At 44.1% G+C, this 144,179-nt stretch overlaps 2 protein-coding genes across 4 annotated transcripts; one reads left to right on the forward strand and one right to left on the reverse strand.

Annotated features, from left to right (window-relative positions):
* Positions 1 to 10,223: 10,223 nt before the first annotated feature.
* On the reverse strand, positions 10,224 to 97,768 carry FPGS (folylpolyglutamate synthase). 3 transcript variants are annotated; one of them, XM_077283896.1, is made up of 15 exons: positions 97,646 to 97,768; positions 21,035 to 21,163; positions 20,774 to 20,827; positions 20,114 to 20,178; positions 19,319 to 19,433; positions 16,600 to 16,677; positions 16,449 to 16,510; positions 16,215 to 16,317; positions 15,739 to 15,816; positions 15,502 to 15,649; positions 15,207 to 15,305; positions 14,251 to 14,401; positions 13,439 to 13,514; positions 12,625 to 12,691; positions 10,224 to 10,967 (listed from the first exon to the last, which is right to left on the reverse strand). In XM_077283896.1, exons 1-15 carry the CDS (start codon positions 97,679 to 97,681, stop codon positions 10,543 to 10,545), a joined length of 1,686 nt encoding a protein of 561 aa, XP_077140011.1. In that variant the 5' UTR covers positions 97,682 to 97,768; the 3' UTR covers positions 10,224 to 10,542. The 3 variants fall into 3 exon arrangements, with proteins under 3 accessions (XP_077140011.1, XP_077140012.1, XP_077140010.1); XM_077283897.1 differs by lacking the exon at positions 97,646 to 97,768 and adding an exon at positions 88,913 to 89,132; XM_077283895.1 differs by lacking the exon at positions 97,646 to 97,768 and adding an exon at positions 23,794 to 23,980.
* On the forward strand, positions 54,649 to 78,971 carry LOC143805076 (uncharacterized). Its single transcript, XM_077283894.1, has 4 exons — positions 54,649 to 54,757; positions 68,607 to 68,667; positions 70,628 to 70,705; positions 72,764 to 78,971. The coding sequence occupies exons 1-4, from the start codon at positions 54,650 to 54,652 to the stop codon at positions 76,789 to 76,791; spliced, it is 4,275 nt and encodes a 1,424-aa protein (XP_077140009.1). The 5' UTR covers position 54,649; the 3' UTR covers positions 76,792 to 78,971.
* Positions 97,769 to 144,179: the final 46,411 nt, after the last annotated feature.

The raw sequence follows: 144,179 nt of genomic DNA on the forward strand, positions 1-144,179 counted from the left end.
GCTCAGAGAATGCAAAAAATAGAATTAGAACTTACCGGTAATTCTCTTTCTAGGAACCTTCCACGACAGCAGTATCGAAGGATGTCTCCCCGCCCTAATAGGGGACAGGAACAGAAAGAGGTTAAATACCCCTCCCCTTCCTGCAACCACCAGTGTTTTTTCTGGACACAGTAGCATGTTTAGTTACCACTTAAGTGCAGGAAACATTTAATACATAAATCAGATAGGGAGGGAAATTAGTGCTGTCGTGGAAGGTTCCTAGAAAGAGAATTACCGGTAAGTTCTAATTCTATTTTCTCTAGTCACCTTCCACGACAGCAGTATCGGAGCAATACCAACCGCTAATTTCTTTAGGGAGGGACAACAGCCTGGAGAACTCGTCTGCCAAACGATAGGTCCCTATTGAAGTTGAGCCTGTAGTGCCTGGTGAATGTATGGACTGACGACCAGGTGGCGGCTCTGCAAATCTGCTCTGAAGATGCGCTACCCCTCTCTGCCCAGGAAGTTGAGACTGCACGGGTGGAGTGTGCTTTTAGAGAAGTTGGAGGAGTCAGATTCTGGGATGAGTAGGCAAGGCTAATGGCCTGTTTAATCCAATTTGCTATTGTACTTTTGGCTGCCTTCTTGCCTTTATTACGTCCTGACCACTGGACGAATAGATTCTGATCCACCCTCCAACTGTCTGTCTGTTGAAGGTAGAATAGGACCACTCTGCGGACGTCCAGGGTATGAAAGACCTCCTCTTTTGGGTTAGATGGATTCGGACAGAAAGAGGGTAAGATGATTTCTTGATTTCTGTGGAATTCAGAGACCACTTTAGGCATAAAGGAAGGATCTAATTTCAGGATTATGCTGTCCATAGTTACGGTCAGGAATGGCTCCCGGATTGATAAAGCCTGTATCTCCCCTATACGCCTGGCGGTAGTGATAGCCACCAGAAAGATTGTTTTTAGGGTCAAGATTTTTAAGTTGGAGGCTGAAAGGGGTTCAAAAGGGTCAACGGTCAGACTCTTCAGGACAAGATTCAAATCCCACGGAGGGGTGTGGATGAGACGTCTTGGACGGATTCTTGTTGCTGAAGCTATAAACCGTTTGATCCATCGGTGACTTGCCAGATCTTGGTCAAAGAAAGATCCGAGGGCCGACACTTGGACCTTTAGGGTACTTGGTGAGAGTCCCATCTCCAAGCCCTTCTGGAGGAACTGAAGGATTTGAGCAATTTCTGGGTTAAATGGATCTGGTTTGTTCGGAAGACACCATGAAGAAAATTTCTTCCATATTTTCCCATAAATGGCATTAGTTATCGGCTTCCTACTTTTTTGTAGGGTTTCAATCACGTCTTGAGAGAGCCCCCTGGCCTTCAGGATCTCGGCTTCAGAAGCCAGGCTGCTAACTTCAGCTTGTGCAGGTCTGGATGAAATAGAGGACCCTGTTGAAGCAGGTCGCGTCTCTGGGGAAGTAGGATTGGACCTTCCAGGCACATGTCTGTTAACGCGTTGAACCAGCCTCTTCCTGGCCACAGTGGGGCTATCAGAATCGTTGAGACTTGGTCTATCCGGACTTTCTGCAAAGTTCTGGATAGCAATGGGATTGGCGGGAAGGCATACGCTAGGGTAAATTCCCAAGGATGTGAGAATGCATCCAGTCTTTGAGTCTCGTTTGAGGTGCTTAGGGAGAAAAAGTTGCCCGACTTTGTATTCTGTCTGCTGGCGAACAGGTCCACCTCGGGGGTTCCCCTCCTCTGGACCAAGGATAGGAATACCTCCTGGTTTAGTGACCATTCCCCAGGATGAAAGTCCCTCCTGCTGAGGTAATCTGCCTGGGAATTGTCCAGCCCTTTTATATGTACTGCAGAGATGGACAGGAGGTGTTTGTCTGCCCAGGAAAAAATCCTTCCAGCGGTTAACTTTAGGCTTGAGTATCTCGTGCCCCCTTGGTGTCGGAGGTAGGCGACAGTGGTCATGTTGTCGGACATCACCCGTACATGGTGACCCTGGGTGAGGGCCGATGAGGCTTTTAGCGCCTCCTCCACTGCTTTTAACTCTCTCAGATTTGAGGAGCTGTGTCTCATCTCTGGGGACCACAAACCCTGAAAGTGGGATTTCTCGATCACAGCACCCCAACCTCTCTGACTTGCGTCTGTTGTAAGTACTCGGAGAGGGGTCTGATCCCAGCTGACTCCCCGCTGTAGGTTTCGGGGGTTCCGCCACCATGAGAGGGAGGATCTTACATGAGTGGGAAGAGGAATTTTCCTGGATAAAGCCATCTGGTGTCCTCTTGAATACGACAGGATGTGAGATTGAAGAATCCTTGTATGGGCCTGGGCCCAGGGGACTGCCTGGATGCATGATGTTAGAGAACCCAGGATTGACATAGAATCTCTTAGAGTTGGGAATTTCTGGTCTCTGAATCTGGAGATCTTGTGGACAAGATCGATCCGACGGTCCCTGGGTAAGAAGGACATTCTCTTCTCTGAGTCCAGAAGAACTCCTAGAAATTTCTTCTGAGGAGATGGCTGGAGATCTGATTTTGCCAGATTCGGAATCCACCCGAGAGACGCTAAAATATTGAGAACCTTCGTCACATCCTGATTGAGGCGAGAAGCTGATGGGGCAATGAGGAGGAAGTCGTCCAAGTATGGAATGACGCAGACCCCCTGTTGTCGGATAAAGATTATCACTTCCAACATGATCTTGGTGAAGACCCGTGGAGCTGATGATACTCCGAAAGGAAGGACATTGAACTGGTAATGGCTGATCCGTTTGTTTTGGGAAATGGCGAACCTGAGGAACCTCATGGTAATATGCGTCCCTCAGGTCCAATGTGGCCATTACCCAGTTCTGTCCAATCAGCGGGATTGCTGATCTGATAGATTCCATCTTGAATCTTCGATATCTTATCACCTGATTTAAGGGTTTCAGGTTTACGATGATACGGTGTTTCCCTGAGGGTTTCTTCACCAGAAAGAGATGGGAGTAATGGCCTTCTCCCCTTTCCCGATGTGGTACGTGGGAAATCACTTTTTCCCGGAGCAGGCTTAGAATATCCGACCTCAGAGCCTCCTGAAGTTTTGGGGATTGTGGAGAAGTGATTGTTAGATGGTGAGGAGGACTCTCGAATTCCAATTTTAGGCCGTCCTGTATGGTACGCAGGACCCACTGATCCCTGGTGATCTCCTGCCACCTGGAGAGAAAATTCGAGAGTCGACCCCCGACCTGGGAGCAGTCATTGCTTTTCAGAGGACTGCTGGGGCTGGGGGACCATGATGTTTCTGGCTTTCCCACCTTTGGGGTAGCTCCATCGCCCCGTTTTGCCTTTTCCCCTATAGTTCTGTTGGGGTGGTTGTTCACGGGGGGGACTAAAAAACCGCTTCCTCGGGTTCCGTTGTTCTGGAAGGACCTTCTTTTTGTCTGAAGCCTTGTCCATGATGTCGTCCAAGGCTGGTCCAAAGACATGATGGCCCTGGAAAGGGATACCACAAAGTTTGGACTTTGAGGTAATGTCTCCTCCCCAAGACTTAAGCCACAGGGCCCTCCTTGCTGAGTTTGTAAGGACAGCGGATCTAGCGGCTACCCGAACTGATTCCGCGGAAGCGTCCGCGAGAAATCCGGTTGCTTTTTGGAGCAAGGGGAGAGAATTAAGGATGTCCTCCCTGGATGTACCTTGTACGAGGTGGTTCTCTAAGGTACGAAGCCAAAGAAACAACGATCTGGCCACACATGTTGAGGCCACGTTGGATTTCAATAAGTTAGTTGAGGTGTCCCAAGATCTCCTCAGTAAACTCTCAGTTTTACGATCCATAGGATCTTTCAGCTGGGAGGAATCTTCGAAGGGTAGGGCCGTTTTCTTAGTTACCCTTGACACCTGAACATCCACTTTGGGCATATCAAATAAAGAACAATCTCCCTCCAGGGGAAAGCAATTTTTGAACTCAGATGGGACGTTCAGCCCCTTTTCTGGCAGGCTCCACTCCTGGAGGATAATGTTCTCGATGTTTTCATGTATGGGGAATCCCTTTACCGATTTAGGTTTCAGACCCCCGAACATATCATCCTGCACAGAATGGCCCTCTATCTCCTCCTCTACCCCCATGGTGCCTCTCACCATGGCAATTAACTCTTCCAACTTTTCAGAGGAGAAGAGGTACTTCCTACTATCAGATTTGGGAGCAGAAGTAGAACCCTCTTTTTCCCAGCTGTACTCTGAACCCGAGGTATGTATCTCGCCTGAGTCAGAGTCTGAGGCTACCCGGCCCAATTTCCTTTTCTTAGGAGGGGGAGGCTGCGGAGTCGGGGCTCGCGAGAAGGTTGCCATAGAGGACTGAACCTCCTCCCTGATGAGGGTTCTGATGCTATCCATTAAAGAAGGCTGTTCGCTACGCAGCACTTCGTCTGTGCATGGTTGGCAGAGCTTCTTTGTGTATGCTGAGGGGAGCTTGGCTGCACAAGCACCACACTTGCGGCTGGGCTTCCTAGTGCCAGTGACCTTGTCTCCCTGGAACGAGAGAGAGAGGTGGACTGAGCCGCTTAAACCTTTAAAGAGTGGACAGCAAGGGACATCATCCCACTACTTACAGTAGAGTGTGCGCTGGGCTCTGCAGTGGCAGAGTGAGAGGGTTTGTCGCCGTCCATAACGCCAGAGGTACAGTCACAGACAGACGTCTCACTAGGAGGGCTACCCCAGTCAGGAATAAGTAGTCTTACCGAGATTCCAGCGAGTTTGGTGCTCCTCCCTCGATAGTGTCCCGGGGGGGGGGGGGGGGTCCCAGACGCCCGCCCTGGCCGCCGCTGATGTTCCCAGGCTCAGGACGCCGGCCGGCGCGCGCCAAGGCTCCAGTTCGAAAAACCGGAAGTCCCGGAACACGTCACATCCGGCGCGCGCGCGCCAACCCAGCAGCAGCGTGGGGAGAGGAGGAAGCCGGGGAGCTGCAGGAGGACCCCGGAGCACTACACCACTCTGCATTGCCACCCGAAGGTGGCGCAGGAAGAGCGGGCGGAGGTCCCAAGTCACGCGGGAACCGCGGAGATGGGAGCAGTCTGGAGGCGGAGGAGAGCGGAGCTCCTGACCGCGACTGCCCGGCTGTCAGGTAACAGTGCTCTCGTTCGCCGGCCACGGCAGCACTATCGGAGAACATCTTCATGCCCCATAGGGGACAGGAAAAACACTGGTGGTTGCAGGAAGGGGAGGGGTATTTAACCTCTTTCTGTTCCTGTCCCCTATTAGGGCGGGGAGACATCCTCCGATACTGCTGTCGTGGAAGGTGACTAGAGAAATATTATTTTCAATATCTAAGGTGTTATGGAAAAGGTCTCACTTGGTGAGATGCATCCTCTAAGTCGAAAATCCGGGTGGTCACAGGTGTCAGTGCAGTAGGTGGGTGTTGCACGCGGGAAACAGGTAGCAGAGTTCCTGGAAGCCGTATGCCATAGGCAGACTGGAGACGTCCTGGAGATTACAGACAGGTAGAAGCAGGGTTACTGGAAGACGCTGGCAGACCAGAGACATCCGGAAGACCAGAGATAGGGAGCAGAGTTACAGGAAGCCGCATGCAGACAGGAGACATCCAGGACATCACAGACAGTGCAGAGGGGATGCTGGAGACCGTAAGCAGGCAGATGTCCTGGAGACCACATATAGGCAGCTGGGATGCTGGAAACCCCATCCGCCAAGAGAGGTCCTGTAGACTGCAGGCAGCCAGCAGAGCTGGTCAGGGTGTACAGACAAACAGAGTCTTAGCAGCACTGAAATCTTAATACTAAGATCCAGGTGTGTCTCTTTGTGAGCCTTATATAGGCCCAGGCAGTTAACCACTTGGGAGCACGGATTTTCCGACATGAGAAAACCCCTTTATGGAGCTGATATTGTTCTGTATGTATATCTCGTACTATAGTCACCATGAAGCAACATTGTTTTATGAAATGGAAGTTTTTTACTTTTTTAAAGAAACAGTAAGCAGCAATCACCAGTAAATGTAACATACTTGGAAGGTTCTACAGCACTTCATACTGCCTCTTGCATACAATTATTCCACTAGTTAAAGGTTTATTGGATTAAAGGGGTACGAGTAAACAGATAGCAGCTTACACAACTCTGTCATGAGAATTATTTCCTGTCTGGACTGCAGGGGGCACATTCTTTTCCATGGAACAAATTGCTGATGGGAACCAGTAAAACATTATATTACAGGCAGAAAGGTCTCCGGTGTTGTAGGTTTAGACATTTTCCAAAAATATAGCAGATATTCCAACACTTACAGTGGCATGTAAAAGTTCAGGCACCCCTGCTAAAAATTACTGTTATTATGAACAGTTAAGCAAGCTGAAGATGTAATGATCTCTAAAAGGCCTAAAGTTAAGAATGACACATTTCCTTTGTATATTAGGCAAAAAAAAACAAAAACGTATTGCCCATTTACATTTTAAAAATTACAAAAAGGAAAATGGGTCAATGCAAAAGTTTGGGTAACCTGTATGGTTAGTACCTAGCAATACCCCCTTTTGAAAGTATCAGAGCTTGTAAATGCTTTTTGTATCCAGACAAGAGTCTTTCAATTATTGTTTGAGGATTTTGTATCCATTCCTCCTTAAAAAAATTGTTCCAGTTCTGTGAGATTCCTTGGTCGACTTGCATCTTCTGCTATTTTGAGGTCAAGCCACAGATTTTCAATTATGTTCAGATGAGGGGACTGTGAGGGCCATTGTAAAACCTTCAACTTGCACCTTTTGAGATCGTCTATTGTAGAGTTTGAGGTGTGTTTAGGATCATTATCCATTTGTAGAAGCCATCCCCTTTCATCTTCACCTTTTTTACAGATGGGGTTATGTTTGCATCAAGAATTTGTTGAAATTTAATTGAATCAATTCTTCCCACTACACATGAAATGTTCCCCATGCCATTGGCTGTAACACAATCCGAAAGCATGATTCATCCACCCCTATGCTTAATGGTTGGTGAGATGGTCACTTCCTGAAATTCTGTGCCTTTTTTTTCTCCACACATACAAATGCTTCTCACTAAATTAGAATGTTATCAAAAAGTTAATTTTGTTTCAGTTCTTCAATACAAAAAGTGACAAAAGTGAAACTCATTATGTAGAGTCATTGATCTACAGGGTTGGCCATGTATATGGATACACCTTAAAAAATGGGAATGGTTGGTGATATCAACTTCCTGTTTGTGGCACATTAGTATATGGGAGGGGGGAAACTTTTCAGGATGGGTGGTGACCATGGCGGCCATTTTGGATCCAACTTTATTTTTTCCAATGGGAATAGGGTCATGTGACATCAAACTTATTTAGAATTTCACAAGAAAAACAATGGTGTGCTTGGCTTTAATGTAACTTTATTCTTTCATGAGTTATTTACAAGTTTCTCTTTGTTTACAGCCATTGACATGTCGTAGAGGTTAACACGAGGAGTGGATAGACAGTGTGTTGATGTCTGGTGAACGCATTACCTGGGTCATTGCAGCAGATTTCAATGCAAGACACCCTACGCAAGAAAACGGTCACCATTCCCATGTTATTTAGGTGTATCCATATAAATGGCCCACCCAAAAAAAGTTTGCCTCATCACTGAACATAATGTTCTGTGTAAACGGAGGGTCCTGTTCCAATCTTTGTTTTGCCCATTCTGCAAATTCAGCGACTGGCATCAGTCGAACATCCCTTCGGCGGATATTAGCTACTCACAAATGGCACACTTACAAAATCCAAGTATTGAGTGCATTTACTGAACATACATTTCAGTATGCCAACATTATGAATTTTATAATCACTTTTCAAGCTGGTGTTATAAAGTATTCTAATTTACCGAGATAAAGACTTTTAGGTTTTCATTGGCTGTAAGCCATAATCATCAACATTAACAGAAAACCACTTGAAATAGATCACTCTGTCTGTAATGACTCTATATATGAATTTCACTTTTTGCATTGAAGAACTGAAATAAATTAACTTTTTGATGATATTCTAATTTAGTGAGAAGCACTTGTACCTTTAATCATTATGGCTAAAGAGTTCCATTTTAACCTAATTGGTCCACAGGACTTGTTTCCAAAATGCATCAGGCTTTTTTAGACGCTCCCTTGCATTCTTCTGACACTGGATTTTATGGTGAGGACGCAGCAGAGGTTTTCGTCTGATGGCTTTTCCATGAAGGCCATATTTGTGCAGGTGTATCTGAACAGTAGACCAATGTACCACACCTACAGAGTCTGCTAAATCTTTCTGAAAATCTTTTGCAGTCAAGCAGGGCTTCTGATTTGCCTAACAATCCTATGAGCAGCTGTCACAAATATTGTTTGGTCTTCTAAACCTTATCTTGACCTCCACTGTTTATTGCCAATAATTACATTTCAAACTGCGGAAAGGGCAACTTGAAAATGCTTTACTATCTTCTTATAGTCTTCTGCTTTGTGGGCCTCCACCATTTTCAGAGTGCTAGATAGCTGCTTAGAAACCATGGCTGCTGTTTTTTGGCACAAGGTTAGAGGAGGCTGGGTTTTTATAAAGAAGTGGAATTTGCTTCACCTGGCCTTTCCTAACAATGATAATCATCAAGCCATAGCCCTAACAAGCTATTTGAGGTCTGAAACCTTGGTCAAAGTTATTTGAGCACAAATCTCCAAGAGTATCCAAACTTTTAAAATTGGACCATTATCCTTTTTGTAATTTTTAAAATGTAAAAAAATGACTTTTTTGCCTAAGACAAAGAAAATGTGTCATCTTTAACTGTAGGCCTTTTAGAGATAGTTTCATCTTCAACTTGCTTAACTGTTCACAATAACAGTAATTTTGACCCGGGGTGCCTAAACTTTTACATGCCACTGTATATTAGTTATGTGTTTACGCTATTCCTAGAATATCATCCATGTGAATGTGTAGATTTTAGATAAGCACCCGATGTAGGAGGAAATAATTCCTAAAAGAAGGAGGACAACATGATTGTGCAATTAAGGCCCTAACAGGTTTTTCTCATCTTCTATCTTCAGGGACAGTGGTGTGCACCTGAAGACTGAAAGCTCAGGCCAGCGGCACATCCATTCTTCTGGTCCGAACAACACATATCAGATGCTGCCAGCAGAGGATGTTTTGCTTCTGCAGCATTATTTGATGCCAATTCCCCTTTAAGCAGTAGTGGCAGGTGTATTAAAAGTCATGTTTTTTTGCCTTTTGTGTTTAAAGGAGAGTCTTAAAAAAAAAAAAAAATTTCTTCCTTCAAGAAAAGGCACCAATTTGGTCAGCAAGTCATATTTGGTACAGCAGGTCATCTCTAGTCAAGTGAACAGAGCCGATTTGCAAAATCAGACATGCCCCATAGACAAAACTGGTTGGTTTTGGACAAACCACCTAATCTTACACACTCCTATAATTAGCCTTGTATAGCTAAACTTTTTAGCTGTGGACGACTTGTCCACAAGTGGTTTTTTCTTGCACGTTTAAAGCGTAACAAAAAAAAAAAAAAAACTTCTGCACTTTCCAGTAGCAGCAAAGTATCTCATATACGTGCTGCTTATTTTTTCCAGTAGAATGTCAATTCTTTCAGTGTTTTTCACCCATATGAATGTGGTTCAAAATGCACGTAAAAAATCAAAAAAAGTGTGGCTTTCATATTTTTTCTACCAACACTGGTTTTGGTGCAGAAAAATCTTCTGCAAAATACGCAAGGTGTGCACATAGCCTCGAAGGAGCGCTCTCCCTCAGCTTCTTCGCTGACTTACCCGCATCTTACTTAGATCCGAACTCCTATAAAAGAAGGGAGCATTCGCCAAAATCTGGAAATGGGTGGACCATTACCCATTAATGATTCCTCCCCTCCACTAGAGATGACGTCACGTCCGTTATTCATGAAACCACTGCTGCCATTCACTGGACTCAACAGTAACATTTGCATTTGGCATATGACCGCTGGGATCAGTGACTGGCTGCAGCGATCACATGAATGATGGAAATGCGAAGACCAAAAGATTGAAAGTAGATTCAATAAGCAAGTAAAAGTTAGTCTATTGTGTTAACACGTCTTCTTGGACAGTTTTCTTTCCCGTAACCAAGTGTAAGTCCAAATATCTGTATTTCTTATACAGTCTGACTGTATTCTTTATATTATACATGATGTGCAACTATTCATAACCTTTATCTATTCATCCATAACTGTCCCCTATTGCATGAGCGCCACTTGCTGGAAAAATGAAGAATGACACCAGAAAGTAGAAACCACAAGCAATGTTAATAAATATATTCTGCAAGAAAGGAGGAAAAAAAAAAATGAGTCAGCTTGAACCAAATATCTTCCAACTATGTACAGAGAAGATGTCAGTATTACTATCATTTTTAATTAATTGGGAAATATGTAAAATAGCAGCCCTTTTTTTTGTAAGAGATGGTCCAGTGGTAGACGGTTGAAGCTAATGCTAGGAGCATGGTGTAAAATAACATTTTTAAAGAATAATAAAAAAAAAATGCTAGTCCCATGTCAGGCAGTATGAGGGTCCAACGTTCAAGTAAACCGTGTGCGTTACCGGACTAATAAACCGTGTCAGTCATTCAGTAAGAGACTGATCGATCAGTTTCAGAGCTCCTCCGACCAGATGCAGGCTTCCGGTGATGAGAATCTGGATTTGAGCAGCTTCCCGCAGCAGTACCGAGCCAGAACTGGCTACAGGATGGTGGTGGAGAAGATTAGCGTGCGGGCTAGGAAAGTCTGGGTCCCTACCCTGGGTGGCCCACTGCAGCGCATGAGAGATGCAAGGGAACACCAGAGAGTTACAGTTTAAGAGACGCTCTGAAGAAGGGGCGAGGAGCAGGGGCGTACCGCGCTGGCTGTCCTTAATCAGAGTATCAACCGGCAGGGAGGAGCTCCAGGGATCCAAACAACTTCTCTCCTCCATGAGAAGGTTCCACTTCTTCTGGTTCTCCAGACATCTGGTGAGGACGTTCTCCAAGGTCACATTGTAATTCTGTTGATCTGAAGACACAAAATGTTTAGAAGAGTTCACCCATACAGTGCCTTTCTCGCTCCCGTATCAGGAATTGAGCAGCACTACTGCCCCAAACATCAGAATAGGGCAAGACCTGGCATAGAAATGTCAGCAGCACCTGTCGATGATGAAGGGAGTAATGCTGGAGAACCTACCCGATCGTTCCAAACAGTAAGAAAATTGCTTAAAAGACAGCTCCATGCAAACAACCACTTGCTCATCACCAAAGATGGCCGTGCGCTTGACAAAGCTAAACATGAACACTGGGATTAATTGAGCATGAGCAAAGTTGTTGTTTTTTTTAATGGGGGTGGGTGGGAGCACTGCTAGTAACGCATCCCTTAGGGCCACCTTCCAGGCACAGTGAATCTAGTTGCCTCACACCCTGGAGAGCAGCAGATTAGGATGCTGGCAAGAGTGCAAAATTATTTCCCTGGCGAGACAGGAATTTTAGCAGTATTGGCTGATTATCTCGTGTCTTTTCGGTGGGCTCCCATCGCACCTGAAAGAAGGACTGGGCAGCTTTAATTTCACCACCCGATGATTTTCCTTCCACCCCAGGAGATAGGCCCCGGTCAGGGGTGTCTTCTTCCCCACTCCTAATTATAACCATCATTATGGGAATGTACAGACACCATTGTGAAAGCCTCACTATGGCTACGTTCACATTTGCGTTGTGCACCGCAGCGTCGGCGACGCAACGCACACAAAACCGCAACAAAACGCATGCTAAAACGCTGCGTTTTGCGACGCATGCGTCCTTTTTGGCCGAAAGTTGGACGCAAAAAAATGCAACTTGTTGCGTTCTCTGCGCCCAACGCTTGCGGCCATGCGTCGCAAAACGCAGCACAACGCATGTCCATGCGCCCCCATGTTAAATATAGGGGCGCAGGGCGCATGACGCATGCGGCGACGCTGCGGCGCCCGATGCTGCGGCGCCGAACGCTAATGTGAACGTAGACTTAGCTCTGTTTTGCAGAGACACAGACGAGATCGGCACGTGCATGGATTTTGGCAGCGGCACTTCATACATAACACAGGAATGTCCATACTTTCTGCCAAGTGTCTGATTTACTTCCTAAAGTTAGATCAGACATTGTTTAGCAGTGCAGGTTACAAAGGACATACAGATCGGGAGGAAAAGCACAAGGAACATCTGGTAAATAATTTTGCAGCGGTAAACAGACATTAAAAGGCACACAACAACTATTTAGTTTTAAGCTCCCCTTTGGTCCTAAAGACATTAACATTAGCACAAGGGCACAGGCCGATTTATATTCCTGCGCTCTCATTATGCCGGATTTATGGAGCACCCAGAGTAGAAAGCTCTTCTCTTTTTGGAGGAATGAATCAGTCATTTATTGGACTAGTTTCATGGAGCGTGACAGGTGACTCTGCCCTACTTAGAAGAGACACATGTGACGCTTTCAGTACAGAAGTGCCCTCTTAGCTCCCCAGCAGATCGGGGGCTGGTGCACCCCCATAGGTGTCATTAGTGCCTCATCTCCGGTGTAAAGGATCGGTTATGCTGGGAGTCCCACTGATCGCAAATTGTGCAGCCATTGCCCCAGATTTACAAAAACAGGATATAAATTCCACAGAGAGTTACTACCATGAGTAATAGGCCCCACATAAAATGCTCACCTGCAATCCCCACACCGGACACCTCACTGATGTTGGGACAGAAAACAGCATAGTCAAAATGGCAGGGCTGAAAAATAGTAAGAAAGAAGTACTAAGCACTGAACTAGTGATGTACAATGCCATAACTGATTGCTCTTAGGTTAGGTTCACACTGCACTTTTGCCCTATGGTTAAAGGGGTTCATTGGTGAAAACAAGATATCCACAGAAGAAGTGATTATTTAATGATTGACAGAAGGAGGGGTGGGAGGGGGTAAGCTACACTGATTGGGAGAAAGATGCACTTTTATCCCAATAAGAATGGATCAACAGTGCACGTTCTCTATCTATGCTCCATTCATTACAAATGACGCTTTTGAGCTCTGTATTAAGCTTTTTCCAAAAGCCCCATAGAGAATGAATGGAAAGTGGGCGAGCATTCCCCTCCATGCTAAAGGGGATAACAATGCAACGGTTCTGCCGATTGGTGCAGGTCTTGGCAGTCAGAAACTTGCCAATCACGAAGTTATCACCCATTTTGTGACCAGGTGATAAAAGTATTATTTGGTGAAGAGTGAACATGTCCCTAAGGAAAGCTCGCAGCATGCGTATTACTGGTCTCTGTAGGGTCACATTAGCCTGACAGAGGCCAAAAGTGTCCTTTTGATATCAGTTAGGCTGAAACATCAGTAACCTGCAAAAGTAAAGTATGAAAGTATAGAATATATATATATATATATATATATATATATATATATATATATATATATATATATATATATATATATATATATATATATATATATATATATATACACATACACACACTCACTCACCTGCAGTAGTTTTAACAAAGCGGCAGTGTCCCTGTCCCCTGTGGCATTAAACACTAGCACCCGCACCACAGCACCTCTGCAAAAAGAGTAAGTCCACTTTATGATACACATAACCAACAGCAAGTCACAGACCGAGTTCTACAAATTTATCAACTTCTGAGTAGGATCAGTCCAAAGTGATATACACCAGTCAAAAATGATATTTCAAAGCAGGGTGTGACCAATAAATAAAAAATAACTTTTAATAAATGTAGCTAAAAAATTGGTATAACCAATTACATAAGAACATAAAAGACTCACAAGGAAAAATTCCCAAAACACGGGAATCATCAAATAACCAAGTCTCCGAGACCTTCTGAACCACACAAATTTGTCAGTCTCTTTAGGGAGAAAAAAGTGCGCTCCTATACAGGAATATATAACAAGTATACACCACAAACCGCATATCGCTTATCCCCATCCATCATACGGAGATGCAGTAATTGTGATTAGTGTATAATAATTGGAACGATCTCACCTCAGGACTTCCTTTTTTCTCCCTAAAGAGACTGACAAATTTGTGTGGTTCAGAAGGTCTCGGAGACTTGGTTATTTGACGATTCCCGTGTTTTGGGAATTTTTCCTTGTGAGTCTTTTATGTTCTTATGTAATTGGTTATACCAATTTTTTAGCTAAATTTATTAAAAGTTATTTTTTATTTATTGGTCACACCCTGCTTTGAAATAACTTCTGAGTAGCATTCATCCTGAATATTATCAGACTACAGCACAATGCCTCTGACTTATACGAATATTACCAAAAAATAAACTTACCCCCCAGCTTTTTCCTCGTTGAGCGCCACCTCCTGGAACCATCGGACACAAGCCTTCACACTGCTGCTGGTATGTGCACCATCAATATAATAGGATATGGGCCCGCGCTGCAATACCTGTGTACGACCCAGCCACAACGTGTGCTGCAATCCTAAAAGACCAAACATAAAGAACTTCTAGGTAAAAGAGCAACAGGTGCGTAAACCATCCTTAACAAAATAAAAAGTTATTTCATATGGACCGAATGCGCTGCGTATTTTACATCTACGCTGCAGATTTTACCCTTTTCAACATATAAGGTGAAAACCCAACAACTCTGGATTTTATTGAGGATTTTGATGCAGATCCACAGCAAAATCAGCAGCAAATATTTGTATCAGCTAGTGTACACTAAAAAACTTGGCTACATGGCGAGGTGTCACATTGCGACATCACACCTGTTGATTTTTTATGGTGTCATATTGCGACCTATTGGGGCGGCAAGACACAAAAGTTTACAAATGTGTTGAGAGTTTGCAGCTTGTCTTCAATGCAATTGTATGCAACTTGTTTGCAATTCAGCAGAAATCTCCGCAAAAGTTTCAAACATTTTTGGTTGTGAGACTTGCCTGAAAATTGCTGTCGCAAGACATGTCGCCATGTAGGTCCAGCCTTAAAGTGAATCTGTCAGGACAAAATAACTGTTGAAATCAAGCACAGATACTTGGTGCACCGGCATAATCAAATATTTAAGTGCGTCTTTCAACCTGCTGGTTTTCCATCTATTCCCTTCTCTGGCTCTATAAAGCCAAAGATGTCAATCAAAAAAAGAAGGGGAACAGAGAAAGATGTAAAACAAGTAGGTGGGAAGGTGCACTTAAGTATTTTGCTACACCAAGGGTGCACCGAGAGCCTGTACATGGCTTGAACCGCCATTCTGTGCCGACATACTCGCTATAAAAGTTAGCAAATCTTACCTTGCACCATTGGAAGAGAAGGTCGGAAAACTGATGCGAGGGGCAGAGGCCACTTAATGTTAGGAATGTGTGGATTTAGATTTTTCATTTGTCCAAAACCTGTAGGGTGAAAATCAACATAATATGGTTGTGTAAATGTGGAAACCAACTGGATATCTGTGACAAGACATATGCACACAGCTGATAATAGGAGTACAAAAAACTGGTATTTATGTAGTTGTATAATGCATTAATGAGCCGAAAAAGATTTCTCGGAATCCCTGTAGTGGATAACAATCTTACAGATGCACTCTACCTTGACAGCCTTGCCGCTGGAGCCACGTTTGTGCCAACTGCAGCGCGAGGGAGGCATTACTTCTTTGATGATCTCCAGCCAAACCAAGATGAAGCGAGATGCCATCCTCCTCATAGTCTGCCAAGTCTGGGCACATGTACAGTGGGCACTGGGACAACAAAGAAAAGGCTTAAAAAAAAAAAAAAAAAAAAAACACTTCTGGACAGAGCAATGAGCTACACAACGGTATAGGCTTACCCCAATTTCCTGGGCTCGGTTTCGTAGCACCTTCAGGGGGCTTGCAGGCTGGGGAACAGTAAATGCTGGAACACCTGGCTGAGAGACAGAATAAATCAGAAGTATGCAGACTTTGGGAATTTAGGTGCGGAGTAAGGAGCTAATGTCAGAACTCTCATCAATCGTTGATCTGCAGGGTTGAATCCCAAGGACTCCCTAGGTGCTTGGGATCACTGAAGCCTCTTCACTTTACAAAATGCTATCCACAGGGATGAAGTTGTGCCCAACACTGCAGATCGGATCCATGTGTCAAGTAAAATAGCGCAGGGGAGGACCCCGTTGTTCACACATTTATTACCCATGATTGTCAACTTTTAATTACCATTGCAATACTTTAGCATTTGTTTTAATAGTTGTAATCATTACAGCTGATATCTGCAATAGAAACAACTTCTTTAGGAAATGTAAATGAAGCAGATTAACTCCATTATCCCAACCTTAAATATGCCGCCTTTCTGCCAGGCAATCTTTTCAATGCTGTCCCCCAGGATGGCAGTATGGTCGATGCCAAGAGAAGAAACCCCACAAACAATGGGCTTCCTGCAGGAATGAGAATAGTTAATATTTCAAAAGCAACGTCTATCACTTTCCAGAATGCTGGTCACTGGGTGGCAGTATGTGTAAAAAGTTATATAAAGATTTTATAAATATAAGCAGAACAAGTTACCCACCTGATGATATTTGTGCAGTCGTAGGCACCACCAATCCCAACTTCTAGCACTGCCAGGTCCACCTGCATCAGAGAGGATGAAATGGTAAGAGGTAGCTTCAAAGACGATGTCCTTGAGTAGAAAAGGCTAAGGGTCTCATAAGGCCACAAACCTTCTCCTGCAGAAACACGTGGAAGGCCATTATTGTCAAAAATCGGAAGTAAGCTGGCATGGAGCACATGTCATCGCTCTGAGGGAAAAAAAAAATGAGAACAGATGAGAATATAAAATAAAAGACTGCATGATGTTCACAATTCAAGTTACATGATCTTATCTCAAACTCTGAGACCTCCATCAATCTATTGTTAGAGGGAATGTATCAGCAGAACAGCCAGCTATGTGAAGGAGCAACACAGACTGTACAACAACAACAACAACAACAACAACAACAACATGTCAGGAAACTTATAAGAGGATATTTCCATTTTATATATTTTTTTTAAAGGATATCTTCTGATTTTCTGATGGGATCTGATCTCTGGGACTCCACCTCTCTTGAAAATGTACAAACCACAGCAATGATTCAGAGCTGCCTCCCTTTCTATGTTAACCACATGGATGTACAGGTATTGCACTGCCCAATTATCTTAAATAAAGCTTTGGTGCAGAGCCAGGACCACAAAAACCGTTAAGAAGCCTCAGTGTTACACCACGCTTTGCCACTTCATTTAGCATCGGTGAGGGTCTTGGAGACCATAGCAATATGCAAACACTTTCTAATGGAATTTCCCTTTCGCGAACATTTCTGGAAGCTTTTCATCTTTAATGAAATTAAAAAAAAAAAACCACGCATACAAGGAGGAAGTAGTCAGTACGATACATTGCAAGTAACCAGGGTATGAATCGCTGGCAGGAAGGGATACTGATGCCTGATGAAATGGGACTTATCCAATTAGTTCTGCACACAAGACCATTAAATATAGCAACAACATAACAGAGGAATGTATTCATTTCCAAACTGAATACAACCTGTGACTTCTTAACTTATTAAATTTGATCTCCCGTCTGGAGTTCAAGCAGGGTCACTGAGAATAGTTGTTGAGACCCCCATAGGTAACAAACTTAAAAGGGCTGAAGCCCTGAGCTTGAGGTCCACTTCCTAGGAACGAAAATGCAGTGTATTGCTCGCTTCACAATCATGCAATCTAAAAGGGCTACCGATCACCCGACTAACGGACAAAACACTCGTTAGTTGGGTGAAATGATCAAACATGTTGCCGGTCTATGATCATTTAATGTTATGCGTTGTGCAGTGTAAAGGGGCCCTTCCTATTGAAAGCAAGCAGAGCGGTGTACGGACCCCCTGACCTCCTACTAAGGGCATATGCCGATCTGCTAAAGGATGAGGATAAGCTGAGCGTTTACAACTTTTGGTTCCAGTTATCAGATCAGCGGGATTTACAGGCCCAGATCTCTACTGATCAAAAAGAGGTGCAGCTGCACACGCATAAATCAGCATATAATCATGCATATTCCCGTATGCGACTCTTTGTAATCAACTGATCTGCGCTGTCATGACTGCTGCTGCAAAAAAAACTGCACATCATAACCTTCCACAGTTTATGCAACCAGGAAAAAAAGCTGAAGACCGCACAGCCACATCCTAGGCATTAAGGCCATGTGCACACGTAGGTTCGGGTCCCTGCGGGTTCTCCCGCAGCGGATTTGATAAATCTGCAGGGCAAAACCGCTGCGGTTATCCCTGCAGATTTATCACGGTTTGTCTTGCGGTTTCCGCTGCGGGTTTACTCCTATACTATTGATGCTGCATATGCAGCATCAATAGTAATGTTAAAAATAATAAAACATGATTATATACTCACCCTCTGACGTCTCGATCTCCTCGGCGCTGCACGCGGCGGTCCGGTTCCAAAGATGCTGTGCGAGAAGGACCTTCGTGACTTCACGGTCATGTGACCGCGACGTCATCTCAGGCCCTGCTCGCACAGCAACCCTGAGAACGGACGGCCGCGTGCAGCGCTGAGAGGTGAGTATATCATCATTTTTTATTTTAATTCTTTTTTTTTTCTACCACAAATATGGTTCCCAGGGCCTGGAGGAGAGTCTCCTCTCCTCCACCCCGGGTACCATCTGCACATTATCCGCTTACTTCCTGCATCGTGGGCACAGCCACATGCGGGAAGTAAGCGGATCAATGCATTTCTATGTGCGCAGAATCGCTGCGATTCTGCACAAAGAAGTGACATGCTGCGGGTTGTAAACCGCTGCGTTTTTGCGCGGTTTTTCACGCAGCATGTGCACAGCGGTTTGCGGTTTCCCATTGGTTTACATGTTACTGTAAACGCAATGGAAACTGCTGCGGACCCGCGGTAAAAACCGCTATGTGTGCACATAGCCTTACAGTGGTCAGACCCCCTATCATCAGACTCCTATCATAGCAATGTTCTGCCAAGGTCAGTAGAGGGGGAAGACACTGTAAGGAAATAAATTACACCTGATTATCTGGAATGCATATGATAAGCAGGACTGAATGATTAAAGGTTAGATTAATTGGCCTTCGCTTTAAAATTCCTGATACATCAGAGCCGCGGATGCAGTCAGGTATGAGGCAGCACTTCTGTTCCCGTCCATTTTCATGGCTGATACTGGAATTATGTTATTTCCAAGCAGACCACATGACTATACTTTCAGCATAGTATGGAAACATCCAAACTTTCTCAGTAGAGTAGGATGATAGCAACTTAATATCTCAAAAGGTGACATGTCTGTGTTACAACTTTGTAGACTTATACACCAAATTTAAACTTTCCATATGAAATTTTAAAGCCAAAAACCCCCACACGGAATAATTATCCCCTTTAGTGGCTGACCTTGGTTTCTTCCAAGCGATTGTACACTTGCCAGAAGTATTTGCTGAATAGCTCCTTGCTAATCGGCTGCCCATTGATGCGAATCCTCTCCCTCACCTGAACCAAATGTGGAGAGCTGGGAGGAAGCCAAGGAGAGGAAAAAAAAATCAACAGACTAAACTTTCATCAGACTCCTGAGATCATCTCAGTGTGTAAATGTAGTTCAAAGGTTTATTTCACTTTTCTTTTTATTGAAATAGTATAACCTGTGTTCCAAACTCGGAGACCTCCATGACTGAAAAAATGATAGGGTTGCTGTGCAGCAGCAGGACAGTAAGCTATGTGAAGGAGTAGCACAGACTACAGCAGCAAATATTTTGATCAAAAGGCTAGTCACAATAGCTCCCTTCTGCAAGCTTCAGCACTCAGCTCCTGCATGAGAGCAAACACAGAGCAGTGTACAGAGCCAAGGACTTCACTCCTGTATGAGCAATCTGACAGAGCAGTGTTGAGTAGTGATGAGCAAACGTGCTTGGAAAAAGTGTTATGCGAGCATGCTCAGGTGCTAACCGAGTGTCTTCGGCATGCTCAAAATACTATGTTTGAGCCACCGGGGCTGCATGTCTCGTGGCTGTTTGACAGCCGAAACACGTGCAAGCCGAACATAGTGTTCAAGCACGCTGAAGACACTCGGTTAGCACCCGAGCATGCTTGTATAAGGCGTTACTAGTGTTGAGCTGATACTTGCTGAATTGAGCATTTGTGAGCAGTCTTCTACAAAGCCTATAATAATAATAATAATAAGCACAACCTTACCTGTAGAATCCAGTCTTCAAGCCGCAGTTTCTAAGAATTTGCTCAGTAAAGGCACAAGTGGATCCCTTAAAAAAGATCAAAATGTAAAAACAACAGTTTCCAATATATAGTGGGAATATGAGGATAAAATATACAAAAATTATAGATGCACAATACCTAATGCCCATGGTTCTGTCACCTCTATAAATGGACTCTGACTTTTTGCTTTTATACCAGCAATAGAGGGTGCGCCGTCCCCTATGTACATTTTACTTGATCATCATTTGGAGACCCCTATGTGTAGCAGCGCATGAGGTTATCCCACGACAAAGCTTTATCACTTCTATGCAGGATAGGTGATTACAGTAATTGGAGCACCCCTCATGCATTTCAGCACTCATATCACCACCAGTCCCATAAACATTCAATGGAGCAACAGGGCGCATGTATGACCACTTGAGTTGGTGCAAATCGATTGGTACATTGCAGTCCGTTGGCCACGATACAAGGACGACGTCGCACCAAATCAAAGAGCGGCGGATGCAGTCAGGTGATAACAGCTGATCAGCGGGGGGTGCTGGGTGTCGGAACCCGACCGATCAGACATTGACCTATCCTTAGGATAGACCATGAATGAAAAAGTATTGGATAATCTCTGTATGAGTCTTTTCCATCACTCACCTTCCCCTTGGTTCCAGTAACATGAATGATATTCAGCTGATCCAAGTCCTCTACCTGTAAGAAGAGGTAGACCGATAAAAAAAAAAAGAAAAAAAAAAGGAATGAGACTACACACAGTGTGTATATTTATGGAAGAGCAAAGTTAAGTACAGGGCTGTATACACAACACGGTGGGAGACTGTAATTTGAGACTTTGCAAAGTTCCCCGATGAAGCTAGAACAAGGCTGACATGAGCTCTCCCAGCACGAGGTGTCACTTACCCGCAGGCCGCTTCTCTCCAGGAACCCCTTCATGGCCGCCATCTGCTCCTGGGGATCATTGCGTTGTCTCTTCACCTGATCCAGGTAGCTGGCATTTGTCTGCAGGGTGTTGAGCGTGCGTATGGCATCCTAAAAGCAGAAACCACAAGATTATTCACTGATTCTCTGCAAATAATCTATGTAAGAAATAATCCGGCACCGCATCCTCTGCCGATGCGCATGCGACAACACACAAGGCTGGCTAATCAAGAGAGGAGCCGCTGATGTTTGCAGGTAAGAGGAGCTTCTCCTGCCCCCGTCCAGCGGCCACCGATTACTGATGTGGGGCCAACGGGACAAATCAATCAGTACCAGCTCTAAAAAGTAAAAAAAAACAAAACAACTTTCTTGCTTTTCCAGAAAGAATTCATAAGCAGACAACATGTACAGAGTCCTGCTCACACAGCCGCATTATCAGTGCATGTGAGGCCTTGTCCAGCCATGTGTGTACCACTGCCGTGTACGGACTGCGACGTCTGGACCGGCCGAGGGTCTACTCACCTGAAATTGAGACAGCCTCACAGGCATGTACAAGGCAGCCGAGGTGGGACAGGAGACTTGCAGACAGGCCATACTTGGACTGTAATACACACATGTCTGAACGAGGCCTAAGGCTCAGTTCACACTACCCTACAACTCAGAGTTGGGTTACTGCCATTTTAAAAGGCATAAATAAAGGCCACATGCTGCACTATTCTTGCCACCAAAAGTGCCATAAACTTCTTCGAAACCTCTAAGGCCATGTGCACACGCTGCGGATTCCATTGCGGAATTTTCCGCAGAGGTTTTGATAAATCCGCAGTGCAAAACCGCTGCGGTTTTTCCTGCGAATTTATCGCGGTTTTTATTGCGGATTCCGCTGTGGGTTTTCACCTGCAGTTTTCTATTGGAGCAGGTGTAAAACCACTGCGGATTCCGCACAAAGAATTGACATGCTGCGGAAAATAAACCGCTGTGTTTCCGCGCGTTTTTTTCCGCAGCATGTGCACTGCGGATTGCATTTCCCATAGGTTTACATGGTACGGTAAATGCATGGGAAACCGCTGCGGATTCGCAGCGTGTGCACATACCCTAAGACTCTGGCCACAGAAGAACAATCAGCCTCGAAGAAAGTAGAAATGAGGGTAGCATGGATACCCCTTTAAAAGGGCTTGTTCTTTTCCGCTCACTTTTGCAGGGTAGGTGGCGTCACATGTAAAAGGTGCCTGCCAGGCCGCGCTCATAATCGGGAGGCATCGTCCATCCATTTTCTCCATAGCTGCCGATAGCGAACCCGGCCCTACGGGTGTCAGCAGACATGAGGTCGCCACCCGCCACCCGTGGAAGTCAGTGGAAAAGCCCATGATACATTGCAACGACCCAGCGGCTGGGTAAACAGGACTAGATCTAGATGGGTTTTCGCTTCTGAAAGTAAATAATATTTACGGTACATTCACTGACAACAATCAGACAGACGACACTGGTTACAGCCCGTGGTACGGAGTTGTCAGCCATCTGCTGCCCATGAAAGTCTACGATCCAAGTCTTCATGTTACCCAGTGAAGTAGAGAAACAGACGGAGCAGCGGGCAGAGACTACGCCCCACAAATGGAGAATTCGCTATGGCTGTACTCTTGTAGGTGCCAGGTAGCGGGTGGCAGAGTGACCACCGTCCGTACGCCTGTGCATCACACAGAGCTCAGCATTTACCCTGGGGGGCTCTCTGCTGTGGGAACCCGGCTGCCTTCTGACAGCTATTACACAATGGGCTCCGCTAGTAAAGTGCCATTCAGAGATTCCTGCCCCAGAAAACTGCTACGCCCCGTGCTGCAGCATGTCCTACCTGAGGAACATGAACGGACAGTGCCAGGAACGAGGCTGTATTGCATTGGCAGACATTGTGTGATGGCGGAAAATGAGTCGAGACCTCTAAGACAAAGCAGATACAGTTCCTGCAGCCTGCCTAGAAACTGCGGCTGTCTGAATTAGGCCCTTAAGTCCTAATATTCCCATCTGCTGAGCCATGACAAAGGGGGGATACATACAACTGTGAATAATGTGAGGTGGGGGGGGGGGTAGGAGGAGGCACTGGGTGCCAAATTCAAATGGGGGGGACGAATAAATGTCACCCTACTCCACTGTCAAATGAGCCCATGAGTGTCTGCCAGGAGGCCGGAGATACGACAAAGCTCTCAGTGCACGGAGACAAGTTGTCATCTTTTGTTGCTGCCTATGCAGAGCACAACAAGCTAAAGCAAACCAATCTCTAGCTCTGCACTCTGCATAGGCAGCAATAGAATCACATGTGTTGCACTGCACCCTCCTCTCACTAGAAGTTTAGGCTTCTGATAGAAGAGACAGGGAGAACTGTCCCAAACTTAAAGGGACCCGTCAGCAACGGTTTAGATCCCCGTGATGTTGCGCGAGATCTCGGCTGGGGGAGCGAGTTACAGAGAAGAGTCAGGGGCAGTCCTGGACTGGGGTCAGCAGCTGAGGGGGGGCTCAGCATACTTGTGGGGTCCTATCATTTCCCCCCCATAGATCCCTATGAAGGGATGAGCTGTCACAGTCATCGCCCTCTGGAGCTGGCATGGTTCCCCGACACATTGCAACAAAATGCAGAAATCCTGACACAGCTAGGTAATATGTGGATAGCAGTGCATGCTGGGACTTGTAGTCCGTGCGTATCAGGCGCCCATGTGCTGCTACGAATAGTCACGTGTGTCCGGCTGATGTAATACCTGATACTCCATCCTGACAGCCAGGGCAGCCTGAGCGCTGAGACGTCGGACCTGTGATCTGGTACCGGGATATGGCAGGAGCCTGAGCACTGAATATAGTACCCGGTACCGTGGAGCCATGCTGCGGGCACCAGACACACCCCCTGACCCCGCCGTAACCCGGAGTGCGGCGCCACAACGACGCCATGTTGCGTGTGGCAAAGAGACTAACTTGCGATGTGACGTCACCTGGCCCCGCCCCCTTTCGTATTTTGGCGCCATGGTCTAAAATTTTCATATGTGGCAGGAAAGAAATATATCTTGATACCGTGTTAGCCAGTAGATAGAAAAATATTTAGAATTGAGAGTCCTCAGTGGTTGATACCTTTTAATGGCTAACTGATCTTTTCAGTTAGCCATTAAAAGGTATCAACCACTGAGGACTCTCAATTCTACATATGTGGCAGAACAGTTGTACATTACTAATGATTGGCGCCATTTTATGTGATGACTGAGTACAAAACCCACTGCTGTAACCTGTATACATTATTAACAGCAATTCAAATAAATGAATGTTGGTGAGAGGTTGACAATTAAGTGGGATTTAACCTCTGGATAATCCCCCCCAAACATCTGAATAGAAATTCCCTTAATTAATCCCTTAGGGGCTCACACATTTTCACTTTTGAGCTTTCCCCCCCTCCCCCCCCCCTTTTCTTCCACAAGCCATATTTTTTTTATTTTTAGGTCTATTAAGGCTTGTGTGTTTTTTTGCAGGATGAGTTTACTTTTGAATGACGCCTTTTTACCAAATCTACTGACAAAGGAAAAAAATATGTTGGCTAAAATAATATAAATGTAAAAAGCAGCCCACACTGCTGTTTTTTTTCCAAGTGCCTTTTTCCCCGCATATGAAGAGGCATTTACTTGAAAAAAAAAAAAAAAATACAACTCTCCAGATTTGACCAACGAATCGACAAAGGTAAAATGTTCCATCTGCAAAATCTAAAACATCAATTAACACTATAAAAAAATTTATTTTAATAGTATGGATTTTTCTGACTGAAGAATCATCATAAATAAAAAAAAACTTTTGGTCCCCATTACTCATTTGTGTTTTTTTCACTCACTCACTTCCTTTTTTGTCTTTTATTTGTTGACTTTTTTGCGACAAATTCTTCAAAATGGAGTTCATGAATAGTCATCAAAATACAAAATGCTTTTTTTAACTCATCTTTAATCCGTTTAAGCACTTTTTAGCACAAAACAGCAAAAAAAAACACTGTGTGCTATAGTGCTTTCTCATTGAAACGGATGAGAAACCTATTAAAAAAGTATTTCACCTTGCATTTTCAAGTGGATTTTGGAGCAGAATCTGCTCCAAAATCCACATCAAACAATTTTGTGTGAACATACCTCAAATCGGCTATGAATTCCCCACAAAGAGCTTGTTCACGTGCTGTGTTTTTGGCTAATTTTTCCAATACCAGCAAAGTGAATGAAATTTCTGAAATCTCATGCACAATTTTTTTTCTTGCAGATTTGATCTTCAAAGCATTTTTTCTAATCTGCAGCATCTCAATTTTTTCAGTGATTTTTCAGCATATATTGCCAATTCAAGGGAAGAGAAAAAAATGCACGCAAAAACATGTCTTTTTACGCAGCATTTTCCCTGTCAACAGTAAGGGTCACTATATTCTCCACATTTCATTGCAAAACATATATACGGTACTTGTGTGTTTCTAAAAAAAACCTCACCCGTCTCATTAGTAAGGTTTTGTGGGAGAGCGAAGTATTTGCACAACCCTACATATTCTGGCAAGGACACCATGTGTATAAGCAAACAGGTATCAGGTAGAAGTTAATCTTTGACTCTCACCTTGAATACTGAACGGAAATATTGAAAATTTGTATATTTATTTGTATTAACCCCTTTACCCCCAAAGGTGGTTAGCACGTTAATGACCAGGCCAATTTTTACAATTCTGACCACTGTCACTTTATGAGTTAATAAGGCTACTTTCACACTAGCGTCGGGCACTGCACGTCGCAATGCGTCGTTGTGGATAAAAAACGCATTCTGCAAAGTTGCCCGCAGGATGCGTTTTTTCTCCATAGACTTTTATTAGCGACACATTGCGATGCAGTGCCACACGTCGCAACCGTCGTGCGACGGTTGCGTCGTGTTTTGGCGCACCGCCGCCACAAAAAAAGTTACATGTAACGTTTTTTGTGCGTCAAGTCCGCCATTTTCGACCGCGCATGCGTGGCCAAAACTCCGCCCCCTCCTCCCCGGACCTTTGCAATGGGGCAGCGGAAGCGTCGTTCGTAAGACTGCTTCCGCTGCCCACGTCGGGCATTTTTTGCACAGTATGCATCTGTACGTCGGGCCGACGCAGCGCGACGGCCCTGTACCGACGCTAGTGTGAAAGCAGCCTAAGGCCGGCGTCACACTCAGCGTATGTAAATCACGGTCCGTTTTTTACGGCCGTATTACGCAGAAAAGTCCCCAAAATAGTGATCCGTATGTCATCCGTAGTCAGGGTGTGTCAGCGTATTTTGCGCATGGCATCCTTCGTATGTAATCCGTATGGCATCCGTACTGCGATATTTTCTCGCAGGCTTGCAAAACCGACATCTAATGGATTTATGTGCTCAAATGTTCGGTAAAACATATATACAGTATATATATATATATATATATATATATATATATATATATATATATATATATATATATATATATATATATCATTGAGACACATATATATATATTCTGTATTTATATTTAATTCAGCGCGATATATGTGAAAAGCCGGTAATTCAATTGCCGGCTTTTCATTTCTCCTTCACAAACCCGACATGATATGAGACATGGTTTACATACAGTAAACCATCTCATATCCCTTTTTTTTTTTTTCCATATTCCACACTACTAATGTTAGTAGTGTGTATGTGCAAAATTTTGGCGCTGTAGCTTGTAAAATAAAGGGTTAAATGGCGGAAAAAATTGGCGTGGGCTCCCGCGCAATTTTCTCCGCCAGAGTGGTAAAGCCAGTGACTGAGGTCAGATATTAATAGCCTAGAGAGGGTCCATGGTTATTGGCCCCCCCTGGCTACAAACATCTGCCCCCAGCCAACCCAGGAAAGGCACATCTGGAAGATGCGCCTATTCTGGCACTTGGCCTCTCTCTTCCCATTCCCGTGTAGCAGTGGGATATGGGGTAATGAAGGGTTAATGTCACCTTGCTATTGTAAGGTGACATTAAGCCAGATTAATAATGGAGAGGCGTCAATTATGACACCTATCCATTATTAATCCAATAGTACTAAATGGTTAATAAAACACACATTATTACAAAGTATTTTAATGAAATAAAGACACAGGGTGTTGTAATATTTTATTAGACTCTTAATCCACCTGAAGACCATCGTCCTGAAACAAAGTTAAAAAAACAAACAACAATATTCCATACCTTCCGTCGTTATGTCCCACGATGTAAATCCATCTGAAGGGGTTAAATCCTTTTACAGCCAGGAGCTGTGCTAATGCACTCCCTCCTGCCTGTAAAATCCAGGGTACTGAATGGAAAGCAGGGTGACCTGTAGTTACCTTGAGTTGCGGTGATGCGCCCTCTGCTGGATGTCCTCATGAACTGGAGCCTTGGAAAAGTTCCCACGCTCGAGTTCATATGAGGACATCCAGCAGAGGGCGCATCACCGCGACTCAAGGTAACTACAGATCACCCTGCTTTCCATTCAGTACCCGGGGTTTTACAGGCAAGGAGCGAGTGCATTAGCACAGCTCCTGGCTGTAAAATGATTTAACCCCTTCAGATGGATTTACATCGTGGGACATAACGACGGAAGGTATGGAATATTGTTGTTTGTTTTTTTAACTTTGTTTCAGGACGATGGTCTTCAGGTGGATTAAGAGTCTAATAAAATATTACAACAACATGTGTCTTTATTTCATTAAAATACTTTGTAATAATGTGTGTGTGTTTTATTAACCATTTAGTACTATTGGATTAATAATGGATAGGTGTCATAATTGACGCCTCTCCATTATTAATCTGGCTTAATGTCACCTTACAATAGCAAGGTGACATTAACCCTTCATTACCCCATATCCCACAGCTACACGGGAGTGGGAAGAGAGTGGCCAAGTGCCAGAATAGGCGCATCTTCCAGATGTGCCTTTTCTGGGTTGGCTGGGGGCAGATGTTTGTAGCCAGGGGGGCCAATAACCATGGACCCTCTCTAGGCTATTAATATCTGCCCTCAGTCACTGGCTTTACCACTCTGGCGGAGAAAATTGCGCGGGAGCCCACGCCAATTTTTTCTGCAATTTAACCCTTTATTTTACAAGCTACAGTGCCCAAATTTTGCACATACACACTACTAACATTAGTAGTGTGGAATATGCAAAAAAAAAAAAGGGATATGAGATGGTTTACTGTATGTAAACCATGTCTCATATCATGTCGGTTTTGGGAAGGAGAAATGAAAAGCCGGCAATTGAATTACCGGCTTTTTTATAGAACACCGCTGCGTATTTCTCGCAAGTCACACTGCTGGTCCGTGTGTAATCCATATTTTTCTCGCCTCCATAGACTTTCATTGGCGATTTTTTTGCGCAATACGGTGACAAACGCAGCATGCTGCGATTTTGTACGGCCGTACAAGACCATATAATACGGATCAGTAAAATACGGCTGATAGGAGCTGGGACATAGGGAATCATTGGGCCGTGCGTTATGCGTATTTTACGGGTGTATTTTCTGCACTCATACGTCCGTAAAACTCGCCAGTGTGACGCCGGCCTAACTCTGGAACGCTTGAACAGATCCCGGTGATTCTGAGACTATTTTTTTTTTGTGACATATTGTACTTCATGATAGTGGTAAAATTTCTTCAATATGATTTGTGTTTATTTGTGGAAAAAAACAGAAGTTTTGTGAAAATTTAGAATTTTTCGCAATTTTCAAACTTTGGTTTTCATGCCCTTAAATCACTGAGATGTGTCAAACAAAATAGTTAATAAATAACATTTCCCACATGTCTACTTCGACATCAGCACAATTTTAGAACCAAAATTGTATTTTCTTAGGAAGTTATAATGGTTAAAAGTTGACTACTGATTTTTAATTTTTCCAATAAACAAAATCATTTATTTTAGGGACCACATCACATTTGAAGTCACTTTGAGGGGTCTATATGATATAAAATACCCAAAAGTGACACCATTCTCCAAACTGCACCCCTCAAAATGCTCAAAACCACATTCAAGAGGTTTATTAACCCTTCAGGTGCTTCACAGGAATTTTTGGAATGTGGAAAACAAAATGAACATTTAACTTTTTTTCACAGTTTACTTCAGATCCAATTTTTTTATTTTGACAAGGGTAACAGGGAAAAATGTACGCTAATATTTGTTGTGTAATTTCTCCTGAGCATGCCGATACACAATATGGGGGATAAAACCACTGTTTGGACACACGGCAGAGCTCGGAAGGGAAGGAGCGCTATTTGACTTTTTTGAATGCAAAATTTGCTTGAACAATTGGAGGACGCCATGTCGCGTTTCGAAAGCCTCTGATGTGTCTAAACAGTGAAATCCCCCACAAAGGACACCATTTTGGAAACTAGACCCCTCAGGGAACTGATCTAGATGGTTGGTGAGCACATTGAACCCTCAGGTGCTTCACAGAAGTTTATAACGTTAATCTGTGAAAATAAAAAATCACAATTTCCCCACAAATATGTTTTTAGCCCCAAATGTTGTATTTTCATAAGGGTAACAGAAGAAATTGCACTATGCAATTTGTAGTGCAATTACTCCTCAGTACGCCGATACCCCATATGAGGGAGAAAACTACTATTTGGGTGCACGGCAGGGCTCGGAAGAGAAGGAGCTTCATTTGACTTTTTGATTGTAAAATTTCCTGGAATCATTAGCAGACGTCATGTCCCATTTGGAGAACCCCTGATGTGCCTAAACAGTGGAACCCCCCACAAGTGACCCCATTTTGGAAACGAGACCCCCTCAAGGAATGTATTTAGATGTGCAGTGAGCCGCTTGAGCCCCCAGGTGCTTCACAGAAGTTTATAACGGTGAGCTGTGAAAATAATAAAATCACGTTTTCCCACAAAAATGTTATTTTAGCCCCAAATTTTGCACTTTCATAAGGATAACAGGAGAAATTGCACCATACAATTTGTAGTGCAATTTCTCCCAAGTACACCAAAACCCCATATGAGGCAGAAAACTATTGTCTGGGCGCATGGCAGGGCTCGAAAGGGAGGAGCGTCATTTGACTTTTTGATGGTAAAATTTCCTGGAATCATTACCCCATATGTGGGGGAATACTACTTTTGAGGCACAGTGTAAAGCTCAGAAGGGAAGAGGCGCCATATTGGAGTTCAGATTTTGCTGGAATGGTTTGAGGTTGCCATATCACATTGGCAGAGCCCCTGAGGTGCTAGAACAACAGAAATCCTTTATATGTGAACTCATTTTACAAACTACACTCCCCAATGAATTCATCTAGGGGTGCAGTGATCATATTGACACCAAATGTGCCTCTCAGAATTTTATACCACTGAGCGTTGAAGAAAGAAATTACATTTTTACCACGAAAATGTTGTTATAGCCCCATGTTTTAAATTTTTGTAAGGGCTAATAGGATTTTTTTTTACAACAAACTGAGGCCCATGTTTTCTTGAGTGCGCCAATACCCTACATGTAATTGGGTAATATTTTTTCAGGCACAGTGCAAAGCTCAGAAGGCAAGGAGCGCCAGATTTTACTGTTATGGTTTACGGGTGCCATGACCCACTGGGAGAGCCCATGAGGTGCCAGAACAGCAGAACACCCCACATAAGTGACCCCATTTTACAAACTACACCTCTCAACAAATTCATCTAGGGATGCAGTGATCATATTAACACCACGAGTGTGTCACAGAATTTTGTACCATTGGTACTGAATGTGGCAATACCACATCTGTAGCTGTACAGTACTACTTAGCCATACGGAGAGACTCGGGAGGAATGGACTGCTATTTGCCTCCTGGAGCGCAGATTTTCCTAGAACAGTTTGCAGACTCCATATACAGAACCCTTATTTGCTAGAAGAGCAGAATCTTCCCTCAAGTGACCCCATTTTGGAAATTATACCCCTTTGGGAATTTATCTACAGGTGTAGTGACGATTTTGACTCCGTGAGTATTTTCCAGAAACAAGCAGCAATGAATGTTGCCGAGTAGAAATTGCAAACAGCCATTATAGTGACCAGTATACTGTAGTGACCAGTACATTTCAGTCACCAGTGCGTTAAGCCCAGCCCGTGCTTCTGGAGACATACACCGAAAAGTTAGGCGGGTTTTCATAGTTGCAAAAATGCCGAATGTGGATGCTATATTTGGTTTAGGTATCAGCGATACCAGAATAATAGTTTTTTTCATGTTTGGCTGCTGTCACACACTAAAAGATGCTTTTTATTGCAAAAAATAGTTTTTGCATCACCATATTTTGAGAGCTATAATTTTTCCATATTTTGGCCCACAGAATCATGTGATGGGCTTTTTTTTCTTGTTGGTGGGACGAGTTGACGTTTTTATTGGTACCATTTTCAGACACATGATGTTTTTTTTATCACTTTCTATTCCAATTTTTGGGAGACAGAATGAGCAAAAACCAGCAATTCAGGAATTTTTTTTGAAGGGGGTGGGGGGGGTTATGTCATTCCGCGTGTGGTAAAATTGATAAGACAGTTTTATTCTTTGGCTCAGTAAGATTACAGCAATATCACATTTAAGATTCAAGAGCTGTTGGATATTTTTTTCCCAGGCCCGGAGAAAGAGAGCTAACTTCCCCCCACTGGGGAAAACTCTCATTAGGATGGCTTCCTGTAGTCATTGGGGGGTCTGTTGAACAAGAACCCTTTTGTTTTTTCTTCTATCCTCCCACTTATCCTGGTTCCTGGGGGGCTTCCTCCAGATAAATTTCCAACTCCGTATTTCCTATAAGAGGTATTGGAGAGGACAGTGAAGCAATTTTATGCTTCAAGCATAGGCCCGAATAAGAATTCACCCTCACAGGGAATGGAGCATAATTTTGACTTTGTTTGGAGGTCTCCTGGCCAACATTTAAGCCAAAGGGCTCGCTGGGCTGCGTTAGAAAAAAATGCCGATCTGGCTGCCAGCCTGACCGAGTCCGCCAATTCGTCAGCCAAGAAAGCAGGTGCCCCTTTCATTACTGGAATGGAGTCTAGTATATCGTCCCTAGATTTTTTTTCTCTCAGCCGCGATTCCAGCTGTTTCAGCCACACCATCAGCGGTAGCACCTCAGTACACCGCGCCAGATTAGGCAAGAAACCCCTGGAGCCTGAATTGGTCTGGCCGGGCCTGGCTTCACACGGCGATCCTTTTCTTCTTCTGCTTTACAGGTACACCGACTGTATGTTCCCAGTCAAGGACAGGAAACCAACTGATGCGGGAGAGAGGTACCGCCCTTTGTATCTGTAGGTTTCCTGTCCTTGAAGGGCGGTTCCCCTCTCTCCGTGGTGCCCTCATGGGGGAAGGAGAAATAATTCTTTTGGCATCACTTTATTCAGAGAGCTATATCTTTTTTGTTATTCGGCTGATGGAGCTGTATCTTTGCTTGTGTTTTCGAGCACAAGGTGACGTTTTCAGCGGTACCATATTTATTTATATCTGGGTTTTTTTTACTGTAAATTTTTATTAAGGTTTTTAAAATTTTAACAAAGGACATGAGTCAAACAAAACATTCAAAAACATCCCACAATAAGTAATAAAGAGAAGGTTAGAAAAGTTACAAAGTAATGTGAGGTTAAAGGGACTCTGTCACCTGAATTTGGAGGGAACAATTTTCAGCCATAGGGGCAGGGTTTTCGGCTGTTTGATTCACCCTTTCCTTACCCGCTGGCTGCATGCTGGCTGCAGTATTGGATTGAAGTTCATTCTCTGTTCTCCATAGTACACGCCTGCGCAAGGCAAGATTGCCTTGAGCAGGCATGTACTACGGAGGACAGAGAATGAACTTCAATCCAATATTGCAGCCAGCATGCAGACAGCGGGTAAGGAAAGGGTGAATCAAACAGCCGAAAACCCCGCCTCTATGGCTGAAAATTGTTCCCTCCAAATTCAGGTGACAGAGTCCCTTTAAAGAAAGGGAATTACTCCCTCTAGAGGTAGAACACCCAATTGTAAAATGAAACATTGAATACAAATTTCCAAGTATACTAATTAACATATATTCCCAGACCTTCCATTAGCTAGAACCAGTCATCATTATACAGGAAAATAACAGAAGAAAATTAACTTGGATAATATATAAATGTACCTCACATAGATGGAGAAAAGGACAGGACTCACACAAAGAGGGTAAGGAAATGGGGAGATACAGGTTCCAAAAGAGGCAGTATGTAGTAGGAAAAGCCTAACCATTTCTCTGAGCCCAGTAATAATCCAATGGGGTCCAAACAGAATAAAATCCATCCACTCTCGCTCCCAAAAGAGCTGTCATGTACTCCATTATACGAATGTCAGCTATTATAATCTTTTATATAATAATCTTTTATTTTATATAGCGCCAACATATTCTGCAGCGCTTTACAGTTTGCACACATTATCATCGCTGTCCCCGATGGGGCTCACAATCTAAATTCCCTATCAGTATGTCTTTGGAATGTGTGAGGAAACCGGAGTACCTGGAGGAAACCCACGCAAACACAGGGAGAACATACAAACTCCTTGCAGATGTTGTCCTTGGTGGGATTTGAACCCAGGACTCCAGCGCTGCAAGGCTGCAGTACTATCCACTGAGCCACCGTGCTGCCCTCTATTCAGTAAATGCTGGTGGGTAGGAAGAGAGGTTTGCTTCCAGTGAAGGGCTATCAAACACCTTGCTGCTGTAAGGATATGTAATAACAGCTTGGCTGAGTTTTTCCACATCACCTTAGGGGGATCATTTAACAAATATAGAATCGGGTCAAGCCCCATCGCAACATAGAGAACGCTGCTATTTGAAACTCTCACTTCATCCCAAAAAACCTGTTATCCCAGGACAAGACCAAAAAATATGGTATTGAGTGCCCACCTTAGAGCCGCAATGCCAAAACAGGTTTGAGAGTTGAGGGTTCAATCTGTGGAGGAGGTCAGGCGTGTGCTACCAGAACATCAGTATTTTGTACTGATTTTCCTTATAAAGAGTGCAAATGGAGGACTTGGCCGCTTTTTCCCAAATGATGTGCCAACATTGAGGTGATATCCCCCTTCCCAGGATAGACTCCCATCTGCTTATGTAGGAATGCTTTAGTTGTTAGCCTTCCTGAGGAAAGCTTAGAATCCTATATTTTTCTGAGATTAATCCTTTGGTCGACAAACCTCTTCTGCAAATCCTGTGGAAATCAGTCGTCAAAGAGACCTTTGGTATGCCATAGAACGAGGAAGCAAAATGTTTGACCTGCAAATACTGGAAGAACTCTTTGTTAGAGATGGCAAACTTGGACTTGATAGCATCAAATGGAAGAAGCTATAGCGTGTCCCCGTCTACTAGGTCCGAAAACCAAAATAATCTCGCAGAGGTCAACGGGTGAACCATTGCGTGGTCCATACTATTTGGTAACAAAGGCTGATATATGAAAGAAATAATTGGTGAGTTAGGAGAGGCCAGAGTAAACCTCTTCATACATGAAAGCTAGACCTCACTCATGAACAGCATGGGGCCCAACAAGAATAACGGGGTTCTAGAGGCCCTAACTGACCATAATAGGGAGTTCTGATTAATTGGTCATAGCCATAGGTTTTCTATTTCTGTCCATTTGTTGCATGCATATAATGAAGACAACGAGGGAATCCTACGTAAATGAGCGGCCCAATAATATTTAATAATGTCAGGGACTGAAAGGCCCCCTTGTGACTTATTAGAGACAAGGAAACGCTTGGACGCTTATCATTCCAACTGAACCTCATAGCTGCCTGAAGGGACATAAGTTCGCTTAAGGGAATCTTGACCGGTAAAGTCTCAAAATAATAAAGTAGCTTATGAAGGAGAGACATTTTAATTGAAGTAATACGGCCTATTAATGAGAGAGAGAGAGAGAGTGGTTTCTGTTAGAATCTGTTTAGTTTGTTACTATCTGCCATTTTCTTGTGGAGTTCTGGCTGCTGGTCTTTTTCCTCTGGTGCTGGGTTTGTCTTGGGTCAGGTGTTTGTATCACTCTTTATTAACCAGCACCTGCCTCCCAGTCCTTGCTGGACCGCAGTGTTAATCTGCTTGAGCTCTAGCTTGGTGCTTTCCTTAGTGTTCTGTGTGTGTTATTTGTGCAGTACTGGTACCTCTGGTTCTGCTAGCCTTAGTTTCTGATTGCTATTGGTTTCTGCAGCCTTCTCTTTGTTTTCTATTAGGAGTTGAGCCGTTTTTGTACCCAGTCCTTAGTTCTTTTAGGGAACCCCTTCCCCTATTCTATAGGTCTTCGCTTGAGATTAACCTAGGATCGTCGGTGGGTCTATTCTCAAGAAATGAGTCACCCACTCCATCGTAGTGTTTCAGCCTAGTCATAGTGCAGGGTCAGTTTTCCCCCTTCTATCTTAGTCCTGTGTTGCAGATCTGTAACAGTTTCCACTTGTCCATCAGTCTCCTTAATTCACTCAAATGTGGAGGAAAGTTGGTACTATATAGATTACTGTAGGAAGTAGACAAATTAACATCAAGGTATTCAATGGCCTTGGACTTCCATCTAAATTTGAAGTTTAGCTTTAGATGATCTAATTCATCAGGAGGAATATTTAAAGGGAATCTTTCACCCCAAAATTTGTCTATAAGCTAAGGCCACCGGCATCAGGGCTTATCTACAGCATTCTGTAATGCTGTAGATAAGCCCCTGATGTAACCTGCAACATAACAAAATCAAATTAGATTATACTCACCCAGGGGCGGTCCGGTGCGGTTCGGGTCCGATGGGCGTCGCGGTCCGGGTCCAGCGCCTCCCAGAATGCTGTAGATAAGTCCCTGATGCCGGTGGCCTTAGCTTATAGGCGAATTTTGGGGTGACAGATTCCCTTTAATGGCAGGGCTACTGTTTTAAAAGTATTCAATTTATACCCCGATAAATCTCCATACTTTTTTAAATCTTCCATAGGGTTAGGTAGTGTAATATGGAGTTAGGGTTAAAAGGATGTCATCTGCAAACAAATAAATCTTATATATTTTGTTACTAACCTCAACTCCTGATATTTTAGGATTTTGTCTTATCATTGCCGCTAGCAGCTCTATACACAAGACATATAATAGAGGCGATAGTGGGCAACCCTGGCGGGTTCCATTTGATATATTAAACGAGGGAGAGGTGTGGAACGGTAACTTAATTGAGGCCAAAGGGGAACTGTACAGTGCCCCTATGGCTGCCAAGAAGGGAGCCGAAATACCAAAAATCTTTAAGGTCTCAAACAAAAAGGACCAATTTTTAAGCATCTAGGCTCAATATAAGGAACTGTAGATTATTTCTGTTGGCAACATCTATAAAATCTATTGCCTGTCTGGTATTATCCCCCCCCCACCCCGTCGATTAGGGACAAATCCCATTGATCCTTAATAAGTTGAGGTAACCAATAATTAAGCCTATTGGCCAGTATACGGGTGAAAATTTTCAGACCAGAGTTTAGTAACGCAATTGGACAATAATTTGAACAGACAAGGGATCTCTCCCTGGCTTTGGGATGAGAATTAAATAAGAATGTGATACCGTCTCCGGGATGGTAGAGCCCTCCAAAAAGGAGTTAAACAGCTTAACTATGTGGGGAGAAAGCTGATCTGCAAAGGTTTTATAATATAAGTATGTCAGCCCATCTGTTTACGGGGATTTGCCCAAAGGGAGATCCCTCAAAATATCCACAATCTCCTCCTGAGTCACAGGCTGATAAAGAGACAGCAAAGCTTCAAAGGGGAGAACTGGAAGATTTAAATTTTATAGAAAGCTTTGCAATATAATGTTTCTATCAGCCCTATTTGTGGGGAGAGTGACTTGTACAGTAGATTATACAATTTACTATAGAAATGATAAAATAGTTTCTAAATTTTGGTTGGATTATAGTGAATCATGCCATCAGCCCCTTTCAGGGCCTGGGGATGAGAGTTCAAAGTTCACTTCTTCAATAATCTAGCCATTAGCATGTGGGCTTTATTAACTTTTTCATAATATTTTTGTTTTGTATAAAGAAGTAGTTTTTCATTTTTACACATCAAAAGATGTTTTAGCTTGCTTCTAATCTCAACCTTGTTCAAAACCCTCAAGGAGGGTGAAGCACCTAACCTACGTTCCTCTTTGATTAGTTGAGAGGTTAGTTTGTTGAATTGGAGTTTAGCATTTTTTTAAAGTCTGAAACCTTCTTTGATACAGTAACCCCTCATGACGGCCTTGTGAGCTTCCGATAAGACTCAAGGAGAGGAAACTGACCCCTCAATGAAATGGAAGAAGTCGGTGAGATGGTCTAATAAGGTCTTCCAGATACTTGGATCCTTAATTAGAAATTTGTTCAACTGCCAATGACAAGCCCTAGTAAACAGTTGAGTGGATTTGAGGTCCAACACAACGGGGGCCTGGTCTGACCAGGTAATTTGGCCCATCTCAACCCTCACTATTATCTTACAGACCAATACATTTGCAAAAAAGAAAATCAATTCTGGTATGGATGTGATGGGAAAGGGGGAGGGGTAAAAGGAGAAGGCCCTGTCCTAGGATGGTCTATTCTCCATATATCAAATAAGGAATTAGTCCTAATTAGTCTTCTGACATTTGTAATTAAGTTTTGTGATGGAGGTTTATTAGTGACGGATTGTCTATCAAAAACCTCTGAAAAAGGGACATTAAAATCACCTCCAACCAATAAGGCTGCCGCTGTAAGGTTTTGAATATTCAGAAAAAAAACTTGGCACTCAAAAATTGAAAAAAGCTATGTTCATTTATTATGCATCCAGACAATAAATTGTTGAACGTTTTCGGTCCACCACTGGACCTTCATCAGAACAGTCTTTTGTCCATGTGAAGAAATTACATGTGGGTAAAGAAGGAACATAAAAGGAATACATTTATATATCCAATGTTGCAAAAATTATAAAAAGTCAAAGAATCTTGCAATGAAGTTAGTATGTCGAAAAAGGAAAATAATCTCTTTGACTGTTGCTACGGCAATCATATCCCTGGTGGAGAGCATCGAGCCATGGGAATTGTATACAAGACATTAATGCATTTATAGGTTTAGCATAGAGGCAAGTTGGAAAGCGTGAAATGAAGATACCCGCATTATATACAAAAGGATATACAACCCCTGGCAAAAATTATGTAATCACCAGCCTTGGAAGATGTTCATTCAGTTGTTTAATTTTGTAGAAAAAAAAGCAGACCACAGACATGGCACAAAATTACAGTAATTTCAAATGACAACTTTCTGGCTTTAATAAACACTAAAAGAAATCAAGAACAAAAAAATGTTGTAGTCAGTAATGGTTACTTTTTTAGGACAAGCAGAGGGGAAAAATTGTGGACTCACTCAATTATGTGGGAAAAAAATATGGAATTACCCTCTAAATTTCAATTCCCAAAACTAACACCTGCATCAAATTAGATCTGCTCGTTATTCTGCATCCAAAAAGGAGTAATCACACCTTGGAGAGCTTTTGCACCAAGTGGACTGATATGAATCATGGCTTCAACACGAGAGATGTAAATTGAAACAAAGGAGAGAATTATCAAACTCTTAAAAGAGGGTAAATCATCACGCAATGTTGCAAAAGATGTTGGTTGTTCACAGTCAGCTGTGTCTAAAATCTGGTCCAAATACAAACAACATGGGAAGGTTGTTAAAGGCAAGCATACTGGTAGACCAAGGAAGACATCAAAGCATCAAGACTGGAAACTTAAAGCAATATGTCTCCAAAACAGGAAATGCACAACAAAACAGATGAGGAACGAGTGGGAGGAAACTGGAGTCAACGTCTGTGACCGAACTGTAAGAAACCACCTAAAGGAAATGGGATTTACATACAGAAAAGCTAAACGAAAGCCATTATTAACATCTAAACAGAAAAAAACAAGATTACAATGGGCTAACGAAAAGCAATCGTGGACTGTGGATGACTGGATGAAAGTCATATTCAGTGATGAATCGCGAATCTGCATTGAGCAAGGTGCTGGAACTTTTGTTTGGTGCCGTTCCAATGAGATTTATAAAGATGACTGCCTGAAGAGAACATGCAAATTTCCACAGTCATTGATGATATGGGGCTGCATGTCAGGAAAAGACACTGAGGAGATGACTGTCATTACATCTTCAATAAATGCACAAGTTTATGTTGATATTTTGGATACTTTACTTATCCCATCAATTGAAAGGATGGTTGGGGATGATGAAATCATTTTTCAAGATAATAATGCATCCTGCCATAGAGCAAAAACTGTGCAAACATTACTTGAAAATAGACACATAAGGTCAATGTCATGGCCTGCAAATAGTCCGGATCTCAATCCAATTGAAAATCTTTGGTGGAAGTTGAAGAAAATGGTCCATGACAAGGCTCCAACTGGCAACAGCAATCAGAGAAAGTTGAAGCCAGATTGATGAAGAGTACTGTTTCACACACATTAAGTCCATGCCTCGGAGACTGCAAACTGTAATAAAAGCAGAGGTGGTGCAACAAAATACTAGTGATGTGTTGGAGTGTTTTTTTGTTTGTTTGTTTTTCATGATTCCATAATTTTTTCCCACATAATTGAGTGAGTCCATAATTTTTCACCTCTGTTTGTCCTAAAAAAGTAACCATTACTGACTACAACATTTTTTGTTCTTTATTTCTTTTAGTGTTTATTAAAGCCAGAAGGTTGCCATTTGAAAGTACTTTAGTTTCATAAGTTGTAAAGCGCTGCGGAATATGTTGGCGCTATATAAATAAAAATTATTATTATTAAATTATTATTATTATAGTTTTGTGCCATGTCTGTGATCTGCTTTTTTTCTACAAAATTAAACAACTGAATGAACATCCTCCAAGGCCAGTGATAACATAATTTTTGCCAGGGGTTGTATGTGCTCCATGATAGAGGTTTGTAGTAAAAGAGAATCCATTTGCACCTAGTTTACACAAAAGTGTACTTTACATGTGCGTCCACACATTTTTTTTACATGATCAAGTGCCCATGTGGCTTAGCCGATATAGGGGAAACAACACAGGCGGTAAGAGACAGGATATCACAACATAAGTCTAATATAAGATGCAATAGCGATCACCTCCCTCTCCCACATCATTTTCGAAGAATGGGCCACAACATAGCACAGCTTAGATTCCATGTTCTGGAACAAATTGATCCTTGCAGAAGGGGTCAAAATAGGACTAAGATACTGAAAAGGAGAGAAGCTTATTGGATCTTCAGTCTACAAACCCTGGAACCGAAAGGACTCAATAGACTATGAGGTAATAACTCTGGAACTCTTCATCGTAGCTCAGTGATTATGAGATTGTTTTTTTGTGACATGTTAGTGGTAAATTTTGGTTGATATGATTTGCATTTATTTATGAAAATATAGAAAATTTGACAAATTTTTTTATTATTTAGCAATTTTCAACTTTAAATTTTTATGCTCTTAAATCAGTTATACCGCACAAAATAGTTAATAAATAAGATTTACCACATCTACTTTACATTAGCATAATTTTTATTGTTCGGAAGTTAAAAGAGTGAAAAGTGTATAATTATAATACATTTTTAATTTTTTTCAACAAAATTTCCAAAACCAATTTTGTATGGACCACAGCACATTTGAGGTTACTTTGAGTTGCCCCAAAAGTGACACCATCTTAAAAACTACATCCTTCAAAATGCTAAAAATCACATTAAAGAAGTATGGTATAAAATGTTACTTTTACCCACAAAAAATGTTGCTTTAGCCCCAAAGTTTTCATTTTCACAAGGATAACAGGAGAAAATGGACCATGCAATTTGTTGTCCAATTTCTCCTGAGTGCACGGATACCCCATATTTGGTGGAAAACTACAGTTTGGTCGCACAGCAAGGACCGAATGGGAAAGAGCACCATTTAACTTTTGGAGCGCAAAATTGTCTGGAATAGATAGCGGATACCATGTCGCATTTGTAGAGCCACTGCTGTGTCTAAACAGTGGAAACCCCCCACATGTCACATCATTTTGGAAGCTACACCTCTTAAGAAATTAATCTAGAAGTGTGATGAGCATCCCATAGGTGCACAGAATTTAAACCATTGGATTGTAAAAAAATTTTTTACAATTTTTTCCCCACAAAATGCTGTTTTAGCCCCAAATTTTTCATTTTCACAGAGGAGGAAAATGGACCATACAATTTGTTGTACAATTTCTCTTAAGTACAGCAATACCCCATATATGCTGTGAGGCAGTGACCTGTGTCACAGGTAGGGGTCACTGTTTGTTCTCCCCAGGATGCGCACACAGGCGTATTGAGGCCATGGGGAAGCATTGCCAGCACAGGCGTAGCTGTGATTACAGTGATGAAGCAGTGACCGATGTCACAGGTATGGGTCACTGTGTATTCTCCCCAGGTGGTGCACGGAGGCGCATGAAGGTCCATGGGATTGCATGGCAGTCACGAGCGTAGCTGTGACTGCAATGCAGATTACAAATAATAAAAATAAGTGTTAGTCTTGAACATGCTAGTGTTCAAGACAGATGTAGGGAAAACCTGCTCTGGGATATTGTGTTTTGAAACTGACTGCAGTATGTCAGTGGTGCAGTCTGTTTCATTCCCAGCCCAGGTTTTCCATGTGGCTGAAGGCCACAGGTTTCTATGTAGAATAGGGTAGGGGTGTGTCAGGTGTCAGGTCAATCCTGTGTCAGGGTCAGTGTGAATCTGGTATTTGGCGAAAATGCAGAGCAGAGGCCCTGCAGAGCGCTGGCTGTGTGTGAAGTGACACAACCAAGCAGAGCCGAACAGCCAAGGCTGCAGAAAAGTCTGGCACCCAGCGTACACACGGTAACTGGTCTCGGAGGTGGACAATCTTGTGCCTGGAAGTGAAGCGGAGGTAGACTGTCCTGTGCTCGAAGGAGGACTGGCGTGAGTAACGGCTGCAAACAGATGGATATGATTCCCAGCTGTAATCTGGAGAATATCATGGACTGTGTACAGCTGTGAGTAAGACATTGATGCAGAGGTGTGGTCACCCACGGTAACAGGTCAGAAGTGGACTGGCATGTGTAGTGATTGCAAACTAAAGGATATCATGGACTGTGTTATGCTGTGAGTAAAACATTGACACGGCAGTGCAGTCGCCCATGGCAACTGGTCAAAGAGAGGTCCAGCATGTTTAGTGACTGAAGTATAAAGGATGCCGTGCAGTATGTAGTGCTGTGAAATGGACACTAATATTCTATGCACTTGTGTGAATTTGAACTTTAATGCTGTGGAGAAAACACATTAAAGAGACTTTGTGTTTGAATTTTGTGGGTCCCTGCCTCTTCACTGCATACGGTGCTACCGCTGTACTACAGTGCTCAGAAACTCTTGTTTCTGCAAACAGCAGGGCTTAGAAGGGAAGGAGCGCTATTTGATTTTTGGATGCCATGTCACATTTGGAGAGTTGCCAAGGTTCCAGAAAAGCAGAAAACCCCATAAGTGACCCCATTTTGGAAACTACATATCTCGAAGAATTCCTCTAGGGATGTAGTGAGCATTTTAAACCTTCAAGCACTTCACAGCATTGTATAACATTGAGCTTCGAAAATGAAACGTTGCATTTTTTCCACTAAAATGTTGTTTTAGTGACAAGTTTTTAAATTTCCAAAGGGATAATAGGAGAAAATGAACCACAAAGCTTGTTATGCAAGCTCCTGAGTACGTCAATACCCCATATGTGGTAAAAAATAACTTTTTAGGCACAGTGCAAAGCTCAGAAGTGAAGGAGCGTCATATCAGAGTGCAAGTTTGCCTGGAATGGTTTGTGGGTGCCAAGTCAGATTGGCAGAGCCCCTATGGTGCTAGAACAATAAGCTCCCAATAAGTGACCTCCTTTTACAAACTACATCTCTTAATTAAATCATCTAGGGGTGCAGTGATCATACTGACACCACAGGTGTGTCACAGAATTTTATACCATTGGGCGGTAAAGAAAAAATAATTACATTTTTACCACTATAATGTTTTAGCCCCAAATTTTACAATTTCACAAGGGGATATTTTCCCATAACCAGGTTACTTGTATCATGTTTCCACATGCTTTATGCATTTAATAGCCCTATGTGTCTTTACTTTTACATATTCTGTTTGAAAACCAGTTCATGCAGCATTACAGGAACACCTGATTTCTTATAATATGGCTGATCAGAACATTGAAAGCAATTGTTACAATCCACCTTTCGTGTCTCCCCTATTTCCTCATAGATTGTAAGCTTGCGAGCAGGGCCCTAATTCCTCTTGGTATCTCTGGATTTATGTGATTATTGTTATTCTGTAATGTATTTTATTGTCTGCATAAGTCCCCTCTAAAATGTAAAGTGCTGCGGAATATGTCGGCGCTATAGAAATAAAATAATTATTATTATTATTACATTGTGCCCAGCTTGTTCTTCTGGAGAGATAAATGGAAGAACAAGAAGTGTGTAAACAATGGCAACCTTAGTAAACAAAAATAAATTATATTTATTGAAATTCACAAATACAAGAAAGACAAAAATGTTTTTAAAAACAAGTAAAAAAGCCAAAGGGCTACTGTAAATAACAACTGGAGGACCATACAGTTTAAGGACTGTCCAGACTCCTTCACTGTGTGCATCGGAGTGTGCTATAAATATTGCACACTTAAAATGTCCTGGGGAAGTAACTGTTCAAAAATCATGGCAGGCAATATAATACAATTCATAGGTTATAAACATGAACAAGTAGAGACAGAAAGATAATACATAGTCCTAAGCCATTGAGCCCCCAAACAAGGATAATTCCTGAAATGTAATAGGTGGGAAAGAGGCAAATCTTGTGGTATCCCAAGAATGAGGGATACAACACATACAATAGAAGGACAACAGAATCCAGGAAAGCAAGACTGTATAAGACCTGTTTGGTAGAGGTATTAAATGGAAATCACCCGTTCACACCAGGATGTGTGGAGGAAAAAGCCCCATGCTTATCGCCACAAAGTGTGACTTCCTCAAAGGAAAGTAGAGAAGGAAGGGTTGTTTGTCAACTTATATAATCAAATAAATTACCTATGAGACAGGTAGGGTAGCGTCCGGAAGCAGCAGCTACGCAAGTGCGCAGAAGAAAGGCGGTCACTTCCGAGTACATGCTGGGTGGCATAAGTGCGCTTGTGCATCCCAGATACCCTAATTACATCAAAAGCGGCGCATGCACATAAGCAGAACAACTTACAGGACCTGTGGGTCACATGTAAGCGCATGCGCAATGTGAAAATCCCTTTGGACGTGACCTAAAGAATGAATAAAGGGACCTGTATAGAACAAGACCTTGTGGTCACGTGTCGGCACAAGCGCACTAGATGTAAAAAATGACCTGTAAGTCACCTATTAGCACATGCGCAATGGGAAAGCCTTACGGCAACAATACATGAATGAAAGGACCTGTATAGAACAGGACCTTATGGTCACATGGCGGCAAAAGCGCATACGCATTAGGATGTAAGGCGAAACAAACTTGTCACATATTAGCACCTGCACAGTAGGGATGCCTTTCGGCAAACGAGTATGAGTGTCAGAGCCTTATGATCACAAATCGGAAAGTGTGCTTATCAGATGGACTATTTTAATGGGGAAGGGAATAATACTACACAAGTGCAGGCATTAATGGAAGAAACAAATATTCATACAGCACTAAATCAAAGGAAGTAGCGATTGCTTACATGGTGTAATTGTAAGGCTACGTTCACATTTGCGTTGCGTCGGGCGCAGGTTCGGCGACGCATAGCGGCGCATGCGTCATGCGCCCCTATATTTAACATGGGGGCGCATGGATATGCGTTGTCTTGCGTTTTGTGACGCATGCGTCATTTTTGGTGCAAGCGTCAGGGCGCACAGGACGCTGCATGATGCATTTTTTTGGCGCCGAAAATCATGCCAAAATTGGACGCATGTGTCACAAAAAGCTGCGTTTTGCATGCATTGTGCGTTGCGTCGCCGACGCTGCGCCGCACAACGCAAATGTGAACGTAGCCTAAGTCCTTCATGAGTAAATTTACCAACACAACATCGGCTAAGATAGAACAACGGAAGAGTATCTGCTTGTTACAAGCAACCATAGTTATACATAGAAAGAACATTAAAAAGTCCAATAGCAAATAGGCATACATATCACAAAATTAGTGATTGGTTGATTACACAAGATAGTTGTGAGACTCCCTAGGGCACATCCAACCACACAGTATAGGTTACAGCATAACTCAAAAGTGACTGATTAAAATATGGTTGCACACGAACAAACAAAAATAAGAACGATTGATTTGTGAAGGTATTTTCTTACATGAAGAAGTAGTAAAGTTTACATGAGCAAATTTACACACACTACATGGACTGAAATAAAGTGGTGAATAGATGCCAAGTTGTTATAGGCAACAACTTGTTCTTCTGGAGACACGCACCCCGTAAATTAAGTGGGCTCTCCTTGCTACAGAAATGCAAAACATGTGGACGCTAACTGCAGGTTAGGCACCCCAGGGGCTCAGAAGGGAAGGGGGCATTTGGATTTGAGAGAACAGAGTTAGCAGGATTTATTAAGGTGGGAGTCGCGTCACATTTCCAGACCATTTGTGCTGCCAGTAATGTGGACACCCTCTATATTTCAGATAACAGATGATGGACCTGAGTGGGGACTTGTTTTTTTGTGGGTTGAGTAGAAGATTGTATTGCTGCCATTTTGGGGTACAGAACATTTTGGATCATTTCACATTTATACTGCACTCTACGCTGAGCACTTACATCGGGGTTTCAATCTAAATCTAATGAGGCTACAGCGTTGCTCTGGACTCTGTGTGGCTTCTATTTGGTGAAATCCGCTTTTAACCCCTTCATGACCTTGGGATTTTCCATTTTTCTGTGTTCGTTTTTCGCTCCCCTCCTTCCCAGAGCAATAACTTTTTTATTTTTCCGTCAATATGGCCATGTGAGGGCTTATTTTTTGCGGGACGAGTTGTACTTTTGAACAACATCATTGGTTTTAGCATGTCGTGTACTAGAAAACGGGAAAAAAATTCCAAGTGCGGTGAAATTGCAAAAAAAGTGCAATCCCACACTTGTTTTTTGATTGGCTTTTTTGCTAGGTTCATTAAATGCTAAAACTGACCTACCATTATGCTTCTTCAGGTTAGTACGAGTTCATAGACACCTAACATGGCTAGGTTATTTTTTATCTAAGTGGTGAAAAAAAATTCCAAACTTTGCTAAAAAAAATAAAATAAATTGCGCCATTTTCCGATACTCGTAGCGTCTCCATTTTTCATGATCTGGGGTCGGTTGAGGGCTTATTTTTTGCGTGCCAAGCTGGTGTTTGTAATGATAGCATTTTGGTGCAGATACGTTCTTTTGATCGCCCGTTATTGCATTTTAATGCAATGTCGCGGCGACCAAAAAAACGTAATTCTGGCGTTTTGAATTTTGTTCTCGCTACGCCGTTTAGCGATCAGGTTAATGCTTTTTTTATTGATAGATCGGGCGATTCTGAACGCAGCGATACCAAATATGTGTAGGTTTGATTTTTTTATTATTGATTTATTTTGATTGGGGCGAAAGGGGGGTGATTTAAACTTTTATATTTTTTTTATTTTTTTCACATTTTTTTTACTTTTTTTAACTTTTGCCATGCTTCAATAGCCTCCATAGGAGGCTAGAAGCAGGCACAACGCGATCGGCTCTGCTACATAGCAGCGATCTGATGTTCGCTGCTATGTAGCAGAAATGCAGGTATGCTGTGAGCGCCGACCACAGGGTGGCACTCACAGCTGCCGGGAATCAGTAACCATAGAGGTCTCAAGGACCTCTATGGTTACACTGCTGAAGCATCGCCGACCTCCGATCATGTGACGGGGGTCGGCGATGCGATCACTTCCAGCCGCCCGGCCGGAAGCGGTAGTTAAATGCCGCTGTATGCATTTGACAGCGGCATTTAACTAGTTAATAGGCGCGGGCAGATCGCGATTCTGCCCGCGCCTATTACGGGCACATGTCAGCTGTTCAAAACAGCTGACATGTCCCGGCTTTGATGCGGGCTCACCGCCGGAGCCCGCATCAAAGCGGGGCTTCTGACCTCGGACGTACTATCCTGTCCGAGGTCAGAAAGGGGTTAAGAGGTACACAAAAGTGTGGCCTCGCTTTTTTGCAGGCCTAAAAAGAAGGGCATGGCCGGATCATAGGACAAACGGCATCTGCAGTGTGTACACCTGCCTCATTATAGGGAATATTCAGCTGGGGATTCCATCTGAATCACGTATTTCAGAGATGTACACAGAAACCCAGATGTAAGCGCTCAGCGCAGAGCGCAGGACAAATATGAGCCTAGCCTTACTATGATCTTTGGGAGGCAGAATGAACAAATCAACAACAGGTGAAGATTTTATTTTATTTATTATTTTTACGTCATTCTTCGTGCAGTATAAGTCATTAGATGACTTTACTCTTCGGGTCAGGGATTGCTTTTGTTTCTTGCCATTTACCATGTGGTAAAATTGATAAGGCAGCATTATTCTTTGGGTCAGTACAGTTACAGTGATACCACATTTATATAATTTTTTATGTTTTGTCGCTTCTACACAATAAAAATATAATTGTCCATTAAAGGGTTAAAAGTACTAAATACAGATTCCTATGTTAATAATTGTAAGTGTAAATTGTAAGTGGGCAGCACAGTGGCTCAGTCGATAGCACTGCAACCTTGCAGCGCTGGAGTCCTGGGTTCTAATCCCACCAAGGACAACATCTGCAAGGAGTTTGTATGTTCTCTTCGTGTTTGTGTGGGTTTCCTCCGGGTACTCCGGTTTCCTCCCACATTCCAAAGACATACTGATAGGGAATTTAGATTGTGAGCCCCATTGGGGACAGTGTGTGCAAAACTGTAAAGTGCTGCGGAATATGTTAGCGCTATATAAAAATAAAGATTATTATTTATTAAACACTTTCCCCGTCCCGGAAAGTAACCCTTGACTCATCCCTGTCCTTCAAACCGCACATCCAAGCTCTCGCCACCTCCTGTCGCCTCCAGCTCAAAAATATGTCCAGAATCTGAGCGTGAACAATAGAGAAAATGAAGCCGCACAGCCACTTGTATATGAGCGAAGGACATTAAGTCCACTAATGGTGTCTGTAGATGAGTACTCTTCTTAAGTGCTGGAGGTGCTCGCAGAGAACAAAGTCTATACAAAAATGTGAACTGAAGAAAAAAATGCGGCAGCACTCACCAGTATGGTGCGGTAACGGTCCTTTATTGGCAGACAAAACTTTAAAACGAAATCTTCACGGCATCGGGGGATGTGCAAAGGAAGAGGTGAGCAGGGAACGACGACGGCAATCGTTTTGCGCTAATCCAGAATCCGTAGAAGCGCTGGATTAGCGCGAAACGGTTGCCGTCGTCGTTCCCTGCTCACCTCTTCCTTTGCACATCCCCCAATGCCGTGAAGATTTCGTTTTAAAGTTTTGTCTGCCAAATAAAGGACCGTTACCGCACCATACTGGTGAGTGCTGCCGCATTTTTTTCTTCAGTTCACATGTCCAGAATCTGTTTTTTCCTCAACCCTCAATCTACCAAAATGCTTGTGCATGACCTCATCATCTCCCGCCTTGACTACTGCAACATCCTCCTCTGTGGCCTACCTTCTAACACTCTCGCACCTCTCCAGTCCATCCTTAACCCTGCTGCCCAACTAATTAATCTCTCTCCTCGCTACACTCCTACTTCCCCTCTTTGCAAATCCCTTCACTGGCTCCCAATTTCCCAGAGTATCTAGTTTAAACTACTAACACTGACCTACAAAGCCATCCATAACCTTTCTCCTCCATACATTTCCGAACTAACCTCTCCATATCTTCCCTCACATAATCTCTGGTCCTCAGAGAGACCTCCTTCTCGCCTCCATGCTAATTCGCTCCTCATCCAATCGCTTCCAAGATTTTTCCTGAATATCCCCCATCCTCTGGAATTCTGCAGCCCAACACGTCCGGTTATGCAATACATTTGGATCTTTCAGACGGAACCTGAAAACCCATCCCTTCAAAAAAGCTTACAACCTGTAATGATCACACGGCCACCTCAACACCATCGGAGCTACTGCAACCCCCGACCTTCTGTCTCCTTCCCCATAATCCTGTAGAATGTAAGCCCGCGAGGGCAGGGTCCTCTTCCCTCTGCAGGGCCGGACTGGCCATCGGGCAGTTCTGGCAAATGCCAGAAGGGCCTCTGGAATTCGTGGGCCGCTCGCCAGCCCCGACTACCCCCCCCCCCACCAGCGCCGCCGCATTCAACTATACCGGCATCTATGATGCCGGTACAGTTGAATGCAATGATGGAGGAGAGAGCCTCTGCAGACGCTCCCTCTCCCATCATTCCTCGCTCTGCCTGGCGCTGACACTGCGGGTGCGCGATAACGTAACATCATCGCGCACCTGCTGTGTGACCGGGCAGACTGCAGCTGCTGAGACCGGAGCCAGGAGCAGCGCTGGGCACGCTGGGCTGTGCTGTATTACATTCTATGGGGGCTGTGCTGTATTACATTCTATGGGGGCTGTGCTGTATTACATTCTATGGGGGCTGTGCTGTATTACATTCTATGGGGGCTGTGTTGTATTACATTCTATGGGTGGCTGGCTGCATTACATTCTATGGGGGCTGTGCTGCATTACATTCTATGGGGGCTGACTGCATTACATTCTATGGGGGCTGTGCTGCATTACATTCTATGGGGGATGGCTGCATTACATTCTATGGGGGCTGCGCCTCATTACATTCTATGGGGGCTGTGCTGCATTACATTCTATGGGGGCTGTGTTGTATTACATTCTATGGGGCTGTGCTGTATTACATTCTTTGGGGGCTGTGCTGTATTACATTCTATGGGGGATGGCTGCATTGCATTCTATGGGGGCTGTGCTGCATTACATTCTATGGGGGCTGTGCTGTATTACATTCTATGGGGGATGGCTGCATTACATTCTATGGGAGCTGGCTGCATTACATTTTATTATGGATGGCTGGCTGCATTACATTCTATGGGGGCTGTGCTGCATTACATTCTATGGGAGCTGTGCTGCATTACATTCTATGGGGGCTGGCTGCATTACATTCTATGGGGGCTGTGCTGCATTACAGTCTATGGGGGCTGTGCTGTATTACATTCTATGGGGGCTGTGCTGTATTACATTCTATGGGGGCTGTGCTGTATTACATTCTATGGGGGCTGTGTTGTATTACATTCCATGGGTGGCTGGCTGCATTACATTCTATGGGGGCTGTGCTGCATTACATTCTATGGGGGCTGACTGCATTACATTCTATGGGGGCTGTGCTACATTACATTCTATGGGGGATGGCTGCATTACATTCTATGGGGGCTGGCTGCATTACATTCTATGGGGGCTGTGCTGCATTACAGTCTATGGGGGCTGTGCTGTATTACATTCTATGGGGGCTGTGCTGTATTACATTCTATGGGGGCTGTGCTGTATTACATTCTATGGGGGCTGTGTTGTATTACATTCCATGGGTGGCTGGCTGCATTACATTCTATGGGGGCTGTGCTGCATTACATTCTATGGGGGCTGACTGCATTACATTCTATGGGGGCTGTGCTACATTACATTCTATGGGGGATGGCTGCATTACATTCTATGGGGGCTGTGCTGCATTACATTCTATGGGGGCTGTGCTGCATTACATTCTATGGGGGCTGTGCTACATTACATTCTATGGGGGCTGTGCTACATTACATTCTATGGGGGCTGTGCTGCATTACATTCTATGGGGGCTGTGCTGCATTACATTCTATGGGGGCTGTGCTGCATTACATTCTATGGGGGCTGTGCTGTATTACATTCTATGGGGGCTGTACTGTATTACATTCTATGGGGGCTGTGTTGTATTACATTCTATGGGTGGCTGGCTGCATTACATTCTATGGGGGCTGTGCTGCATTACATTCTATGGGGGCTGTGCTACATTACATTCTATGGGGGATGGCTGCATTACATTCTATGGGGGCTGTGCTGCATTACATTCTATAGGGGCTGTGCTGCATTACATTCTATGGGGGCTGTGCTGCATTACATTCTATGGGGGCTGTGCTGCATTACATTCTATGGGGGCTGTGCTGCATTACATTCTATGGGGGCTGTGCTGCATTACATTCTATGGGGGCTGTGCTGCATTACATTCTATGGGGTCTGTGTTACATTACATTCTATGGGGGATGGCTGCATTACATTCTATGGGGGCTGTGCTGCATTACATTCTATAAGGGCTGTGCTGCATTACATTCTATGGGGGCTGTGCTGAATTACATTCTATGGGAGCTGGCTGTATTACATTTTATGGGTGGCTGGCTGCATTACATTCTATGGGGGCTGTGCTGCATTACATTCTATGGGGGCTGTGCTGTATTACATTCTATGGGGGCTGGCTGCATTACATTCTATGGTGGCTGGCTGCATTACATTCTATGGGGGCTGGCTGCATTACATTCTATGGCTGGCTGGCTGCATTACATTCTATAAGGGCTGGCTGTATTACATTCTATGGGGGCTGTGCTGCATTACATTCTATGGGGGCTGTGCTGCATTACATTCTATGGGGGCTGTGCTGTATTACATTCTATGGGGGCTGTACTGTATTACATTCTATGGGGGCTGTGTTGTATTACATTCTATGGGTGGCTGGCTGCATTACATTCTATGGGGGCTGTGCTGCATTACATTCTATGGGGGCTGTGCTGCATTACATTCTATGGGGGCTGTGCTGCATTACATTCTATGGGGGCTGTGCTACATTACATTCTATGGGGGCTGTGCTGCATTACATTCTATGGGGGCTATGCTGCATTACATTCTATGGGGGCTGTGCTGCATTACATTCTATGGGGGCTGTGCTGCATTACATTCTATGGGGGCTGTGCTGCATTACATTCTATGGGGGCTGTGCTGCATTACATTCTATGGAGGCTGGCTGCATTACATTCTATGGGGGCTGTGCTGCATTACATTCTATGGGGGCTGTGCTGCATTACATTCTATGGGGGCTGTGCTACATTACATTCTATGGGGGATGGCTGCATTACATTCTATGGGGGCTGTGCTACATTACATTCTATGGGGGATGGCTGCATTACATTCTATGGCGGCTGTGCTGCATTACATTCTATGGGGGCTGTGCTGCATTACATTCTATGGGGCTGTGCTGCATTACATTCTATGGGGGCTGTGCTGCATTACATTCTATGGGGGCTGTGCTACATTACATTCTATGGGGGATGGCTGCATTACATTCTATGGGGGCTGTGCTGCATTATATTCTATGGGGGCTGTGCTGCATTACATTCTATGGGGGCTGTGCTGCATTACATTCTATGGGAGCTGGCTGTATTACATTCTATGGGTGGCTGGCTGCATTACATTATATGGGGGCTGTGTTGTATTGCATTCTATGGGTGGCTGGCTGCATTACATTCTATGGGGGCTGTGTTGTATTACATTCTATGGGGGCTGGCTGCATTACATTCTATGGGGGGTGACTGCATTACATTCTATGGGTGGCTGGCTGCATTACATTCTATGGGGGCTGGCTGCATTACATTCTATGGCTGGCTGGCTGCATTGCATTCTATAAGGGCTGGCTGCATTGCATTCTATGGGTGGCTGGCTGCATTACATTCTATGGGGGTGGGCTGTATTACATTCTATGGGGTGCTGTATTATATTCTATGGAGGGGCTACATTATATTCTATGGGGGGCTGCATTATGCTCTATGAGGGGGCTTCCATATATTACATATGCAGGGGCTGCATTATACTATATCAGGGGGCTGCATTATATTCTCTGGGGGTTACATTATACTCAGGGGGCTACAATATATTCTGTGGGGTGGCTGCATTATACTCTGGGGTGGCATCATTATACTATATGTGGGCTTCATTATACTGTATCGAGGACTATGAGGAATGCATTATACTATATGAAGAACTATGGGGTGCTTTATACTATGGGAAGTGAATTGTACTACATGGATGACAATGGCGGGGCATTATACTATATGGAGCACTATGAGGAATGTATTATATTATTTGGAGGAATGTATTATACTATTTGGAGGACTGAGGAGTGTATTATAGTATATGGAGGAATTGCAGTGTATTTTAATATATGGAGGTCTATGAGGAGTGTATTATACTATATGGAGGACTGAGGAGTGTATTATACTATATGGAGGACTGAGGAGTGTATTATACTACATTAAGGACTATGAGGAGTATATTATACTCTATGGAGGACTGAGGTGCACATTATAATATATGGAAGACTATGGGGTGTATTATACTAAACAAGCAAAATGCTGCCTATTCATCGAGTGATTGGATTGTTTATGTGGGAACAGAAATCCATGTTCTCAGCAGCACATCGCCGGTGTAAACTGTAGTTGTGCTGCTGATAACATGATACTGTATGGGGACAGATTGATGTAATTGTGATTGTTCTGTTCCCTTCATTCTTTCTCAGTTGGTGTAAAGAGGCCAGGAAACAAGTGAACGACTTCACTATTGTCGATCACACTCGTTTAGTGGCCTGAGATCAGCGCATGTAAATACAGCAGAAATGCTTCTCAGGGAGACCAGGAAAGGATGATGACAGTTGTAGTGAGCACCCAGCGTCTGGGAATAGTGCTAACTCTACTGCTTTTCCCAGCAGCCAGAGCATTTTATTCTATTATGTGTCATGATTTTTAGGGTTGACGTCAGCTGCGTAATGTCAGCTGCTATCAATCCCTGGTGTAAGTAATGGAGAGGTGTCTATCAGACACCCCCACTACTAGCCCAGACCTGGCGAGACCCAGCGACTCTGAAGAGCGGTGACGGTAGTAACAATACCGCTCTTTACAGTCGCCGAGCTCAGCGCAAGACCCGGAATATTTGAAGAGCGGTGACGTTACTGATGTCACCGCTCTTCAGAGTCACCGGGTCTCGTGCTGCGCAGCGGAACCAAAAGTGGCTGTAGGCAAAGTTTATGGAGCATCAGAATGAGGTTCTATAGCCTTTGGTCGTCTCAATCCCTTCATTATCTACGAGATCCAGTTATGTAGGTAAAGCAGCGGCTTTTCTTGGTACTGCAACTAAAAGCAATAAATAGGACTGAGCTGTAATGCTGGATACAGCTGTGATTATATGTTATATAGTCGTGTTACACTCCCCTCACTTCTTGTAACCTATAAGTGTACAAAGATGATATACAGTCACCATGTGACAAGTGGGCCTGTGTACCTTCAAATGCCAGGGCTGAATTTTAGCCCCAGTCCGGCCCTGCCCCTCTGTATCAGTCTGTCATTGTTAGTTTGCTTACTGTAAGTGATATCTGTATTTTGATGAAACCCCTTCTCATGTACAGCACCATGGAATTAATGGCGCTATATAAATAAATAATAATTACAACAGGTCTGCATAAATCAGATGCAACACAGATGTTTCGTATCAGATCCAAATTTCTTTTTGCGTCCCCATAGCCTTTTTGCGCACCCATAGCCTTCAATGTGCGAGTCTCATCTGATATACGGAAGAGACCTTTTCCAACCCCCTTCCATTTACAACACCCTGTCCCCCTGCTGCTAGGCTGTAGGATATGCAGACCTTTGACACAGGATGTAGCTCACACTTTCTCTGCACATGCTGCTCACAGAAACTACTGGAAAAAGTCAGTGACACATTCACTGCAGTAATGGAAGAAAATGTAAGTAATCAAGACTTATTACTTTACACATTGTGGCCAATATGAATGTTTTATCACAATATTTTATTGTTGAAGCACTTTTAGTATATGTTCCAAACTATCCACTATTACAAATATAACAAATATGTAGCTTTAATATGCAGTTTTTGTTGCAGTCAAATGTAAAAGGAAGCTTGTGTACTTCTTACAGATGAATTCACTTCTGAATTTGGCTTGCATTTGTGGTTCCGGGTTAGATTTGCTGCAGATGTTCTTTCCAAAATCTACAGCGTGCTACAGTACCAGCATGGTGGATGAGATTTTATCAAATTTAATGTATATCCTGCAGAGAAATTCTGCAACGGAAATTGACTAGGTCCACGGATTTTCTAAATGTTAATTTATGCTGCAGATGTTCACTGTACAATATCTGCAATGCAAAGGGTCAGTCTAAGTTTACACTTGGCGTTTTGGAAGAGTTTTTTTAATGCAATGTCATGCAATCTCACTTTGGTTTTTCTGTCATAAGATTTTGAGCTTTGCATGTTTTTTACACAATGGAGCATGTCACTTCTTTCAGCATTTTTTCAGCGTTTTTGACCTAGTGAAATTAATGGATGGTGAAAAAATGCACCAAAAACGCAGGTATCATGTTTGTTGCGGTTTTTTGTGCCAAAACCTGATTCTATATAATAGGACTTTATTTTTTTAACACTAAACTTTATCAGCATGCACAAAAGACAAATCTAGAATGGCAAACCCGCAGCAAAAACCTCACAAAAAAATTTCAAGAAAATCAAGCAAAACCTACTTTTTTTCTGCAGCTTCTTTCCGGTCAAGAGATCACATGGCTTGCTCTAAAGTCTGTTGTATATTCCCTCCTTATTTTCTGCTCACACCAGTAGCTTAAAAATTAGCTTTAAAAAGGCATCAGACTGGAATATGTGAGAACAATCTTTGGGTATTTCTGCAACAGCAAAAAATAGCTTTGCAAAACTTATCTTCACATTATCTCATACCTCGGTAAGATGCATATAAAGTTTACAAAGTTTCAAACGTTTATTGAGCCATTCAGTTTTCACAAAAAGATATAATATATTTTTTGAAGTATAAGGTTAGGTTATCACAATGAGTTTTTGACATTGCATATTTTTGCTGCACTGAAAATACAGCATCTTACAGTTCCAGCAAAGTGGATGGGATTTATATAAGTCTCACGCCCTCCGTGATTTTTTAAAATTTATTTTTACTCAGCGTAACTGCTCTGCTGCGTATTTGAAATCTGCAGCATGTCAGGCACGCTGAATTTTAGGTGCGGATTTTCCCCATATCTACAGGTATAAAATGTGTATGTGTTTTTAGTGCTTTTCTGCTGTGGATATGCACTAAAACTGCAAGAGCAAGCGACACTACTCTATCCTCCTCCTCCTGGACCTGTCCTCTGCCTTTGACACAGTGGACCATTCCATATTACTAAATCCAAAAATATACGAAGAAAAGAACGTGGCACTCACCCTGTTGTTGCTGTGAATTAGTGTCTTTTATTCAACATATGTAGACATAAACACGATGTGGAGAGGCGGCTGGTGAGAATAGCGGTGCGAGAGGATGTCCTTCATCCTCCTCTCGCACCGCTATTCTCACCAGCCGCCTCTCCACATCGTGTTTATGTCTACATATGTTGAATAAAAGACACTAATTCACAGCAACAACAGGGTGAGTGCCACGTTCTTTTCTTCGTATATTTTTGGATTTGGATTATTACTGTTGTGAGCACCTCCCTAAACTGCTGACTATTGCATGCCGCAAGGGATCTTGAAACAATCCTCTACTTGGACTATATTATGACCACTTAATATTGGTCTGGTGCCATTCTATCTCTACCATTGGACTTCATTCCATATTACTACAGACCCTCTCATCCCTTGGCATCACAGACTTGGCCCTATCCTGGATCTCGTCATACCTAACTGACCGAACATTCAGCGTCTCCCATTCACACACCACCTTCTCACCTCGCCCCCTATCTGTCGGAGTCCCTCAAGGTTCAGTTCTAGGGCCCCTGCTCTTCTCCATTTACACTTTTGGCCTGGAACACCTCATAGAATCTCACGGTTTTCAGTATCATCCTCTATGCTGATAACACACAGATCTACATCTCTGGACCAGATATCACCACCCTACTAACCAGAATCCCTCAATGTCTATCCGCTATTTCATCCTTCTTCTCCGCTAGATTTCTAAAACTTAACATGGACAAAACAGAATTCATCATCTTTCCCCATCTCACGCGACCCCCCCAACGAACCTATCCATTACAGTAAACGGCTGCCCACTCTCCCCAGTCCCACAAGCTCGCTGCCTCGGGGTAATCCTTGACACTGATCTCTCCTTCAAACCACATATCCAAGCCCTTTCCACTTCCTGCCGCCTTCAACTCAAAAATATTTCACGGATCCGTACATTCCTAAACCAAGAATCTGCAAAAACCCTAGTCCATGCCCTCATCATCTCCCATCTCGACTACTGTAACCTCCTGCTCTGTGGCCTCCCCTCTAACACTCTCGCACCCCTTCAATCTATTCTAAACACTGCTGCCCGACTAATCCACCTGTCCCCCCGCTATTACCCAGCCTCTCTCCTCTGTCAATCCCTTCACTGGCTCCCCATTACCCAGAGACTCCAGTACAAAAGCCTAACCATGACATACAAAGCCATCCACAACCTGTCTCCTCCATACATCTGTGACCTCGTCTCCCGGTACTTTCCTGCACGCAACCTCCGATCCTCACAATATCTCCTTCTCTACTCCCCTCTTATCTCCTCTTCCCACAATCGCATACAAGATTTCTCTCGCGCATCACCCCTACTCTGGAACTCTCTACCACAACATATCAGACTCTCACCTACCATCGAAACCTTCAAAAAGAACCTGAAGACCTACCTCTTCCGGCAAGCCTACAACCTGCAGTATCCACCGATTGACCAAACCACTGCATGACCAGCTCTATCCTCACCTACTGTATCCTCACCCATCCCTTGTAGATTGTGAGCCCTCACGGGCAGGGTCCTCTCTCCTCCTGTACCAGTTGTGACTTGTATTGTTCAAGATTATTTTACCTGTTTTTATTATGTATACTGTTGTGAACTCTGTGTTCAGGCTCCCTCTTGTGGTCACTGGTGGTATGGTGTGACTTTTGCTTTGGGCTCCCCCTGGTGGCTTTGTCTGTTATCCTGCTGGTCTCTGGCTATCAGCTGGTTCGTTATCCTCTGGGAGGTTCCTATATAGCTCTGTTTTACTTCCACTTGTTGCCGGCTGTCGATGTAATCAGTGCTACTCAGATTCCTTCTGACTACCTTGCTCCCAGTCCATCCAGGATAAGCTAAGTTTTGTTTGCTAATTTCTTGATCAGCAGTGTTTATCATGTTTTCTGTTCCAGCTTGCTAAAATGTAATTCCCTCGCTTGCTGGTTGCTCTAGTGGGCTGAGTTTCTCCCCACACACCGTTAGTTGGTGTGTGGGTTCTTGAAATCTCAGGATGGATATTTTGTAAGGGTTTTTTTATTGATCGCATAGACCCCTGCTCTATTTTCTGCTTTCTAGTACTAGTGGGCCTCTTTTGCTGAATCTGATTTCATCCCTATGTATGTGCCTTCTTCTTACTTCACCGTTAATATTTGTTGGGGGCTTCTATATCTTTGGGGATTATTTCTCTGGAGGCAAGCGAGGTCTCTCTTTCTCTTCAGGGGTAGCTAGTTCCTCAGGCTGGCACGAGACGTCTAGGAATTTTTTAGGCATGTTCACCAGCTACCTCTAGTTGTTTTGGATAGGTTCAGATTTGCGATCAGTCCAGTTACCATCTCCCTAGAGCTCGTCCTTAGTTTAATCACTTGCTGATCTATTTGTGATCCTCAGCCACTAGGGATCATAACAGTACAGCCGGCCAGCAAAGTGTTAATTGCATGGCAGAAGCAGGAGAAAAGAAGCCTTGAGAAATTTTTTTTTTTTTCCTTGTTGTTGCCGTGTGTCTAGCTGCTGTGCTAGCTTCTCTCCTCCTCTTAATCTTGGTGTGGCTCTGAGTTCAGCTGCTGACATTGATGTCCAGAGCTTGGCTTCCAGTCTGGATCATCTTGCTGCTAGAGTTCAAAGTATTCAGGATTTTGTTGTTCACAGTCCTATGTCTGAGCCTAGGATACCTATTCCGGAGTTGTTTTCTGGAGATAGATCTAGGTTCCTGAATTTTAAGAACAATTGTAAGTTGTTTCTTTCTTTGAAACCTCGTTCCTCTGGTGATGCCGTTCAGCAAGTTAAGATTATTATTTCCTTTTTGCGTGGTGACCCTCAAGATTGGGCCTTCGCATTGGCGCCAGGGAATCCTGCATTGCTCAGTGTGGATGCGTTTTTTCTGGCCCTTGGATTGCTCTATGAGGAACCTAATCTTGAGAACCAGGCTGAAAAAGCGTTATTGGCCCTCTCGCAGGGGCAAGATGAAGCAGAGGTGTACTGCCAGAAATTTTGGAAATGGTCGGTGCTTACTCAGTGGAATGAGTGTGCCCTGGCTGCAAATTTCAGAGAAGGTCTTTCTGAAGCCATTAAGAATGTCATGGTGGGGTTCCCTACGCCTGCAGGTCTGAATGAGTCAATGACTCTGGCCATTCAGATTGATCGGCGGTTGCGGGAGCGCAAACCTGTGCACCATTTGGCGGTGTCTTCTGAACAGACACCTGAATCTATGCAATGTGACAGAATTCTGACCAGAAGTGAACGGCAAAATTATAGACGGCAAAATGGGTTGTGCTTTTACTGTGGTGACTCAGCTCATGTTATCTCAGCATGCTCTAAGCGCAAAAAAAAGGTTGATAAATCTGTCACCATTGGTACTTTACAGCCTAAGTTCATTTTGTCTGTTACCCTGATTTGTTCCCTGTCATCTTACCCAGTTAATGCCTTTGTAGATTCAGGTGCTGCCCTGAGTCTGATGGATTGGTCATTTGCCAGGCGCTGTGGTTTTGATTTGGAGCCTTTAAAATTCCCTATTCCACTAAGGGGAATTGACTCTATGCCATTGGCTATGAATAGACCTCAGTACTGGACACAAGTGACCATGTGCATGACTCCTGTTCATCAGGAGGTGATTCGCTTTCTTGTATTGCATAATTTGCATGATGTTGTCGTGTTGGGTCTACCATGGTTGCAGACTCATAATCCAGTCCTGGATTGGAAAGCTATGTCTGTGTCAAGTTGGGGTTGTCAGGGAATTCATGGTGACGCTCCTGTGGTGTCAATTGCTTCGTCCACTCCTTCTGAAGTCCCTACGTTTTTGTCAGACTACCAGGATGTATTTGAGGAGCCCAAACTCAATTCTCTACCTCCTCATAGGGATTGTGATTGTGCTATAAATTTGATTCCTGGTAGTAAGTTTCCTAAGGGACGACTTTTCAATTTATCTGTGCCGGAGCATGCTGCCATGCGGAGTTATATAAAGGAGTCTTTGGAGAAGGGACATATTCGTCCGTCCTCTTCCCCTCTTGGTGCGGGATTCTTTTTTGTGGCTAAGAAGGATGGTTCCCTGAGACCTTGTATTGATTATCGCCTTTTGAATAAAATCACGGTCAAATTTCAGTATCCTTTGCCATTGATAACTGATTTGTTTGCTCGCATTAGGGTGTCTAGTTGGTTCACCAAGATAGATCTTCGTGGTGCGTATAACCTTGTGCGTATAAAACAGGGTGATGAATGGAAAACTGCATTTAATACGCCTGAAGGCCATTTTGAGTACCTGGTGATGCCTTTTGGACTTTCTAATGCTCCTTCAGTCTTTCAGTCCTTTATGCACGACATCTTCCGTGAATATCTGGATAAGTTTATGATTGTGTATCTGGATGATATTCTGTTTTTTTCGGATGATTGGGAGTCTCATGTTAAGCAGGTCAGGATGGTCTTTCAGGTCCTGCGTGACAATGCTTTATTTGTGAAGGGCTCAAAATGTCTTTTTGGAGTCCAGAAGATTTATTTTTTGGGTTTCATTTTTTCTCCTTCTACTATTGAGATGGACCCAGTCAAGGTTCAGGCTATTCATGACTGGACACAGCCTACATCGGTTAAGAGTCTTCAGAAGTTCTTGGGTTTTGCAAATTTTTACCGTCGCTTCATAGCTAATTTTTCTGGTGTTGTTAAGCCTTTGACGGATTTGACCAAGAAAGGTTCTGATGTGACCAATTGGTCCTCTGCGGCTGTGGAGGCCTTTCGGGAGCTGAAGCGCCGGTTTTCTTCGGCTCCGGTCTTATGTCAGCCAGATGTCTCACTTCCCTTCCAGGTGGAGGTTGATGCTTCCGAGATTGGAGCGGGGGCTGTTTTATCGCAGAGAAGCTCCGATGACTCTGTGATGAAGCCATGTGCTTTCTTTTCAAGAAAGTTTTCGCCTGCCGAGCGGAATTATGATGTCGGTAATCGGGAGTTGTTGGCTATGAAGTGGGCATTTGAGGAGTGGCGACATTGGCTCGAGGGAGCTAAGCATCGTGTGGTGGTCTTGACTGATCACAAGAATTTGATTTATCTCGAGTCGGCCAAGCGGCTGAATCCCAGACAGGCTCGTTGGTCGTTGTTTTTCTCTCGTTTTGATTTCGTGGTTTCGTACCTGCCTGGTTCGAAGAATGCGAAGGCTGATGCTCTTTCTAGGAGTTTTGTGCCTGACTCTCCTAGAGATTCAGAGCCGGCTGGTATTCTTAGAGAAGGGGTGATTTTGTCTGCCATCTCCCCAGATTTGCGACGTGTGCTGCAAGAGTTTCAGGCGGATAGACCTGATCGCTGTCCACCGGAGAGACTGTTTGTCCCGGATAGATGGACCAACAGAGTCATCTCCGAGGTTCATTCTTCGGTGTTGGCGGGCCATCCTGGAATATTTGGTACCAGAGACTTGGTGGCCAGGTCTTTTTGGTGGCCTTCCTTGTCGCGGGATGTGCGTTCCTTTGTGCAGTCTTGTGGAATTTGTGCTCGGGCTAAGCCTTGCTGTTCTCGAGCCAGTGGTTTGCTGTTACCTTTGCCTGTCCCGAAGAGGCCTTGGACGCACATTTCCATGGATTTTATTTCAGATCTCCCTGTCTCTCAGAGAATGTCTGTCATCTGGGTGGTGTGTGATCGGTTTTCTAAGATGGTCCATTTGGTGCCCTTGCCTAAGTTGCCTTCCTCCTCCGAGTTGGTTCCACTGTTTTTTCAAAATGTGGTTCGTTTGCACGGGATTCCTGAGAACATTGTTTCTGACAGAGGATCCCAGTTTGTGTCTAGATTTTGGCGGACCTTTTGTGCTAAATTGGGCATTGATTTGTCTTTTTCGTCGGCCTTCCATCCTCAGACGAATGGCCAAACCGAGCGAACTAATGAGACCTTGGAGACTTATTTAAGATGTTTTGTTTCTGCTGATCAGGACGACTGGGTTACTTTTTTGCCGTTGGCCGAGTTTGCCCTTAATAATCGGGCTAGTTCTGCTACTTTGGTTTCTCCTTTCTTTTGTAATTCGGGGTTTCATCCTCGTTTTTCCTCGGGTCAGGTGGAGCCTTCTGACTGTCCTGGAGTGGATGTTGTGGTTGATAGGTTGTATCAGATTTGGAATCATGTGGTGGACAATTTGAAGCTGTCTCAAGAGAAGGCTCAGCTCTTTGCCAACCGCCGTCGCTGTGTGGGTCCCCGACTTCGCGTTGGGGACTTGGTGTGGTTGTCTTCTCGCTTCGTTCCTATGAAGGTCTCCTCTCCTAAGTTCAAGCCTCGGTTTATCGGTCCTTATAAGATTCTGGAAGTCCTTGGCCCTGTGTCATTTCGTCTGGACCTCCCAGCATCATTTGCTATTCATAATGTGTTCCATCGCTCGTTGTTGCGGAGGTATGTGGTGCCTGTGGTTCCTCCGGTTGAGCCTCCTGCCCCGGTGCTGGTTGAAGGAGAATTGGAATACGTGGTGGAGAAGATCTTGGATTCTCGTATTTCTAGATGGAGGCTCCAGTATTTGGTTAAATGGAAGGGCTATGGTCAGGAGGATAATTCTTGGGTTGTCGCCTCTGATGTTCATGCAGCCGATTTGGTTCGTGCCTTCCATGTGGCTCATCCTGATCGCCCTGGTGGTTTTCTTGAGGGTTCGGTGACCCCTCCTCAAGGGGGGGGTACTGTTGTGAACTCTGTGTTCAGGCTCCCTCTTGTGGTCACTTGTGGTATGGTGTGACTTTTGCTTTGGGCTCCCCCTGGTGGCTTTGTCTGTTATCCTGCTGGTCTCTGGCTATCAGCTGGTTCGTTATCCTCTGGGAGGTTCCTATATAGCTCTGTTTTACTTCCACTTGTTGCCGGCTGTCGATGTAATCAGTGCTACTCAGATTCCTTCTGACTACCTTGCTCCCAGTCCATCCAGGATAAGCTAAGTTTTGTTTGCTCATTTTTTGATCAGCAGTGTTTATCATGTTTTCTGTTCCAGCTTGCGAAAATGTAATTCCCTCGCTTGCTGGTTGCTCTAGTGGGCTGAGTTTCTCCCCACACACCGTTAGTTGGTGTGTGGGTTCTTGAAATCTCAGGATGGATATTTTGTAAGGGTTTTTTTATTGATCGCATAGACCCCGCTCTATTTCCTGCTTTCTAGTACTAGTGGGCCTCTTTTGCTGAATCTGATTTCATCCCTATGTATGTGCCTTCTTCTTACTTCACCGTTAATATTTGTTGGGGGCTTCTATATCTTTGGGGATTATTTCTCTGAAGGCAAGCGAGGTCTCTCTTTCTCTTCAGGGGTAGCTAGTTCCTCAGGCTGGCTCGAGACGTCTAGGAATTTTTTAGGCATGTTCACCGGCTACCTCTAGTTGTTTTGGATAGGTTCAGATTTGCGATCAGTCCAGTTACCATCTCCCTAGAGCTCGTCCTTAGTTTAATCACTTGCTGATCTATTTGTGATCCTCAGCCACTAGGGATCATAACAGTATACCCCTCCTCACATGTAAAGCACCATGGAATAAATGGCGCTATAATAATATATAATAATAATAATAATGCAATCCGCACATGATTGTATGGCCGGCATCACATTCAGCGTAGGGAAATACGGTCCGGTTTTTACAGGCATAATATGCAGAAATTATCCCAAAACGGTGATCCGTATGTCATCCTTAGGGCTCCTTTCCACTTGAGAGATAAACGTTCGTGTCTCGCATGTGAAAACCAAGCTCTGGCGCCGGCACTACAGAGCGGAGAGTGCGGCTGCATAGCAATATATGCAGCCACACGCTCCGCTCCCAAATGCCGGCGCCAGAGCTTGGTTTTGACATGCGAGACACGGACGTTTATCTCGCAAGTGAAAAGGAGCCCGTAGGCAGGGTGTGGCTGCGTATTTTACGCATGTCATCCTCCGTATGTAATCCGTATGGCATCCGTACTGCGTTTTTATCTCGCAACCTTGCAAAATGGACATATAATGGATCCATGGGCTCAAATATTCCTGAAAACATATATACAGTCCAAATATATATATATTCATACAGGACTAGATAGCATAAAAGCCGGTAATTCAATTGCCGGCTTTTGCTATCTCCCTATGAAACCCGACAGGATATGAGACTTGGTTTATGTACAGTAAACCATTTCATATCCCTTTTTTTTGAATATTGCTCACTAATAATGTTAGTAGAGTGTGTGTGCAAAATATGGGGGCTTTAGCTGTTAAAATAAAGGGTTAAATCGCGGAAAAAACTGGTGTGGGCTCCCGCACAATTTTCTCCGCCAGAGTGGGAAAGCCAGTGACTGAGGGCAGATATTAATAGCCTAGAGAGGGACCATGGTTATTGGCCCCCCCTGGCTAAAAACATCTGCCCCCGGCCACCCCAGAAAAGGCACATCTGTAAGATGCACCTATTCTGGCACTTAGCCTCTCTCTTCCCACTCCCGAGTATCGGTGGGATATGGGGTAATAAAGGGTTAATGCCACCTTGCTATTGTAAGGTGACATTAAGCCTGGTTAATAATGGAGAGGTGTTAATGAGACACCTATCCATTATTAATCCAATAATATTAAAGGGTTAATAATACACACACACATTATGAATAAAGTATTTTATTGAAATAAATACACACATGGGGTTGTAAAATCTTTATTATACACTTAATCCACCTGAAGACCCTCGTTCTGTAAAAGAAAAAAAAAGAAAAAAGCAACAATATCCCATACCTTTCCGGCGCTCAGTCACGTCCCACGCTGTAAATCCATCTGAAGGGGTTAAATAATTTTACAACCAGGAGCCTGCTAATGCAGCTGTTGCTCCTAGCTGTAAAATCTGGGGAATTAATTGAAATCATGGGAACGTAGCATCGAAGACTTGCGGTGCTGCGCCCCCTGCTGGCATAAACTCATATGAACTCTAGCATGAGAAAATATTCATAAAAATTCCCACGCTCGAGTTCATATGAGTGACTGTAACGCATTCTTATTAGTATTGGCTAATCAACACCATATAATTTACTGCTCTTTCATAAAGTTGGGAAAGAAATAAGGGATTCAGCTATCTTTTCCTGTCTTCGATTTCGTATGTAATATGATTTTGATTTTTAAACTGTTATCAAAGAATATATTTCTACAAAATACTGATTACATCTTATCTGCAATGTCAGGACACTCAGATACAGCTCTGGCAAAAATTAAGAGACCACCACATCAAAACCCTGTCATGCCCAGCCCAATCTCCAGACCTGAACCCCATTGAAAACCTCTGGAACGTAATCAAGAGGATGATGGATAGTCACAAGCCATCAAACAAAGAAGAACTGCTTACATTTTTGCACCAGAAGCAGTGTGAAAGACTGGTGGAAAGCATGCCAAGACGCATGAAAGATATGATTAAAAATAATGGTTATTCCACAAAATATTGATTTCTGAACTCTTCCTGAGTTAAAACATTAGTATTGTTGTTTCTAAATTATTCTGAACTTGTTTTCTTTGCATTATTTGAGGTCTGAAAGCACTGGTTTTTTTTTTGTTTGGTTTTTTTTTGACAATTTTTCTTTGTCAGAAAAAAATACAAAATTTATTGCTTGGAAATTCGGAGACATGTCAGAAGTTTATAGAATAAAAGAACAATTTACATTTTACTAAAAAATATACCTATAAAGAGAAAAATCAGACAAACTGAACATTTTGCAGTGGTCGCTAAATTTTTGCCAGGGCTGTATATAACCAAGAAAATATAAAAGAAAAAGCCAAGAAATCTAAAGAGCCGCACCCAGCCAGGGCTGTCCTGTGTCCAAGAGATAACAGGGAAGGCCTGAGCCTATGTGTCCACTCCTGAATCAATAGGTTGTAAAGAAAGAGGATCTGTCAGCACAACTTTGGACTCCTAATAAAACAAAGCTTTAATAACATTTTGAAGCTGATTAAAAAGATACTTTTTTCGATAAATTCGTTTTGCCATTTTTCTGCAGTCAGCTGTGAACATTTTACGCTAATGATGTGCAAGGGTAGCGCTTGAGTATAATATCGGAGGATCAGTACAGGATCAGTAATGTGATGTATGTACACAGTGACTGCACCAGCAGAACAGTGAGTGCAGCTCTGGGGTATAAAACAGAATGTAACTCAGGATCAGTGCAGGATAAGTAATGTAAAATGTCTTTTGAGATGGTTTTACACAAAACAGATTTTGACTGTATTTTTTGTGCAGGACACATGTGTGACCAACGCTACCTCAAGCTTATGAGGTGTAACCAGGATTCTTGTTCTAGTGATTGCTGGTGGCCCCAGCGATCAGATATTTATTACCTTATTACTTTGCCACGCACTTCAAAAATAGGATAGACTAAACAAGACAAGTCTTTGTTGTCAAACCACCACAACCCCTTTGTATACCAGACCAATGCCCAAACCCCATAACTTCACTCTCCAAAATCACTGAAGGGGAGCTTGCTTATCTTCTCTCCAAATCACACCTCACGACTTGTGCACTTGACCCCATCCCACCTCCTCCCCAACCTCACTAATCCCATCCCTAACCCATCTCTTCAACCTATCACTAACTTCTGGTACCTTCCCCTCGGCCTTCAAACATGCCACAATCACACCTATCCTAAAAAAGCCATCCCTTGACCCAAGCGCTATGTCCAGCTATCGCCCCATATCTTTGCTCCCATTTGCTTCCAAACTCCTTGAGCAGCACATCCATGCTGAACTTTCCTTTCACTTTGCCTCTAACTCTCTCTTCTACAACCTACAATCTGGCTTCCGTCCCCACCATTCCACTGAGACTGCCCTGACCAAAATTACTAACGACTTACTTACAGCCAAAGCTAACAGACAATTATCTATACTCTTCCTCCTAGACCTGTCCTCTGCCTTCGACACAGTTGACCACTGCCTCGTACTACAGATCCTCTCTTCCTTTGGGGTCAAAGACCTTGCCCTATCTTGGATCTCCTCATACCTTACCAACCGCACATTTAGCGTTTCCTACTCCCATACTACCTCTTCATCTCGCCCCCTCTCTGTTGGTGTCCCCCAAGGCTCTGTCCTAGGACCCTTACTCTTCTCAATCTATACACTCGGCCTGGGACAACTCATAAGGTCCTATGGCTTCCAGTACCGTCTATATGCTGATGACACTCAGATCTACCTCTATGACCCAGATGTCACCTCTTTGCTCTCCAGAATCCCAGAGTGTCTATCAGCCATATCCTCCTTCTTCTCCTCTCGCTTCCTCAAGCTCAATGTGGACAAATCTGAACTCATTATCTTTCCTCCATCAACGCATATCTTCCCTACCTGATCTGTCTATCAAAATAAATGAAATCACACTTTCCCCTGTCCCCAAAATCTGCTGCCTCAGGGTAACCCTTGACTCTGCCCTGTCCTTCAAACAGCACATCCAATCTCTCGCCACCTCCTGTCGCCTCCAGCTCCAAAATATTTCCAGAATTCGTCCTTTCCTCAACCCACACTCTACCAAAATGCTTGTGCATGCCCTAATCATCTCCCGCCTCGACTACTGCAACATCCTCCTCTGTGGCCTACCTTCTAACACTCTCGCACCCCTCCAGTCCATCCTTAACTCTGCTGCCCGACTAATTAAGCTCTCTGCTCGCTACACTCCTGCTTCCCCTCTTTGCAAATCCCTTCACTGGCTCCCAATTTCCCAGCGTTTCCAGTTTAAATTACTAACACTGACCTACAAAGCCATCCATAACCTTTCTCCTCCGTATATTTCCATACTAATCTCTCAATATCTTCCCTCACATAATCTATGGTCCTCCCAAGACCTCCTCCTCTCCTCCACGCTTATTCACTCCTCACCCAATCGCCTCCAAGACTTCTCCCGAATATCACCCATCCTCTGGAATTCTGTGCCCCAACACGTCCGGTTATCCACTACTTTTGGATCCTTCAAAAGAAACCTAAAAACCCACCTCTTCAAAGAAGCTTACAGCCTGTAAAGACCACACGGCCACCTCAACACCATTGGAGCTACCGCAACCCTCGACCTACTGTCTCCTTCCCCATAATCCTGTAGAATGTAAGCCCGCAAGGGCAGGGTCCTCTTCCCTCTGTACCAGTCTGTCATTGTTAGTTTTGTTTACTATAAGTGATATTTGTATTTTGATGTAACCCCTTCTCATGTACAGCACCATGGAATTAATGGTGCTATATAAATAATAATAATTATCTATCTCTGGATAGATGAAAAATAGCATTTGCGCCCTTTGCACAGCAACCCCTTTAAAGAGGTTTTCCATTACTTTTATCTTAATAACCTTTCTTATCCGTCTATTGAGGTAGACCTCACTTCAACGGCCCTGCTCACCTCCCGATACAGAATTGAGTGAAGCTGGAATAACCCTTTATTTAACTTTCCAACTTTTCCTTTAGATGTCCCAGGAAAGTTTCACAGATGAAAATAACTCCTGTTATATATCAGATTCTGAATTAGGTAACTATATTATACTAGATGGTAGCCCGATTCTAACGCATCGGGTATTCTAGAATATGTATGTAGTTTATTTATGAAGATTTTAGAATAATACATTGAATACACAGGATTCGGCCGGACTGCGCCTGTCGCTGATTGTTCGCGGCCGGCCATGTAGTATATAGCACAGCCACGTAGTATATAACAGCTCACGTAGTAAATAGCACAGCCATGTAGTATATTGCACAGCCACGTAGTATATAGCACAGCCATGTAGTATATAACACAGCCCACGGAGTATATAGCACAGCCACATAGTATATAGCACAGCCCACGGAGTGTATAACAGCCCACATAGCATATAACACAGCCCCGTACTTTATAACAGCCCACGTAGCATATAACACAGCTCATGTAGTATATAACAGCTGACGCACTATATAACACAGCCGACGTAGTGTATAACACAGCCGACGTAGTGTATAACACAGCCCACGTAGTCTATAACACAGCCCACGTAGTCTATAACACAGCCCACGTAGTCTATAACACAGCCCACGTAGTCTATAACACAGCCCACGTAGTCTATAACACAGGCCACGTAGTGTATAACACAGGCCACGTAGTGTATAACACAGGCCACGTAGTACATTGCACAGCCCACGTAGTATATTGCACAGCCCACGTAGTACATTGCACAGCCCATGTAGTACATTGCACAGCCAACGTAGTATATTGCACAGCCCACGGAGTATATAGCACAGCCCACGCAGTATATAGCACAGCCCACGAAGTATATAGCACAGCCCACGTAGTATATTGCACAGCCCACGCAGTACATTGCACAGCCCACGCAGTACATTGCACAGCCCACATAGTATATTGCACAGCCCACGTAGTACATTGCACAGCCCATGTAGTACATTGCACAGCCAACATAGTATATTGCACAGCCCACGTAGTACATTGCACAGCCCATGTAGTACATTGCACAGCCAACATAGTATATTGCACAGCCCACGGAGTATATAGCACAGCCCACGCAGTATATAGCACAGCCCACAAAGTATATAGCACAGCCCATGTAGTATATTGCACAGCCCACGCAGTATATTGCACAGCCCACGTAGTATATTGCACAGCCCACGTAGTATATTGCACAGCCCACGCAGTACATTGCACAGCCCACGCAGTACATTGCACAGCCCACATAGTACATTGCACAGCCCACTCAGTATATAGCAATGTGGGCATCATATCCCTGTTAAAAAAATAATTAAAATAAAAATTAGTTATATACTCACCTTCCGTTGGCCCCGGATCCAGGCGAAGCGTTTACCGATGCTCCTCGCGCGCTCCGGTCCCAAGAGTGCATTGCGGTCTCGCGAGATGATGACGTAGCGAGACCGCTACGTCATCATCTCGCGAGACTGCAATGCATGGAGCGGTCACCGGGGCGTCGCGAAGAGCGGGAAAGGCCGGTTCTGGATCCGGGGGGCCGACGGACGGTGAGTATATAACTATTTTTTATTATTTTTAACATTAGATCTTTTTACTATTGATGCCGCATAGGCAGCATCAATAGTAAAAAGTTGGTCACACAGGGTTAATAGCAGCGTTAACGGACTGCGTTAGACCGCGGCATAACGTGGTCCATTAACGCTGCCATTAACCCTGTGTGAGCGCTGACTAGGGGGGGGGAAGAAGGAGCGGGCACTGACTGCGGGGAGTAAGGAGCGGCCATTTTGCCGCCGGACTGTGCCCGTCGCTGATTCGTCGTGGCCGTTTTACCGCGACCAATCAGCGATTTGGATTTCCATGACAGACAGAGGCCGCGACCAATGAATATCCATGACAGATAGACAGACAGACAGACAGACGGAAGTGACCCTTAGACAATTATATAGTAGATGAGTACTATTTATGTATTTCACAGAATAGTCATGAATTATGACATTGTGACTAATTATGTTTCCACTAGTTGCATTTTTGCAAGATTATGCTGCTGAGGAAGAGATCAGTCACGGTAACAGCTGCCTCTTACAACATCCTGTCAATGGTGAGAGAGCAATTTGTCTTTACTACCGTACCTTTAGCTGTACATTTTAACCCCTTAATGACAGCCAATACGTCTTTTAACTGACCTGAGATATAAGAGAATAGCATCCCCATACAGGTGACAATCCAGCAGCTGTCGGCTGTATACTATAGCTGACAACTTGCTGCATAAGCCACAAGCAGTGTTTGCACCATCCAAATCTGTTTAACCCCTTAGATGCTGCTGCAAATAGTGATTACATCATTATAAATGCTTAACAGACTGTGGGGGCTTCCTCCTAATCCCAATTGGTGCCCTCAGATCATGATTTTGTGGTCCTGATGTTTGCGATTGGCAATTCATGACCAAATTCTGGCCTAAGAGTCTGACGGCTGTTGTAACCTGTTCAGAAATTAGAGACATTTTGGTGATAAAAAGGCACATTTTAATTTCTGTCATGTCACTTTGCATTAATTCCTGAAGAGCACCTGAAGGCTTAATAAACTACCTGACAGCCGTTTTCAATATGTCAGGGGGTGCTGTTTTTAAAATGGTATCACTTTTGGGGGTTTCCAAATATATAGGACCCCTAAAGGCACTTTAAACATGGCTACGTCGCTAAAAAAATAAATTTTGTAAATTTCCTTAAAAAAATGAAAAATTACGGCTACATTTTTAAACTTCCTAAAATGCTAACAAAATAAAATAACATTTTACAGATGGTGCTGATATAAAACAGACGTGAGGGAAATGTTATTTATTAATGTTTTGCTGTGGCATGACTATCCGGATTAAAGGGATAATCATTCAAAGTTTGAAAATTGCTAATTTTTTAACATTCTCAAATTTCTGATATTTTTTATAAATAAACACAAAACATATTGACCTAAATTTACCATTATCATAAAGTATAATGTGTCACGAAAAAACAATATCAAATTCACTGGGATTTGTTGAAGCGTTTCAGAGTTATTACCACAAAAAGTGACACTGGTCAGATTTCAAAAATTTGGCTCCGTCACTAAGGGGTTAAATGGGTTTTCGGGCCTTAGGCTACAAGCCTGCAGTCACTCTATGTGACTGCAGGCTTGTGAATGCTCATAACACACTAATTGCAGGCTGTGTTGATTCTCCATTGCCAGCACAGGAAGTGGCAGGCAAGTGACCCAAGTATGAAATTTGCATACATGCGCTCATGTGCCGACTACATGGGTGCAGCCTTGCTCAAGGCAAGTGTATTGAGCGAGGCCGGACACAGACTAGTCAGAATGTCGACAAAAGTATATAAATTGCATACTTGCAGTCACATGACCACACGGCGCTAGCACCGGAGAATCCTCAAATTAATTGATTTTGCTTGCAGCTACCACTTAAAGGAGTCTACAATATACATTGTCTGGGGCAATGAGTTCCCGAAGATTGAAAGTTCGGGACAGCTGCTTGATTGCACTGTTGGTCCAAATTGTGCACTCTGCCATGTTGCAATTGCCTAAGTACTATCAGAGGAGCACAAGGACCTTGTAGTAGAGGCCATGATTGCTCTATAAGTAGGAAACCGGCCACCTCGGACACAATGCAGAGGTGGCAGGTAAGCTAAGCAAGAAGCAGTACAGTGCTATATATATACTATAAAATTAAAAATCCCTTCCTAAAGATCCCTTCCTTCTTGAGAAAATAAAGGACTTTAATAATAGGGAAAGTTCCTGTTTTTGCTAAATGTTTGCAATTTTACAAGTGTAACAAGATGAGACAACCCTTTTAAATGATGTAGTGAAATTGCCTAGTGGCAGCTGCAGACAAATATACGCGGAATGCTTGTTCGCCAGACACATCTGCCAGCGGCTTTTCTACCAGGGAATAAAAAGGGTGGTGTGTTGTAATTCTGCATGACCCGTCCTCCTTTCCAACACCTTCATCTGTCAGGGAAGAGTTTGGAGCCCACACTAATTGATTGGTCCAGCTAAAATTAGGGAGGTTGATTTAATGTATAAAGGCTTTTACGGCACTATAGTGCTTATAGGAACTGTTTGATTGCATTTTCTCTATGCCACCATAATGCATTTTTTTTGTTTTTGACAGGGAAAACAAAACCAACTAAAAAAGTGTCTGACGTTGTTCAAATGGACACCCTGAAAATTGTCATAAACCCTCCAGCTCTTGAACAAAGGAAGGAGTCAGAAAAGAAGGACAGCGCAACCTGTGCAGATCTGCAACCATGCAAACATCCCACAAGTAACAGTTCAGTGTGTGAAGTAGTTGTGTCTACAATTACAAGTCCAGGACAGAATCAAAAGCTTCGGATTACAACAGCCAGCAAAGGGGGTGAATTAAAGAGATATTTGCCTTTTAAAGACACACTAGCACCAAAAAAGTCTAAGAAGGAGCAGAATATAAATATACTACATGCCACAAAAATGTCAACATGTACTAAGCAGTCAGTGAACAGCAAGCGGAAGTTAAAAGGTGTCAGCAACAAGAATGCATCAAGTAAAGCACAACAGGCCAACATCATATTGAGTAATGATGAGGCACAATTTAGTGATGTGCACCTAGGTGGCAATAATGGCACAACACAGAATCCACCACATGGCAACACTGACAGATTGATCGATTCTACAGGAATATTACACCATATAGCTCATAGACAGCGAGACTTCCCCAAATTCAACAGTGTCATGCATATTGACTATTTCAGATTTGTGAATGTAGACAGAATACAGTCATTTCTGGAGGCCGTGAACGCCGTGAATTCTGCCGTTCAGACTCTGCTGGATGGGATTAAGGTGGATATCAGCCCTGGTGACTTTGTACAACTTAGACTTACAGGTGGAAGCTCCTTAGACCTTGTATTTTCATCAAAGCATTACACTACGGATTTGACGGCAGAGGTATTTTTAAATTCAGCTGCCAAAACCCTCCAAAGCAATGAGGACGGCTTACGTGGCGCTACCCTAAAACTTACAGCCACTGTACTGAAAAACCGAAGAGGGGGTGGAAAACGGCATCTGAAATCCATAGCATACAGTCAGATAATTAAACAGAAGAGACAATGGCTGTACGACTTTAACAATTACAGTTCCAATCTTTGCTTGGCTGCCAGTATATCTGCGCTCATAGCCGATTCTGACGTCGGCGATGCCATTATAATGGCTCGTGCCACACAACTGCACAAGGACTTGTCCATCCCAGACGACCAGCTCGTAAGTTTCAACGACATTGCCAAGTTTGAGAAACATCTGGGCATCAACATCAAAGTTCTTTACTACAATCAGGACAAATGGCAATACTTCCACACGAAATCAAGCCAGACGGGCAAAAACGTCTATGTTTTACACCACAACAATCACTATTATGGCATCAAGAATGTGAAAGGTTTTCTGGGGGAGTCTTATTTTTGTCAGCAATGCAGTTCAGTGTTTCACCACAAGAACAATCACTCTTGCAAATACTTTTGTAAAGCTTGCCAAAAAGACAACTGCATGGAAAGTGCTGATGACCAACCGAGATGCCCCAAATGTCGCGTATTCTGCCGTTCCAGTGAATGTTTCAAGGAGCACCAACGATTAGCCAGCGACAATAAAATGTTCTGTAAAGTGAAGACTTTTTGTGATTCTTGCATGCGGTATGTAGGATCCGGGATTGACCATAAGTGTAGAGGCCCAGTATGCAATGTGTGCGGAGTAAGTCTTGATAGATATGCCAGTCATCAGTGTTATATGCCACCTTACACTGCACCAGAAAAGACTGATAAATATATTTTCTATGACTATCAATGCCAAATGGAGAAGCATGGATGTGTACCAAACTTTGTCTGCTGCTCTACACTGCATGGAGACATTACTTGGGAATTTGAGGGCAAAGGATGTTTACAGGAATTTGTACAATTATTTACCAATGGTAAATTTCATGGATTCACCTTTATTGCGCATGATGGTGACCGATACGATGCCCGCTTTATTGTTCAGGCATTAATAAAAGAAAAGCTACAAGTAAAACTGCTCACACAAGGCCCCAGACTATTGTGTGTGACTTTACCCGATTTAAACATACGATTCATAGATTTTCTAAATTTCCTACCTGTGAATTTCGGTAATCTTCCTTCTGCTATGGGTTTTCCAGTGTTAACGGGATACTTTCCTCACTCTTTTAATACTGAAACCAACCAGACCTATGTTGGCCCTTTGCCTCCTATGGAGTATTACGATGTTGCATTTATGACTCCCGGTGATCGAGAAGTATTTACGGTATGGTACGAGAAACACAGAAATGCCACATTTAACCTAAAGTCAGAGCTCAGTTCACACTGTAGTCAATCTGTGGAGGTTTTGAGGCAGGCATGTGAGCGATACCGACATCTAGTAATGGAAATGAGCAAGAAGCAAATGACAACATATTGTAACCAAAGAGAAAGAAATGTAGAAGTGGTTGAGTGCATTGACCCCTTTCAGCTGATTTCATTGCCCTCTGTCTGCATGGCAATGTATAGATTCAATTTTCTTCCCAAAGACACCATTGCCATTCTACCTAGTGATAATTACCATAAAGCTCAAAAACGCATGTCGTCACCAGCCATTCAGTGGCTTCTGTATGTTGCGCATACAGAAAACATCACCATACGGCATGCTTTAAGTGGTGGTGAAAAGCAAGTTGGCAAATATTCCCTGGATGGGTATGCTCGGGTTAACGGCAAGGAAATAGCCTTTGAATATCTCCCGTGCACCAATTATGGCTGTCAGCTTTGTAGCAAAAAAATTGATTGCAGTGTTGCCCCCAAATCTCACTACAGTCAGTCATATCAGACCTTCTTGGTCAAAAAGCAACATCTACTGCATTGTGGATTCACAGTCCGTGTAATATGTGAAAACAAATGGAATGAGATGCTGGAAAGCAAAGGGAAACTTCAAGATTTCCTTCTTAAAAAACAACTACCAACCCAACTGGCCCCTCGGGATGCACTTTATGGCAGTAGAACAAACACAACTAAGCTGTATCACAAAGTGACTGAAGGAGAGAAGATACATCACTACCACATAACAAGTCTTTACCCATTTGTCAACCAGACCAAGACATACCCAGTGGGCCACCCAGAAATCATTTTTGAAAACATTGGTCCTATTGGCAAGTACTTTGGCATAGCTAAAGTTAAGATTCATCCACCACGAGGTTTGCTATTTCCAGTTCTACCTATTAAGATTAATAAAAAACTAATCTTCACCCTATGTTACACATGTGCCACAAACCCTCCAAAGCGGCTATGTTCCCACAAGGATGAGGAACGCTCACTAAGAGGCACTTGGTGCACCATAGAGCTGCAGATGGCAGTAGAGAAAGGTTATAGGATAGGACATATCTATGAGATTTGGAATTTTCCCAATACCGCAGATGAACTCTTTGCACCCTACATTAAATTACACCGTAGGGATTACGAGGAGGCTTTAGGTTACCCAAGTTGGTGCACAGATGATGACAATTGCATTGACACCATCCTTGAGAAAGAAGGAATACAATTACGAGCTGATAATATAAAGGTGGATCCAGCAAAAAGGCAAATATCTGACCTGTTCATAAACTCCCTGTGGAGCAAATTTGGTCAGATATCTGATTTCCCAAAAACGAACATTGTGACTGACCCTGATGAGCTTTTTCGCTATGTTTTCCAACCATCCTATGAGGTTTCTGAGATAAGTTTCATAGATGAGGACACAGCAGCCATCAACTGGAAATTCACCAAAGAACACAACAAGTCCAGCAAGAATGCCAATGTCTTTATAGCCAGTTTTACCATGGCTTATGCCAGACTAGAGCTGTACAAGCTTCTGGACAGACTACAAGAGAGATGTCTCTATCATGATGCAGACTCTGTCATTTTTACAAGCAAAGATGGGGAGTGGAACCCACCTTTAGGTGATCGCTTTGGGGAATTCACTAGCAAGGTGCCACAGGGCACACATATCACAGAATTTGCAGCTATTGGGCCCAATACCTATGGCTACAGACTGAGCACGGGTAAAGCAATCTTAAAAATTAAAGAAATGGCTTTGGATTTAGAACATACACAGGAGATTTATTTTGAGAACAATCTAGTGCTTGATGATCCAGAACCATGAAATAATATTATTGGTAAATATGTTTCTTAGTTATAGCTGGTGTTCGGAAAGAAGGATGTCAACCAATATAGCCGACAAATGATTTTGCCCAGCTTTCCTGATCAGTAGTCTTGGAGCTGTAACTTGGTTGTTACAGCACTTTCCCAGACACATAAATGGCTCATACAGGAACTTGTAATAGGGTATGTGTATATGAAAAAAAATATGGCCTCGATTCATCAAAGTGCATCGTAAAACACTTTGAAAAGTCACAAAATGTTGGTTTTGCTAAAATTTTGTGACTTTTGGCGTTTTAACCCCTGTTTCAGCCAGCTCCACCAAAATGGACGAAGTTGGGATGGGGAATGGCAACGCACACTCGTCTATTTTATGACTGGTTGTGGCAAACCTTACGCCAGCTCACATTTAAGATGCATGTAATTCATTAAGAGGCACCTCTGACTCCAACATGCACCCTCATCTAGATTGGTTTGAATCGGGCCTAAATGTCTTGTTTTCCTGTTGTCGAGAGTATCATATTGACATGTCTAGTTGTCAATCGTTTGTAATTCATCCAATATTAAAATATAAATTAAAAATAACGGAAGAAAAATTAATTTTTTATTGGGTCCATCTTTAAGAAAAATATGGATGTTTAATAACACACTTTGGATTTCATTTTGCATCTGTTTTAGTTTTGTTTGTAATGGATCCATGTTTACTAGAGATGTCTCTAATTTCAGTGTTAAAAAAAAGAAATCCAATTGCTGTTTTTTTTGTTGGGTTTGTTTTTTTTTTTTTGGGGGGGGGGGGACAAAAAAGTTGTGTAGACTCCATTTTTTATTTACCAAAAGACAGATTCCAGCTAGAAAAGGGGCAAACTTCCGTTCCCATTCAAATGAACGAGGCCTGGACTGGAAAAATTTTAATTTATGCTTTTATGTTTTATTTACGGTAACTACTGGATATGTGAACAGTCACATGTCCAGTAGTTTTATTTAAAAAAAAAAATTAAAATACCTGTTCAGTGGCTTTTGTGTTATTGTTGTAATCCATGCTTGAAATTACAGTCCAAAATTATGCAGATTTTATTTGTGCCAAGGATATTACTTCTTGTCCGTGACATGACACTGTTTAGCAACGTCTGGCCATACACACACGATGGCTGTCATTTATCTCTCCTGACTTTCTCATACCCAAGAATATTTGACTCAGTATTCTCCTTGAGAAAGCCACCGAGCAAAATGTGCTCCGGAGTCCAGGGGTCTCTTATCCTGTGTTATTCCCTGTTTACATGGTATGTCTGAGTCCTTTGATATCTGCTGAGGTTTTAATATATAGTATATACTCGAGTATAAGCCGACCTGAGTATAAGCCGACCCCCCTAATTTTGCCACAAAAAACTGGGAAAACTTAATGACTCGAGTATAAGCCTAGGGTGGGAAATGCAGCAGCTACCGGTAAATGTCAAAAGTAAAAATAGATACCAATAAAAGTAAAATTAATACGAACGGGCACTGTGTTATCTGCGTCATCAAAAACAAAAAAGTCTCAGATCTGGAAGCTGTGGCTTGATAGCCGTTTTTCCCTTATCCCATCGTGAAGACGCTTGTCCTACTGTGATCCGGGATCTGATACTCCCGGCCCGTGAAAAATCTTGCTCTGTGCCTAGCTGTCTAGTTTAAGTGTCGCTTTGACTTTCAGGAACCTGTATTTTAGTAGGTTAGTTTATGTTTAGACCTTTGATCTAAATAATCTACAGTTGTATACCTATGTGTACCTACTCCCTTTCCCCCCCCTTCCTTGCGTTGGTATTTCTGTTTTCTTATTGTATTATTAATCTACTCTGCTCTGTTTGCGGAATTGTTATGTTTATCTGTCTGACCTGAAAAAGTTTTAATAAATATGATTCAGTAAAAAAAAAAAAAAAAGTAAAATTAATTGAGACATCAGTAGGTTAAGTGTTTTTGAATATCCATATTGAATCAGGAGCCCCATATAATGCTCCATAAAGTTTATAATGGCCCCATAAGATGCTCCATATTAAAATATGCCCCATATAATCCTGCATAAAGGTTAATAATGGCCCCATAAGATGCTCCATAGACACATTTGCCCCATATAATGCTGCACAAATGTTGATTATGGCCCCATAAGATGCTCCATACAGACACTTGCCCCATATAGTGCTGCACAAACGTTGATTATGGCCCCATACAGACACTTGCCCCATATAGTGCTGCACAAACGTTATGGCCCCATACAGACACTTGCTCCATATAGTGCTGCACAAACGTTATGGCCCCATACAGACACTTGCCCCATATAGTGGGAGGTGGAGCAGCATATTCATTACTGTAATGAGCGGTACCATGTGACCGCTCAGTACAGGAAGAAGCTGGGGCGCCGGGGACCTGCAGGGACCGCGCTAGGAGTAGGTGAGTATAATTAGACAGCCCCCGCTCCCCCTCCCCTGCCGACCCCTGGGTATGACTCGAGTATAATCCGAGAGGGGGACTCTCAGCCCCAAAAAATGGCCTGAAAATCTCGGCTTATACTCGAGTATATACGGTACTTATTAATTACCCATCCATTTGGAATTTATTTATATATATACATTTTTCATGTTTGCTACCTCACAACCTGGAATTTCACAATTTTGTTTTGGTTTTTTGAGAGCTTGGATCAGTTCATGTAAAGAACATGCCTACAACTGTGAACATTTGCTTTTCTTTCTATTGTGAAGCAAACAATACGATAAAAGAACTGAAAATTTCAATGTGCTTAACTATTTACCCCCATTCCTCTAAAGTCAGTACTTTGTAGCACCTCCTTTTGCAGCAAGTACAGCTGCAAATCTCTTTGGATGAGTCTCTATGAGCTTTCCACATCTTGCCACTTTGCCGATTCCTCAAGGCAAAACAACTCCATCTCCTTCAAGTTAGATGGTTTCCTTTTATGCTGTCTCCGGGGCCTGTGGCTACAAATATGGCTCTGTGAGATGCTGGATCTCTTCTTGGCGACGGTCGCAGATAGCTTAACTCCACTGCAGGCACCCATGTTATGAAGAATCCAGAAAATACTTTGATTTCTTTAAGAATTCTTGTTAAATGCATACAAACAGCAGCAGGTAAAAAAGACTTTCTTCAGACATGCTGAAAGTACATGTGCCTCTAATGAGGCCAAGATGGAGACTGAGACACAGGGAAAAGAAGAAGGAAGTGACATGACACCCAGCAGAGGGAGACAGAAGGGACAAACTTCATGGAAAGGGAGGATTTCAGCTATGCAAAACACAGGAACATATAGCAACAATAAACAATATGAGAGACTGCAATACAGCATGTAAAATGTACAGGACAGTCTGTAAAATGTCTCATTCATGAGACATAACACCTTTAGTGAATAGCAATCTTCAAGTGTGAAGACAAATTCTCAATAGGATTAAGATTTGGACTTTGACTAGGCCACTCCAAAACATTTACATGTTTCCCCTTAAACCACCCGAGTGCTGCTTTAGCAGTATGCATTGGGTCTTTGTCTTGTTGGAAGGTGAACCTCCATACTAGTCTCAAATCACTGACAGACTGAAACAGGTTTTGCTCAAGAATATCCCTATATTTCGCACCACCCACCTTTCCCTCAGTTCAGACCATTTTCCCTGTCCCTGCTGCCGAACAACATCCCTACAGCATGATGCTGCCACCACCACCATGTTTCATTATGGGGATGGTGTTCTTGGGATGATGAGCTGTGTTGGTTTGGCGCCAGACGTAGTGTTTACCTTAGTGGCCAAGATTGGTTTTGGCCTCATCTGACTACAGCACCTTCCTCCATACATTTGGAGAGTCTCCCACATTTCTTTTGGCAAACTCAAAACGAGCATTACAATTTTTGTTTTTAAGTTAAGGCTTTTTTCTACCCACTCTTCCATAAAGGCCACCTCTATGTAGTATATGGCTTATTGTAGTCGTATGGACAGATATTCCAGTCTCTGCTTGGGAACTCTGCAGCTCCTTCATGGTCACCTTTGTCCTCTGTGCTGCCTCTCTGATTAATGCCCTCTTGCCCGCACTGAGAGTTTTGGTGGACGGCCCTCTCTTGGCAAGTTTGTTGTGGTGTTTTCCCCATTTGATGATAATGGATTTGATGGTGCTCAAACTCATACTTATGCACCTGTCAAATTTAGTTTGAATGCAGATTGCACATTTTCTGTTAGTACAATAAACCTCAATTCAAGGCAGAAACATTACTGTGTCCAACAGTTATTAGATATATGAAACTGCAATAGCTGTTGCAAAAAAAAACAATTTTTATAAAACATTAAGCTTAAGATTAATAGGGGTGCCCAAACTTTTTCATATAACTGTAAAATACTGACAGCCATGTGACACTTAGATTGCACACAGGGTGACGTCTTCTGACTAAGCATGGGACTTATGAAGGTAATTGCTCACACCAGAAATTTGTAGGGGCTTCATGGCAAAAGGGGTGAATATTCACATGCCAATTTTTAGTCATTTGATCCCATAAATTTAATTTATGCCTATATTTTTCTCACTTCAGCAGCTTAGACAATTTAGTGATGATGCATCACACACAAATCGGATTACAAAAATATTTATACACAGGTTGTAATGTAAGAAAATAGGTAAATAGCCAGGGGGTGAATAATTTTGCAAAGCACTGTATGTCAAGGTAAGGCCTCCATACATCTAGAACATCATAGCACGCCGCTATGGATGAAAGCACTTTGTCGACAATTAGTCTGAGGATAAAAATGATTTTACTAGACTGTATATTCAATAAAAGTCTTTACTTTTACGATTGTGTAGCTCAACACCATCCGTTAGCTCTAAATTTCAGCGATTTTCTTGCAGTGATGTGTTTTTCATCATGACAAGTGACAATCTATTATCCCGCCATACCCTAGAGTAATGTGGAAAACAAACAAACAAAAAAAAACAAATTCTTTAAAATATCTTGAGAGTTCATTGAATTCTGCTGATATTTGTAAGGTGGAGATGTATTGATGAATTTATATAGACTTTTATCAATATGGTTGTACAATTGTGCTAAAGTCCTTAAAGGAGTGTTTATATAATCAAAATTACCAACCCATAGGTAAGGTGGGGCCATGGGGGTTAGACAGCCATACACAAGAGAGAGCTGTCAGCCAAACCAAAGGCTGTCAGATATCTCTCCAGACTCAACCATAATAATAATAATCTTTTATTTTTATATAGCGCCAACATATTCCGCAGTGATTTACAGTTTTGCACACATTATCATCACTGTGCCTAATGGGGCTCACAATCTAAATTCCCTATCAGTACATCTTTGGAATATGGGACGAAACCGGAGAACCCGGAGGAAACCCATGCAAACATGGGGAGAACATACAAACTCCTTGCAGATGTTGTCCTTGGTGGGGTTTGAACCCAGGACCCCAGCGCTGCAAGGCTGCAGTGCTAACCACTGAGCCACCTTGCTGCCCATCATACACATAAATGCCTGAACCAAGTGCTCCAATGCTTTTGATTGGCAGATTTTAATCAGATTATAATTGGACACTTCTCTATTTGTATTTGTGGACCATTGACAAAACCAGCCTTAGGCCTCATTCACACTGCATGTAGAAAAGCCGCGGAGACACCATCACGTGTTTCTCAACGCAAGCAATGAATAGCCAGGTCTTTCACCGGGAAGGAACAACCACGGGAAGGGCAGCATCCAATAAAGGAAAACCACCTATGCCAAAACATGGTATCCATCCACAGACAGCTGTTTCGGGGTATTTGCCCCTCATCAGTGTGGAGTAGGAAACTGGCTATTAGGAGCAGTGCCTAGTGAAAAGACTATAAACATCAATTCTGAATCACTGCGTTGAGAAATACGTGATGGTGTCTCCGCGGTGTTGGATGTTTTGATCTCCCCGAGGTCATTCATCCTTATGTTTATAGTCATTCACACTTCTGTCTTTTTAACCCCTTTCTGTCATTGGACGTACTATTCCGTCCATGTGGGGTGGGCCCTACTTCCCAAGGACGGAATAGTACGTCCAGCACGATCGGCCGCGCTCACGGGGGGAGCGCGGCCGAGTGTCAGCTGACTATCGCAGCTGACATCCGGCACTATGTGCCAGGAGTGGTCACGGACCGCCCCCGGCACATTAACCCCCGGCACACCGCGATCAAACATGATCGCGGTGTACCGGCGGTATAGGGAAGCATCGCGCAGGGAGGGGGCTCCCTGCGTGCTTCCCTGAGACCCCTGGAGCAACGCGATGTGATCGCGTTGCTCCGAGGGTCTCCTACCTCCTTCCTCGCTGCAGGTCCCGGATCCAAGATGGCCGCGGCATCCGGGTCCTGCAGGGAGGGAGGTGGCTTACCGAGTGTCTGCTCAGTGCAGACGCTGGTAAGCCTGCAGCCCTGTCAGTGAGATCGGTGATATGACAGAGTGCTGTGCACACTGTCAAATCACCGATCTGTGATGTCCCCCCCTGGGACAAAGTAAAAAAGTTTAAAAAAAATGTCCACATGTGTAAAAAAAAATTCCTAAATAAATAAATAAATTAAAAAAATTATTCCCATAAATACATTTCTTTATCTAAATAAAAAAAAATCAAACAATAAAAGTACACATATTTAGTATCGCCGCGTCCGTAACGACCCCACCTATAAAACTACATAACTAGTTAACCCCTTCAGTGAACACCGTAAAAAAAACAAAAAAAAACGAGGCAAAAAACAACGCTTTATTCTCATACCGCCAATCAAAAAGTGGAATAACACGCGATCAAAAAGACGGATATAAATAACCATGGTACTGCTGAAAACGTCATCTTGTCCCGCAAAAAACGAGGTGCCATACACCATCATCAGCGAAAAAATAAAAAAGTTATAGTCCTCAGAATAAAGCGATGCCAAAATAATTATTTTTTTCTATAAAATAGCTTTTATCGTATAAAAGCGCCAAAACATAAAAAAATGATGTAAATGAGATATCGCTGTAATCGTATTGACCCGAAGAATAAAACTGCTTTATCAATTTTACCAAACGCGGAACGGTATAAACGCCTCCCCCAAAAGAAATTAATGAATAGCTGGTTTTTGGTCATTCTGCCTCACAAAAATCGGAATAAAAAGCGATCAAAAAATCTCCCGTGCCCGAACATGTTACCAATAAAAACGTCAACTCGTCCCGCAAAAAACAAGACCTCACATGACTCTGTGGACTCAAATATGGAAAAATTATAGCTCTCAAAATGTGGTAACGCAAAAAATATTTTTTGCAATAAAAAGCGTCTTTCAGTGTGTGACGGCTGCCAATCATAAAAATCCGCTAAAAAACCCGCTATAAAAGTAAATCAAACCCCCCTTCATCACCCGCTTAGGCTACGTTCACATTTGCGTTGTGCGCCGCAGCGTCGGCGACGCAACGCACAACGCAGGAACACCGCATGCACAACGCATGCACAACGCTGCGTTTTGCGACGCATGCGTCCTTTTTTTGCTTAATTTTGTACGCACAAAAAATGCAACTTGCTGCGTCCTCTGCGCCATGACGCGTGCGCCGCAGTGACGCATGCGTCGCAAAACGCAAGTGCAACGCATGTCCATGCGCCCCCATGTTAAATATAGGGGCGCATGACGCATGCGGCGACGCTGCGGCGCCCGACGCTGCGGCGCAGAACGCTAATGTGAACGTAGCCTTAGGGAAAAATTTAAAAATTTTTAAAAATGTATTTATTTCCATTTTCCCATTAGGGTTAGGGCTAGGGTTAGGGTTAGGGCTAGGGTTAGGGCTAGGGTTAGGGCTAGGGCTTGGGTTAGGGCTACATTTAGGGTTGGGGCTAAAGTTAGGGTTAGGGTTGGGGCTAAAGTTAGGGTTAGGATTACATTTACGGTTGGGAATAGGGTTGGGATTAGGGTTAGAGGTGTGGTTAGGGTTACCGTTGGGATTAGGGTTAGGGGTGTGTGTGGATTAGGGTTTCAGTTATAATTGGGGGGTTTCCACTGTTTAGGCACATCAGGGGCTCTCCAAATGTGACATGGCGTCCCATTTCAATTCCAGCCAATTCTGCGTTGAAAAAGTAAAACAGTGCTCCTTCCCTTCCAAGCTCTCCCGTGCGCCCAAACAGGGGTTTACCCCAACATATGGGGTATCAGCGTACTCGGAACACATTGGAGAACAACTTTTGGGGTCCAATTTCTCCTGTTACCCTTGGGAAAATACAAAACTGGGGCTAAAATATAATTTTTGTGGAAAAAAAAATATTTTTTATTTGCATGGCTCTGCGTTATAAACTGTAGTGAAACACTAGGGGGTTCAAAGCTCTCACATCACATCTAGATGAGTTCCTTAGGGGGTCTACTTTCCAAAATGGTGTCACTTGTGGGGGGTTTCTACTGTTTAGGTACATTAGGGGCTCTGCAAACGCAATGTCACGCCTGCAGACCATTCCATCTAAGTCTGCATTCCAAATGGCGCTCCTTCCCTTCCGAGCCCTCCCATGCGCCCAAACGGTGGTTCCCCCCCCACATATGGGGTATCAGCGTACTCAAGACAAATTGGACAACAACTTTTGGGGTCCAATTTCTCCTGTTACCATTGGGAAAATACAAAACTGGGGGCTAAAAAATAATTTTGGGGGGAAATTTTTTATTTTTTTATTTTCACGGCTCTGCGTTATAAACTGTAGTGAAACACTTGGGGGTTCAAAGTTCTCACAACACAACTAGATAAGTTCCTTGGGGGGTCTAGTTTCCAATATTGGGTCACTTGTGGGGGGGTTTCTACTGTTTAGGTACATTAGGGGCTCTGCAAACGCAATGTGACGCCTGCAGACCAATCCATCTAAGTCTGCATTGCAAATGATGCTCCTTCCCTTCCGAGCTCTGCCATGCGCTCAAACGGTGGTTCCCCCCCAGATATCAGGTATCAACGTACTCAGGACAAATTGGACAACAATATATAGGGTCTAATTTCTCCTGTTACCCTTGGAAAAATACAAAACTGGGGGCTAAAAAATAATTTTTGTGGAAAAAAAATATTTTTTATTTGCACGGCTCTGCGTTATAAACTGTAGTGAAACACTTAGGGGTTCAAATCTCTCACAACACATCTAGATGAGTTCCTTAGGGGGTCTACTTTCCAAAATGGTGTCACTTGTGGTTTTTTTTTACTGTATAGGTACATTAGGGGCTCTGCAAACGCAATGTGACGCCTGCAGACCATTCCATCTAAGTCTGCATTCCAAATGGCGCTCCATCCCTTCCGAGCCCTCCCATGCGCCCAAACGGTGGTTCCCCCCCACATATGGGGTATCAGCGTACTCAAGACAAATTGGACAACAACATTTGGGGTCCAATTTCTCCTGTTACCCTCGGGAAAATACAAAACTGGGGGTTAAAATATAATTTTTGTGGGAAAAGATTTTTGTTTTATTTTTACGGCTCTGCATTATAAACTTCTGTGAAGCACTTGGTGGGTCAAAGTGCTCACCACACCTCTAGATAAGTTCCTTAGGGGGTCTACTTTCCAAAATGGTGTCACTTGTGGGGGGGTTTCAATGTTTAGGCACATCAGTGGCTCTCCAAACGCAACATGGCGTCCCATCTCAATTCCTGTCAATTTTGCAGTGAAAAGTCAAACGGCGCTCCTTCCCTTCCGAGCTCTCCCATGCGCCCAAACAGTGGTTTACCCCCACATATGGGGTATCAGCGTACTCAGGACAAATTGCACAACAACTTTTGTGGTCCAATTTCTTCTCTTACCCTTGGGAAAATAAAAAATTGGGGGCGAAAAGATCATTTTTGTGAAAAAATATGATTTTTTATTTTTACGGTTCTGCATTATAAACTTCTGTGAAGCACTTGGTGGGTCAAAGTGCTCACCACACCTCTAGATAAGTTCCTTAGGGGGTCTACTTTCCAAAATGGTGTCACTTGTGGGGGGTTTCAATGTTTAGGCACATCAGGGGCTCTCCAAACGCAACATGGCGTCCCATCTCAATTCCAGTCAATTTTGCATTGAAAAGTCAAATGGCGCTCCTTCGCTTCCGAGCTCTGTCATGCGCCCAAACAGTGGTTTACCCCCACATATGGGGTATCAGCGTACTCAGGACAAATTGTATAACATCTTTTGGGGTCCATTTTCTCCTGTTACCCTTGGTAAAATAAAACAAATTGGAGCTGAATTAAATTTTGTGTGAAAAAAAGTTAAATGTTCATTTTTATTTAAACATTCCAAAAATTCCTGTGAAACACCTGAAGGGTTAATAAACTTTTTGAATGTGGTTTTGAGCACCTTGAGGGGTGCAATTTTTAGAATGGTGTCACACTTGGGTATTTTCATATAGACCCCTCAAAATGACTTCAAATGAGATGTGGTCCCTAAAAAAAAATGGTGTTGTAAAAATGAGAAATTGCTGGTCAACTTTTAACCCTTATAACTCCCTAACAAAAAAAAAATTTGGTTCCAAAATGATGCTGATGTAAAGTAGACATGTGGGAAATGTTACTTATTAAGTATTTTGTGTGACATATCACTGTGATTTAATTGCATAAAAATTCAAATTTGGAAAATTGCGAAATTTTCAAAATTTTCACCAAATTTCCATTTTTTTCACAAATAAACGCAGGTAATATCAAAGAAATTTTACCACTATCATGAAGTACAATATGTCACGAGAAAACAATGTCAGAATCACCAGGATCCGTTGAAGCGTTCCAGAGTTATAACCTCATAAAGGGACAGTGGTCAGAATTGTAAAAATTGGCCTGGTCCATAACGTGCAAACCACCCTTGGGGGTGAAGGGGTTAATATTCTTATACATGTTTTTCACAGCTAGAAGACATTCCCCATTGGGTGTGTGCATGTGATGTATTTTTCAGGTGGCTCCCGTTCCAAAATAACTCCTGAAAAAAAAAAGCACTAGCTAAACACTCAAAACACTCAGTCTTTTTTTTTTACCCACTTTTCATTTCCTAAGACACTAGCTGTTTAAAGAAGTGAGTGGACCATTCTGCAGGCATTTCCCACTACATTTTATAATAGAAGTCAATGGGAAGGCTCAAAATACGCCAGGAAGATGCTTCAGGAAACGCCAGAGGATTTTTTCTGAAGCGTCTTTTTTAGTATTATTTTGGTAGTTTCCTGAGCACTTTTTTTTATGTTTTGACCACCACCATTTTTGCTAGCATTTCCTGGTGTCTTCTTTTTTTACTGTAGTTTTCCTAGTGAAAAAAACTTTGACATTTCCTGTAGGGTCTTCCTCTTGAAAAATATTGTGGATCTGCCTGGCAAATTGGATCAAAATCGAATGTCTCAATTTTTTAAGGGGTGGAAAATCTGTCTGCAAAATAACAAAACAAAACAAATATAAGTCTGATACCGATCTGATTTGTGAATCAAAATCACTCATTCAAGTCAACGGGTCAACGAAAAAAACAGACCCTATGTATGCCATCCGTACTGCATATTAGTGCTTTCCAGTTTTGTATTGTCTGATGAGTAGGAAAAATTTGGAAACTTTTTTTCTTGCATACAAAATAAGCGGATGCCGCGCTGATGGTAAAAAAGGGCACAATGACCAAAAAAAAAAGATGAGTTAGGCTTCATTCAAATGTCAGTATTTGGTCAGCATTTTGCATCAGTGTTTCTATGCCAAAGCCAGGAGTGGAACTTACAGAGAAAAACTACAATTGAAAGATTGACACCTGTTCAGTGTTTTGAAGACATTCTTGGTTTTGGCATACAAATACTGATGGAGACATACTGACGTGTGAATGAGGCCTAAGAGATGAAAAAAACACTGATCAACATTAATATGTTTTTCTTAAGAAAAATAACAAGCAAATGAGTCTGTAGGAGCATATTAAACAGCTCAAGAAAAGGCACGAACTGATGGTAATAGACTTTCTGCCTGTGAATTTTAGCAATCTGCCTTCAGCTATGTCATTTCATCATGGCAAGTGAGAATCTGCCATCCCAGGGTTACCCTGGACTAATGCAGAACTACAAGTGTTAACAGTTCCTGTCCTGGAGGAATTAGCCTAATTTCTAGGCCAGCCCTTTAAGACTAAACCTACACACACATATTAGTACATTGCCCCAAGGAGCTTTTTTTTTTATTACCTGGTGCCGACACTTGATCATTGTAAGCTGTTCCATGCAGGACGTAAACATGTCACAGAATACTATGGGCCAAAGGTTATAGTACCTGGCAGTGCGACAAAGCACTGTCGTGTACTGTACACTGCGAGAAGTTCATAATGAGGCAGATCCCCATCCAATCCCCAGCAGTAGTTCTCAGAGGTGTGTATATAACCAGGAGGAGCTGAGTGCTGGAGGGTGTTCTCTCAGGAAAAGCATGATTCCTTATAATCACCAGCATGCCGATCATCAGAGCATGATGATCACTAATAAATGCTTGACTATCAGCTGATAGCGAGAAGTTCAGTAAAAAAAAAAAGAGTTGAGCAAAAAGTTTCACACTGACTTGGTTTGTCATTCAGTCCGATTCCCCACAGAAGCCAGATCAAGGCATTGATCACTTTGGCCTTGCCGCCTCTTTCCCTTAGGCTTCCTTCACACAGCAGTATCTCTGGTATGTGTGGGGACAGTTTCTACATGTACCAGAGACACTTAATTACACCCATTCAAATAAATAGATCTGCGCACGTCAGTGTGTTTCCACAGACCATGTGTCCGTGGGCAAAACATGCTGACATGTTCGTTTTTAAACAGTAGCAAAGCGTCCCGCACATGTGCACAATGATAACATACAGATGACATCCATGTGTCATCAGTGTGACACGTACCGGCACCTGGGAAAAAGTGGTATAGTTTGCATTGTTCCCAAGCACCGTGTGCTGAAAGTACCGTATATACTCGAGTATAAGCCGAGATTTTCAGCCCAAATTTTTGGGCTGAAAGTGTCCCTCTCGGCTTATACTCGAGTCACGGTCGGCGACAGGGTCGGCGGGTGAGGGGGAGAGGGCGCTGAGGCATACTTACCTGCTTCCGGGGCTCCTGGCGCTGTCCCTGCAGTCCCACGGTCTCCGGGTGCCGCAGCTCTTCCCCTGTTCAGTGGTCACGTGAGACCGCTCATTAGAGAAATGAATATGGACTCCACTCCCATAGGGGTGGAGCCGCATATTCATTCCTCTAATGACGGTAACGGTGACCGCTGATAGAGGAAGAGGCTGTGGCACCAAAGACCAGCTGTCCGGGGGAAGGAGCGGGACGCCGGGAGCAGGTAAGTATTACATATTCACCTGTCTGCGTACCACACGCCGGGCGCCGCTCCGTCTTCCCGGCGTCTCTCCGCACTGACTGTGCAGGTCAGAGGGCGCGATGACGCATATAGTGTGCATGCCGCCCTCTGCCTGATCAGTCAGTGCAGAGAGACGCCGGGACGGGACGCTGAGGAGCTGCAAGCAAGAGAGGTGAGTATGTCAATTTTTTTAAATTGCAGCAGCAGCTGCAGCAATGGCACAGCTTTCTATGGAGCATCTATGGGGCAATAATGAACGGTGCAGAGCACTATATGGCACAGCTATGGGGCAATAATGAACGATGCAGAGCACTATATGGCACAGCTATGGGGCAATAATGAACCGTGCAGAGCACTATATGGCACAGCTATGGGGCAATAATGAACGGTGCAGAGCACTATATGGCACAGCTTTCTATGGTACAGCTATGGGGCAATAATGAACGGTGCAGAGCACTATATGGCACAGCTTTCTATGGTACAGCTATGGGGCAATAATGAACGGTGCAGAGCACTATATGGCACAGCTATGGGGCCATAATGAACGGCATGGAGCATCTACTTTTATTTTTCAAATTCACCGGTAGCTGCTGCATTTTCCACCCTAGGCTTATACTCGAGTCAATAAGTTTTCCCAGTTTTTTGTGGCAAAATTAGGGGGGTTGGCTTATACTCGGGTCTCTGATATCAGTGTGACCAGGCGACAATGATGGGAGTTGCATTCAGCACCCGCTGTGTATAAAATAAATTATTTTAAAAAAATGGTGTGGGCTTCTGCGTAATTTTATTGACCAGCAGAGAGAAAACCGTCCGCTGGGGGCTGATGTTAATAATCTGGGAAAGGGGCCAATATCCCAAAAGGTTCCCAGGCTATTAATAACAGCTCACAGCTGCTAGCTTAGCCTTTATTGTTTAGTTTATGGGAAATCCCAGAAAAAAATAATAATGTAGGGTCCCCCTGTAATTTCTAACCAGCAAAAGCTAAATATACAGCTGTGGGCTGATACTAATAGCCTGGGAAGGGGCCAGGGATATTGGCCCCCCTCTCAGGCTAAGAACATCTGCCCTCAGCCGCCCTAGAAATGGCACCAAATCTGTCACTTAGCCTCACTCTTTCCACTTGTCCTGGTGCTGTGGCAAGTGGGGTAATAGAGTTGGAGTTGATGTCAGCTGTTTTATGGCCGCTGACATCAAACCCAGGGGTTAGAATGGAAAGGTATCTATAAGACACCCCCATTTCTAACCCCATAGTCATATTGTAAAAAATACACTGTAGCACCGGCGTCCCTGCACACTTCTCTCCTCCGACGACAGGGACGCCGGCTCACCGCCACGGTCCCTGTCCCGCACTTCCTCTTCCTCCTTCAGCTGTGGAGCGCAGATGCCCGGGCACTATACTTAGGGTGTGCGCACCTGCTTCCTCCTTAAAGGGGCTGTGAATACCGTAGTAAAGTGTCCTGCACCTGCATGTGCTTATCTGTATACCGGCCTGCACCTGCCATGTTCATCCATATACCAGCCCACACCTGCTGTGCCTATCTGTATACCAGTCATACTAGCCTGCACCTGCTAGTACTTATCTGCACACCAGTCCACACCTGCCATTACTTATCTATATACCAGCCTGCACCTTCTAGTGCTTATCTGTATACCAGCCTGCACCTGCCAGTGCATATCTCTCTACCCAGCATCTGTGATTCCTGTGTTCCTGCCATGCCTGCCAACATCTGCTGTACTCTACTACTGGGCTGTTCCAGCTATCGGTCTCTTGGGGGTCAGCTGCCATGCGTCCAATGTCAGTCTTGGAGTAGCACGTGGTGTCCATCGGGGGCCAAGCCTAACCCCACCATCAGGGGCTGTAGTGAAGAGTCAGGTGCTCACCTAGTCACAACCATCTTGGCTGTTCTTAGACCACCAAGCTATGGCAACGCCGACCGTGACCCATCAGCCTGCCAGCTATGTTCCTGGTTCCGGTCCCCATCTGTCAGCTCCTCCATATTATGGTTACGACCCTGCCCTATGTTGGGGGTTCATCAATCAATGCACGCTGCACTTCGAACTCTTGGCTCATCAGTTTGTTTCAGATGGGGCCAAAGTGGCTTTCATCATGTCCCACCTCACTGTCGAAGCTCTGGCATGGCTTAATCCCCTATGGGAGAGAGGGGTTCCTCTTGTTTCAAACCTCCAGTCCTTTCTAGAACCCTCCCATAAGGTTTTTTTTTTGTTTCAATCATTTTTATTTAAAGAACAACACAATGATCTCCCAACATGGAAGCACTGAATATACAAACTTTGCACATACATCAACAAAAACAGAATATTACATATGGGGGATATTTATGTAGACAAATTTAAGACAAGACTAGGACAAGACAAATACAAAATGGGAAGAACATTAGGGTTGGGGTATTATAAATCCACATTATAGTAATCTCTCTCATAGAAATAAACATTATACCGTCACCGACACAGGTTAATCAATGGTTCATCAACTCAGCGATTGCTACTAAGTGCAGTTCATTTACAGGTCCTTCTCAAAAAATTAGCATATAGTGTTAAATTTCATTATTTACCATAATGTAATGATTACAATTAAACTTTCATATATTATAGATTCATTATCCACCAACTGAAATTTGTCAGGTCTTTTATTGTTTTAATACTGATGATTTTGGCATACAACTCCTGATAACCCCAAAAACCTGTCTCAATAAATTAGCATATTTCACCCGTCCAATCAAATAAAATGTTTTTTTAATAACAAACAAAAAAACCATCAAATAATAATGTTCAGTTATGCACTCAATACTTGGTCGGGAATCCTTTGGCAGAAATGACTGCTTCAATGCGGCGTGGCATGGAGGCAATCAGCCTGTGACACTGCTGAGATGTTATGGAGGCCCAGGATGCTTCAATAGCGGCCTTAAGCTCATCCAGAGTGTTGGGTCTTGCGTCTCTCAACTTTCTCTTCACAATATCCCACAGATTCTCTATGGGGTTCAGGTCAGGAGAGTTGGCAGGCCAATTGAGCACAGTAATACCATGGTCAGTAAACCATTTACCAGTGGTTTTGGCACTATGAGCAGGTGCCAGGTCGTGCTGAAAAATGAAATCTTCATCTCCATAAAGCATTTCAGCCGAGGGAAGCATGAAGTGCTCCTAAATCTCCTGATAGCTAGCTGCATTGACCCTGCCCTTGATGAAACACAGTGGACCAACACCAGCAGCTGACATGGCACCCCACACCATCACTGACTGTGGGTACTTGACACTGGACTTCAGGCATTTTGGCATTTCCTTCTCCCCAGTCTTCCTCCAGACTCTGGCACCTTGATTTCCGAATGACATGCAAAATTTGCTTTCATCAGAAAAAAGTACTTGGGACCACTTAGCAACAGTCCAGTGCTGCTTCTCTGTAGCCCAGGTCAGGCGCTTCTGCCGCTGTTTATGGTTCAAAAGTGGCTTTACCTGGGGAATGCGGCACCTGTAGCCCATTTCCTGCACACGCCTGTGCACGGTGGCTCTGGATGTTTCCACACCAGACTCAGCCCACTGCTTCCTCAGGTTCCCCAAGGTCTGGAATCGGTCCTTCTCCACAATCTTCCTCAGGGTCCGGTCACCTCTTCTCGTTGTACAGCGTTTTCTGCCACATTGTTTCCTTCCAACAGACTTACCATTGAGGTGCCTTGATACAGCACTCTGGGAACAGCCTATTTGTTGAGAAATTTCTTTCTGGGTCTTACCCTCTTGCTTGAGGGTGTCAATGATGGCCTTCTTGACATCTGTCAGGTCGCTAGTCTTACCCATGATGGGGGTTTTGAGTAATGAACCAGGCAGGGAGTTTTTAAAAGCCTCAGGTATCTTTTGCATGTGTTTAGAGTTAATTAGTTGATTCAGAAGATTAGGGTAATAGGTCGTTTAGAGAACCTTTTCTTGATATGCTAATTTATTGAGACAGGTTTTTTGGGTTATCAGGAGTTGTAGGCCAAAATCATCAGTATTAAAACAATAAAAGACCTGACAAATTTCAGTTGGTGGATAATGAATCTATAATATATGAAAGTTTAATTGTAATCATTACATTATGGTAAATAATGAAATTTAACACTATATGCTAATTTTTTGAGAAGGACCTGTATTTAATAATTCAGCAATTCGGTCCACCAAGGTGTTGCCAGTCAATGCTTCATGGAGAAAGAGTGAGAGCTAGCGACATTTGTTCACCAGGGTTTAAATCCAGCCAGGGAGTCCAAATTTGAAAAAAGGTATTCCAGGTGTCGGTTCTCGTTGCCTGATACGCTCATACATCATGATAGTATTCATTCTGTCTTTAACTAAAGATATTGAGAGCGAAGGAGTTTTCCACTTAGATGCAATGTGTATTTTAGACGCCATTCCCAGCAAAATCACCAACCTATGTAAGTTTTTGGAGAACCCCGGAGGCTTTATTCCAAGCAGAAGTATCAGTGGATCTAGTGGTACTGCCTTTTTGCTCCCATAAGGTTTTTGATGAGCCTGGCCACATTTCCTCTGCAGCATCTTCTCTCCTCAAACTGTGCCAGGGAAACCTCAATGTGGGCCATGTACCCTGTCCTCTAATGAGGCGCTGGTGGCTGCCTTTTGGGAGGGTCTCTCTGGGAGAATCAAGGATGAGCTGGCCGGCTGTGATATACTCACCTCGCTGAATGAACTGGTGTCCCTGGCAACTCGGATCGAGATCAGGTTTCAAGAGCATTCCAAAGAGGTGACTTGGGAGAGAAGACCTTTGTGCTTGGCACCTACCTTTCAAAGGCCGATCATGCAGCAAACCTCAGCTGCGGCACCCTCCCCAGAGTCCATGCAAACCGACCAGGTGAAGATGGCGAAGCTTCGTCAGGACTCACGTCTTCCCAAGGGAAGTTTCTATTGCAGCAGTCCAGAAAATTTAATCCGCTCTTGCCCTGAAAAAAATGGGAAACTACAGAGCCAAGGGTCTGTTGGAGAGGCTACCCTGGGCGAGGATAACTCCTCTCCATCGCTGACTCTGTCAGTATCCTTCCTATGGCAACATCTGTTTTGTTGAGTCGGCCTACTTGGACTCTGGTTCTGCAGGAAATCTCATTCAACAGGCCATTGTGGAGTGGTATCAAATCCCGACCCAGTGTCTACAGGATCCATTGGTGGTTTCATTGAGAGATGGAAAACTTCTCTCCGAGACTATCATTTTTATTACCGAGCCTGTGGAACTTCGGGTATGAATGCTACACTCGGAGAGAATCTCTCTCTATGTACTGTCCGGTCTGTCTCATTCCCTGCTCCTGTATCTTCCACGGCAGCGAAAACATGAATCTGTCTTGGAAATATGGAGAAATACTCTGTTGGAGTCAGGAGTGCCACGAGAATTACTTAGTTCCCATTCGTCTTGCTCAACCTTCGGCTACTGCATCAAATTTGCCTGGCCTGCTTTCCGCTTATTGGATGTACGTTGATGTCTGCGACAAAAAGGGGGCTGAGATGCTACCACCTCATAGACAGTATGACTGCCCTATCAATCTTCTTCCTTGCTCTTCTCCTCCACGAGGCCGAATCTACCACCATTCCCATTATATACACAGCCAGAATAAAGCCCTTTAATTGATAGAAAGACACAGACTCCTTTATTTGAAATAAACACTTCCCACCCTCTTTTCCCATTTATTACTATCCATTTCTTATTTATTACAGTCCATTTGTCCCACAAAGAACTCCAGCTCTGCTACATCTGGATTGCATGGCTGAATGGTGGCATGATGCGAGCACCCAGCCATGAATTCAGGAGACATTGAGCTGAGCTTGGGACACAGTATCAGTGATTAGCGGGTAACGCTATAAAGGGTCCCGCTGGTCACAGCCAGCTGTTCAGTGTGAGCCAGCCGATTAGCTGCAGTAACCTTCATGACGTCACCGCTAGCACGTGAGATATTTCTGGCCTTTTCGCAAGTTAATATCAGCCCACAGTTTAGCCTTTGCTGGTTAGAAATTATAGGGGGACCTTATGTCATTTTCTTCTGGTGTCCCCCATAAGCTAACCAGTAAAGGCTAAGCCAACAGCTGTGAGTTGTTATTAATAGCCTGGGAACCTTTTGGGATATTGGCCCCTTTCCCAGATTATTACCATCAGCCCCCAGAGATCAGCTTTCTCTATGCTAGTCATGAAAATTACGCTGGAGCCCACAGCATTTGAAAAAAAATAAATATTTATTTGATGTACACAGCGGGTGCTGAATACAACTCCCATCATTGTCGCCTGGTCGTGCTGATCTCAGTGAGTTCATGCGACAACGATGAGCGCTGCCTTCAGCAGTACCGGAAATATCGAAACATGTGAAAGAGGCCTTACTCGGTCCCGTAAGATAAAATCATTTAGACCTCACACTGCATCATGATGGGCATCACGCCACAAAGTCATGTCACTGCAGGGTCTAGTTAAGTGCAAAAGTGAACACTGCCCAGCTCCGCTGGCACAGAGGACTGGACATCAGTATTGGCACACCAGGACTGGATTGGATGCCGGACCAATGTTTTTGCTCAACTGTAATAAATATATCTATGGGGCCTGATTCATCATTCCTTTTCGGTCAGTTGTTAGGCATGAATACATTTTGATCAGCGACAAATTCATAAAATGATTTGCGCCGTTTTTCATTTTGTTGCTTTTCTGATTTTTTTTTTTATGTCAATGTGTTTTTTATTTTCAGATGTTTTAGACAGATTCATCAAATGCGACTTTTTTCAAAAGTTGCTAAATTTGGTGCAACTCTATTTCAGTCCTCCCTTTCCCTGGAGTTATTTCATTTAAGTGAGCTATTTTTTTGCATGTTTGTTATGACATTTCGCAAAAAGTGCAACTTTTTCCACTAAAAAAAGGTAGCAAAACCAGTTGAAGACAGAAAAATTACAATGTTTGGCTTTGCACAAAACTACTGAATTGTATGCGCCATTCCGATTAATTTGACAGGAAAAAACATAAGTAAAATCACCAGACTGACTTCCCCTTGGATGACCCTACACTTAGTTATCAGAGAAACTCAAGTAACTATTCTGATTCCTTTCTTTATAACAGAGATCAACATTGTTTAAAGGAAACCTGTCACTCGATTCATGCTGCCCAATCTATAGGAAGCATGGATCAGAGCTCGGCTGCACAATGGCAGACAGATATATTTTCCTCTGGAAGGCTCTGGCTTTTCAGAAGAAATCTCGTTAGGATTCGACAGGGGCTATAGGGAGAGACGACACTAGTTCTGGACGGTTTTTACCTGTGCCACTTAGCGAGAGACCTGTCAATCACCGGGAACAGGCTGGACTTGTCTCGTCACTCGCTATAGTCTCCGGCTGTGTATTCCAACTACATCTTATCTGAAACACCGGAACATTTCAGAAAATAATATACCTTGCTGCAACCATGCAGCCAAGCTGTGATTACAGCGGTTTGGGCAGCTGCTGACAGGTTATGTTGACAGTTGTAGGCTCACAATAGCCATTATGCTGCAGGCGGCTGTTGACAGGAGACTGCCCTCTGTCTGTAAAGCAGAATATCATAGGAAATAACAGAGTTAAATAGCCAATCATACCTGAAAGCGTGACTCCATCATTGAAGACGGCACCATTGTGAATGTGATAATAAACAGCAGTCCTGCTCAGTGTATTGTCGGTTTATTGCCGTGTATGACAGTCCCATCATGTGAAGTGAGGCAAAGGTCTGTGACGTGAACATATACAGGAAAAAAAAATTGGAACACTTCCAGAAAATATCTGCGAACGTACACCATAGACCTGCTGGTCAGGATTAAGCAAGCACCTAGAGCACATCACACACCCAAGCACCATTGTACTGTATGTGCCTGCAGAGGTATTTGTGTATGACACACTAAGCTTCATCAGGTCAAGTTTCAAAAAACGCCTTTGTTTTTGTAAGTTTTGTATATGAGTATTTTGAGCCCATACATACATGGCTGGCCATGCTTGGGGGGAGCAATGTAAAACCAGCCATATTAGGAAGCCATTGACAGAACGTTTGCTTCCCCAACAGCCGTCTCTCCTGGCTCCCCGTACACAGGAACACTTGGCCAACCAGGAGCTCCTCCAAGTACATTAGGTGGTTAGCCGACTTTAATTTATTGGTCCCCTTGTTTTATCTACACATAGAGCTCTGGCAAAAATTAAGAGTCCACCACATCAAAACCCTGTCATGGGCAGCCCAATCTCCAGACCTGAACCCCATTGAAAACCTCTGGAATGTAATCAAGAGGATGATGGATAGTCACATGCCATCAAACAAAGAAGAACTGCTTACATTTTTGCACCAGAAACAGTGTGAAAGACTGGTGGAAAGCATGCCAAGACGCATGAAAGCTGTGATTAAAAATCATGGTTATTCCACAAAATATTGATTTCTGAACTCTTCCTGAGTTAAAACATTAGTATTGTTGTTTCTAAATGATTATGAACTTGTTTTATTTGCATTATTTGAGGTCTGAAAGCACTGTTTTTTTTTCATTTTGACCATTTTTCTTTGTCAGAAAAAAAATACAAAAATTATTGCTTGGAAATTCGGAGACATGTTGCCAGAAGTTTATAGAATACTAGATTGTGGCCCGATTCTAACACATCGGGTATTCTAGAATATGCATGTCCCCGTAGTATATGGACAATGATGATTCCAGAATTCGCGGCAGACTGTGCCCGTCGCTGATTGGTCGAGGCAACCTTTATGACATCATCGTCGCCATGGCAACCATTATGACATCTACGTCGATACTGTGCCCGTCGCTGATTGGTCGAGGCAAATTCGCGGCAGACTGTGCCCGTCGCTGATTGGTCGAGGCAACCTTTATGACATCATCGTCGCCATGCTGTGCCCGTCGCTGATTGGTCGAGGCCTGGTGGCCTCGACCAATCAGAGACGCGGGATTTCCAGGACAGACAGACGGAAAAACCCTTAGACAATTATATATATAGATACATTGTGGCCCGATTCTAACGCATCGGGTATTCTAGAATATGCATGTCCCCGTAGTATATGGACAATGATGATTCCAGAATTCGCGGCAGACTGTGCCCGTCGCTGATTGGTCGAGGCAACCTTTATGACATCATCGTCGCCATGGCAACATTATGACATCTACGTCGATACTGTGCCCGTCGCTGATTGGTCGAGGCCTGGCGGCCTCGACCAATCAGAGATGCGGGTTTTCCATTATGACATCATCGTCGCCATGCTGTGCCCGTCGCTGATTGGTCGAGGCCTGGCGGCCTCGACCAATCAGAGACGCGGGATTTCCAGGACAGACAGACAGAAAGACAGACAGACAGACGGAAAAACCCTTAGACAATTATATATATAGATAGATGTCAAAAAGGTTGCCTCGACCAATCAGCGACGGGCACAGTCTGCCGCGAATTCTGGAATCATCATTGTCCATATACTACGGGGACATGCATATTCTAGAATACCCGATGCGTTAGAATTGTGGCCCGATTCTAACGCATCGGGTATTCTAGAATATGCATGTCCCCGTAGTATATGGACAATGATGATTCCGACTGTGCCCGTCGCTGATTGGTCGAGGCAACCTTTTTGACATCATCTTCGCCATGGCAACCATTATGACATCTACGTCGATACTGTGCCCGTCGCTGATTGGTCGAGGCCTGGCGGCCTCGACCAATCAGAGACGCGGGATTTCCATTATGACATCATCGTCGCCATGCTGTGCCCGTCTCTGATTGGTCGAGGCCTGGCGGACTCGACCAATCAGAGACGTGGGATTTCCAGGACAGACAGACAGACAGAAAGACAGACAGAAAGACAGACAGACAGACAGACAGACGGAAAAACCCTTAGACAATTATATATATAGAAAAGAACAATTTACATTTTACTCAAAAATATACCTATAAAGAGAAAAATCAGACAAACTGACCATTTTGCAGTGGTCTCTTAATTTTTGTCAGAGCTGTAAATGCATTTATACAAATTAGACAAAATGGGGTGTAACTGGGTGTGCTATTGCAGGCTTCTTGGAACCCTTCCGAAGTGTGTAAGGCCTCTCGAAATGAGCAATCAATCATTATTGAAAGTATGAGAACTTTAAGGGTAAAGGATGATGGCACAGCACCAGGATTCCTAGTATTACTTCTGTCCTTGATTATAGGAGTAGTACCTCCTCCATATACAATCATGTAATACAGTGGCTTGCAAAAGTATTCTCCCCCTTGGCTTTTTACTTATTTTGTTACATTAACCCCTTAGTGACAGAGCCAATTTGGTACTTAATGACCAGGCCAATTTTTACAATTCTGACCACTGTCACTTTATGAGGTTATAACTCTGGAACGCTTCAACGGATCCTGCTGATTCTGAGATTATTTTTTCGTGACATATTGTACTTCATGTTTGTGGTAACATTTCTTAGATATTACTTGTGATTATTTATGAAAAAAATGGAAATATGGCAAAAAAAATTAAAATTTTGCAATTTTCAAACTTTGTATTTTTATGCCCTTAAATCAGAGAGATATGTCACAAAAAATAGTTAATAAATAACATTTCCCACATGTCTACTTTACATCAGCACAATTTTGGAAACAAAATTTTTTTTTGTTAGGGAGTTATAAGGGTTAAAATTTGACCAGCAATTTCTCATTTTTACAACACCATTTTTTTTAGGGACCACATCACATTTGAAGTAATTTTGAGGGGTCTATATGATAGAAAATAACCAAGTGTGACACCATTCTAAAAACTGCACCCCTCAAGGTGCTCAAAACCACATTCAAGAAGTTTATTAACCCTTTACGTGCTTCACAGGAACTGAAACAATGTGGAAGGCAAAAATGAACATTTAACTTTTTTTTGCAAACATTTTAATTCAGAACCATTTTTTTTTATTTTCACAAGTGTAAAAACGGAAATTTAACCATAAATGTTGTTGTGCAATTTCTCCTGAATACGCCGATACCCCATATGTGAGGGTAAACCACTGTTTGGGCGCACCACAGAGCTTGGAAGAGAAGAAGCGCCGTTTGACTTTTTCAATGCAGAATTGGCTGGAATTGAGATCGGATGCCATGTCACGTTTAGAGAGCCCCTGATGTGCCTAAACAGTGGAAACCCCCCACAAGTGACACCATTTTGGAAACTAGACCCCTTAAGGAACTTATCTAGATGTGTGGTGAGCACTTTGAGCCCCCAAGTGCTTCACAGAAGTTTATAAAGTAGAGCCGTGAAAATAAAAAATCGCATTATTTTACACAAAAATGATCTTTTCGCCCACAAATTCTTATTTTCACAAGGGTAACAGGAGAAATTAGACCACAAAAGTTGTTGTGCAATTTCTCCTGAGTATATTGATACCCCATATGTGGGGATAAACCACTGTTTGGGCGCACCGCAGAGCTTGGAAGAGAAGGAGTGCCGTTTTACTTTTTCAATGTAGACTTGGCTGGAATTGAGATTGGACGCCATGTCGCGTTTGGAGAGTCCCTGATGTGCCTAAACAGTGGAAACCCCCCACAAGTGACCCCATTTTGGAAACTAGACCCCTTAAGGAACTTAACTAGATGTGTGGTGAGCACTTTAAACCCCCAGGTGCTTCTCAGAAGTTCATAACGTAGAGCCGTGAAAATAAAAAAATCACATTTTTTCTACAAAAATGATCTTTTTGCCCCCAAATTTTTATTTTCACAAGGGTAACAGGAGAAATTAGACCACAAAAGTTGTTGTGCAATTTCTCCTGAGTACATCGATACCCCATATTTGGGGGTAAACCACTGTTTGGGCGCACTGCAGAGCTTGGAAGAGAAGGAGTGCCGTTTTACTTTTTCGATGTAGAATTGGCTGGAATTGAGATCGGACGCCATGTCGCGTTTGGAGAGCCCCTGATGTGCCTAAACAGTGGAATCCCCCCACAAGTGACACCATTTTGGAAACTAGACCCCTTAAGGAACTTATCTAGATGTGTGATGAGCACTTTAAACCCCCAGGTGCTTCACGGAAGTTTATAGTGTAGAGCCGTGAAAATAAAAAGTCGCATTTTTTCTACAAAAATGATCTTTTTGCCCCCAAATTTTTATTTTGACAAGGGTAACAGGAGAAATTAGACCACAAAAGTTGTTGTGCAATTTCTCCTGAGTACGTCGATACCCCATATGTGGGGGTAAACCACTGTTTGGGCGCACCGCAGAGCTTGGAAGAGAAGGAGTGCCGTTTTACTTTTTCAATGTAGAATTGGCTGGAATTGAGATCGGACACCATGTCGCGTTTGGAGAGTCCCTGATGTGCCTAAACAGTAGAAACCCCCCACAAGTGACCCCATTTTGGAAACTAAACCACTTAAGGAACTTATCTAGATGTGTGGTGAGCACTTTAAGCCCCCAAGTGCCTCACAGAAATTTATAAAGTAGAGCCGTGAAAATAAAAAATCCTTTTTTTTTCCCTCAAAAATGATTTTTTAGCCTGCAATTTTTTATTTTCTCAAGGGTAACAGGAGAAATTGGACCCCAAAATTTATTGTGCAATTTATGCTGAGTAGGCTGATACCCCATATGTTGGGGTAAACCACTGTTTGGGCGCATGGCAGAGCTCGGAAGGGAAGGAGCGCCGTTTTGGAATGCAGACTTTGATAGAATGGTCTGCGGGCGTTATGTTGCGTTTGCAGAGCCCCTGATGTACCTAAACAGTAGAAACCCCCGACAAGTGACCCAATTTTAGAAACTAGACCCCCCAAGGAACTTATCTAGATGTGTGGTGAGAACTTTGAATGCCCAACTGCTTCACAGAAGTTTATAATGCAGAGTCGTGAAAATAAAAAATATTTTTTTTTCCACAAAAAATATTTTTTAGCCCCCAAGTTTTTATTTTCACAAGGGTACAAGAGAAATTGGACCCCAATAGTTGTTGTCCAATTTGTCCTGAGTACACTGATACCCCTTGTGGGGGGGGGACCACTGTTTGGGTGCACGGCAGAGTTCGGAAGGGAAGGAGCGCCGTTTTGGAATGCAGACTTTGATAGAATGGTCTGCGGGCATTATGTTGCGTTTGCAGAGCCCCCGATGTACCTAAACAGTAGAAACTCCCCACAAGTGACCCCATTTTGGAAACTAGACCCTCCAAGGAACTTATCTAGATGTGTGGTGTGAACTTTGAATGCCCAAGCGCTTCACAGAAGTTTATAATGCAGAGTCGTGAAAATAAAAATAATTTTTTTTTTCCACAAAAAATATTTTTAAGCCCCCAAATTTTTATTTTGACAAGGGTAACAAGAGAAATTGGACCCCAAACGTTGTTGTCCAATTTGTCCTGAGTACACTGATACCCTATGTGTGGGGGGGACCACTGTTTGAGCACATGGCAGAGCTCGGAAGGGAAGGAATGCCATTTTGGAATGCAGATTTTGATAGAATGTTCTGCGGGCATTATGTTGCATTTGCAGAGACCCTGATGTACCTAAACAGTAGAAACCCCCCACAAGTGACCCCATTTTGGAAACTAGAGCCCCCAAGGAACTTATCTAGATGTGTGGTGAGAACTTTGAATGCCCAAATGCTTCACAGACATTTATAATGCAGAGTTGTGAAAATAAAAAATATTTTTTTTTCCACAAAAAAGATTTTTTAGCCAAGTTTTTATTTTTACAAGGGTAACAGGAGAAATTGGACCCCAAAAGTTGTTGTCCAATTTATCCCGAGTACGCTGATGCCCCATATGTGGGGGTCAACCACTGTTTGGGTGCACGGCAGAGCTCGGAAGGGAGGGAGCACCATTTGACTTTTTGAGCGCAAAATTGGCTGTGGCGTTTACAGACCCCCTGATGTACCTAAACAGTGGAAACCCCCCAAATCTAACTCCAACCCTAACCCCAACACACCCCTAAGGCTTCTTTCACAATTCAGTTGTTTGGGGTCAGTCAGCTCCGACATAGTGACGGATCGACGGATCCGTCACAATTGTTGAGAAAACGGTTCTAACGGATCTGTTTTTCTGACGGATCCGTTACTTGGGGGTTGTCTGGGAAAAGTATCTAATTTTTGGAGCATGCGCAATTGAAAAAGCGGATTGGGGCGACAGATCCGCCGAAATGACGGTAACGACGGATCCGTCGCCCATAGGCGGCCATTCTATGGAATGACAAACGCGACGGATCCGTCAAGAACCGCCATTTCGGCGCAGATAAAAATGTTACAATGGCCGTCAATGTCTAGATGACGTCCGCCAAATCTGCATGGCGGATGGAACGGACGACCATCCGCCACAATCCGTCACTAATGCATGTCTATGGGAAAATAGCGGATCCGCCCCCAAAAAATGGCGGATCCGCTATTTGACGAAAATGGAGGTTTCAGACTGACGCCAAAAGACTGAAGTGTGAAAGAGGCCTAACCCTAATGCCAACCCGATCCATAATCCTAATCACAACCCTAAGGATAATCGCAACCCTAACCCCAAAACAACCATAACCCTAATCAGAACCCTAAATCCAACACACCCCTAATCCTAATCTCAACCCTAACCTCAAACCTAACCCTAATCCCAATACACCCCTAATCCCAACCCTAACCTTAACCCTAATCCCAAACCTAACCCTAATCCCAAACGTAACCCTAATGCCAACCCTAATCCAAACCCTAATCCCAACTCTAACCCTAACTTTAGCCACAACCCTAGTCCTAACTTTAGCCCCAACCCTAACCCTAACTTTAGCCCCAACTCTAACTCTAGCCCTAACTTTAGCCCCAACCCTAACCCTAGCCCTAACCCTAAATTTAGCCCCAGCCCTAACCCTAAATTTAGCCCCAACCCTAACCCTAAATTTAGCCCCAACCCTAACCCTAAATTTAGCCCCAACCCTAACCCTAGCCCTAACCCTAACCCTAATTTTAGCCCCAACTCCTTTCTCCTGCCGGCCGGCAGATGGCAGCAGAGAGTGGGCGCACTGCGCATGCGCCCGCCATTTTCTTTCCATAGGAAGAAGCCGGCGGGCAGGAGGGGACGCATTAGGACCCAGGGACACCGGTAAGTATGATAGGGTCCCCGAATCCCCCTATTTCTCTGTCCTCTGATGTGCGGTCACATCAGAGGACAGAGAATTACACATCGCTTTTTTTTTTTTTTTTTTGCGGTTGCCGGTAAACAGATAACACTGGTCAACAGCATTTTTGGTGCCAAAGATATTTCATCGAATTTGGGGTATTTTTGGGGTGCTGATTCTGAATATGTCATCAGTTTTGCCAGATTGGCTCAAGTTTTTGAGATTTTTGGTATCTTATTTATAGCACTTGTTGGTAAATGCGACGCATCATCTCATTAATTTCTTTGGATTAGTACTTGAACTGAGCAGTTCTCAATATAGTTTTGTGTTAATTAGTGTTCTAAAAGTTTGTTCATAGCTTGATTTTTGCACTAACTTTATGTTGTTGTCTGTTTTCCAGTGAAAAGCATGAACTCATCAAGAAGAAGTTGTCTTAACGATCCAGACTCATTCTGTTACATTTGTGGTGAATACACACTGCCAAAACATAGAAGAAACATAACAGACTTCGTAAAAAAAGTGTATTTTGCCTATTTTGGGGTTATGCTTGGGGACCAAGACAAGTTTTGGGCACCACACATAGTGTGCAAAGCATGTATCGAATTATTACGAAAATGGAGCAAAGGACAAAGAAAAAGCTTCAAATTTGGTGTTCCAATGGTGTGGAGAGAGCCAAAAAATCATAATGATGACTGTTATTTATGGTAAACACAGGTACAGGCACATCTTCACAATGAGGGACAGGCCTTCTTGCAGATTCCATGTTACTCCCATTTTCGTTTCTTATGCTTATTGAATCCTTGCACTTGCACTGCACAGAAATAACAGTCATCATGATGATTTTTTGGCTCTCTCCACACCATTGGAACACCAAATTTGAAGCTTTTTCTTTGTCCTTTGCTCCATTTTCGTAATAATTCGATACATGCTTTGCACACTATGTGTGGTGCCCAAAACTTGTCTTGGTCCCCAAGCATAACCCCAAAATAGGCAAAATACACTTGCAGCACCCCAGAGTCCTGGTTGTTGCAGTGCTGTGGCTCCGCCACTACGGGGAGCTATGGTGCGTCTGATTGCACTAGGGAGTTTCTCTGATCGGGTACACTCACACCACACTTCACACTCCGGCCACCAGGGGGGGTGGTCCTATCTAGTAGGCCACTCCTCACAACTCTGGTAAAACTGGGGGTTGGACAGGAAGACAGGAAGAAGTAGCTGGGAAGAGCTAGTGAGAGGACCTGTCAGGTATGGGATCCTGGCAGACTCCTCAGAGCAGAACTAACCAGTAAACAACGGGAATACAGAAAAGGAGAAATACCAGAAGGGGTCTTGCTGTTAGACCGAGGCAACATCCTTCTGAGGCGCAAACAGTCGGTGGCCGGAACGCCGAGCAAGTAAGAGACTTTAAGTACATTGCAAACCACGGCAGGGCAGCTAACTACAGGTTGGCTGTCTCACTTAACACCTAAGCAGACAACGGAGGCAGCTGTGGGAGAGGGGCGACTCTAGGGTCCCGGAAGAACTCCAGGCCTACCCCGTCATACGGGTGCGTCCTACCATATCAACTGGAGGACGGAGAAGGAACAGTAGAGACAGAAAGAAACAGTTGTGAGGACTATCCCGGGAGCTCAGCAGGGAAGAACTACAACACACAGCGCTAGAAGGTAGATACTGATTCCCACCTGTAAAGAGAGCTCCTGATGTGTCGTTGGACCGGCCGGTCTCTGAAAACCCAGTTAACAGCGCTCTGGACTGAGGTCTCCCACATCTTCAGTAAAGAGGTAAAGAGACTGCAACCTGGTGTCCTCGTTATTTACCGCGACCTGCACCCCACAACTGCACCGCTATACCACCGTTAACAGCACCTATCTGCAACGGACGTCCCCCACTGACAGACAGGGCCACGGACCGGGTCTGGCCACCGTGACAACCCCAGGACTGAGATCGCAGAGGCCCGGCTCCGGGTACCCCCCGGCCCTGCGGCGGTGTGGAGGCGCTCCAAATCTTGGCGTCACGAACAGGATCTACTTAAGCCTGAAGAATCAGGTCATGTGTGCCTAGAGACTGTGATTTGTCGTGCTTGAACTGTACTTTATTGAGAGAACTGTGTGCTACTGCTTGCCGCGGAAAGTTACCGCCAAAATTCGCCATTGCCGCGCGCGGAGGGAGGAGCCTTAGCTACGTGGGCGGGATCGGCCAAAAGAAGCGCGGAACGGAAAGCGCGGTGAGACGCCAATCCCGGAAGAGGAACTCCGACCTCCAGCAGGTTAGTGGGAGGAAGGGACGGCCATGTCCGAGTCGGGAGGAGAGGAGGTGGCGGTCACAGCCGCGGATGCAGGGGCAGCTCCGGTCCCCGCAGCGGGCGAAGCCGCGGCCCTAATACCACCACTGGCTGCCGCAGAACCCGCTGCCCCCATCAGCCAGTCGGACACTGCCGCTAATGCGAAAGCCATAATGCCCTTTTCCATGCCCTACCTGCCCGGAGTGGCCTGGCTCCCACGATACTCTGGGGAGGCGCATACGTTCACTGACTTTAAAGAAGGGCTCTGCAGCCTGCTCGAGTTCTATCCCCTAACCGAGCCTCAGAAGGTCCATATGATAACCGGTCAACTCTTTGGGGCGGCTCTGAGAGAAGTGAAATCCTGGCCCGCTGAGGATAAAGGAACTGCACAACAGATTTTTGCCAAGCTTAAAGCCACCTTTGATACTCGCACTGCCACAGAGATTAAACTGACTTTCTATGGATGCAAACAGAGGTCGCAGGATAGCTTACGGGACTATGCCCTTAATCTCCAGGAAGCGATGCGGGCCATTAAGCAGAGTGACCCCGGCAGCATGCAGGATGAGGATAAAATCCTGAAGGAGCGGTTCATCGAGGGGCTCCTGTGCAGTCACCAGCGGGGCCAATTGCACTTCCTGGCCATGCAAAATCCAGACTTGACTTTTGCGCAGTTTAAAGATAAAGCTATCCAGGCATTGCAGGAGCGACAGCCCAGCCGCGCAGTACCACCCAGGCGCCCCGCTCTCACCTACCACCAGGAGGTGGCATCGGATACCCCAGTTGCCGCGGAGGCCGACGCCCAGAGCTTCGAGGACGATTCCCCTGCAGGACTCCATCTCCAGATGCAAGAGCTAACCAAGAGCGTTGCTGCCCTGGCCCGGACGGTGCAGTCCCTACAGGAGGCCCCCAAAGAGAAGATCCAGTTGGCTTCCAGCCCGGAGGATGTCCCTTGGATGCGACGGAGGAGGACTCCGCCGACCAGGAGCCGGCCCGACGATCGCTTCCACCAGGATGGACGACCCATCTGCCGCCGCTGTCATCAGGTGGGCCATCTTGCAAGGTACTGTCCTTTAAACGAGCAACCCCTGGGGCAAAGGGCCAACCCCCAGGAGTAGGACGGTCAGGCCCGCAGCATTGGAGAACCAAGTATATTGGAGGACGACCAGTTCTCCCTGTAGTGATTGATGCAATCCCCTTGAATGCTTTGCTGGACACCGGTTCTCAGGTGACGACTATACCTTACGTGCTCTACAAACGGTATTGGGAGGACGCTGATATTACTCGTGGCCCTGACGATGATTTCACCATAATCGCCAGTAATGGTCAGCCGTTGCCACAAGTGGGGTATAAGGAGGTCACTATCAAAGTGGGGCGGGTGGAATTGAAAGCCCAAGGGATTGTGATTGTAGATATTGATCGTCGAGAATGTAATCCCATGATGACTCTTGGTACTAATGTTATAGAAAATTGTCTTGCAGAAGTGATTGTTTTGTTACAACAGGTGGCAGAAACTGCTGGCCACAGTGAGCAACGTGCCCTGCAGAAGGAAATCAGAGCTCTGATGCAGAGACAGCAGGTAGAGCTGACTGGTGGTGAGATTGGTCGTGTCACTGTGAGTGATTCGAACCCCATTGCGATACCCCCCAAGAGTGAAATGTTAATATGGTGTCGAGCAGCCATAGGCCTCAGGGGTAAGGACTACCAGGCCTTGGTAGAACCCGTATATTCAGACAATAGGCCTACTGTTCTGACAGCCCGGGGGGTGGTCGACGTTCGACAGGGGAGAGTGCCCGTATGTGTCCTCAATTGTGGGGAGGAAGAGGTCCACCTAGCCAAGTATACCACGCTCGCCAAACTGTTCACTGTCAATAATAGTGTAATACAGACACCTGAACCCTTAGTCCCGTCGAACGTGGCGGAGGACAAAGGTTCTGCAGGGCACTCGAAAGACTGGTGTCGGGAATTGCATGTGGGCACTGACTCTACCCCATCTCATCAAATACAGGGGGCTTACAGGGTGGTACACGAGTACGAGCAGGTATTCAGCAAACACCCCTCAGATTTTGGGCAGGTGAAAGGGATCAAACATCACATCCCCACGGGAGATCACCGACCCATAAAAGAGAGATATCGCCCTGTACCCCCAGCTCATTACCAGTGTGCCAAGGACATGTTACGGGAAATGAAGGAGGCTGGGGTGGTGAGAGACAGCTGTAGCCCCTGGGCAGCTCCGTTGGTCCTTGTTAAAAAGAAAGATGGTACAATGAGGATGTGTGTTGATTACAGGCAGTTGAATCGCATTACACATAAGGACGCATACCCACTGCCCAGGATAGAGGAGTCTCTGGCTGCCTTAAAATCTGCTAACTACTTCTCTACCTTAGATCTCACCAGTGGGTACTGGCAGGTTCCTGTAGCGGAGGCGGACAAAGAGAAGACGGCCTTCACGACGCCAATGGGCCTCTGTGAGTTCAACTACATGCCCTTTGGATTGTGCAATGCTCCCGGAACGTTCCAGAGGATGATGGAGAGCTGCCTGGGACACCTGAACTTTGAAACCGTGCTGCTATATCTGGATGACGTTATAGTCTTCTCTAAAACCTACGAAGACCATCTGAAGCACCTGGCCGAGGTGTTTGAAGCCTTGTCCAACTTCGGCCTGAAAGTGAAACCGTCCAAGTGTCATCTGCTGAAACCTAAAGTGCAGTACCTGGGCCATGTGGTGAGCGCTGAAGGAGTGGCCCCAGACCCCGACAAGGTCACAGTGATCAAGGACTGGCCAAAGCCTAGTGACCTCCACGAAGTCCGGCAGTTCCTCGGGTTGGTAGGTTACTATCGGAGATTCATTAAGGATTTCACCAAGAAGGCCGCACCCTTGCAAAATCTGCTGGTGGGCCTGTCGGGGCCGTAATAACGACAATTAATCCTCATTCACCAGTCATTCCAAATTGTAATGTGAACGCAGAACTTCTGGTACCGGAAAAAGAAATGATTCAGACACGTAGCTGATTCAATCTTTGCTGACGCTCTTGCGTTCACCTGTGTCCAGAGCCGAGCAGCAACTACTTTATTTTTTTATTGAATACACAGTACTATTGTTTAGGAAAAAGGAATGCATTAGGCGGAGTTTAAGCAGCATACATCTAGTGCTCAGTCTCTCTCTCTCATTCGTCAGGACATCTTCGATGGTTACTTTCTTCACATTCCAGAGTTATCTTTTTCAGGAGAAATAAACTTAACTCTTCACATTCTAAACTGAAATGAACAATGAACACTGGCAGCCATCTTTAGATACAATTACATTTGCATTAGCTAGCAGATAGGAAAAACTTATTGTTTCACAGTATAAAAGTATAACAGTACAAAAAGTGTATAAAGATTTATAAAAGTATAAAAGGTATATAAGAAAATACATTTTCACCTTGACAATCCCCCCTAAACACTAAGTTTTTCCCTTAAAGAAGGATCCTTCGAGACTGTCCATGTGATGGGAAAAGGGGAGGTGGATTTCTTCATCCAGACACCTCAGAAACTCTCCCCTAGCGAGAGGCCTCCAGGCAGCTGAACCCTTCACTAACCTCACATGGAGTTCTCCCACTGTCCCTAAACTAAATCTCTTAGCATCATCTGAGAATGGGGGGTTTTGTCTACTCTCTTGAGAGGAATATACTTAGGGATCTCCCCTGGATCAGTACCATCGTACTCTGGTGGGTCTACTTCTTGATTGAGGAAGGTGCCAGTCGGAGTTGCTTTGACAATAACCTTTTATACAAGGGAATAACACAACAGAGAATTATCGATTCAACTATGAGGAGGGCAATCAGTACTAAACAAACTTATTGAAGGAATCTCTTGATCCCACCTAACCAACTGGAGAAGAAAGATGTGTCTGCTCCAGCATACATGACACGTCGTCTTATTGTCCTAATTTGTTCAACTTCTTTAGAAACCTTCAGGTCTTTTGGATCTACATTTCGCCATTCAGGCCTGGCTGTCTATATTTCGTCTCGTATGTCTTTGGTCATACCGTCAATGAATGTATTTACCAATACTCTAACATCAAGTGGGTTTATGGGACTGTACTCCATGTCTTCCTATTTCAGCTGTAACCGTCCAAAGTATAGCTCTACACTCTCTCCTTTGTCACATTTGTAAAAAGTCTTAACTTGCGTCCTAGCACGTCACCTGTTTTTGTGCTCACTAACTACCTAGGCCTGCCCAGGTGGATTTATATATCTATCATATGGTTATTATTTGTCTGTAGAATGAGAAAGGTTGGTTCCCAGGGTCAGCCAAATGTTTTTTGCGTAGCTAGCTAGTCAGAGGGCCTCCAGGGATAATACTCCTGTATCTGTCTTACCCTACCTGATGTGGTTGGTTCTCTGGTGGTGGGGGCGACATGACATGCTGGTCTACAGCTCCTTCCCAAAAGGATTACTGTCAGCCTACTTCCAAAAGTTAATGTCCCCACTATCCACCAACCACAATCCTGTGTCAGCTTCTTATATCAATGCATGTGATCTTGTCTGGACAGGATTCAGTGTAATTCTCTTAGGTCGGGTTGCAGCACGGGTCATACAAGTGTTAGGGCCCAAATCCTCAACTATACCCTGGAAGGCATCTTGGCTAAAATTGACAAATCTTTGTTCACTGTAATATATATATTTGATCCATTCAACATTTTTATTAATCTGCATCTGTGGTACTATAGAAGCAAAGCCGGCATAAATCTGGTTCTGGGCTTTAAATTGGTCAGGCACCCCCCTTGGCACTCCAATGGCATCAATATATACTAGTGGATCTTCTTCATAACTCATGTGGAGCTGATCAAAACTTCTCCTCTTTCTGGTAGGTTCATCATCAGGTATCTTTGGTGTACATATATTGTGTATGTTTGATTAGCAAATCAGTATCTAGAGAACTGTTCTCTTTGCAGAAACTTGTCTTGAAGATCCCTACTGGTGTACCTGTGGTGTCGTGGGAATTATAGCAGGTGTAATTGTCAGCTAATACGATTACTTCTCCTAGGACCTTTAGTCTGGGTTCCCTATGAAATAGTGGGACATAATCTGGGCAATCAGTGGACTTCAAACCTTTCAACAGATTCATGACACAGGCAGTAGTGTTGTCATCAGGAAAAAGCAATGCATATGTGTAGAGATATGTATTCGCAGCAGAACAAGCAATACATCCTACAGAGATATTCTGGACTTTTACATTGTATCTCACCCATTCTAATCATAGGTTTTTCCTTGGGGCTGTTTGTGTTTCTATGGAGAAAACCTCTTGCCAACTAAGACCTGGAATGGGGATTACTTCATTAACTATATTTTGCAAACGCTCACCTGGGCCTGTTTTAGGTGTACTGGTAACAGGGGCCTTGGTTGGTCTGAAACTAATATCCTGGAGCTGTATATGGCCTAAATTCCCATGGTATCCACTATTAAATACATAATTAAAATGCCTTCCCAGTACAAACGTCTGCAGATCAGCAGATTGGGGGCTTTCAAGATTTAGGAGGAGGGGGTGACAACTTTTACCCCATTTACAGCCCCTAAGTGGTTGCAGAAGGGCTGTTAGATGCATTCTCTCACGAAGACTCCTACCCGTCCCATCCTTGGGAACATGGCTTCACTAGGTTTATATCCCCAATCATCTCCCGTGTTCCAGGCAGCATCTGTCCAATAATAACAATTATTGTTGTCATTTCTGGTAACACATATAAAACTGGATAGTTCCCTCTACCGCCCATTCAGTCTCGGGGCACTTGACTACATCACAGAAATCAAATCGCCAGATATTCACCGGGGCTGTCAGGTTTATCCAGAGAATAATGGGACCAGAATTCTTATTTACAATAGGGGCCGAAGAGGTAGGGGCGAGGATGGCCCTCAGTTCCAGGATCAAAAACAACAGCAACATTTCCCTTCAGTCACTTCTGTGACTAAACACTGGTTCGGTCTCTTTTACAGTGTGAGGCATGGATCCAGGTGCTCTTTCCTTCAAGTTTTACTGCAGTGGGGGTGACCAGGATCACCGTGTGAGGTCCTTCAAATCTTGTCTGGAGACAATCTCTGCGCACAAACGTTTTCACATACGCCAGGTCTCCTGGCACAAAGGGATGGTGTCCAGGAACCTTGTCTGGGTCTGGAAAAGAACTGAAAACGGTTAAATGCACTTTGGCAAGGTGTCCATGTAAGGCCTGCACATAGCTAGTCAAGCCCTGGTACTTGAGTTGCAACTGTTGTGGAAAGAAACATTCAAGATTGGGGCTCCTGCCAAACAGAATCTCATACGGTGACTGTCCTGTCTTCCTGTTTGGGGTATATCTTACTGAAAACAAAGCTAGAGGAAGGCATTCTGTCCATGGTTTACCAGTCTCTGCCATTGCCTTCTGGATTTTAAGCTTAAGAGTTCCATTTAGTCTCTCCACTCTTCCACTACTCTGCGGATGGAGTATGCAATGCTTGACTTACCCCCAGTGCTGCCATTACCTCTGACATGATCTCTCCAGTAAAATGGGAACTCCGATCGCTTTCAATGACTTCAGGAACTCCATACCTGCATATGATCTCAGCCATCAGTTTCTTCACCGTTGTCTTAGCCGTAGCTTTGGCAACTGGGTAGGCTTCTGGCCAACCTGAAAATAAATCAATGCAGACCAACACATACTCATACGTCCCTACTCTGGGTAACTGAATATAATCATTCTGCAGTCTCTGGAATTGGTTAAAGGGGCCGGGGAGTATGTTTGGATGGGGTTTTCACTGTCCTACTCTGATTATGTGTGGCACATATCATGCAGCTCTGTACCTGCCTTTCTGCGCAGGTGGAAAACTCGGGGGCAATCCATTATTTCTGTAAGGTGTCACACATGGCCATCTTCGAGTGGTGCACATTCCCGTGCAGAACCTGTGCCATCATTGGGTACAGTACCTGTGGTAGGCAGACCTTTTCACCCCTCCCCATAGTCCAGTGACGGTATCAGAGCAAGCCCCTATCTTTTTGCCACCTATTTTTCTCCTCCTTACTTGCCTGTTCTTGTAACCGGGCTAAGATGTCTTTCAACACAAGTGGAGATGGTGGGGTGTCTAGGTGATGTACTTGAGAGGCCACAGGAGTGCTCGCTGCTTTCTTGGCAGCCTGGTCTGCCAGTGCGTTACCCTTTTGTCCGTCCATCAGTGCCTTTGCTATGTGCCTTTACCTTTATGATGCCTGATTGGGTGGGAAACTGTAGTGCATTCATAAGTTGCTGGACTGCCTCAGCATATTTAAAGGGGTGGCCATTTGCTGTCAGGAAAGCCCTGGCTCTCCAGATAGGCCCATAATCGTGTGCAATGCCAAAAGCATACCTGGAATCAGTGTAGATATTTACAGTCTTACCTTCTGCTAGTTTGCTCTGCTTCTTGTGCAGACATATGAGCTGGCATTAACTCTGCCTTGATTACCTCATGTTCTGAGACCACAGCATATCTGGTACAGAAGCGTCCTTGGTCATCTTGGTGACGGGATCCATCTACAAAAAGCTCAAAATCAGCATTAGAATGGGCACACTAGAGACCAGCCGTTTCCTGAGACATCAATTCTAGACAATCATATGATTTGGAAACCTAATCTTGTTCCTCTGGATCCATTCTAGAAAGAAAAAGAGTGTCCTTTTTCATGACACCTACTCCTCCCCCCTTTGGATCCAGGGGAACTAGGAGAAAAGTAGCGGGGTTTAGGACAGTGCACCTTTTCAAAGTCTCATTAGTAGACATGAGAATAACACACTGAAGTCGCAGCTGTCCAGCCATGGACATGTGGCCAGGTTGTACTTGGTTAAGGATACTATGTACATCGTGTGGGGTGTGGACCATCAGTGGGTAATTCAAAACAATCTCTGAAGATTTGTGTAGCAACAGCTGGACAGACAACACAGTCCAAATACAGGAGGGACTTCCTCTTGCCACCGTATCCAGGCGGCCACTATAATAAGCAACAGGTCTCTGTTTGTCTCCATGAAGCTGAATCAGCACACCTGTAGCATGTCCTGCATAGGTGAGCTCTGTCTGCAAGGCAGTCTGCAATACTGTACGGCAGTGCTCGGGTGTCTTGCAATCATATATAGGGCCTGCAATGTGTAGCACTGTATCACAGGGCAAATTCCCTCTTTGGGTGGACATAGCGTCTCCTGGATGCAAGGGGCCATAAGCGGCAAGGTAGGCCTGACACTCTTGGGCTATAACTGGCCCCCCCTTTTGTTTCTTAACGGGAAACACGGGTGTGTTACCTGGGGAAACACAGGGTATCAGGGCACCATTATTGAATAACATTTGTATTTGCCCTTTGAGGCACTGCTCCTGATCATATTTCAAAGGGTATTGATGGACTTTAGAAAAAGGGACACCAGGTTTGAGAAACACTTTTACTGGTTCTACAGGCATTATTGGGGGAGAATCTGGGTCTATCAGGACCATCATAACTGTGGGAAGGGCAAGTAGGATACACATCTCTTTATATTCGTCTGCATAGGAGTTATATAACGCAAGGACCATCTGACCATCATCTTGGAATTATATCCTGGAGCAGAACTGTAATAATAAATCTGCCCCCAGTAAATTTACCGAACATATAGAAAAGATTACGAACTGAGCAGTAACTTCAGGGAAAGGTCCCACAGGGATAGGTTTTATAAGAGTATATTTATTAGGTCTGTCATCCACTCTAATTAAAACAAGCTCTTGATCTGAGAATTGACATGGGGCTGGGGAGGGAGATTCCCAGACAGGGTTAAAAGGGATATCGGAGTGTGAAGCTGGACTTGCATGTACAATAGGAGGGGGCAGTGGTGTTTGCCCATGGAGATAAGAAACACTGATCTCGCAGCTGCAAAGGTGGGGGCTAGTGATTTAACCCCTTGTCTTTACTAAACCAAGGACAGAGAAAACTTTGGAATGCAATACATAGCCCCCCTTTCTGTAGCCCGCAGCGCCGAGGGGAAAAATTGCAAGCAAGTCGCGCAGGGATTCACTCAGCCCCTCCCATCTAGTACACAGGGAGATAAGAACCTTCACTGCAATCCACAGCGCAAGAGGGAGAAACGAAACCCAGCACCTTGCCCCCCTCTCTCCGGCTTGTAGCGTAGATAAGGAGAAAGAAGAAGAACTGACAAAGAAATCTTGCAGCGGTCTGCCTCGCCCCTCCCCCACAGTACACAGCACTGATACAAAGCTCCGTATCCTCTACAATCACAAACGGCAGCAGTTTTCAGACTTAATTTCTACAAAACTTTCCTATAATCCTCCGTGGGCTGGGCGGAGCCCCAAGGACAGTCCGTACACACACACAAGGCAGGTCTCCACCCAGGTTGGATTCTGCACAACACAAACAGGACACACCTACACATCTGGAGAGCTCTTTCCGCCGCCATTACAGGGCGCTGGCTGAGACTGCATTTTCATCATCAGTGGCACGGCGGCCATTTTACAATCTATAACATCACAGTTCAAAGGCATTTTATAACCAAACACGGGCTCTACATTGTCTGATCCTTCCTCTCCATCAACCTATTTTCATCCTTTGTTCTTTAAGCTTCGCGCAACTCGCAGATAAGCTTCTTGACTGTCTCTTGCCCTCCCGTGACCATTGTCTTGACTTCCACGGCATCCTCATCTAACTTGTGGGGCACAGACTTCTTCTGCTTTAAGATACGCAGCTTGGCTCCCAGGATACTATGGTTTTCTGCAGTAAACCACTGGCAGCGATCGTCAACGCTGAGTTCCACAGTACGGAGCCTCACGTTCGACGTACTAGGAAAAGAGCCTCGCGCTCAATATTTCCTGTCCCTAACCTGAACACAGTGATTACAGACTATCCTGCCACGATATCCCAAACAGTCGGGAGGCAGCCTCCTAATGAGACCCCTCCACAAAAATATAGGTGGTCCCCTCACGGAACGTCTTAAGTTACCTAACTAGACAGGTGGTCCCCTCACGGAACGCCTTAGTTACCTGCCTGGACAGGTGGTCCCCTCACGGAACGTCTTATTTACCTGTCAGCACAATATCACAGAGGCTGCGTCTCCTATCCCTTTCTCTAAGCTGCCCCACAATCTACAATCTGGCTCAATTTTTCAGTCCACTTCACTACTAGACAATAGTCACAGGTAGGATGGTTGAATGGAGTACAATGACCGGTGGAGAAGGTGTGGTGTACAGAGATCGCACAGAATGCGACATTCTCTCAGTTGCTGGTTCAGAGCGTGGCACAGGATCACGTTTGATCTCACCACTCGATCATTCACCTCCCGGACCCAAGGAGACTACAGACAAACCAATAACGGCTGAGACACTAGCAAGTGTGACATATACAGTGTATATGATCGCCACTTACCGTGTACGGAGGGTGATCAGTCCTCGAGGTCAGCCACTACGGGTATCATCCACAGACATCCAGGCATGGGTCCAGAGAGTCTCGGATTGCTGGCCACGCCCCCCGTTGGGCTGCCAAAATTGTCGGGGCCGTAATAACGACAATTAATCCTCATTCACCAGTCATTCCAAATTGTAATGTGAACGCAGAACTTCTGGTACCGGAAAAAGAAATGATTCAGACACGTAGCTGATTCAATCTTTGCTGACGCTCTTGCGTTCACCTGTGTCCAGAGCCGAGCAGCAACTACTTTATTTTTTTATTGAATACACAGTACTATTGTTTAGGAAAAAGGAATGCATTAGGCGGAGTTTAAGCAGCATACATCTAGTGCTCAGTCTCTCTCTCTCATTCGTCAGGACATCTTCGATGGTTACTTTCTTCACATTCCAGAGTTATCTTTTTCAGGAGAAATAAACTTAACTCTTCACATTCTAAACTGAAATGAACAATGAACACTGGCAGCCATCTTTAGATACAATTACATTTGCATTAGCTAGCAGATAGGAAAAACTTATTGTTTCACAGTATAAAAGTATAACAGTACAAAAAGTGTATAAAGATTTATAAAAGTATAAAAGGTATATAAGAAAATACATTTTCACCTTGACAGGCCAACCAAAGAAGACCAAGGGGAGGAAAACCCCCTTTGATTGGAACGAAGAGCTGGAGGAATCCTTCACCTGTTTGAAGTCGGCACTGACGGGAGAAGAGATACTGGCTTACCCCGAATACGATCAACCGTTTGTGCTGTACACAGATGCCAGTAATGTGGAATTAGGAGCCGTGCTGTCCCAGGTTCAGAACGGCAAAGAAAGGGTGATCGCTTACGCCAGCAGGAAACTCCGTCCCACGGAAAGGAACCCTGACAACTATAGTTCCTTTAAGCTGGAATTCCTGGCCCTCGTCTGGGCAGTGACAGAGAGGTTTAAGCACTACCTGGCCTCTGCGAAATTCACCGTTTTCACGGACAACAATCCGCTAACGCATCTGGATACTGCCAAACTTGGGGCTTTGGAACAGCGGTGGATGGCCCGGCTGTCCAACTATGATTTCACCATCAAATATCGGGCAGGGCACCAGAATGCCAATGCCGATGCTCTGTCCCGAATGCCCAATTTACCAGAAGTGGGAGAAGACCCAGAGGCACTTGAAGAGGTGGAGCTGCCTGCCTTCCATCGCTCCAAAGCCACTCAGAACTCTCACCATGTGAAGAACAGGCACAAGAACCAACCGGATGCCACGCTGAATCCCCTGCCCCACCACGGATGGGCAGAAACCCAGGATAGTGACCCCGCGGTCCGTCAGGTGAAGGAACTCTTGACGCAGGCTGGCGTGCACCCTGGCCCAGATGATCCACAAGAGACCCAACAGCTGTGGAAGGGGAGAAGCAAACTGTTTATCCATGATGGCAAGTTGTGCAGGAGGAGCATCGACCCACGTACTCATGAATTGGTGTGGCAGATAGTGGTGCCAAGGCGAGATGCGCCCATGGTTCTGGGAGCCTACCATGATGGAGCCGGACACTTCGGATGGAAGAAGCTGGAAAAGCTGCTCCGAGGGAGGTTCTATTGGATTGGCATGAAGAGAACCATTGAGAAGTGGTGTCGGGAGTGTGGTCCATGTAGTCTGCGCAGGAAGGACCGTGACAGTCAACGGCCCCCCCTGCGGCCTATCATCACCAAACGGCCGCTCGAACTGGTCGCGCTGGATCATGTGAAGCTGACACCTAGCCGGTCGGGCTATATCTACGCCCTTACCATCGTGGACCACTACTCCAGGTTTTTGGTGGTTGTGCCTGTCAAGGATCTAACAGCTAGGACTGCCGCCAGGGCCTTCCAGCAGCACTTTTGTAGGCCCCATGGCTACCCAGAGAAAGTACTGACCGATCAGGGGCCTGCATTCGAAGCGGAAGTGTTCCAAGAATTCTGTCAGTTGTACGGGTGTAAGAAGATCAGAACTACACCGTACCACCCTCAAACCAACGGGATGTGCGAGAAGATGAACCAGGTGGTAATTGATTTATTGAAGACCTTACCGGTGGAGGAACGGAACCTGTGGCCAACAAAGTTGCCTGACTTAGTGGATATGTACAATCACATCCCCGTAAGTTCCACCAACTGTACTCCAGCGTACCTGATGCGAGGAAGATCTAGTCGGTTACCCGTTGATTTGGACATGGGGGTCCTAGTACCCGAAGATACCTCGCCGGATGCAGATTGGGATGCAGAAAGGCAGCGAAGGTACCGCGAAATACAGGAGTGTGTAGAGAGAAGTCTCGCCCAGGCCAGGCAGAAACAAGAAAGGGACTACAATCAACACGCTCCTGCGACTCCCCTGTCACCTGGTGAGCAAGTGCTTAAACGAAAGAGGAGGTTACACAAGCTCGATGACCAATGGGAAGCGGAACCGTATACCATCTTGCCATCCGACTTCGACAACACTAAGGTCTGTCTCATCAGCAAGGACAGAGGGGAGACCTCGGCAGCGGTATCCAGGGATCACCTTAAGGTCTGCCCCGATAAGTTGAAAGAGAGGGGCACGGCCCCAGAAATCTCCCCGCCGGTAGAAAAGGAGAAGGTGTTCCATACTGTCCTTGGTGACTTTCCCCAGTCCTGGACTCAGATAAACCAAGCCCTCGTGGTACCTGTCCTAACGTTTCCACAGCCGGACCCGCCAGAAATGATGGAGGTACCAGATCATCCGGCCCCACTACCTCAACAAGCCTTACCTGATGAAGCCATGCCAACCGTTGAACCGGCAAATCCTCCCTCTGCTGTCGGTGAATCTGCTGTACCCACTGTTGATAGCAGCAGCTCTGAGAGCCCTAACCTGCCAGTGCTACCCCGACTCACTAGAAGTGTAGCTAGAAGACAGTGCACTACACCAGCGGTAGCAAGCATAGCGGGCCCTGTTAGACCAATAGCAACCCCTGCGCTGCGAAGGTCCACACGCAGCACTCAAAATCAAACTCCCCTCCGCTACAAAACTTGGAGGTATTGATAGGGCTGCTATGTAATTGAAAATGTTTGTATGCATATCCTTTTGTTACAGGGTTTTAAATGGACGGTGAATTGCTCAAAAACTTCCACAAGGGGGGCCCCTTTGTTTACCCGGGGTCCCCGCTGTTTCAACCACTGAACTGAGAGTCATAAACTGTGCATGACCTAACTTTTGCAACGTTCAAGAATCCTCACCTCCTGTAAAGGGAAGCATTGTTATGTTCAATTGTTATGCTATTTCAAAAATTTGTGTGTTTTCTGTTAACATGTATTATTGTTCTTGTTTTCCCAGTCCCGGAGTACTGGATTTAACCGGGGGGGAGTGCAGCACCCCAGAGTCCTGGTTGTTGCAGTGCTGTGGCTCCGCCACTACGGGGAGCTATGGTGCGTCTGATTGCACTAGGGAGTTTCTCTGATCAGGTACACTCACACCACACTTCACACTCCGGCCACCAGGGGGGGTGGTCCTATCTAGTAGGCCACTCCTCACAACTCTGGTAAAACTGGGGGTTGGACAGGAAGACAGGAAGAAGTAGCTGGGAAGAGCTAGTGAGAGGACCTGTCAGGGATGGGATCCTGGCAGACTCCTCAGAGCAGAACTAACCAGTAAACAACGGGAATACAGAAAAGGAGAAATACCAGAAGGGGTCTTGCTGTTAGACCGAGGCAACATCCTTCTGAGGCGCAAACAGTCGGTGGCCGGAACGCCGAGCAAGTAAGAGACTTTAAGTACATTGCAAACCACGGCAGGGCAGCTAACTACAGGTTGGCTGTCTCACTTAACACCTAAGCAGACAACGGAGGCAGCTGTGGGAGAGGGGCGACTCTAGGGTCCCGGAAGAACTCCAGGCCTACCCCGTCATACGGGTGCGTCCTACCATATCAACTGGAGGACGGAGAAGGAACAGTAGAGACAGAAAGAAACAGTTGTGAGGACTATCCCGGGAGCTCAGCAGGGAAGAACTACAACACACAGCGCTAGAAGGTAGATACTGATTCCCACCTGTAAAGAGAGCTCCTGATGTGTCGTTGGACCGGCCGGTCTCTGAAAACCCAGTTAACAGCACTCTGGACTGAGGTCTCCCACATCTTCAGTAAAGAGGTAAAGAGACTGCAACCTGGTGTCCTCGTTATTTACCGCGACCTGCACCCCACAACTGCACCGCTATACCACCGTTAACAGCACCTATTTGCAACGGACGTCCCCCACTGACAGACAGGGCCACGGACCGGGTCTGGCCACCGTGACAACCCCAGGACTGAGATCGCAGAGGCCCGGCTCCGGGTACCCCCCGGCCCTGCGGCGGTGTGGGGGCGCTCCACACTTTTTTTACGAAGTCTGTTATGTTTCTTCTATGTTTTGGCAGTGTGTATTCACCACAAATGTAACAGAATGAGTCTGGATCGTTAAGACAACTTCTTCTTGATGAGTTCATGCTTTTCACTGGAAAACAGACAACAACATAAAGTTAGTGCAAAAATCAAGCTATGAACAAACTTTTAGAACACTAATTAACACAAAACTATATTGAGAACTGCTCAGTTCAAGTACTAATCCAAAGAAATTAATGAGATGATGCGTCGCATTTACCAACAAGTGCTATAAATAAGATACCAAAAATGTCAAAAACTTGAGCCAATCTGACAAAACTGATAGCATATTCAGAATCAGCACCCCAAAAATACCCCAAATTCATTAAAATATTTTGGACACCAGAAAAAAAAAATTTTTTTGTTGACCTGTGTAATTACCGGCGATCGCAAAACAGGGGTCGGTAAAAACCGACCCCGATCATGTTCTTTGGGGTCTCGGCTACCCCCAGCAGCCGAGACCTCAAAGATCTCCCGGGTGCCGGCCGGCGGGCGCACTGCGCATGCGCCCGCCATTTTTTTGCCGGAAGAAAATGGCGGCGCCCATCGAGAACCACGAGGAGCACCGGGGGAGACAGGTGAGTATCGGGGGCGATCGGGGACCCCATTTCTCTGTCCTCTGATGTGCGATCACATCGGAGGACAGAGAAATTAAATGGGAAATCGCGTTTTGTTTTTTTTTGTGACCGCCGGTAAACGGTTAATTACCGGCGATCGCAACTCGGGGGTCGGTAAAAAAACCCTGAATCATGTTCTCTGGGGTCTCGGCTACCCTCGGTAACCAAGACCCCAGAGAAAATCCGACTCTGGGGGGCGCTATTCACTTTTTCCACAGCGCCGTTAATTAACGGCGCTGTGGTTTAAGTACCCTTAGCGGCCGCCGTTAAAAGGCGTATCGGTGGGCGTTAAGGGGTTAAATCCTGTGTTGAAATATTTTTGTAATCCGATTTATATGTGATGCATCAGCACTAGTGATGGGCGAACATGCTCAGATAAAGTGTTATCCAAGCATGGCAGGGTGTTATCCAAGTATCTTGGGCATGCTTAGATAATATAAACACAAATAAATCAAATAATTGGTTGTTGTGTATACATCAAAATGTGAAACCTATAAACACGATACACAACTAATTGCTCAAAACAATGTAAATTTTATTTCTCAGAAAATATTAACCCTTTCACGTCCTATGACGTCATAGGTCTTGTCCCTGCATTCTATGCGGGCTCCGGCGATGAGCCCGCTTATTTTCTGGCACGTCAGCTGATTTCTTCAGATGTCATGTGCCGCTCACAGGCGAGGGTGGAATTGATACATGTTAAATGACGCTGTCAATCTCCGACAGCAGCATTTAACAGGAGTCACCGATGGTTTGGCATGACATAACAGATGATCATTTTAGCTACACATAACACAGGCGATCGGATGATCGCAGCTTCTAGTCTCCCCATGGAGACTATTGAAGGAAGTAAAAAATGAAAAAAAAAAAATGTTTTTAACCCCTTCACCCCCAAGGGTGGTTTGCACGTTAATGACCGGGCCAATTTTTACAATTCTGACCACTGTCCCTTTATGAGGTTATAACTCTGGAACGCTTCAACGGATCTTGGCGATTCAGACATTGTTTTCTCGTGACATATTGTACTTCATGATAGTGGTAAAATTTCTTCGATATAACTTGCGTTTATTTGTGAAAAAAACGAATATTTGGCGAAAATTTTGAAAATTTCGCAATTTTCCAACTTTGAATTTTTATGCCCTTAAATCACAGACATATGTCACGCAAAATACTTAATAAGTAACATTTCCCACATATCTACTTTACATCAGCACAATTTTGGAACCAAAATTTTTTTTTGTGACGGAGTTATAAGGGTTAAAAGTTGACCAGCAATTTCTCATTTTTACAACACCATTTTTTTTTAGGGACCACATCTCATTTGAAGTAATTTTGAGGGGTCTATATGATAGAAAATACCCAAGTGTGACACCATTCTAAAAACTGCACCCCTCAAGGTACTCAAAACCACTTTCAAAAAGTTTATTAACCCTTCAGGTGTTTCACAGGAAGTTTTGGAATGTTTAAATAAAAATAAACATTTAACTTTTTTTCACACAAAATTTATTTCAGCTCCAATTTGTTTTATTTTACCAAGGGTAACAGGAGAAAATAGACCCCAAAATTTGTTGTACAATTTGTCCTGAGTACGCTGATACCCCATATGTGGGGGTAAACCACTGTTTGGGCGCATGGCAGAGCTCGGAAGGAGAGGAGCGCCATTTGACTTTTCAATGCAAAATTGACTGGAATTGAGATGGGACGCCATGTTGCATTTGGAGAGCCCCTGATGTGCCTAAACATTGAAACCCCCCACAAGTGACACCATTTTGGAAAGTAGACCCCCTAAGGATCTTATCTAGATGTGTGGTGAGCACTTTGACCCAACAAGTGCTTCACAGAAGTTTATAATGCAGAGCCGTAAAAATAAAAAAACATATTTTTTCACAAAAATGATCTTTTCGTCCCCAATTTTTTATTTTCCCAAGGGTAAGAGAAGAAATTGGACCCGAAAAATTGTTGTGCAATTTGTCCTGAGTACGCTGATACCCCATATGTGGGTGTAAACCATTGTTTGGGCGCAGGGCAGAGCTCGGAAGGGAAGGAGCGCCATTTGACTTTTCAATGCAAAATTGACTGGAATTGAGATGGGACGCCATGTTGCGTTTGGAGAGCCCCTGATGTGCCTAAACATTGAAACCCTGTACAAGTGACACCATTTTGGAAAGTAGACCCCCTAAGGAACTTATCTAGATGTGTGTTGAGCACTTTGACCCAACAAGTGCTTCACAGAAGTTTATAATGCAGAGCCGTAAAAATAAAAAATCATATTTTTTCACAAAAATGATCTTTTCGCCCCCAATTTTTTATTTTCCCAAGGGTAAGAGAAGAAATTGGACCCGAAAAATTGTTGTGCAATTTGTCCTGAGTACGCTGATACCCCATATGTGGGTGTAAACCATTGTTTGGGCGCAGGGCAGAACTCGGAAGGGAAGGAGCGCCATTTGATTTTTCAATGCAAAATTGACTGGAATTGAGATGGGACGCCATGTTGCGTTTGGAGAGCCCCTGATGTGCCTAAACATTGAAACCCTGTACAAGTGACACCATTTTGGAAAGTAGACCCCTTAAGGAACTTATCTAGATGTGTGTTGAGCACTTTGACCCAACAAGTGCTTCACAGAAGTTTATAATGCAGAGCCGTAAAAATAAAAAATCATATTTTTTCACAAAAATGATCTTTTCGCCCCCATTTTTTTATTTCCCCAAGGGTAAGAGAAGAAATTAGACCACAAAAGTTGTTGTGCAATTTGTCTTGAGTACGACGATACCCCATATGTGGGGGTAAACCACTGTTTGGGCGCATAGCAGAGCTCGGAAGGGAAGGAGCGCTATTTTACTTTTCAATGCAAAATTGACTGGAATTAAGATGGGATGCCATGTTGTGTTTGGAGAGCCCCTGATGTGCCTAAACATTAAAAACCCCCACAAGTGACACCATTTTGGAAAGTAGACCCCCTAAGGAACTTATCTAGATGTGTTTTGAGAGCTTTGAACCCCCAAGTGTTTCACTACAGTTTATAACGCAGAGCCGTGAAAATAAAAATTCCTCTTTTTTTTCACAAAAATGATTTTTAGCCCCCAGTTTTGTATTTTCACAAGGGTATCAGGATAAATTGGACCCCAAAAGTTGTTGTCCAATTTGTCCTGAGTACGCTGATACCCCATATGTGGGGGGGAACCACTGTTTGGGCGCATGACAGAGCTCGGAAGGGAAGGAGCGCCATTTGGAATGCAGACTTAAATGGATTGGTCTGCAGGCGTCACGTTGCATTTGCAGAGCCCCTGATGTACCCAAACAGTACAAACCCCCCTCAAGTGACCCCATATCGGAAACTAGACCCCCCAAGGAACTTATCTAGATGTGTTGTGAGAACTTTGAACCCCCAAGTGTTTCACTACAGTTTACAACGCAGAGCCGTGAAAATAAAAAATCTTTTTTTTCCCACAAAACTTATTTTTTGGCCCCCAGTTTTGTATTTTCCCAAGGGTAGCAGGAGAACTTGGACCCCAAAAGATGATGTCCAATTTGTCCTGAGTACGCTGATACCCCATATGTTGGGGTAAACCCCTGTTTGGGCACACGGGAGAGCTCTGAAGGGAAGGAGCACTGTTTTCCTTTTTCAACGCAGAATTGGCTGGAATTCAGATCGGATGCCATGTCCCGTTTGGAGAGCCCCTGATGTGCCTAAACAGTGGAAACCCCCCAATTATAACTGAAACCCTAATCCAAACACACCCCTTACCCTAATCCCAACAGTAACCCTAACCACTCCTCTAACCCAGACACACCCAACCCTATTCCCAACCGTAAATGTAATCCAAACCCTAACCCTATCTTTAGCCCCAACCCTAACTGTAGCCCCAACCCTAGCCCCAACCCTAGCCCTAACCCTAGCCCTAACCCGAGCAATAACCCCAGCCCTATGACTAGCCCTAACACTAGCCGTAACACTAGCCCTAACCCTAGCCCTAACCCTAGCCCCAACCCTAGCCCTAACCCTAGCCCTAACCCTAGCCCAACCCTAGCCCTAACCCTAGCCCCAACCCTAGCCCCAACCCTAACCCTAGCCCTAGCCCTAACCCTTGCCCTAACCCTAACCCTAGCCCTAACCCTAGCTCTAACCCTAGCCCTAACTCTAGTCCTAACTCTAGTCCTAACTCTAGCCCTAACCCTAACCCTAATGGGAAAATGGAAATAAATACATTTTTTAATTTTTCCCTAACTAAGGGGGTGATGAAGGGGGGTTTGATTTACTTTTATAGCGGGTTTTTTAGCGGATTTTTATGATTGGCAGCCGTCACACACTGAAAGACGCTTTTCATTGCAAAAAATATTTTTTGCGTTACCACATTTTGAGAGCTGTAATTTTTCCATATTTGAGTCCACAGAGTCATGTGAGATCTTGTTTTTTGTGGGACGAGTTGACGTTTTTATTGGTAACATTTTGGGACACGTGACATTTTTTGATCGCTTTTTATTCCGATTTTTGTGAGGCAGAGTGATCAAAAACCAGCTATTCATGAATTTCTTTTGGGGGAGGCGTTTATACCGTTCCGCATTTGGTAAAATTGATAAAGCAGTTTTATTCGTCGGGTCAGTACGATTACAGCGATATCTAATTTATATCATTTTTTTTATGTTTTGGCGCTTTTATACGATAAAAGCTATTTTATAGAAAAAATAATTATTTTGGTATCGCTTTATTCTCAGGACTATAACTTTTTTATTTTTTTGCTGATGATGCTGTATGGCGGCTCGTTTTTTGCGGGACAAGATGACATTTTCAGCGGTACCATGGTTATTTATATCAGTCTTTTTGATCGTGTGTTATTCCACTTTTTGTTCGGCGGTATGATAATAAAGCGTTTTTTGCCTTTTTTTTTTTTTTTTTCTTACGGTGTTTACTGAAGGGGTTAACTAGTGGGGCAGTTTTATAGGTTGGGTCGTTACGGACGCGGCGATACTAAATATGTGTACTTTTATTGTTTTTTTTATTTTATTTAGCAAAAGAAATGTATTTATGGGAATAATATATATATTTTTTTCTTTATTTAGGATATTTTTTTTATTTATTTTTTTACACATGTGGGGAATTTTTTTTAAACTTTTTTACTTTGTCCCAGGGGGGGACATCACAGATCATTGATCTGGCAGTGTGCACAGCACTCTGCCAGATCTGCGATCTGCTGTGCAGGGCTGCAGGCTTACCAGCGCCTGCTCTGAGCAGGCACTCGGTAAGCCACCTCCCTCCCTGCAGGACCCGGATGCCGCGGCCATCTTGGATCCGGGACCTGCGGCGAGGAGGGAGGTAGGAGACCCTCGGAGCAACGCGATCACATCGCGTTGCTCCGGGGGTCTCAGGTAAGCCCGCAGGGAGCCCCCTCCCTGCGCGATGCTTCCCTATACCGCCAGTACACCGCGATCATGTTTGATCGCGGTGTGCTGGGGGTTAATGTGCCGGGGGCTTTCCGTGACCGCTCCTGGCACATAGTGCCGGATGTCAGCTGCGATATGCAGCTGACACCCGGCCGCGATCGGCCGCGCTCCCCCCGTGAGCGCGGCTGATCGCGTATGACGTACTATCCCATCGGTGGTCATACGGGCCCACCCCACCTCGACGGGATAGTACGTCAGATGTCAGGAAGGGGTTAAAAATATAAAAAGTCAGTTTTATCATTTAGTGAACATAGTAAAAAAAAAACAATTGTGGAATTGCACTATTTTTGCAATTTCAACAAACTTCGATTTACTTTTCCCGTTTTCCAGTACACAATATGGTAAAATCAAGGGTGTCTTTCAAAAGTACAACTCGTCCCACAAAAAACAAGCCTTGACAAGGCCATATTGACCAAAAAAATTAAAAAAGGTTTTGACTCTGGGAAGAAGGTAAGCAAAAAACTGAAAACCCACAGGGTCGTAAAGGGGTTAAAAACAGTTAGAAATAACAAGGAAAAGAGAATGCTCACAATATTGCAGTCCAGCGCAGCTATCATAATATAGTATATAGACCACCAAATGAAAATGGAATACAAAAGTATTACACATATTATTAAAGGTAAGACATGGTCATGAGTTGCATAGTCTTTTGTCCAAAATCTAAAATATAAAGCTGAATGTGTGTGTATGTATGTGTGTGTGTATGTCCGGGATTGGCATCTCCACCATCGCAGCTACAGCCACAAAATTTTGCACAGTCACACGTCTGGACCCCGAGAGCGTCATGGGCTATGGTGTGAGGCGAAATTTTAACCCCGCACGTTCCAATTCACCAATTTTGCCCCTAGCTACATAATGGGGAAAAAGTGAAAGGAAAAGTGTTGGAGGCAAATTGACAGCTGCCAGATGTGAACAAGGGGGACTTAAAGAGTGAGAGCGATGGCGCCAAAGAGTATATACCGTACAGTTGATAAGGTGGGGCCCCGACATGGGATACTCACCACACACCGGGATATGAACACACACACAAAATGCGCCACACACTACCACATGCTTGAACACATAAACCACCCTCAGCACACATTTCATCACACATACACCAACCTCGCCACATAAAAGTCGAAACACAAAAGTCGCCGCTCAAAACTCGCTATGCGCAAAACTCGCCACATGCAAAACTAGGCTCACGCAAAACTCGCCACACGTGCAAAACTCACCTCATGGAAAACTCGCCACACGCAAAACTTGCACACGCGGAAAAATTGCCACATGCACAAAAGTTGCAACACATGCAAAAGTTGCCTCACACAAAACTTGCACATACTCAAAACGCACCACACATAAAACTCGCCACACGCAAAACTCGCTATGCGCAAAACTTGCTGCACACAACTTGCTACACTAACCTGTCACATGCAACTCGACACACAAAAAGTTGCTACACGCATGTCGCCACACAAAACTCATCTCACAAAAGTCGCTACATGCATGTTGCCACACGCAACTCAACACACACAACTTGACACATGAAACTCGCCCTAAAACACACACAAGTCTGGTATTATCCTTCAAAAATAAAAATCTGATTAATAAGCAGACAAACTACAAGAGCAACAACTGTACCATATAGGAAATACGGCAGCTATCAGTCACATGACCTGTCTATTATGTGTATGTGTGAGCTAATATATACTGCCAGGGGGGAGGGCTTCCTGTTGGCTGGGGATTTATCAGGCTGCCAATTTAGCTTACAAATACTGAGGTAAAGGTACCGTCACACTAAGCGACGCTGCAGCGATACAGACAACGATGCCGATCGCTGCAGCGTCGCTGTTTGGTCGCTGGAGAGCTGTCACACAGACCGCTCTCCAGCGACCAACGATGCCGAGGTCCCTGGGTAACCAGGGTAAACATCGGGTTGCTAAGCGCAGGGCCGCGCTTAGTAACCCGATGTTTACCCTGGTTACCAGTGTAAAATGTAAAAAAACCAAACACTACATACTCACCTTCCTGCACTGACTGAGTGCCAGCCCTAACAGCAGAGCGGTGATGTCACCGCTGTGCTGTGCTTTCACTTAACGGCCACCGCTCAGTCAATGCAGGAAGCGGACGGCGAGGGACGTGTGACAGACATCAGAGGGTGAGTATGTACTGTTTGTTTTTTTACATTTTACACTGGTAACCAGGGTAAACATCCGGTTACTAAGCGTGGACCTGCGCTTAGTAACCCGATATTTACCCTGGTTACCATTGTAAAACATCGCCGTGTATTGTTGCTTTTGCTGTCAAACACAACGATACACGGCGATCTGACGACCAAATAAAGTTCTGAGCTTTAATCAACGACCAGCGATATCACAGCAGGATCCTGATCGCTGCTGCGTGTCAAACACAACGATATCGCTATCCAGGATGCTGCAACGTCACGGATCGCTAGCGATATCGTTTAGTGTGACGGTACCTTAAGAATACTGAGCAAATAACGTGTGAACGCGGTCTAATACAGGAGGAGATGACATACAGATATATACTATATACAGGAGGAGATGACACACAGGTATATACTATATACAGGGGAGATGACACACAGGTATATACTACATACAGAGGAGATGACACACAGGTATATACTATATACAGGAGGAGATGACATACAGGTACATACTATATACAGGAGAAGATGACATACAGGTACATACTATATACAGGGGAGATGACATACAGGTATATACTATATACAGGAGATGACATACAGGTATATACTATATATAGGAGGAGATGACATACAGGTATATAGTATATACAGAAGATATGACATACAGGTATATACTATATACAGGAGGAGATGACACATAGGTATATACAATATACAGGAGATGACATACAGGTGTATACTATATATAAGGGAGATGACAAATATGTATATACAGAGGGGAAAATGAGGGGTGTGAGGTGAAAATGAAAAGGTGTGAGTGCAAAATGAGAGGAGTGAGGGAAAATAGTGGAGTGATCGGAAAATGACAGATGTGATGTCAAAATGACAAGAATTAGGGGGGAATGAGAGGAGTGAGGGGGAAAATAAGAGGAGTGAGGGGGAAAATGAGGTGTAAGGGAAAAAATGAGAGATGTGAGGGGGAAAATGAGAGGCGTGATGGGAAAATAAGAGAAGTGAGGTGCTATAACTAACCACAGATATTTACTATGCCCAGGCAACGCCGGGCTCTTCAGCTAGTTGTAAATAACTGTGAACAGGGAAAAGCACAGACTCAAATAAATGTAATATTCATTGAGTTCAACACAATCTATATATATAATTGTCTAAGGGGTACTTCCGTCTGTCTGTCTGTAACGGAAATCCCGCATCGCTGATTGGTCGCGGCCGCCAGCGACAGGCACAGTCCGGCCGAGAATTAGTCCCTCCCTACTTCCGTCCAGTCAGTGCCCGGTGCCCGCTCCATACTCCCCTCCAGTCAGCGCTGACACCGGGTTAATGGCAGCGTTAACGAACCGCGTTATGCCGTGGGTAGCGCACTCTGTTAACGCTGCTATTAACCCTGTGTGACCAACTTTTTACTATTGATGCTGCCTATGCAGCATCAATAGTAAAAAGATCTAATGTTAAAAATAAAAAAACTTGCTATTCTCATCTTTCGTCGTCTGCCGATGTGCGCGCGGTTGCTGCCGGCTTCTGTTCCCAGAGATGCATTGTGAAATTACCCAGAAGACTTAGCGGTCTCGCGAGACCGCTAAGTCATCTGGGTAATTTTGCAATGTATTGCTGGGAACGGAAGCTGGCGGCAGCAGCGTGCGCATCGGGACAGCTTCGCTGGACGCCGGTGAGTGAGTATATAACTATTTTTTATTTTATTTATTTTTTTAACAGGGATATGGTGCCCACACTGCTATATACTACGTGGGCTGTGTTATATACTGCGTGGCTGCTATGTACTATGTGGCCAGTGTTATATACTGCGTGGGCTGTTATGTGCTATGTGGGCCGTGTTATATACTGCGTGGGCTGTGCTATATATTACGTGGGCTGTGCTATAAATTACATGGGCTGTGTTATATACTGCGTGGCTGCTATATACTACATGGGCAGTGTTATATACTACGTGGGCAGTGTTATATACTGCGTGGGCTGTGTTATATACTGCGTGGGCTGTATTATATACTGCGTGGCCTGTGTTATATACTGCATGGGCTGTGCTATATATTACGTGGGCTGTGTTATATACTGCATGGGCTGTGTTATGTACTGCATGGCCTGTGTTATAGACTGTGTGGGCTGTATTATATACTGCGTGGGCTGTATTATATACTGCATGGGCTGTGCTATATATTACGTGGCCTGTGTTATATACTGCGTGGGCTGTGTTATATACTGCATGGCCTCTGTTATATACTGCGTGGGCTGTGTTATATACTGCGTGGGCTGTGCTATATATTACGTGGGCTGTGTTATATACTATGTGGCTGTGTTATAGACTGCGTGTCTGCTATATACTACATGGCTCCTATATACTACGTAGCCTGTGCTGTATACTATGTGGCTGCTATATACATACATACATATGCTAGAATACCCGATGCGTTAGAATCGGACCACCATCTAGTATGTTATAAAAACATTGATGAAAGGCAGTCAGATAAAAGTATAATGAAAAACCCAATGGTGGAATCAGTATCATAAATTGACTATTGCATGTGAAAAAGCTGTGCAAATATCACTGTGCAAATAAAAATTTATTAAGTTTATTAAGGAAACCTGAACTAAAAAATGGTCCTTATTCAAGTGCAATACGAGTTGCAAAGGCTAATATCACGATGACATAATTTATGTAATATATGAGACGGCAGGGTGATGATTTAAAGTAGCAACGCACAATGATAACATGATGTATGTGGAAAAGATGTCAAAGTGATATCAAGTACTAACCCCACTGTGGCCTCACGTGCCCGACACATGTTTCGTCTGTGGCTTCAAAGAGGGAACTTAGATGTATTGAGGTAAAAGGTATATAAAGAACGGATAGCCAATCACTTTTGCATGCCTTGATTAAATCACTCACAGATGTTCACTGAAGTGTCCCCATACACCATGCATGGTAGCACCAACGTCAGTTCCACCCAGTGTGACGCATCTCCAAGTGAGTGCGGCACGCCAGGCATAAGTGACACCAGCATTCTCTCCACCCTGGACCGAACGAGAGCGTCACATGTTGACACTGTGTCCAGGTGGAAATGATGTCATGCGCGTTTCATGCTGGACCGCACTGTCGAAACACAGGGAATACCGATCAGAAAGACCGAAAGGGTAGTGCATATGTAAAGTGCAGAAGTGCATATAAAAAAAAGAAGAAACATATGATAAAAAGGTAGTGAGTGACATAATGAGTATTATCATAATACAAAATTTTAAAACATCTGATATGCTATAACAATAATAATGTGTTACTATTAAGACAGGCAAAAACCTGTAAGTATGAATTCAACAGTGTGTGAGTAAAGAGGTATGTGAGCTAGAGCATATTACAACATCTGCTAAATTGTTACAGTAAAATATTGCTCATGAAATAGACAAAAGCCTGTGAGTGCGTGTTCAATAATAGTCAAATAGTGTATAAACTACAAGCAATCATAAATAAGCAAAGTGGGAATGAGTAGGAAAGGGAAGAAAACATGGGAAAACAAAAAAAGGGGTGGGGGTAATTGACGGGAAGAGAAGAAGAAACAAAAAATGTGATAACACATGCAGCCGCAGTGACTCGAACATATTATCTGAACATGCCCCAAGATACTCGGATAACACCCGAGCACGTTTGCAGATCACTAATCAGCACTAAATAGTCTAAGTTGGTAAAGTGAGAAAAATATACGCATAAATAAAATATATGAGATCAAATAATTAAAAATTGGCATGTGCATATGTATTCAACCCCCTAAAGTCAGTACTTTGTAGAGCCTCCTTTTACAGCAATTACAGCTGCAAGCTGCTTTAGATAAGTCTCTATGAGCTTTCTACGTCTTACCACTGGGATTTATGCCCATTCCTCAAGGCAAACATGCTTCAGTTCCTTCAAGTTAGATAGCATCCTCTGATGAACAGCAATCTTCAAGTCTGACCACAGATTCTCAATTGGATTAAGGTCTGGACTTTGACTAGGTCACTCCAAAACATTAACACATTTCCTCTTAAACCACTGGAGTGTTGCTTTAGCAATATGCTTTGGGTCATTTTCTTGTTGAAAGGTGAACCTCCATACTAGTCTCAAATCACTGACAGACTGAAACAGGTTTTGCTCAAGAATATCGCTGTATTTTGCATCATCCATCTTCCCCTTGACTTGGACCATTTTCCCTGTCCCTGCTGTTGAAAAACATCCCCACAGCATGATGCGGCCACCATCATGTTTCACTGTGGGGGTGATGTTCTTGGGGTGAAGATCTGTCTTGGTTTGGCGCCAGACATAGCATTTACCTTGGTGGCCAAAAAGTTCAATTTTGGTCTCATCTGACTACAGCACCTTCCTCCATACATTTAGGGAGTCTCCCACATGTCTTTTGGCAAACTCAAAATGAGCCTTACAATTTTTCTTCCCATTCTTCCATAAAGGCCGACTGTATGAAGCGTACGGCTTATTGTGGTCGTATGGACAGATATTCCAGTCTCTCCTTCATGGTCACCTTTGGCCTCTGTGCTGCCTCTCTGATTAATGCCCTCTCTGCTGAGAGTTTTGGTGGGCAGCCCTCTCTTGGCAAGTTTGTTGTGGTGTTTTCTCCATTTGATGATAATGGATTTGATGGTGCTCTGGGGGATCATCAGAGATTGGGATATTGTTTATGACCCATCTCTGACTTGTACTTCTCAACAACTTTGTTCCTGACTTGTTTGGAGATCTCCTTGGTCTTCATGGTGTTTGGTCAGTGATGCCTCTTGCTTAATGGTGTTGCTGCCTCTGTGGCCTTTCAGAAAAAGTAAAGTAATATACTGACAACCATGTGACACTTAGATTGCACACAGGGGGACGTCCTCTGACTAAGCATGGGACTTTTGAAGGGAATTGCTTGCATTGGAAATTTTTAGGGGCTTCAACGCAAAAGGGGTGAATACAAACGCACATGCCAATTTTTAGTTATTTGATCCCATAAATTTAATTTTTGCTTTTATTTTTCTCACTATACATCCCTAAACTTAAGACTATTTATTGCTGATGCATCACACACAAATTGGATTACAAAAATATTTAAACCCATGTTGTAATGTTACAAAATAGGTAAAAAGCCAAGGGATTGTCTTAAATACTTTTGCAAGCCACCATATCTTTACAATGCAGGATCACAGTTAAGTGCAAGCCCAACAGGGTAGATTTTTGCAAAAAGTATGGCTGGACCTCTCCAAACGTTTTCTAAAAATATTGACTTTGCGCCTTTTTTTGCACCCAATTCATTATCCTTTTGGCACCTTTTTTTAAAGTCTATTGTTTATGCGCTCTTATGATGTGTGACATTTAAATAAAAAAAACAAACACAACGTTTTGGCACAACTCCACCCCTTGGTGTGTAATCTATCAGACTTAACTAAAATATAGATGAATGTTAAACCGGCTTACCTTACATCCATCCTTCTGTCCGCCATAGGCTATCCTACAGTTGTTAAGCGCCGGCACATGGATGTAAGGGGCTGGTAATAAAGCGCATGTCACAAATTTGGCAATGACCTCTTCGTTCGCATTTTTGTTTGACTGCCATCTTGTGTCAGACTATACAATGAGAATGATTACACTGCCATCTAGTGTCCGTCTGTGGAAAAACATTAGACAAAGATAGACTAGACTGCCGTCAACACTATTTGTAGCTTGGATTCAGTGAAGTCTACTATAGAGCTCAGGGTCTTTTTACACAGGCAGATACATTACCAATCAAAGAATGAATATAGCAAGTCGATTGGCAAATTTATTAGTATTCATAAATGACAAACATTGCCAGGCGGTCATCCGGTAGCCCCATTCTCATACGGTTTTCATTATAGTTGACAGCAGATGGCCCGATGTATTTTGCTCATTGGACATATTTAACCTGGGCATGAACCATCACCATACCAACCAATCCCATAAAAAAATACATTTAAAGAGGTGGTCTGGTTCGTGACGTTTTATGGTATATTTACAGGTTATGCCGTAAACATCCAATAGACGAAAGTCTCACATCTATTGAAAAAACGAGGGCCCAGCACATGCTGTAAAGAATGAAGAGGTGGCTGCACATGCACGGTTCTCGCTATTCATTTCAATGGGGTGATCACATTTTCAGAGCCCGCATACAGATGAACAGTGTGTGGCACATGCACGGTCACCTCTCCATTTCTGACAAACCAGATTCCACATATTTACAGTTGGCACTCAGGATGTTGGTGGTGCTCGTGTTAAGGGATGGCGTCACAATCACAGAGCAGATATGAAGACTAGCACTGATGCAAGTTTCCAGCAATTCTTGACTTTAATCTGAATAGCACAGTCAATACAATGACACGTTTCGAATTCAACACCAAAGCCTTTATCAAATAAGACATTACCCAAAAATAAGGCATCATCTTAAATAGATTAGTGTGTAACCAGCACGACCTCACAAAACACGAACATAATCAAACTGTTTTAATTGGTTTAACAGCTTTGTGTGATTACCAGCCGATGAAGACTTTGAAAGGAGACTTTATGTACCTGTATATATTTTAAGTTTAAAAAACATTTCAATATATACATTTCAAATATAGTTTATGTACTAATTCTCCTCCCATTAATTTCAAACATTTCTAAGAATTAGAATTGTGAATGATTTCATTTCATTCTATTTAGACCCGTATGAGTTCAATTCATGCTGCAATGCGGCAAAAATCTCAAAAACATTTGTGTGTACTTATAAAAGGTAGCAATTATATTTTATGTCCATTCAATAATTCTGGATATTTACAGCTTTTTTTTTTTTTTTTTACAAGCAATAGGTAAGAAATAGGAGCGTCAAACAAGCAGCGTTTCCTGAACGTGGAAACATACCCTAATACTGTCCGACCTACGAAGACATTGGTGGAAGAGATTGAAATTCAGTAATGTTAGAGGATGGAGTAAGAAATTCCAATGTTATCGATTTAGCACACTGCCCCGTTTAAGAGAAGGGGAGCACAGCTGCCAGGAGCTGGGGCATGCATACACACAGCAGGAAGCATGCCGGAGACCACACCGAGGGCCAGGGTGGTAAGTCGGCGTCCCTGCATGGAGGGAGAAAAGGACACCATGCTGGAACGCCGGCCATAGCACTACAACTACCAGAGCGACTTCTAATTATTTTTGTTGTTTTTTTTAAATGGTCTTTTTTCAAAACTTTTTTCCTTTTACCTATTACTTATAAAAAAGCTGTAAATATCCAGAATCATTGAATGAGCATAAAATATAAATATATACCTTATAAGTACACATTAAATGTTTTTGAGATTTTTGCTGCGATGCGGCATGTGCCAAACTCTAACACGAGTCTAAACTGAATGAAATGAAAACATTCATAATTATAATTCTTGGAAATGTTTGGAATGAATGGGAATAGAATACATAAACTATACTTGAACATTTTTCAACTAAAATATATACAGGAATATAAATGCTCCTTACAAAGTCTTTATCCGCTGGTTAGAATTTGGCAATCACACAAAGCTGTTAAACCAATTAAAACAATTTGATTATGTTAGCGTTTTGTGAGGTTGTGCTGGTTTCACCACTAATCTACTTCAGATGCTGCCTTATTTCTGGGTAATGTCTTGTTTGAAAAAGACTTTGGAATTTAAAGCAGAATGTGTCATTGTATTGACTGTACTGGATAATCCATGGAATAAAAGTACATATTGATTTATTGGTCCTCAAATCTGATGCATTTCTGACAGTGACACTTTTTTGACAGATACAGGTCCTGTTGATATGCCATAACATTTTCTAGATGGAAAAAACCCTTTAAGGAAGTAGTAATAAGGTCGGGATCACACACAGCGAGATACGGCTGAGTCTCGCAGGTTAAAAACAAGCTCTGGCACCGGCACTCCAGAGCGGAGCGTGCGGCCGCACAGCAATACATGGAGCCGCACGCTCCGCTCCGGAGTGCCGGTGCCAGAGCTTGTTTTTAACCTGTGAGACTCGGCCGTATCTTGCTGTAGTGTGACTCCGGCCTTAGGATGATAAATGCAGGTCCCACCAGTAACAAAAATACACAAAATTGAGTAATCTATGACCGGAGACCTTTGGAAAGTGTCATGTATTGGATAGGCTTAATATTGTAGATACCTTAGAGAGGTATCATGTCAAATTAATTTAATTCATGTAGCCATGAGTAAACAAGTATAAAGTAGAGCTCAATGCATATATATGCATAATGTCAAATATATACTCTAGACATAGAGAAGACTGTCATTGTAATAACAATGTGCATCATGACCAATACGTGTCAGCACTGCCCATTAGATACATGTCGTTTTGCATTGAAGTGCTTCGTCCAGGGGTGATGGAATGTTGGTCCCCGGACAAAGCATTTCAATGTGAAACACACGTCGGGTATGGTGGGTGCCTGGATCATCTGTTTCAAGGTAATATATTTGTTTTCCCTTTGTAATCTATGTCTATGACATGTATGTAAAGGGCAATGCTAATGTGGCACCCCAGGAGTTCAGGTACCACAGTGGTATTGCCTTTCTCTCGGGGAGGGCAATGCCATGCCTGGAGACAGGAGTAATCCCTTTGGCAGGTCACCTTACATGCAACACATTCTGACTCCAGGCCAGAAAGAGGAGCTCTACACCCGACTTGAGGGGAGCTGCTCTCTGGTCGGGAGGAGGAGTCAGTTGCTAGGCAGTTACAGTTGACAGTTGGTAGCAGACAGTGATTGAGGACAGAAGGAATTAGAAGCTAGAGGAGGACTGCTACTAGGCCTCTCTAAGCTGAGCGCAGAAACCGGGCACCGGAATCCCGAGGTTGTGAGGAACTACAGGTCCCACGGCAGATCCGGAGGGCAGGAAACTAAAAGGGAATTGCCCACATAATAGCTGAGGTACAGCAGCAATCAGTGTCCGGAGTCACCATGGGCAGAGACCCCAAAGAGACAGCTCAAGTTGCCTACCGTGCAGGTGGATCGCCCCCACGCGTAAGGGCAATGGGGTACTCGGTATCGGGTCCTTCTTCTCAGTTCAGGGGATGTCACGGTGGCCCGACCCGGTCTGTGGCCCTTTGAGGGGCGTCCAAGAAACAGGGGAAAGTTTGTATAATGTTCGTGACGCCACCTGTGGTGTTCGGTCAGGGTGACTGACGCTGCTTAGGGGTCCGCCCACTGGGGTGATGTTATGGCAGCAAGATAGTATACCTTCCCACAGGTGAAGTGTATCCCCAGGGCTTCCCAGAAGTGTAGGTGGTGATGGTGGATGTTGTAAGGCGCAGTGAATAATGAGGACACAAGGTTGCAGTCTCTTTACCTTTTACTGGAGGCTTCAGCATCCACAGTCCAGGGTACAGACCACAAGGTAGGTAGAGTCCGGCCGGTCCGAAGGCAAATCCAGAGTCCCCTTATCCAGGTGGAAATCAGTAGCCTTCCTACTAGCGCCTGTGTGTTGTAGTACCTCCCTGCTGAGCAACTCGGTAAGGTCCTCACAACTCTTGTAGATGTTCTAGATGTTGTTTCTTCCTCTCTGTCCCCCAGATGGTATGGATAGGACAAACCCATATGACTGATGGCCTGAGGCTTGTTTATAGGGACCCTAGAGACGCCCCGACCCCCACAATTTGCCACTGTGTCTTCTTAGGTATTAAGGTCGGGCAGCCAACTTGGAATTGACTGTCCTGCCGGTCTCTGAAGTAAAGTGTAGAGTCAATTACTCCCTCGGTGTTCCGGCCACCGGCTAGGCGCCTCAGAAGGAGGCAGCCTTTACAGGGCAGAACTCCTCCCGGTGTTTTCTCCTTGTGCTGTGACTTTGTTTCTCACTCTCTACAACACAGTTCTCTTCGTGTCCTTTCTTAGGATGCTGCCGCACGTGGGGCAGGCGCAGCTCTGTAGCTTTCTATCTCGCTAGGCCTCTGTCAGGATCCCACCCCTGACAGGGATCCTCTGTCTGCAGCTCAGATGTTCCTCCTTTCCCCCTGTCTGCCTGACAGGTGTTGCCTGGGCAACTTTCTATCCTAACCACCAGTTTTACCCTTCTGTGAGGAGTGCCCTACTAGATAGGAGCATAGCTCCCCCTGGTGGATTGGAGTGTGAAGTGTGGTGTTTGGTTTGTGATACCTGCAATGATGAACTCCTTTATTACCTTCAGACGTAATATCACTCCCCCTGGTGGAAGAATAATATTACTGCAGCAACCAGGACTCTGGGGCGCTGCACAGGTACTGTCCCTGGACAGGGGAAGAAAGAGGACCTTGTTAGAGCGCTACAGGCAGCAAGGAACTACAGAGTAGCGCATAGTGCTAGGCTCCCAAACTGACCTGTCAAGGGGATTTCCACCTGTCTTTGGGCTGCCTGGCCTCCATCATTACCTGTTGCCGGTACCCTGGACTGAGGCGGCTAAACACCAGTAAACCAGGCAAAGACGGCTACTCTGTGTCCTCCATTTATTTGCCGGCATTCACCATCCCTGGGGACACCGCTTCACCTGTGGGAAGCGACACCATCTTTGCTGCAACACCATCGCCCCCAGAGGACCCCTTTAAGCAGCGTCGGTCACCTGTGACTGAGAACCACAGGTGGCGTCACAAACTTTTTTTATTTCCAAAACCCCTTTAAAGACCGTCCCTTTTACTTGGGCGCCCAGGGCCACGGACCGGGTCGCTGCCGTGACCACCCTTTAATTGCGACCGGACCCGGTACCGAGTATCCCACGGCCCTGGCGGGCGTCTCACTAACACTTATTCGTCATGCTGCACATTGGCATTACAATGCCAGTCTTTTCTGTCTAGAGTACCGTATATATTTGACATTTTGCATATGTATGTATTGCTCTCCACTTTATACTTGTGTACTGATGGCTACATGAATTCTATGAATTTGACATGATATATACTATATCCTGTATGCTATCTTAGTTCTCCGTACTATTCCCCTGATTGCAGTATATATACTACAGCTACAGGATTGTTAAATTCTTAGTCATCCCTTTACTTGTCACACATATTTATATATTTGTATTTTTATACATACGCATTACCTACCATCCCAGTTTTCCCACCGGGAATGTTTTCATCATAAATACACTATTGTATTTTTATCAATTGTTTTTATTGTTGTAAAAGTTTATTGGCCTTTCCTTTTGGATTTTTTGGTGTTCTCATAATCAGTATAATTTATTATATAGGTATATCTGTATGACTATAGGTAACACCTTGTGGCACCACTGAATGAAACTGGGTTGAGTTCATTTTCCTAGAGTAATGGGACATATAAAAATAGCCTTACTACAGACATCTGTACCCGGCGTTACTGCATAAACCCTTATTCAGATGCCTGTTTTTTTCATGTATGAAAAATAAGGATAAAGCTCTATCAGAGTTTTTCATCCTCGTTTTCATCCACATTTCATCAGTTTTTCTTGGATGAGGGGAAACAAAAAGTTTCTCTTATCAGTCAGTAATCAACATACAGGATGGCATCTAAGTGGTGTCTAATTTTTTTCATGACCCATAGACTAGTCTTGTTGATTTTGAGCAGACATTTGGACCAACACTGGTCATGCCTCTGCAATATTGCGATGAGCACAAGAAATAGGGATTTTTGTGTACTCACCGTAAAATCCTTTTCTCCGAGTCAATCATTGGGAGACACAGGACCATGATTGTTATGCTGCTGCCACTAGGAGGACACTAAGTAATACAGAAAGAATAGCTCCTCCCCTGCAGTATACAGGCTCCAGCTGGCTCTAAGTGAACCAGTTCGGTATCAAAGCAGTAGGAGCTTAACATTTAACCAGGATGAACTATGTCAAAACCAAGCCAACACAGAAATAACCAAAGCCTTTAGGCTAACAGGGTGGGTGCTGTCACCCAATGATTGGCTCGGAGAAAAGGATTTTACGGTGAGTACACAAAAATCCCTATTTCTCCTACGCCTCATTGGGGGACACAGGACCATGGGACATCCTAAAGCAGTCCCTGGGTGGGGAACAACCAACTGGAATTGCTCCTTGCACGAACAAGTTACAGATGCGGCACTGCCGCCTGCAAAATTCATCTGCCGATCGACGCATCTGCCGAGGCCTGAGAATGGATATGGTAATGTTTTGTAAGTATGCAGGCTGGACCAAGTCGCAGCTCTGCAAACTTGTGCTGCTGATGCCTGGTGCCGAATGGCCCAAGACGCACCCACTGACCGAGTAGAATGAGCCTTAATCCTTGCTGGGACAGGATGACCTCTAACTCGGTAGGACTCCTGAATAGCTGAACGAATCCACTTGGCTATCATAGCCTTGGAAGCGGCTAGACCTTTCCTTGGCCCTTCGGGAGCACAAACAAGGCATCCGACCTGCGGAAAGATGCCGTCCGCGAGACATATCTAATAAGAGCTCTCACTAAATCCAGTGTGTGAAGAGCCTTCTCGGTGCGACGTACTGGTGCCGGAGAGAGTGAAGGCAAGACAATTTCCTAATTGAGGTGGAAAGATGAGACGACTTTCGGTAGATGTTCTCAAAACCACCTTATCTTCATGAAAATTGAGGAAAGGAACTTGACAAGACAAAGCCGCCAGCTCTGAGACTCGTCTGATGGACGTGACCGCAACCAGGAAGGCAACTTTCCATGAAAGAAAAGATAGGGAAACCTCCTGCAGAGGATCGAAGGGGGCCTCCTGCAAGACTCCGAGGACCAAATTAAGGTCCCATCATTCCAACGGCATCTTATAGGGCGGCACCAAATGGGAGACTCCCTGAATGAACGTCTTCACCTGTAATCTGTTGGCAATCCTGCATTGGAACAGAACTGACAAGGCTGAAATCTGCCCCTTAAGAGAAGTAAGGGTGAGGCCTAAGTCCAATCCAAATTGAAGGAAGTCGAAGATGGAAGGAATGGAAAATTCAAGGAGAACGTCCCCAGTCTTTGCACCATGAAAAGAGGGTCTTCCAAATGCGATGATAAATACGCATAGACGTAGGCTTTCTAGCATTGATCATGGTAGAAATGACATCCGGAGAGAAGCCTGCCTGGGTTAGTACCCAGGACTCAACGGCCATGCCGTTAAACACAGGGCCTCGGAGTTCTGGTGGTAAATGGGGCCCTGAGACAACAGGTCTGCGCGATTCGGTAATCGCCAGGGGACATCGGCGACTAGTTGAACTAGTTCGGCGTACCAGGCCCTGCGCAGCCAATCTGGCGCAATCAGGATTACTGGTACCCCCTCTGCTCTGATCTTCTTGATGACTCTCGTCAGTAAGGGAAGCGGGGGAAATATGTACGGAAGCTGGAATTGATGAAACGGAAGTACAAGTGCATCTGCCCCGATGGCTGCTGGATCGTGGGACCGAGTTATGAAGTAGGGAACCTTGGAATTTAGCCGTGAGGCCATCAGATCCACGTCCGGGGAACCCCAGCGACAGCAGAACTGGTGGAAGATTTCCGGATGAAGAGACCACTCCCCGGAGTCGAGGCCTTGACGGCTGAGGAAATCTGCCTCCCAATTTTCCACTCCCGGGATGTGAACCACTGAAATCATTGAGCGGTTTTCCTCGGCCCAACAGAGAATGTGGCCTACCTCGGTCATGGCTGCCTTGCTGCGTGTTCCCCCCTGCCGGTTGATGTATGCCACTGCCGTGGCATTGTCAGACTGAATCCTGATGGAACGACCCTGCCAGGAAGGGATGGAATTGGAGAAGAGCCAACCTGATTTCCCCTATTTCCAAGATGTTGATCGGCAGGCGTGCTTCCGGAAGAGACCAGCGGCCCTAAAC

Source organism: Ranitomeya variabilis, chromosome 2 (assembly GCF_051348905.1).
Source record: "Ranitomeya variabilis isolate aRanVar5 chromosome 2, aRanVar5.hap1, whole genome shotgun sequence".
Classification (NCBI taxonomy): Eukaryota; Metazoa; Chordata; class Amphibia; order Anura; family Dendrobatidae; genus Ranitomeya; species Ranitomeya variabilis.

Coding starts and splice junctions, on each gene's coding strand:
- FPGS (XM_077283895.1), bottom strand. CDS start 23,913: ATGGCTCCACGGTACCGGGTACTATATTCAGTGCTCAGGCTCCTGCCA. Junction 20,828..21,034: donor TGGAGAGAAGCGGCCTGCGG/GTAAGTGACACC, acceptor CTCTTCTTACAG/GTAGAGGACTTGGATCAGCT. Junction 15,306..15,501: donor CCAGCGGCAAGGCTGTCAAG/GTAGAGTGCATC, acceptor TTCACCCTACAG/GTTTTGGACAAATGAAAAAT.
- LOC143805076 (XM_077283894.1), top strand. CDS start 54,650: ATGCAGACCTTTGACACAGGATGTAGCTCACACTTTCTCTGCACATGC. Junction 68,668..70,627: donor TATATCAGATTCTGAATTAG/GTAACTATATTA, acceptor TGTTTCCACTAG/TTGCATTTTTGCAAGATTAT. Junction 70,706..72,763: donor CTTACAACATCCTGTCAATG/GTGAGAGAGCAA, acceptor TGTTTTTGACAG/GGAAAACAAAACCAACTAAA.